A 143,219-nucleotide genomic window follows, 5' to 3' on the forward strand; every position below is an offset into this window, starting at 1 on the left:
CCAGTGCAAGCTAGGGGACTGAGTCCCTGGACACAACTTTGTTTGGGATTCTTTCTATCTATTCTTAGCTTAGCTAGCAGCTCTGTAAACCTCTCTCTATATTCTATTTAGTATAGTCATAATGTATTATATATATTATCTTAATAAATCAAGCCTTCTGATCAAGATACAAGATTCACCGTCTCTCTATCACCAGCTGCGACCCACACAGGTGCAGTAATATCTGGTGACCCCGAGTGTAAGAGCAAAAATTAATCTAATAAGACCAGAGGAGCAAAAATTGCTGCACTGGGTAAAAATCCTGTATGTGTAGCATTTGATGGTTGCTCTGAAGTGACCACAAAAGTGGATTCAAGCCAGGAGCTGAAGAACTGAAGATCCTGATATGGACAGAGTTCACAGCCAAGGCTGACCACAACAGAACCTTCTTCTGGAAAACCATCAGGAAAGATGATGGAAAAGAGCAGCAGACCTGTGGAGCTGGCCAGAGAAAGCTGGACTCTTTCAAAAGGTACTGTTCACTTTTCTATCCCTGATGAACCAGCCCTTCGTAGCTTGTGGCTGTTCGTATGGCAGACCCATGCCTTGCCAGAAGAGATTCAATTCTCCCCTTCAGAGGAGAAAGTCATAGCCCTCTGGAAACATTGGTGCAGGGAAGACGGTTTCCTTTTGTCAGAAACAGATATCTATGAATTCTTTCGATGGGCAAAGCTTTTTGGGCTCTTTGCTGATGTCTTATATGCTTTAGATGTTTTTGTCTGGGAGTGCATGGACTCCATTATCCAGTGCGTCTACATTGAGGGACGTGTGTTGCCTTCTATCTACCCAGCATTTATAAAGCTTTTCCCAGTCCTGAAACGCAGAGCAGCTTGTTTTCAATGGATCTCTAACTGTTATGGCCAGGCTCCGTTTCCACTACCCTTGGCACAAGACCCCGTGGGTGATGACTTTGGGCTTTTTTCCCCCCCCTGCTTCGCGGCGGGGGGGGGGCTGAAACTTCACTGCACGAAGAAGTTTTTTTTACTCTTGCTCCGGAGCATGCTCAGATGGAGTATTCTCCTTCCCCCCTTCTCTCTCTCCGGGGGGATGGGAGTGGCCGCTCAAGCCAGCGCCGGCCTCTCAGACTCCGCCTTCAGACATGGGGGCGGCACCGGTCTCTGAGGCTTCCTCCACGCCCCTGCTAGAGCCGTCACTCCAGGAGGTCCCGTCTCCGCCTCTCCAGGAGGTCCTGCCCGCGGTTTCACCGGCCTCCCCGGCCCTGCCAGAGCCTGTGTCGGAGAAGGCAGAAGAGACAGCACTGTCGGCGATTGACCTGTTGCTAAGCAACAGCGACGCTTCGCCACTTCTCCCAGCTCCACTGCTGCCTTTTTGCGCTGCGACGGAGACTGCGACTGCGCCTCCGCAGCAGACCCCAGAGTCAGCAGCAGAAAACCGCGTTGAACCTGCGGGACACTCGGAGCAGCCCGCGGCGGATCCCACAATCAGCACGGTTCCCTCCCCAGTTCCGGCTCCCTCCCCGCTGCTTCCACCGGACGTCCCAGCAGTCGCCCCGGCGGGGGGGTCTCTCCTTCCGTGGAGTGGGGGCTGCCCGCCAGCTCACTGTTGTGGCAGTCCAGCTGCCTGTTTTTAAGATCAGCATTCTCGGCGGTTTGGGGGGTGGTTTTTCGGGGATTGTCCCATGGAGGCCGCCGCCTCTCTTGTGCCCTAGTGGCATGGGGGGGCAGGTGCATCAAGAGAGTTCTGCCTCTGGTCCCCAGCCCGGAGGGGATGGGGATGATGCTACGGGGCGGATGAGAGACAAACCCGATGCATTGCAGAGGGAGAGGGCACAGCTGGAGGAGACCATAGCTGGTTTGCTGTGGGAAACAAACATCTCCAGACCCCAGATGGGATTGCTGGGGAAGGCTTCTATTTCCCTGCTGCTGGCATGCCTCAGTGGTTTAGGGGAAAGGAAGCGTCTCACTACCCATGCTGCCATTCTGCTGGCAGCAGGGTTCAGGCCTGTGGATATGCAGAGCCTTCCTTATGAGTTTGGCCTGGGCCGTTTGGCTCAGGAGGTTCCTGGGTCAGGGCCATCACTTGGCCTCCTTATGTTTTTGGGGATTTTGGTTTGTCCTACCGGTCCGGGTCCCCCTTTGTGAGCCAGTTTTGGGGTTCCTGGTCCAGCATGGGCCAGGGCCCCCAGGGCCTTTCCTTCTCTGGCACTGCTCTGCTCGGCTGGCTGCTGCTCTTTTGCTTTTCGATCGAAAAAAAAAAAAATTAAAAATTAAATAAAAAAGATTGAAGACTCCCAAGTCAGAATTGACATCAAGACAAAGTTAAGACAACTCCCAGAGCAGGACAGGATCGGCCGTGACATGAATAAAGTTGGGACAATTCCAGACAGGGAGTCTAAAATAGTGCTCTTATCTATAAAATAACAAGGCTTACTTGGAACACAGTGCTTACTTACATAACACAGGACTTGGGGCACGTGCACAACCTGCCAGGTTATTCAGAGGACAGCGAGGAAGACTGCTGGCCTTCCTCCAAGAAGAGCACCAAAGAGCCAGAAGCCCCCTTAGCCACAGCGGGAGCATGCGCTGTGTGTGCTGTGGTGATGTAGATTTCAAGAATCGGAAATAGGAGGAGATTTACAGGAAAATATTGATGAATATGTATTATCACACAGTATATAAGTTGTGTTGGGATCCTTTTGCCTTTTGCACGTGAGGCAGGGTGGGAAGCCCTCCCCATACCCCGATTGATGGGTTTTGCTTATGCTACATCTGAACCACTGCCAAATTTCTTTTTGTAACTACTGGATGCTATTTGATCGTATTATTTTATCTCAATTAAAACTGCTGCTAAATTGTAAGTTTGTGGTTTATTAGACATATGGGACCACATATATAAGATCAGGAATATGACTTAATAGTTTACAAAACCAAAATTAATATTATTCAGCTAAATTAACAAGGAATAGAAAAGCATTCGAGACTTAATCACAAAGGATAAAGTAACAGAAATTATGATACTTGATTAAATGAATATGTTTTTACTTAATGAGTTAATAGCTCAGTCTCCTCTGGCTTTTGATCTCCTCCCCAGAAGGGGTGCAGTTCTTTGATCTCCTCTCCATGGGGGGCATAGTCCTTAGGGTTTGGTCTAGGCTTTGGCATGGGGTGTTGTGTTTTGGATGATGATGACTGCCAAAAACCCCCATAAAATCTCCCCCGGAACCCCCAAATTCACTCAAACCCCCTCAAACTTCCTCCCAACCACCTCAGGAAAAATTTTGGGTGGATTTTGGGGGGGGTTTGGGTACCTCATGCATGCTGAAGTGGGCGTAGGATTCAAACCCACTAAAAATTCCCCTCTAAAATTCCCCTAAAATCCCTCCAAATCTCCCCCAAACCCCCAGAGGATGGATTTGGGGGAAATTTTGGGTTAATTTTTGGTAATTTGGGGTCAATTCTGGGTGGATTTTGGGTGGTTTTGGTACCTCCCCGACACCAAATTTGGCGTAGGATTCAAATCCAGACAAAATCTCCCTCAAATCTCCTCAAAACCCTCCAAATTCTCCCCCAAAATGTGGGGGTTCCCAGGAGGGGGCACCGCTGATCCAGGGCATGGAGGCGCTGCCTGCAATCATCCATAACCGCCCCCAAGGAGCCTCCAAGGCTTTACCCTCCATGAGCTGCAGCAGACGTGTCAGGAAAGGTGACAAGAGCCTGTGAAATGGTCCTTGTTGCAGGCAGATTAGCCACTTGTAGCTCTTCAAAACTCCCTCCCATGAAAAACAAAAAATCTTAAACCGTTCCTAAATGTGAAAAACACGTTCACTCTCCTGTGAAAATGTAAAAAGTTTAATAAAGGACAATGAGAGACCAGGACCATGGAGCAAAGGTTATCACGGCCGGGTGCATCTTGGCACCGGGGATCCCCCGGAAATACCTTTCCCTTTACATCAGCCTGTTGCATATTCATAGACCCTCATGCACAGCAAACTTTACCCCCAAACTAGTTTACATGCTTCAAGAACGGTTTAGCATGGCTCTTCCTTGGATCTGCCTTTTTAGGGCATGCAGATTCCTTGGTTGTGGTTTTAGTCCATTCTTATCACCTCCAGTTTTTGGGCCTTGGTCCACTCTGCCTTCAGACGGGGAGTGCTGATAGTTGGCAGATCTGTACAGGTGTCCTCATCCTGTGTGCATTGGATGTTATCCCGTCCAAGCAGGCAGTTTAACACAAGCAGCTATTTCACTAAGATTAATTAATGACAGAAAACAAAACTATATCTTTACAACACAGTTACTTTAACATCACACATATAAAATCTATTTTAATATCTGTGAAAAGCCAATATTATAATACATATCCATAAAAATAAACCTCTCGCTGAATGATGGTAGATGTCGGTCCCATGGCCCAGTCCCAGTACTGGGAATTTTGCTTCCCTTACTGGAAGTTCCCCTCCTCATAAGCTTTCTACTCCCATGTTTTTAAGGTCACTATCGTTATACACATATATTATAATATTGGCTTTTCAAAGATATTAAAATGTATTTTATATCTGTGTGTTAAAGTAACTGTTATTGTCTTGGTTTGAAAAGACAGGTGTCAGCTAAGGAAGGCAGGTTCCTTCCCTGGAATGGAAAATGTAAACCCCCTCCCTCTGAATTGTTGTAATTTTGAAATTAAGGGGCTCTCAAGCAAAGATATGGGAATAGGAATAACAGGTTTTATAAGGAAAAATTAAAAATACAATTGCTGTAGTACAAACAAACAAAACCACTGACAGAGTCAGAACAGTACCTGACACCTTGTGGGTCAGGGTATTGGCAGCAGTCCCAGTCAATGGTGGCTGCAGCCCTCCTGCAGTGCCAGGTGTGGTTCTGTTGGAGCAGGGAGCCTGGAGAAGGGTGGAGTTTTCCTCTGAAGGTCCGGGCTGCTGCAGATGGGCTGGGGAATCTTCCGTCCTCTGGGAATCCAGTGGAGAAGACAGCTGCTCCTCTGGGAATGCAGTGGGAAAAGGCTGATCCTCTGAGAATGCAGTGGGAAAAGGCTGCTGTGGTGTTCCAAACCTCAGATTCTATCCAGGAATGCGTGGCTCCTCCTCCTGGGCGGAGCATCACCTAATGGCAGGATGTCATTTTATCAGCCATGCAGGGACACTCAATGGCCCATTAACAGCAGATAATTAATAATTAATGGCCAGTCCATTATCAGAAGATATCTCCTGGAGGGAGGATTGGTTGTGGAAGAGATAAACTGCCCAATGAACAGAAGATAACTGCCCCACCTCTGACAGATGGCAAACAGAACACACACTTATCTTGCAATCGAGGACCTGTCCTCACTGGCTGCCCCCATTCTCCAGAGTTCATGGTATCCAGGGAGGCTGCAGCTGCTGATGTCGGGAACAAACAAGTTGGGTTTTGGTTTGAGAAAGCTCCAGAATCCATTTCTGACCCCTGACAGACAGGGCAAAGGCAGAGCCATGGGGTTTTTATAGGGTATCCCAGGGCTGGAGTTGGGGTTTGGGTCAAGAGAGGAGTTCTTAGCAACACAAGTAGGGTGAAATCAAATTCCTGCCTCTTAGACACAGAGCCACTCCACACAGAATGTGTCCCCAAGTCCTAAATTCCCCCTCAAACTCCTGATTAATGGAGGGACTTTGGACATCTTTGATCAATTTCATTCATTTAACCCTGTTTGGCTGCTTTTAAGAGATGAAGATGAAGCAGAAGAAAATTCAGGCCAAACGTAAAGGAGAAGCAGCCAGGCGTGTTCCCAACATGGATCACAGGAATGTGAGTGACCAGGGCTGTGCCCAAAGTGCCTCCTCCAGTGGGGGATGGAGCTGGAGCAGCGCACGAAGCTCCTCCCGCACTCGGGGCACTCGCAGGGCTTCCCTTACCGGTAGCTCCGTTGGTGCTTGTTCAAGTGAGAGCGCTGTGAGAAGCTCTTCCCACACTCCTCACACTCGTAGGGCCTCTCCCCAGTGTGGATGCGCCGGTGGGTGATGAGGGTGCAGTTGTGCTTGAATCCCTTCCCGCAGTCGGGGCATTGGAAGGGCCTCTCCTCTCTGTGAATGTGATAGTGCCGGAGGAGATAGGAGCTGGTCTTAAACCTCTTCCTGCATTTATCACACTCGTAGGGCCTCTCCCCTGTGTGGATCTTTTGGTGGCGGATCAGGTAGGAATGCTGCCTGAAGCTCTTTCCACATTTCCCACACCTGTGCGACCGTTTTCCAGTGTGGATGTTCCGGTGCTGAATCAGGTTGGCGCTCTGTCTGAACCTCTTCCCACACTCCCCACACTCGTAGGGCCGTTCCCCAGTGTGGGTCCTCTGGTGCCTGATCAGGGTTGAGCTCCGACTGAAGCTCTTCCCACATTCCTCACACTCGTGGGGCCTCTCCCCAGTATGGATTTGTCGGTGCATGACAAGATGAGAATTGTGCCTGAAGCCCTGCCCACAGTCGGGGCAGCAGAAGGGCCTCTCCTCTGTGTGCGTGCGCTGGTGCTTGAGGAGATGGGAGCTGGACTTAAATCTCTTCCTGCACTGATCGCACTCGTAGTGCCGTTCCCCAGTGTGGGTCCTCTGGTGCCTGATCAGGGTGGAGCTCCAGCTGAAGCTCTTCCCACATTCCTCACACTCGTAGGGCCTCTCCCCAGTGTGGACCACCTGGTGCCTCATCAGCTGGGATCTCAAGCTGAAGCTCTTCCCACATTCCTCACACTCATAGGGCCTCTCCCCGGTGTGGATTACCTGGTGCTGGATCACGCTGGAGCTCCGGCTGAAGCTCTTCCCACATTCCTCACACTTATGGGGCCTCTCCCCAGTATGGATTTGTTGGTGCATGACAAGATGGGACTTGTGCCTGAATCCCTTCCCACAGTCGGGGCAGCGGAAGGGCATCTCCTCCATGTGCGTGCGCTGGTGCTGGAGGAGATGGGAGCTGGTCTTAAATCTTCTCCTGCATTCATCACAATCGTAGGGCCGTTCTCCAGTGTGGGTCCTCTGGTGCTTGATCAGGTTGGAGCTCCTCCGGAACCTCTTCCCACACTGCACACGTTTCTGGGGCTTCTCCCCATCATGGAGCTGCTCATGGAGCACCAGCTCCGAGCTCTGGCTCCATCTCTGGCCGCCTTCCTGGCCCAGGTTGGCTCTTTCCCCCTCAGATCCCCGCCAGCTGCGTTTGCAGCCCCTCCTCGTGCGGCATCTCCAGGGCTTTTCCTCCCCGTTGGATTCCTGCGCTGTGGAGCCGCTCAAAACGGCCTCTGCCACCAGGTTCTGCCGCGGGCATTTGTCCTCCCTGCTCTCCATGCTCAGCTCCTGCTCTGGGGGAGGACGGACAAGGACAGGATGGGATTTGCCTCCATACCACAGGCAAGGGCAAGGAGATCCCCCCAGGGCTGAGCTGCAGCCGGGGCCATGCTGGGCTGGGAGATGGAGCAGCACAGAGGGGAAAGGGGCACTGACTTCCTCCTCACCTGCATCAGTGTCCTGGGGCATCTTCCTCTTCCTCACAGCCTCCCAGGGGTTGGGAATGGGAAATCCTGGTTTGGGGAAAACAAGGGATGAGCACATTGAGTTTGAAGGTCCCTCTGCCCAAGTCCATCTCTAGGAGTCACTGGCAATCTGGGTGGCATAAAAACCTCCCAAACACCAAGATTCAGCCCTGGAAAAGCTTCCCAGGAGTTTCCTGTGCCTGGTCCCTCCTCTTTGGTGTTTGGGGGTTCCCCCTGTCCCAGCTGCTGGGGTCACGCTTGGATTCGGGGCCCCCATTCTCCTCGGTGCCTGCCCTGCTCAGGCTGCCGGCAGTCCCAGCAATGCCAAAAGCTCCTCCCTCTTCGCTCTCCCCATTTCGGGATGCCGGGGCTGTTTGGGCTCCCAGGCTCCCTTCTCCCCTCATTCTCTGCTCTGGGCTGCAGCAGCTCCAAGGAGTCCCCCCTGCCCCTCTCCAGGCTCTTGAGGCTCCTGCCAGTGGCGGCGCTCCCCCCTCTCTGGGCTCCCCACTTTGGGCTCCTGGGGGACACAGGGCTCTGCTCCTCCAGGCTGCCTCTGCCGGCAGCTGCCACCGCCACCCCCCGATGTCCCCTCAAGGGGCCTTTTCTGCTCAGCCTTGGACTGCTTCATTCTCCAAACATCCCCAAAAAACCCAACCCAGGGACCCCCCGGGATATCTGGGCTGAGCTCCCCCCCCCCCAATCGCCGCTCACCTGCGCTTTGTGGGGGGAGATGATCCCACGGGTGGGGACTGAGAATTCAAGGAAGGCACGACTGAGTGCTTCTTTCTCCTTTCCTTGATGCTCCTTTGTCCCTCCTCTTCCTCCCTCTCCTCTTCCATCCCTCCTCCCTCCTAACCTCGCCTCCTTCTCCCCCTCCATCCCTGCCCTTCCCTCCCTCCTCCTCCTCCCCCAGCAGCAGCCACACCCTCGGTGCCCCGTTCCCGCAGCCCTGGCAGCCCGCGGCAGGAGCGGGGACAGGTCGGGATGGGCAGCGCGGGGCTCTCGGCTGCTCCCAGCCGCTGCGGGCGGGGGGAACCCGGCCCGGGCCAAAGGAGAGGCAAACTGGGCAAACTGGGGGCTGCCCATCCCAACTGGGCCTTGCTGGGGACCCTGCCTGGCCACTGCCAGCCCTTGGGGCTCTTCTCGGCACATCCACCAGCGGGGAACACACACAGGGCTGGGAGATCCCAGCAGAGGCAGCACTGCCAGGGACTGGGCTGCACTGGGATCGTACTGGGAGTGACTGGGGCTGTACTGGGTTTGTACTGACATCATACTAGGATCGTACTGGGATTGTTCTGAGTTTGTGTTGATATTATACTGGGAACATACTGGGAGTGGCTGGGATTGTACTGTGTTTGTACTGACATCATACTTGGATCGTACTGCCATTGCAGGCCAGCGTGTGATCGCACTGATGGACACTGGGATCATACTGGGATCATACTGGGAGTGAGCAGGAGCCTGCGGGGAGCAATTGAGACCATGTTAGCGGCAAATGGGATACACTGGGAGTGACTGGGATTATACTGAGGACGACTGGGAGTAGCTGTGAGCAAGTGGGGACATGATAGGAGCAACTGGGAGGAAGTGGGAGTGACTGGGTGCATGCTGGGGGTGATTGGAAACTGCTGAACTTCAACTGGGATGATGCTGGAGGTGACTGGGATCATACTGGCAGTGAGTGCCACTACACTGAGGCTGACTGGGAGTGCTTGTAAACAAATGGGATCATACTGGAAAGAACTGGAAAGATGCTGGAGGGAACTGGGGTACACTGGGAGATACTGGGAGTGATGGGAAGGAAAGTGAGGGTGAAAGAGAGGAACTGGAACCATGTGGAGCACAACTGGTTCATAGTGGCAGGGACTGGGAGCACACTGGGATCATCTTTGCATCATACTGGGAGGGATTGGACTAATACTGGGAGTAACTGAAAGTGACTGGGAACACACCCTGCACATCATCCCCCATACTGGGCCTGACTGGGAGCACGCTGGCAGCAAATGGCATCATACTGGAACTGACTGGGTTGATCCAGGAAGCAACTGGAACCATGCTGGAGGCAGCTGGGACCTTACTGGGAGAGATTGGAAGCAACTGGGATTACACTGGGACCACACTGGGAGGGCTGGCATGTGACTGGGATCAAACTGGAGCTTACTGGGATCATGTTGTAGCTGAAAGGGAGCAACTGGGATCACACTTTGGGCTACTGGGAGCAACTGAGAGAAACTGGGACGATGCTGCAAGCAAACTGGAGGAACTGGGAAGGACTGGATGCATGCTGGAGGCAACTGGGATATACTGGGCATGACTGGGGGATCATATTGGGATAACTGACACCTTACTGGGGCCACTGGCAGTGCCTGAAAATGACTACAGACATGCTGGGGGCAACTGGGATATACTGGGAGTGTCTGTCACCATACTGGGGGGACTGGAACCACACTGCGAACAACTGGGACCATGCTGGGGGCAACTGGGAGTGAGTGGGACCATACTGGGAGGGACTGGGACCATATGGGGAGTAACTGGGACTAGAGCAGGGGCAACTGGGTCCAACTGGGACCATACTGGGAGTGTCTGTAACCACAGGGGAGTGATGGAAGCACACTGGGAACAGCTGCGTCCATGCTGGGAGCAACTGGGATCACTCTGGGGGCACTGGCATCAGACTGGGAGTGACTGGGAGCAACTGGGATTAGACTGCAAGTGATTTGGGTCATACTGGAATGGCTACACTCATACTGGGATTATACTGGGTGTGAATGGAACCTGACTGGGGGTTACTGGGAGCTACTGGGCCCGTGTTGGGAGGAAAATGTGACACACTGGGAGCAACTGGGATCGGCTGGAAGGTACTGGAACCATGCTGAGAGGACTGAGACTACAACTGGGATCATACTGGGAGCAACTGGGACCACCCTTTGAGCAACAGATGGAAACTGGGATTGTGCTAGAGGAAACTGGAAGTGACTGGGCAAGACTGGGATCATTGTGAGGTAACTAAAACAAACTGGGAGTGTCTCTAACCATACTGGGGGGACTGGAACCACACTGGGAACAGCTGGGATCACGCTGGGAGCAACTGGGACGATCTGGGGGAAACTGAATCTACCCTGGAGGCAACTGGGCACGACTGGGACCCTGCTGGGAGGGACTGGGAGTATTCTTGGAGCAACTGGGATCATCATGGGAGGAACTGGGCACATCTGGAATTATAGTGGGAGCAACTGGGATCACACTGGGATCACAGCGAGAGCAGCTGAGTCCATACTGGGTTACACTGGGATCTCGTTGAGAGCGACTGGAATCATACTGGGAGTGACTGGGAGTGGCTGGTTTTGTGGATTTTGGGGGGTTTGGATTTGGGGGGCTTTAATGGCATTTTGAGGGGGAGTTTTTCTGGGAGTGTTTGGGGGTTTATTGAAATTTTTGTGGCTGTTTTTGAATTTTGGAAGTTTTACTGGGATTTTGTTAGGATTTTTTGGGATTCTCAGAAATTCTGGAGGTTTTATTGGGATTTTCAGGAGACTCTGTGGGCATTTTATTGGCTTTGTGGGGGCATTCAGTGGGATTCACTGGGGATTTGGGGTTTTTTGTGATTTTTGGTGGGATTTTTTGGGTGTTGCCAGGATTTCTTTGGATCTTGGGGGGAGATTTTGTGGGACATTTTATGGTTTTGGGGACATTTTTGGCAGATTTGCAGAGTTTAATCAGGATTTTTGGGATGATTAGGATTTCAAGAGATTTTTGGACTTTTATTGGGATTCTAGGGTGTTTTAATGGAATTTTGAGAGATTTAATTGGGATTCAGTGGGTTTTATTGGGACTTTTGCGGCTTTTAAGGAGATTTTGGTGCCTCTGAGCCTGTCCCCACACCCAGGGAATGCCCCAAAGCCCCCCTAGAATTCCACTAAAACGCCACAAAATCCCCAATAAGAAAACCCTCAAAAACCCCAGAGAATCTCTAAAAATCCCAGTGGAACTCAACAAAATTAAAAAAAAAAATCCCAAAAATTTCAATAAATTCCCCCCCAAGAAAACCCCAAAACCCCAACAAAACCCCCCAAATCAACAAAACCCCCCCAAAATCACACAACCATCCCAAAACCCAATAATTCTCCTCCAAAAACCCCAATAATTCTCCCCAAACTCCCAACAAAATCCCCTAATGCCCAAAAAAGCCACTCTGAAATCCCCAAAATCCCTCTCAAAACCCCAAAAATCCCCACAAATGCCCCCAAACCCCCCCAGGCTCAGTGGGGCCGTCCTGGATCAGGGGGCACCGGCCGGTGGAACAGCAGACACTTCAGGGGGCCCTCGGAGCTCTTTGGGGAGGGGGCACCATGGGAGACCCCCAAAAACCGGGGATGGGGGGGAACCCCTGCTGCGCCCCCGCCCCCTGAAACCCCCAGACCCCGGTTCAGGGTGGGCCTGGGACCCGCCGGGACCCCCAAATCTCCCCCGGGACCCCTCCAGGATCCCCAAACCCCCCAGAGCTCCCCCAGAGTTGGCCCAGAACCACCCTGGACCCCAAAACCTCCCTCCCCAGGACTCTCAGACCCCCCCATTTCCCCCGAAAATTCATCCCAGACCCACCTGAGACCCCCCCCAAACCCATCAGACTGCCCCACATCCCCCTCAATCTCCCCCAAACCCTATGAAATCCCTTCAGACTCCCCCGCATTTCTCCAGAGCCACCTCAGAATCCCCAAGATCCCCTCACAACCCCACCGTTCCTCTCACAATCCCCCAAAATCCCCTCAGACCCTCCCAATTCCCCTCAGATCTCCCTAAACCCACCTGAGAAGCTTCCAGACCTTCTTAAGCTCCCCCACAGCTCCCTAAGCCCCCTCAGACCCACCAAAGTCCCCTCAGATGCCCTCATTCTCGCCAATCCCACCGCAAACCCTCGTGTCTCCCGTCGATGTCCCCAACAATCCCCAATTTCCCCTCAGACCCGCCCCAAACACCGCCCAGTTTCCCCCGGCTCACCTCCGCCGCGTGCGCGGGCTCCCCAAGCCAATAGCGGCGCGCCTCGCCGAACCAACCAATGACTGCGCTGCACTTCACAAACCAACAAATCACGGCGCGCCTCTCCATAACAACGCCCGCCTCCTCCGCGCTGCCTCAGCCAATCAGAGGCGAGCCGGTCCCGGCCCCCCGGTCTCGGGCGGGTGCCCTGGGGGGCGCTGGGAGCGGCGGGAGCGCTCCGGGAGCTGCTGAGGCGGCCGGGACGGGAGCGGGAGGGGCCTGAGAGGGGATCGGGGCAGGGTCTGGGGGGCTCTCAGGGGGTCCTGGGCCAACACTGGGGGAGCTCTTGGGGGTTTGGGGTTCCTGGAGGGGTCCCGGGGGAGATTTGGGAGTCCCGGGGGGTCCCAGGCCCACCCTGAGCCGGGCTCAGGGGGTTTCAGGGGGAGGGGGCACTGCAGAGCGCACCCCCTCCGGTTTTTGGGGGGTCTCCCATGGTGCCCCCTCCCCAAAGAGCTCCGAGGGCCCCCTGAAGTGTCTGCTGTTCCACCGGCCGGTGCTCCCTGATCCAGGACGGCCCCGCTGAGTCTGGGGGAGTTTAGAGGATTTTGGGAGGCTTTTTTTGGGATTTGGGGTTTTTGGTACATTGGGGGACTGTGAAAAATTCCAATCACTTGTTTTTAAAATTTTTATAAGTTTAATAGTAATAAAATGGTTCAAAAAAATAGTAACACAATTAGAGTAATAACAATTTGGACAAATTGAATTAAGACAATATGAGACAATAGAAACAAAGAGTTACGGACTTCCGGGTACCTTTTTCTGGGCATGAGGAACCCGAGAAAGGACCCCCGGTAACAAAGGATTAACCCTTAAGAACAATAGCCCGTTGAATATTCATACACTTCATACATGATGCATAAATTCCATTCAAATACAGGATTCTGTCTGATCAGTGTCAACTTCTTCCTTCTAATCCTAACAGCGCCTCCAAGGCGGGAAGAAGTTCATTTCTTCTGATAAGAAGGCAATAAATTCCCTTTCTCTGAAAGATTCAGGTGTCCTGTGACTGCTATCTCTCTGCAAGTCCTTTCTGTTAAACAAAGCATCTACATAGCATAGTTTCTATTTTAACAATTTTTGTAACCTAAAACTATATTTAACACAGTACTTAAGAGAATTCATACAACATTACTTTCTAACACAACACATAGAACATTCATTTTAATATTTGCGAAAAGCCAATCATAAAATACATGCATTTTTCACTCTTATTCTTTGTAAATAATTTGGCTTGAACAATATTTCTTATCTACTTGCATCTTCTGGACTATACTGGCAAAATAAAACAGGGGATTACACAAGGAAAAAACATAAAAACAGTTGTAACACAAAATGAAAAATCTTCATTTCTTGTAATACATTACCCCACCAGTTAGATTTAACATTGTTTTCTAATTTTTGGACTGGTACCTGGGTTACTGTATGCATATATATTTTTTCTTCTTTGATTTCTTTTGCTTTTGCTAGAATGACTTTTCTGTGGTCATCAATTTTCAACAATCTGATATATTGAACTTTCCACAAACACCCCCACCCCTTTCTTAGGCCAATTAATAGTCTAAAGCCAACTTATTCTGATATCGTACAGTTTTTGTTTGGCTTAGCTGACTTGATATTAACTCTAATGCTTGGGCAGCCTTATTTGCTACCATTTCTGTAACTGCTTGGAGTCTTGTTACATGATTCAACAGAAAATTTGGAGTCAATACAGAGTTAGATTGCTGTGCTGGTTTTACCTTTTCGTTTATTATTTCTTTTTTTACCAAATCTTGAACTGTGTCTTCAAGATTAAATTTAAAACAAATCCATCTCTCTCCTTTTGGACATTCAATTCCAAATCTATTACCACTTTTTCCTAAGTTTCTTGTAATCCAATAATTTACTCCGTTTTGCCTACAGGTTCTTAATTTGGATGGATTATAACAGTGGCTGTTGACATAGGTGTGTGTAATAAAGGAGGAACTTTGGTTTCTTTCTATGTGATGCTTTCTGTAGCATTTTTGACACAATCCTGCTGGTATCCCGAAAGGGAAAAGACAACAAATGAGTGCCAGAAACAGGAATAACAGAGGTCCAGTACGGCTTATACTCCCACCTCCCATGCCTGTGAGGTTGCAACCCACAGCAGGTTTATTTGATCTTCTTGGTGGTGAAATACAGAGGCCAATCTGGTCTCACCCTCTATTTCCTTTTCACTTTCTCTTAACTAATTGCTAGGCAAATTGTTTTCGACACTCTTTAACTGTGGTCTCCTACCTTTCCTCAGGTATCTCCCATTCAACAGGCACTAGAATTTCCCATCCAAAAAACAAAGTTATTACTTTAACACCTTTTTGCAAACAGAGCATAAATTTTGTGAATTACAATACTAATTACTCTGACAATTTAAGCATTTACTTACAACCCAGCTAGCATGTCCAGTATTGGAATGAATCAAATGAAGCTTACTAATGGAAATGGTAATTCCCCTTCTTCCCTGTACAATTCTCAGGCTAAGGTCAGAATACAAAAACAGTCTTGATCCTTCTATCTGAAGTTTTCCTCCCCCAAGGAGATGTTTTGTTCAGGCAGTGCTTGAAACTAGTGATATAAGTGTTGTCTTATTTCTTAATTCAGTGTTATTCTTTGTACATTTCTCGGATCATTTGGGTTTTTCTAAACTATTACCACTCAGTCCCCATTGGAAAGTCAGTTCAGTATCACACGGTTTAAATGTGATAGTCCATTCCTCAGGTTTCTTCACAAGTCCTTTGATTCTGCTGGCATGAATTCGCCTTCTTTCTGTGATTCTGATTGTTGCTTCAGTAGTACCTGGAAAGGACTTCTTAATAGCATAGTAATAAAAGAAAGATAATACTGTGTTAACTTTTACGATTCGTGGGGTTTTTTCCCAAACTTTCTGGGTTTAGCTAAAGGCTTTCTCCATAGCAGCCTCTTCTTCTATCCAACTGTGCTAATAGCTGCAGAGGGAAATTCTTCTTTCTGTGAGTTACAGTTAGTTAAATAAGAAAAGCTAGACCAATTTTAACATGAGATGTATTACATCTATTGCTTTTTACTTTTGGGGCCGCATTTAATTGTTTTAGCTTTACAAACCTATTCTTCAGGAAAAAAAACCAACTCTTTAACAGCAAGCAAAACACACAAAAGGAAAAAAAAAACCAAAAAACATCTTACTTAAGAAAAACAAACCACGTTGTGAGGTTTGGAGAGTCAGCAATCTCTGCTTTGATTCTATCTTTTAGTGCTAGTCCCCCTGCCCCTCTCTTCCCAGCCCTGCTGTCAGTGCTGTTCTTGGCCCTTCCCCCGGTGCTGCCCCTTGGCTGCAGGGCCGGAGCAGGGGAGAGCAGCCCCGGGCATGGGGACCCTGGGGGCTGCCCTGGGTCTCTTTCGCCCTCTCTCTCTCTGTCTCTCTCTCTTTCCTTCTCTCTCTCTCCTTTTCTCTTTCCTTCTCTCTCCCGGCCCACTTCCCGGGCCGACGCTGCCATCCTGGGCTCGGCACCCCGACAGTCTGGGAGCCCCCCGGCAGCTCTGCCCCGGAGCCCGCCCGCTCCTGGCCGGCAAACCTGTGTCCTCTGCTGCCAGCACCGCCCGGGGCACCTCCATGGATCGGTCCCTGCCGCAGCCCCCGAGACCCCGCCGCTCGTAGGCAGCGCTCAGACACCTCCCAGCCCTGACAACCCCAAACCTGGCGTCCCCAGGTGCTCCTGACATTCTTTTTCTTTCTCTAGGCAACTTATCCTCTTTTCCTTTCAAGCAGGGCCTGTTCTGCTAAGGCTTTTCCGGACCCCAGTGTGGCATTGAATAACCTCCCAACAATCATGTGTTAAGATAGTTCTCTGCCTTTCATGCAAGAACCTTCATTCACACTTCTACTCTCTTCTAGCACCAAGATGTCATCACTTCACATTCTAACATCTCAGAGTTTCTCAACTACCTCTCTACTTCAACTTCTCTCTTTCTTCTCTCTCAATTGTAACTCTTATGGGGTCGATATTTAATCTTCCCCTATTTCTTTCTTCTGCCTAAACTTCTTTGTTGATTTTTTTTTCCTTCATCCTCTTGGCCTAATTTCAAAACTCTACCTGTCATTTTCCTATTTTCTGATATAACTCTTATTCTTAATTGCACTTGTAAGACTCTTCCCAATAAATTGCTACCTGCCCCTGGGACCAATAACACATCTCCCATCTAAATTTTAGTTTCTTCCTTCAATTACCACATCTTTAATGACTAGAAATTTAAAACTTTCTCTTTTTGCCCCTGTTACTTTCACCATATGTTTGCTTACACTATAACCTTTTGGAACATTTAACAGGCAGGTTCTCTCTCTCCCTGTGTCTATTACAAATTCCAGTTCTCCCACTTTTAAAGTTATCACAGGCTCCAGATGGTATTTGTCTCAAAAAAAATTAGAACCTATTACTTTACTTTTTTTTTATGTGCCCATTTCTTTAAAGATTTTCAGATCTTCCGCTTACTTAGGACCATTCTCCTTTTTCTCTCAGGTTTGTTTATCTATTTAGTTGGAGTTTCTTCTTTCCCCTTTAAAAGCTGCCCTTCAAAAACATTTTGTTTTGGCATTTCGCCTTTGATATGCTGTCTCATTTATTCTCTTGGTTATGGAATTACAATAACAATTCATGTGTTTACTCCCCTCCTCATTATTTTAACCCCACTCAGGAGGTACAGTTGGCATTTTGTCTTCTCTGGGGGTCTCCGCAGATTATCTTTTTCTTAAGCTTTTATTTCAGTTGCTCTGATTGCTTTTCTTCCTGAGAAAAATATTATTTTCATTACCAACCGCATCTCTTCTCAAGTATAAATGTTTGGACCTAAAAGTTGGTCTAATTGTTCAGCTATGCCTATGGGATTCTCCAAATATCCCTTTTATTTATTTCTTAAAATTTCAGACCTCAGATGAAGTCAAAGGAGCATTTACAAACTCTGATCCGTCCCCTCCTATGAGAACCTCTCTTAATGGAAATAGACCAATTTTCTTTATCTCATTCTTTTTGGATTTTTATCTTCTATAGCCTTTCTCCCGTATTTTTAGGAAGAATCAGGAGAGGGCTTTCTTCTAACTGAACTTTTAGGGTTTTGATAAAGTGATTCTTTTATAAAGTTCCCCTGAGCAGCCAGAGCTGTGGTTATCAAGAGAACAGAGCTCAGGGCAGGATGGGGAGACTCGGCCCAGCTCAAGAGTCTCGGTGCTCCAAAGGCGGGGTCTGCAGCCAGGATGGCCCGAGGGGATCGGCACAGCTCAGGGTCTGGGGGCTCCAAAGGCGGGGTCTGCAGCCGCGATCGCCCACGGGGCTGTTCCAGTGTGTTGCCCGATTGATAAATGACACAAAACTCGGATAAGTTTTGTGGGTGCTTTATTAAGGGCCCGGGGAACTGGGGGACTCACGTCCCAAAGTCCGAGCCCCCAAATTCACGTATGGATGCTTCCCTCTTATACATGCGATTCACAACAAAGTCTCCAAGAAACAGTTTCCCCGTTCCCCTTGCCTGGTCACAGACCCCTTGTGATACATTCCTTGGTTCACAAACAAGATCATTAATCCTCTGCTTATCTTATTCTAAGAGCATTGTATGCTGCCTCTAGACAGGTTAGCATTCTTACTTTCTTGCACTAGTTTAATTATTATTAAATCTCTAAGACTACCTGCTAGGTAACACACAAAACCCAACACACACTTTCAACGGCTACAAAACTACTTTTTAAGAAACCAGTTCACACACAACTCACTATAATTAAATATTTTGCTAAATTTCATTTCTTTTCCAACACAGGGACCAGGTTGCACGTGGTGGATAATGCAGATAATGCAAAGAGATGGAACAACACGATGTGTACCTCAGGGAGATCTGATTGTGGGGTAAAAATGATATGGGGATAAGGGGTGGAAAGTCCTGGGGTGACATTATGATGCTTGTATCCCCATTCATCTGTTCTGTGCCTTTAAGACCGGCTCTGAAGAGTGGAAGTTTTGTTTGGGTTTCTCTTATCAGGGACACAGAGACTATCAGTACATAGGGCTGTTTTTTCACTTCTTGCTTCAGCTTGCTTCTTTGCTTGCTCCCTTTTCTCCTCTTGCTTCTGCTCTGCTTTGGCCTCTGCTTATTAGCTAGTTCTAGCTAAACAGTCCACATTCCTTCCTGGATTGTTTCTCCTCTCCTGTTTCTGTGACCATCTCGAACCTGCTCCGGACTGGGACCCGGGAACACCGTTTGGCTGCAGCAGCTGCCCCAGCGCCAGAGGGACTGAGAACAGAGCAACCACCCCCGAAAGAGACTTTCTGATTTTGTCATCTTTCTCAGAGCGGTGTCAGCTGGTATTGTTCATTTTCTGTGCTGGGGGGTGCTGTGCCTGAAATAAACAGGTTCTTTCCACTTCTCTCCAAGGAATTTTTTCCCAGACCAGTTGGGGGGAGGGGCCGTGTGGGTTTTGCTTTCTGGAGGGGCCCTCCTTTGCAGATTCTTTAACAAATTTGCCCTAAACCAGTACACCTAGTTATAACCAACATACATAAAACCTTTTCCCTGATACTTTTTAACATTTTTGACAAGCTCACGTCTTAGTCTTCTCCGACAAACTTTGAGCACAGTGGGCATCTCTTCAAGTTACCATCTTTGTTTGCTTCTGGTGGAACTCCCTCAGTTCTAGAGCAGGGCCTTCTCTCAGCTTCCTGCTGCCCCCGGGCTCTCCTCCCAGCCTGCTGGGCTTTGTCGGGTGGCACAGCCTGTGACGTTGCTCCCACATGTGAGAGCTGTGCTTAAGCGCACAGCTTAAGCAGAACTTACCCATCCTCTCTGCAAAAATATTTATCACTGAAAGACACCAGGTTTCTGAAATTATTTGGGGAAAGTCTTGGTCATGAAGCTTCTCCAACAAAGGTGGGCCTTTCCAGGTGATATCAGCACACCTTTCAGGGTGGGCAGGTGCCTTACTGTGCAGAGAACTGTCTCCCAAACCACTGGGCCTGAGAACTGTCTCCCAAACCACTGGGCCTGAGGGGCATTTACTCTACCACAATGCCAAGATTTCGGCTGCAGCAGGAGGAGGAGCTTTGCTGAGTGAGAAGCTGAATCAGAAGTTTCAGAGTGCTCAGAAAATCCTCACAAATAGGTCCCTGTCAGTGGGGATGTGGATCATTCCTCTTGGGTTCAGGTGCAAACAGGGCATTTTGAGTAACATTTGCAGCCTGTACTGGCTCCCTCAGGCCTTACACAGCCAAGGCAGCAAAGGAAACTTGGAAAAAAGCATTAATTCCTTAAAAGTGGTGTTGGGAAAGCAGGAGATAGCAAAGCACTGCTGAAAGCACGCAGTGTATATGATGTAAACTTATTGCTTATTGATATTCTGCAACATATTGTTCTAATGGTAGGAGGGAAAAGAAATAATGATCAGTTATCTCATTAATAATGTTCATTTTCTCTTCCAGTATTGCCAGCGGGTTGAGTTAATTATTAAGCATGACAGTTGGGCTTTAATATATCAGCTGTAGATTCCAGTCACAGCAGTCTAGTTTATTAATTGAGTTTCTTTCTCCCTCATTTTGATTACAGCATACTTATAGCAATTATTAAAATTCATCATAGCACAAAAATAAACCATTTGAAACCTCACCAAAAATGGCAGCACAACAGAGCTCTGCTTAGCATTTAGTGGAGAATTCAGAACAGTTTCTTGGAAAACAAGGAACAGCTTCTCTGATAATTCAACAGCCACAATGGGAACGTGGACACTCATTGAAAGCCAAGAGTGCTTCAGGTGAGCCAAGGCAGTGTTGAATAGACTGCTATCACTAAAAAAGCACATTCAAACTTCATGGGAAATTCCCTCTGAAAATGCAAATTCATATGTGGTTCTTTAGCTATAGGTAGTTCAGCCAAGCCATGGCAGTTTACCAGCACTGGCAGAAAGTTGTTTTAACACTGCATCATCAAACTGTTCTGGAGACTTCACAGTCTGCCTCGGAATGGCTGTAGGTGCCAAGTGGACACAGCTTCTGCTGTGAGGAACTTAAAATCCTCCTTACTGCTCTTCCAGACTCTTTAAAGACAAGGTTTAACCTCCAGCATGAGCACAGCTCTGCATAAGCTCATTGACCCCAAAACCTATAGGCATCAAGGCAGCCAGCAGAAATCCTGCACATTCCCACCATGCCAAAGAGAAATGGGGCTTATTCAAGGACTGACAAATAGGCAAGACTTTGAGGGGTGAGAGTGGAATGAAAATAGAAAACTTGAGAAAAGCCTGGTGTTTATAGTTTTGGGAGAAAGGGCAGAAGGACTGTAAGGTGCGTGCTCACCATCTCCTCCTCCAGGTGCACACAGGGACGGAGCAGCCCCAGTGAGTGGTTTCAGGCATTGAAAAAACTATAGACTTGGAATCAATTCACAAGTGAAAATAAAGACAGAATAATCACAGAATCCCAGACTGGTTTGGGCTGGAGGGGTCTCAAAGCCCACCCAGTGCCACCCCTGCCATGGCAGGGACACCTCCCACCGTCCCAGGCTGCTCCAAGCCCCAGTGTCCAGCCTGGCCTTGGGCACCGCCAGGGATCCAGGGGCAGCCACAGCTGCTCTGGGCACCCTGTGCCAGGGCCTGCCCACCCTCACAGGGAGGAATTTCTTCTCAACATCTCACCAAGTACCTGGTTACACAGACACCAGGAACTGTCTCACTCTGCAGCAGGCTGCAGTCAATGTCTGCTGAAATATGATGCACAGAATCCACCCCAGGTTCCGCCTGCACGCATTGCCTGCACTCCTCTCAGGACACAGCTCTCACAACCAGTCCCAGAGTGCTCCTGCTGCCCAGGAGGAGATGGGAAAGGGCTGTGCCCTGGCTACAGCCTTGGCAAGAGCTCAGCAAGAGCCATCGGTGTCACCGCAGCCCGAGAGACAGATCAGCGAGAGAATTTCTATTTGCCCTTTGAAGCTGAGAAGGGACCAGTTTGTGTCTGAACAGCATTCCTTCACGCCTCCCCATATTATCTAAAAGTAGGAGACTTAGCAATTAAGCAACCCTCAGATTAATAATTGAGGAAAACTAAAGACTGGAAAGATACCAAAGGCTTCCCTCACAGGATTGCAGAGTGATGCATTGCTTTGGAACTGCAGATAAACCAGGCCACAACCAACCTCATCCTCTGGCCACTATTTAAGAGCCAGGAGGAAAAGACTGGAAGCAAGAAAACACCAGCTTACTACAAGTTTTGCCCTGAAACTCCATTGGCACAGGAGCCCCAGGCTTTCCTGCATGATGCTTCGTGACCCCACGATGCTGTTACAGCCATGCTCAGCTGCTGCACAGCCCACACATCGTTCACTTGAGCAGCCTGAGACTGGGAACACCAGAGAGTATTATCAGAGCACAGGGAATGCTGCTCTAATTGTTGGTTTGCAATGTTATGTGGATAAATGATCATCCGGGGAAAGAAACATGGTGTATGTACAGCTAATCTACTTAGAATTTGTTGTAAATAAATCATATTGAATATTAAAACTATTCCCTTTTCTCACATTAAAATAACTCCTCAGTATTTTCATCTGATCTCACCAGAAATGATGAAGCTGGACTTTGCTGTCCACCTCTCCCATTATTACCCCTTGCACTGCCAGGAAAGTGCTAAATAGATGAATTGCCAGCTCCCTGCAGCAGAGAGCTGATCTTCTGGGCCCTGTGACACACAGACGAGGGAGTCAAACCACAGAGGTCTTTGGAAGCTAAAGTCCTGTGTCTCTGTGGTGCTCACAGCAGCTGGTCCCAGGCAAGAGGTGAGCAGCTGCACAGGTGACCCAAGGTCTGTGGGGAGTTTGAAATCCCACATATTTTGTTCATGTGTCAAATCTGGGCTGTTTCCTGTGCTCACCCCATAAACTCCATAGGTGAACTCACTAAAAATGGCATCACAGAGATCCCTGCAGATCAGCTAAGTGCAGATATCAGGTCAAAGACTGGACTCATTTACCTTGGAGATTCTTTCCAGCTTTTGTGATGCCTGACTATAAACTGAAGCTGGTGTTTTGCTCATTCTGCATTCTTGTCATGGCTTCTGAATCAAACCCTTCAGAACATCAGCTGAACAAGTATTGCTCTCCAAGCAGCTTCTCACACAGTAGAGGGATGGGTAATAGAAACCACACAATGTTTTTTTACAAAGGTGTATTTGTTCTTTTCTAGGACAATTTTGGAATCAAGTGCTGTAGTACAAACATGTTTTTTCAGGTTTACAACAGCCTCTCACCTTTACTGGTTCTGCAAAGCAAATTGGGTGCTGAATACCACTCACACATGAATTAGTGGCCAATTGGCCAAAACTTCTCTTTCTTGTCTCCAGCCCAGCTTTAGCCATGACTCTGCACCCTCAGAAATGACAGGGCAATGGAACATTTGTCCTCTTAACAGCAGTAATGCAAGATGACTGCAGATGAAATTTTACATTCTAATTAATACTTGGTCCCCAGTGATGCTCCTGAGTGTCCTGGCTGTTCAGAGGTGTCCCAGCTCCCTCAAACACAACTGCACCAGCCAGGACATCTCATTTCATGGCCCGTGGCAGCAGAAACGCACTGCTACAAGGCTCTGAGACCAGTGGGCCGCACTACAGAGCACATAATCTCCAGCAGGGGTTGGAGGAAGAGTTCTGCTTTGAGCTCACGTGAAGATGATCAATAGCTGCATCCACCAAATTTGTTTTGTTGTTGCCCATCAGAACTAAGGAGAAGAATTTCTCAGGAGCTCCTGCCAACCATTGCCGTGAGCTATTTGAACTCATGTCCTTGTCCCTTTCCCAGGTCTGCTGTGTGAGGAGCCACCTCCACAGTGCTGCCAGACACCCTGGGGCCACCAGCCCCTCACTGGAAGGGTTCCAGCCAGGTACTGCCAGCTCTGCATGTGCTGGGGACATCACCTCCTGCACACACACCTCGTAAATGCCCTATAAATCCCGGCACTGGAGTGGTGCGTGTGCATTACTATCAAGCTATGTCACTGCTTCCATAATAAAATTATTTCAGCAGGTTGTAAGTCAGCTATAAAACTCTCTTTGGGCTAAAACTTGGCATGTCCCCATATGCAAACACACTCACACAGCCTGATTTCTGGGAAGGGGAGAGATTGTGCATTACTCCTGAATTCTGCACAGGGGCAGAGGGTATTCTCACGGGGAGAAGCTGCAGAGCACCCACGAGGCCAGTGGGGGAAGGCAGAGACTGCTGGAAATGGGACGGCCACAAACCCACCCATCACTGCCATTGCAGCCTCCTTTCCATCGCCCAGCTCCGGGAAAGGGGGACGGCATCTTGTCTGCTCTTGGGGACGGGTAGCAGAGGGTTACATGTTTTCCCAGCTCTGTCTGAAACTCGGAGGGTACAGGGACACTTCAGAGTCCCCCTGCATAGGCTGCTTCAAAGGAGGAGTCCTTGGAAGCTCACCGGCACTAAAACCATTCTTTAAACAAGCTTTGCTTTGCAAGAGTTTGGATGCTCCTTGACTGTTACTGCAAACTGCAGAGGGAAAACATGTTTGCAGTGCCAGCACTGTCCTGGAATGTTGTGTTGTTTCTGTAGAAGTTGGACTTTTCTGTTCCCCCTATCATGTAATGGTTCTGCGCTGGTTATCTTCTCCTTCCCTTGCGCTGCCAGTTATCCCAACTCCTTCCCAGTTGCCTTGGACACTAATGTATCCTTTCTCAAATCCCTCCCGGTGCCCTGTCCGTCACTCGGCGCTCGCACCCTTCTCTCTAGAAACTTCCAGCCAGAGCGTTGAGTGATTGGTTCAGGGACCAGGGCCCCACCCTCAAGTTATCCCCATTGGGCTACTCCCTAAGTCAATCTTTTGTATCCCGCTCCCCTCTAAAACTCTATTCGCCAGAGGATCGACTCCTCCCCTGTCCCCTCCCTCCTTAGAAGCTGTTGCAAGCGTCTCCCCCCTTCCCTGTCCGGCTGTTGGTTCCCCTGGGACCCAGTGAACCTGGATTCCCCACAGCTGGAGAGCGCTCTCTTTTTTCTGCTGGCTGCAGCCATAAGCCGTGCCACGTCCCACCGCAAGGTGTGGCTGCTGTCACAGCACAGGGCGTTTGCCTCAGGCGCTGTCCCGAGCCTCGGAGACCGGGACAGTGCTGCCCTGTTGCGAGCGGTGCTGGATAGCTGGCCGGGCCGTCCGAGAGGGACAGTCCTTGCCCAGCTTGACCGCTTCACTGGGACATGGCTGCTGTTAAAGAGTGTAAATCGCACTGCTCACAGAGGTCCCTCCTGCAGGGCCCTGCGAGCTTGGCACTGTCACAGGAAGAAGAAATCTGCCGCTGGAAGCTGCATCCAGAAGTGCCTGCACAGTTAGTGGGAAGAGGGGAGGGAGTTTTAAGAAGCATAAAGAAAAGGGGAGCATAGAGGAAAAGGGAGCCTCCTGCTGTCTCTTGAAATCTCCCCCAGCCTGAACAAGCTCTCTTTGGGCTGGAGACTCCCAGAAGCAGAATGGGGCAGTGCCTGCTGTAAACACAGCATCCTTCTGAGGTCTGCAGCTGCAGGTGTTTGTACACTTGACCTTTTGGGATAAACAGTAAGGACATTTCCTTCATACTTTGCAAGTCTAGGAAACACACCAAACTCCAGGCAATCATTTGCTGTGATGTTTTATTCCCTGAATAACACAAAAGTCCACCTTTATGTCAGTGTTCCTCTGGTTTGGTGGGTGAAAATCCACATCTGGCCTGAGGGAGATGAGTCATTTGCCCGGGTGCTTCTACTCCTGCTGCAGCCCTGGGATGGTCCACATATAGAAAGAAGAAATATAGGGAAAGAACTATAACAACATATTATCATGTAATCAGGTGGTAAAAAAGGGGAGTGTAATTGAAAGTAATGGTATTCTTCTTTAATTTCATGCAACTATACTTAGTGATATTAGTGGTTTGAGCATTGCTGTACATCCTCCTGTTATGTTTGCCCAATTATCCCATCATTAAAAAAACCAAGCAATATTAAAGGTAGAAACAATTTTGATTGAATAATTAAAATGAAAAATATAAAATTGGATACAATATAATTCTATTAAAATAAGGGATAATTTGGTTCCAATAATAGCGCATAAGCAAGATATACCGCGGGGTACGGAGTGCAGGGTTCAATGACCCTTGCCACTTCACGTACAAGCTTGCCAAGTGAAAGTCACCCCTTATATGCCATGTGTCAATTCCATCTCCTCCCATTTTCGGTTCGTCACTTTTCTGTCTCCGCCTTCATTACCACCTTTACCACACAAGCCCCACCACTCGGTTTGGTGGTCACACAAGTCTTTGGGGGTTGTCACTGAAGAAGGCCCTGTAGTCTTCTTCGTTGTCCTTCAATTCACCTTTGGATTACACATGTGCACCAAGCCAGTACAATGTAAGCCAAGACTAACGTATCACTGCATCTACATATCAAGGCAATAAATCCCTTATAATTAGTGTTTTCTTGGACCCAACCAGGTTCTTGGTCATTTTTAGCAACTATATCTTCAGCTTCTTTCCTGTGGTCCTTGAGAACATCTGCTGGGAAGAGGGGGGGAGTGGGGGGGGTGGGGTGGAGCCCCTCCTTTCCCTCTCCTCTTTGGCATTACTATTTTTAACTTATTTTATTATTTTCCAGATATTAGTTACTGTATCAATATTGATTACTGTTTCAATTTTTATCAGCACGAATCGTACCTATTTATCACAAATTCCCCATTTCTCTTTTTGATCATTATGATTCGTGCTGTATTTAAAAAGCTGTGCCCTGATATCTTTTATATTTTTCAGAATTTTGGTTTTCTTGTTCTCTCTTTTCAGCTTCTAACTTTTCCAGCATTTCTATTACTGCTTCTAGTCTTTCACACTCTCTTTCAAGTTTAGTTAGCATTTCCTGGTGTATTTCAAGCTTTTTAAGTCCTTGTTCTTTAACAGGGGTCGATTTAGCTTTTAATACCATTAGAGATCTTGGTTTTCCTTTTTTTGCTGATTCTGAATCTAGAGACATTGTTGTGATCTGCATCCTCTGAATCACTGAGTGAATTAGCTTAATAAAACACAAAATTATACAAGGCAGAAACAGAAGTCGCAAAATTGAGCATAACAACATAAACTCTAACTGTTTCCTCCAAACACTTCCAAAGAGGTTATCCCACCAATTTGTTTTCAAAATTGAATTCCACCTTTGTACTGGTACATGAGCCACCCTTTTAATTTCCTCTGCAAGTTCTGTGATAGCTTCCCCATAATCATCAATTTCTACACATAGCTTCCCCATAATCTTCAATTTCTACAATTTCAGATTCATTAAATCTCTTACAAACTCCTCCTTCTTCTGCTAACAGATAGTCTAGGGCAATCTTGTTTTGGTACGCAAATGCCCACATTTGTATATATTGCCTGGCCAACATTTTTAAAGCATTGGAGGTGTGATTTGACACCACCTCCACTACTGCTTGGAGCCTTATTAATCGATTCAACAAAGAAAGTGGGGTCCTATATTTCCATGACCCATCCTGAGCCCATGTTGCTGGGTCATAATATGCTATAATTTGTTCTTCAGGCCATTCGTCCTCCTCCCATTTTTGATTCCCTCCTGCTGTTGGAAAATTTAAATTCAAATCTCCTTTATTCCACTGCAGGATTTCATACAGTGGAGTTCTTAGCATATTGCTCCTAGACCCCGGTAAAACAAAAAAGGAGGGCTGTATTATTCCTAAGGTACAGGTTCCTCCCCATTTTTGAGGAAACTCACTGTATGCTTGTTGCCCACAAATCCAATACATCCCATCTAGGGCTTTACATTTCTTATCAGTTTTCTTCGGTTGTTCCCAATAAGACCTCAGGCTGTCGATGGATTGGTAGGGGTTAGCTCCAGGACTTCTGTACCAGCATAAATTTATCTGTTCATCCCATTCACAATTTATTTCTTTTATTGGTCCCCAATATCCAACGGGATTTTCAGGTCACCAGATTTTTGAACGATTATCCATATTAACCACCAATGTGGATTTACAAGGAGTATACCCCGCTACTATTGGAAAAAAAAAGGCTCCCAATATTACCAGTTAGATTGTTCCTGGGCCAGTCTGACCCTCGCTGCTGGGCCAAAGGCAGCAACTGCGGTGTGTCACCCCAGAGATACCTTAGCTTGCTGGTGGTTGCAGCTGGGCGCTGAACAAGTCCAGGCTTGTAAGGGACCCCGTTACCTCAGGAGGATAGCTTCAGGCGATGGTGAAGAGAAAAAGGAGAGGATTCTGCTGGAGGGTTTAATGTCCAGAGGTTTATTCCATGGTTACAGAGGTCTGAACGTGAGGAGCTGCTCCAACAGAACCAAGACCGCATGGTCTGATGACCTTTTTAAGCTCAGGGACAGGGGGAGGGGAGGTACAGGTGAGCCACCAACCAGGTGAGAGGGGCAGGGTCTCAGGGGAAGATGACACCCAGACAGGCCAATGACCTCTGGGCATAGGGGCATCCTTTGAACTTGACCAACCACACTGATGCCTTGCTGGAACATTTAGCCTGATTGACAGGACTCACTCAGCATGGGGGCAAGGGGGAAGGGATAGACGTATAGGCACACCTGGGAAAGTGACCTGGAAGGCCAAAATGGGACATCACAGCACACCACAACATCTCCCCCTAGTTTTGTTTAAAAAGAAGAGGACTATGTTTGTGGTGCAGAATGATTGCTAAACCATGGTTGGTAAATCAGTTCTTCCTCTACAGGAGGGTCAGTGTTTTCTACTGAGGCTTCCAGGTCATCCATTGGAGCACTGAGGGCTTCCAAATGGTAGACTTCAGGAGGGGGAGATGAGCTTGAAATTAACTTGAGCACCATGCGTTTGATTAGTCCAAAAACAATGCTATAAACTACAATAACTATAACTAAAATAAACAGAACTAAAAACACAGTTTTCAGAATAGATCCCAACCAGCCCAAGAGTCCCCAGCCTTTGAACAGTCCATTCAGCCAGTTGTCAGTTTCTCTGTTGATGTCCGAGAGCCGTTATCAAGGTAGTCCATATGTGGTTTGGGCTGAGGAACTATGCAGGAGGTCACAGGTGGGATGATCACGAGTAGGACGAGAAGCAGGCTCGGTCTCGTGGCATCTCGAGGCTACACACGAACAGTGGGATCTAAACTGGTACAAAAACTTGAAACAAACATATATTATAAACTATTCCAGATAGGAGGCTTAAATGGAATTTCCTCCAGAGAACGCGTGCGGCGTTTTCTTCTCCAGGCAGCATGAGCAACCTGGGGTGCTTCTGTAGATTTCTCTGAGACCTTGGGAACATAGGGCTTTACCCATTTGGAAGGAACCCACCTTAAACCAGAGGGGGTGGACACACAGGCATATCCACGTCCCCAAGTAACCAATTTGTAGGGTCCCACCATTTTCCAAGTCTCAGGGTCCTTTACTAAAACTGGAGGTTTTTCTTTAATTAACCTATGATTGCTCCCCCCAAAGTGGCATAGGATGGGTGGGTTCAGGCTGTCAAAAGAACAATTCAGAAAATTGATTGTGAATAGCGCCCTGGATAACCGGATGTGGGGAGGTTCTACCTTCAGAACCTGTTGTTGCTGGTCCAGGACCCTTTTAATATCACGGTGAGTTCTTTCTACAATGGCTTGACCTGTAGGGGAGTAGGAGATGCCAGTTTTGTGCTCTACTCCCCATTGCTGCAGGAAGCTCCCGAATTCCTTGGATTTGTAAGCAGGACCACTATCAGTTTTCAGCTCCTTGGGGATGCCCATGAAAGAAAAAGCCTGCAAGAGGTGCTTAGTAGCATCAATAGATGATTCTCCTGTGTGGGCAGAAGCATAGACCGCTCCAGAAAAGTTATCTACACTAACATGAACATATTTCTGCCGTCCAAAAGACTGTATGTGTGTTACATCTGTTTGCCACAGTTCACAACTGTTCAGTCCCCTTGGGTTTGCTCCCGTACTCACTGTAGGGAGTGCATGTTGTTGGCAATTTGGGCATGTGGCCACAATCGCTTTGGCCTGTTCTCGAGTGATGTTAAACTGACGAACCAGGCCAGGTGAATTTTGGTGGAAAAGCTGGTGGCTGATTTTTGCCTGTTCAAAAACATTTGGGAGAGTGGCCATCACTGCAGGTGCAGCAAGAGCATCTGCCCTTCTGTTGCCTTCAGCGATAAACCCCGGCAAGTCAGTGTGTGATCTGACATGCATCACATAAAATGGTTGCTCTCGGTGAGTGACTAACTTTACCAGTTTTGAGAGAAATTCGAAAAGTGCGATGTTAGATACATCTTGCAGTATTGCTTGATCTGCCCTGGATACTACTCCTGCCACATATGCAGAGTCTGTAATCAGATTAAATGGTTCTGAGAACCTTTCAAAGGCCCTAACAACCGCAGCCAATTCAGCAACCTGAGGTGAACCTTCCACCTCAGCAATGTCTGTCTCCCACTGCTGGGTTTGAGGATCTTTCCAAGTCATAACGGACTTGTGGGACCTCCCGGATGCATCTGTGAAGACAGTTAGAGCCCTTTTTAAAGGTCTCCTACTTAGAGCACTTCTCAGTTTTAAGGTAAATTGAACATATTGTTCGAACAATTTGTGAGCGGGCTGCGCTACCGAAATTTGTCCTGAGTAGGAATCCAGAGCAAACTGCAACACTTCATTTTCTTGAAACAATTGTTCCAGTACTTTCATAGTATTTTGACCTGATTTTAACTCAACTGGAATGTGAATGCACTTAAAATCACATCCTGCTAACTCCCTGATCCGGGTCCTTGCTTTCCGGATCAGTTCTGCTACCAGCTCCTGAGGCTTTGTCAGTCTCTTGGACCTTTTGTGACTGAGGAAAACCCATTCTATGATCAAGAGAGGGTCCCTCTGGTCCCAGTCCTTTTTTGGTGTGTTCTTTGCCTTAGGTGTTTGTTTTTCCTCCCACTGGAAAATAATTCCATGGAGGTGTGGCAACTTACCTAGGATGATAAATTTGAATGGCAGGTCAGGCCGGCACCGGTTGGCCTGTCTTGTGGACATTGCAATCTGAACCTTTTCTAGAGCTTTCCGTGCCTCTGGGGTAACAGACCTAGGAGCACCTGGGTCCTCTTCCCCTTTCAATAAATTGAAAAGAGGGGCAAGGTCTTCATTAGTCAGACCGAGCCATGGTCTTACCCAATTCAAAGACCCACACAACCTGTGGACATCCGCAAGGGTCTTGATCTTTGGATTGATTTCTAATTTTTGAGGAACAATGGTCCTATTTCCAATTTCTAAGCCCAAATATTTCCAAGGTGGCATCTTTTGAATTTTCTTTTCCTGGAGCTCGAACCCTGCAACAACCAATGCATCGATCGTTAGGTCAAGCGCATGTGTGAGTAAATCATCATTGGGGGCACACACAAGGATATCATCCATATAATGATAGATGATGGCCTTCTCTGCGGCTGCACGTACTGGGGAAAGCAGGGAAGACACATACCACTGGCAGATAGCTGGAGAGACCTTTAATCCCTGAGGGAGAACGGTCCAATGGTACCTTTTCATAGGTGATTCTATATTAATAGAAGGGACTGAGAATGCAAAACGCGGTGCATCGTCAGGGTGCAAGGGGATGTGGAAAAAACAATCCTTAATATCAATAACAGCTAATTTCCAATCTTGGGGAAGCATTGTTGGGGATGGCATACCAGGTTGGGGAGAACCCATATCTTCAATTACATTATTAATTTGTCGGAGATCACAGAGGAGCCGCCATCTCTTTTTGTCAGCTTTTTGCATGACAAACACTGGAGAGTTCCATGGGGACATGGTCTCCACAATGTGGCCCTTTTTTAGTTGCTCTTCCACTAGTTCTTCAAGCACCTTTATTTTTTGTTTACTTAGCGGCCACTGTTTCACCTGAACTGGTTTGTCTGTTAGCCACTTCAGTTTTTGGGCGGGGCGCTGTTGTTCAGTGACTGCTGTACAAATATGCTGTGGAGAGTCTGGAATATCAATTGTGACACCCCACTGGGCCATTAAATCTCTCCCTAACAAAGGTTCTGAATAATCCAACACAAATGGACGGATATTTGCCAATTGTCCATTTGGTCCCTCAAATTGAATAATGTTTTTAGATTGTCTTGCCAATTGCAGACCTCCTACACCTTGAAGGTGACCGGCAACATTTTGCAAAGGCCAATGTGCTGGCCAGTCTTGTACTGGAATTACTGTGCAGTCTGCACCTGTGTCTACAAGCATTTCAATGCGTTTAGACTCCCCACCCCCACTGACATTACACCATAATTTGGGTTTGTCTTTTCCAATAACTTGGACCCGGGCGACTGTGGGCCCTTGTTTTTTGATATTTTCAGGTAAAGATGGCACAGGGATAGCTTGTGCAACAATTTGTCCCTTGGGAAGAAACAGGGGTGGGTGGAAACAATGCAGGCCGAGAACGAATTGCTCAGGATCTGATGTTGTCATTCCCGGAGCAATTTCGATCTCTTGTGGTGTGTGTTTGGTGTCCCCAATGATGATGTACTTACAACGAATCCGGTTCCAAGTACCTTTCTGTTCAGGATTTACAGACACAAAATGCCAATCAGTGTCCTCCAGATGGAGTGACTCAGTCAGCTGCAACCTGTAAGGCTCATTGATAGAAGACGTGGTTAACACAGGATCACCTAAATCATACACAGTCTTTGAAGCACCTGCTTCACTTACACAAACATTAATATTATTGCGCGCTTGATTTGTTGTGCTACCCTTATTCCCTTGGCCTGCTCTTTTTGTGTCTATGCGCCTGGCAGGCTGGCGCTGGCTCTTTAGTTTTTTTGTTGTTGTTGACCCCCAGGGAGGGCTTGTAGTTCTCCTCCCCTGCCATTTCTAAATTCATCAAATTCCCTTTTCAGGGGGCACTGGTTACTCCAGTGCCCTAGGTTGTTACAAAGCAGGCATGGTTTTGTGGGCTCAGCCAGTGCTGGTCTCCGCTGCTGCCCAGGGTACTGCTGTGATGAGGGGAAAGGCGCAGGGCTGGCAACGGCGACACGCTGAGGTGGTCTTGGCAGCAGCCTTGGTCTGGTGTCTTCAGCTACACTCATCAGAGGCACTTTCCTGTTACACACTAGAAGCATATCTTTTAACGTTGGAGAAGGTTGAAAAGGAAGGCTCAGGATTGCTGCTTGACACTGTTTATTTGCATTTGTAAATGCCATTTCTTCTAAAATTGCTTCCCTAGCATTCTCTTTTTTAACTTGTATTTCAATAGCTCTAGTTAACCTTTCTACAAATTTCAAAAAAGGCTCTGATGGTAGCTGTTTAATTTTACTATAGGGCTCAAAAGGCCCCTCAGGTTGTAGGGAAAAGAATGCTTTTTCAGCTGCTTCCTTTACTTTTTCGAGTGTTTCTGCAGGAATTGCAGTAGCTTGGATCGAGGGAGAAGACCATTGGCCCTCACCACAGAGGTGCTCAATGGTGATAGGGTTACCACTGTTCTCTTTGGCTGTGTTTGGATCAGCATGCAAGCCTGGGAGAGCATCTTTTAGCATTTGTTTCCATGCTATTTCCCATAATTTAAATTCCGTGGAGGTCATTAGACAGGAAAAAAGCTGTTTTAAATCATGTGGAATCACTACAGTCCTACTGTAGTGCTACTCAATTCAGAATTTAAAAGGCCACGGAAATATGGACTGTGTGGACCATATTCTTTTTGAGACTTACAGATCTCTTTAATCAATTGCCGTCCAAAAGAACTCCAATTAGCAGTTGGAGCTGCTCCCCCCTGAGCAGCAGGCTGAAAGGTAACAGGAGCCAGTGACAACATGGGACTATGCATTGGGTCTGCTGTTCCCTGCTCTGTATCCCTTGAAACAGAAGCATTGGGATCATAGCTACAGGTTTGGGGGACGGCAGTGGGTGTGTCCCCACCGTGGGAACCCGGGGAGGGGGCGGGGATGCAACGGGTACAGGGGGTGGGGACAGGGGGCCGGCAAGGGGCGGGAATACCGTGGGAACAGGGGGCGGGGACACCTGGTGACATCATGTCAGCAGACGCCCCCTGGGAGGAGTAGAGGGGCGGAGCTGAGGGTATTGCAGGAAAGGGAGGGGGAGGGGGGAAGGTATCACGAGGAACAGAAGGAGAGGGGGATGGGGCTGGAGTTTCGGGATGCTTAAGAGGATTTTGGGAAGAAGAAGACCAGGTTTGGGAAGATGCCACGTGGCATCCACCATCTTGTGGACCCCCTAGGGGCTGGGGGCCATTTTTGGTAACACTACTCTCTGCAAAGCTAACACATGCTGTGGGTTTCTGAGGATGGGACACAGGGGATTGGGAAAGGTTCCACGCAGCCTGGCCAGAGCCTTGTGGATACGGCAACTCAGGCATTTCAACAGACTTTGGGCGTCGACTTCCCAATGAGTTTGATCTGTTTAAAATACTAAGTTTTGGGGAAAGAGGTTTAGGGGTTTTAGAACTAGGAGAGGGAGAAACAGGGAGAGCAGAGGTACATCGCTTTACATTTGGCTTTTTCTCCATTTCCTTTTGTTTGAGCAATGCTGTTCGAATTTGTAAACTCCAAAACACAAATTTAGCTGAGGGTGCATTGCCAGATTGTCCTAAGGATATCAATTCATTTCCAACTTTATCCCAGAATTGAATATTGTGGATTTCTTCAGGGGAGATTTGTGGGAAGTGGAGGAAAAGCCATCTTACAAACTGTTTCAATTTTCCTTTAGAGAACTTAACATTACCACTGTCCAAAATGCTTACAGTATTATAAAACACTCCTTTTTGTACAATGCTGAGTTTCAAACCCATGTTAGATGTAAAAAGCAAAGTACTAAATCCCGCCTGACCAAAAACAAAGCCAAAATCAGCTACCGATTTCTAAAAAAACCACAGATGGAAAGGGATAACGAGCCGACAAAAGCTTCACAATGCAGCTGTATATACTGCTTTTAAAATTCCCGGGCAGCAGCAGCAGGGCATGCCCTGCCGAGCTGAGGCAGAAACAAAGCCTCCCCCGCCATGGAATGCAGCCCCCCCGCGGAGCAGAGAGAGCAACCACGCCACGTGGCAAGCCGAAACCGGGGCGCCCCCGCGCCGCGTGTGCAGAGAACCCCCCTTCCTCCACAGAGAGAGAGAAAGAGAGTCCCCTGCGGCAAGAGAGCCGAGAACCCCCCTCCCCCGCACACAGAGAGAGAGATAGATCTCCCGACCACGTGGAGAGAGCCGAGCACGCTGCGCTGCAGAGCCGGGGGGAAGGGCAGAGAGCACCCGCGCGAATTCCAAAAGACAGCAAAACACGCGGTAGAAAGCTAATAGCTAGAAATCAATGAATTCCCATCTGTGGGGCTGCGCAACCAAAAATGCAAATGCAAAAAGGAACAGATCTCACGGCAGAGTCTGTTTTTGAGCTCCTGCCCTACCGAGAGCAGAGATACTCACCCAAAATGGAAGCTGTAGCTGGCTGGGTACAGGCAGGTCTCTTCACCGGAACAGGACCTCTCTTGGGCGAGAGAGGCTACCCTGTCCTCCGTCTGGAAAATCTGCTCACCAGAAAGGAGCTGGGCTTTCCAGAGGCGCCGAACAGTCCACGAAACTTCTTCTGGGAATATTCCCAAAGTCTCTAGCCGAGGGCCTTGCAACCAAAGCCCCTTTCAGCTGGATGCACAGCTGCCAGAAGCTTCTCCAAGGTGCTGCGGGTCCGTCTTGGGCTGCAGAGTCGCTTTGCCCACCCAGGGACGCCAAATATTGGAAAAAAAAAGGCTCCCAATATTACCAGTTAGATTGTGCCTGGGCCAGTCTGACCCTCGCTGCTGGGCCAAAGGCAGCAACTGCGGTGTGTCACCCCAGAGATACCTTAGCTTGCTGGTGGTTGCAGCTGGGCGCTGAACAAGTCCAGGCTTGTAAGGGACCCCGTTACCTCAGGAGGATAGCTTCAGGCGATGGTGAAGAGAAAAAGGAGAGGATTCTGCTGGAGGGTTTAATGTCCAGAGGTTTATTCCATGGTTACAGAGGTCTGAACGTGAGGAGCTGCTCCAACAGAACCAAGACCGCATGGTCTGATGACCTTTTTAAGCTCAGGGACAGGGGGAGGGGAGGTACAGGTGAGCCACCAACCAGGTGAGAGGGGCAGGGTCTCAGGGGAAGATGACACCCAGACAGGCCAATGACCTCTGGGCATAGGGGCATCCTTTGAACTTGACCAACCACACTGACGCCTTGCTGGAACATTTAGCCTGATTGACAGGACTCACTCAGCATGGGGGCAAGGGGGAAGGGATAGACGTATAGGCACACCTGGGAAAGTGACCTGGAAGGCCAAAATGGGACATCACAGCACAGCACAACAACTACTTTATTAAATTTTTTTCCTTCTCAAGTTATACAAATGATTCCAGTTACTTGATGGCTTAAAATCCATCCTTCAGGTCTCTTCAATGTTCCAGAAATTTGGGTGTGGTTCCACTTTAAAAATTGCTCTGGAGCTAAGCTCTCACCTTTCCATGGCCATCTTTTAGCCATTTTTAGACCTCTACAAATCCCACATTTGAATAATTCCAATTCTGTAGCAATCCTTTGCATCAATCCCACAAACAGATTCTTATTCAAGGCTGGCAAATCCCAATCTTTGTAGTACCGTTTTAGCTGTTCATACAATTCAGCCAATTATGTTAACTCTTTTCTCCTGTTCTTTCCTCTATTTTCCTTCGTTTCTTTTTCTTCTTTTATTTTCTTTTTCCATTTTTCTCTTAGTGCCTGGTTTCCCATGCCTAGACTTGGATCTTTTCCATTATCATTTCTTTTGAAACAAACGAATGTTTCATATTGAGAGGGCAAATTTGATCACCATGGGGATGAGGATCTTGTCCATTATATCCTAAATTTTTCTCTACCCAATACATCTTTCCTTCCTTAATATAAACATCTATAACACTGCTGCAATTTTAGCAGGCAGAACTAACATACAGGTGTGTTACAAACACAGATTCTACCTTGTCCTTAATCCACACAGAGTGATTGCAATAATCACAAATGTTGAAATTGCTGGGACTTGGTTTTTGTCTTGTTTGCTTTTTCATTGCTGAAACTCTTTCCAGTGTGGCTCTCTGGCTTTGGCCAATCGTCCAGGGTACCATAATGATCACAGTGAAAATAATCGTCAGGAAATCTACCTTTCTACCTTTCTCAAGGCCCCTTGGGTTGCAACCAAGGGCCGAGGTGCCAGTCTTCTCGGTAGCAAAGGTAATATCCCGGGATCTAGTCATTGGTGCTTTTAGTTTCCTTGGTACTCATAGGCCCACAGAGTTTGCTTGTCTCCTTTTAAATGCCATTTCCCAGTTCTGGATGGTTAAGAAAAAATAATTAAAATTTAAAGAACAGGGAAAAAGATTAGACCAGAATACCATAAACCTGTATTTTCCAAAATTTCAGGAATGTGCCAACCACAATAAGATTTTTCTAATTATTTTCTGCTTCAAGGGAAGGGAGTTCATTTAGTCGCGGCCTCCCATAGGCAAACTCGCAGCACCAATATGCCACTGCAATGTGCCTATTATGTGGTATATAAACTTCTTCTCCACAACAACTATCAATTTTGAGACGCTGGTCTATAATGTTATGAGATGCTCCTTGTCTTATTTGTGCTATAGCCAATATAGCAAGAACCAATTGATCTAAGTTCTCTATTAATCTACCCTGCTGCTGGACAGGAAGGGTCCTGTCTCCCAGTCTCAAAGGTATAAAAAAAAAATCACTAGCAATGTGTTTTATAATTAGCTGGCTAAATACATAACCATAGCAAAGCAAGCAAATCAATTGTCTTTCTTTTTCTTCCCTCTTAGTTACTCTCCACCGTGAGTTAAAGAAAAGTGTGCAAACAATACATATCCATGGATGACACCCTAAACCATGTTTACCGCACTGCCAACATTTTACTTGTCTCTGAGCTCTTTTAACAACAGGTGTTATCAATATCAATTTCTGGAATTGCAGTTCTTTAATCAATTCTAATCATGTTGCTGGTGGGTGATCCTGGAGGAGATCTTCAATCCTTTTTAGGCTGTTCCCACCAATTCAGAAAGTCTTTTATTCTTTTTCCACCAGCGTTATTCTGCCTCCGAGCTCAAGGGAATTGCGGTCGGCAGCCACTTCAGGATGCCTAGTTCCTTCTTAATAAATCAGGGTTAATATAAATCAACTTAAATCCCACCACATTATCACATTCTTGGAATTACATGTTCCAACAGTATTTTCGCCACTGTTTGAGCTGTAGCCCGAGCTGCTGGAAATGTTTCAACTCACTGAGCTAATTGATCTATTATAACTAACAAATTGTCACAGACATTTCTTCACAGAAATCCTTTCTTTCAGATTTCTGTGTCTTCTGGAGGCCAGAGGCCTCGGAAGACAAGGTAAACAATTATTATCAGCTGCTGTGGAATGTAATGGGACTCGCCTTGATTGGCTCATTTTCTTTGTTTATAATTAAGGGCCAATCAGAAAGTGTAAGCCAGGGACTCAGTCCTCGGACACAACTTTGTTATAGATTCTTTTCTATCGATTCTTAGCCTAGCCTAGCTGCTCTGCAAACCTCTCTCTATATTCTATTTAGTATAGTCATAATGTATTATATATAATATCTTAATAAATCAGCGTTCTGATTCAAGAAACAAGATTCACCGTCTCTCTCTCACCAGTTGCGACCCACTCAGGTGCAGTAATAACAAATATTTTCACCAACCCACTTTAAACAAATCTACAAAATCACCTGGATCTTTTAAAAAAGCCTGTAGGCTGTTTTTGGTTGTTTTTTTGTACTCCAGAGGGAGGGCTCTTTAACACTTTTTTATTTACCTTTTGACAGGTAAGACACCCCTGGGTAATTTGTTTTCCAATTTTAAATATCCTTATACACCCATAAAATTTTAAAAAGTAATCACAAAAGGCTCTTGTTGCCCAATGTGTCCGTCTATACAAGTTATCTAAGATCTAATGTGCCACTGGTTTTGGCATCATAATCCTGCCATCAGGAAAAATTCACTTTCCCTCCTTAAATATTGCTCATAATTTCCTTATAGCTGCCAGTTCTGCTAGCAGAAGGGAAAGTGTCTCTTGCTGAATTTCTTTTTTTTTTTTTTTTTTTTTGTAAGGTTATGATTTCAGTATATTTTTTTAAGGTCGCTCTTTTTGTTTCTTTATCAGCCAAAATATTTCTCTGACTCTAATATCCCTCCCTCTCTGGTGTCCCTTGACATGAACTACTACTATTTTCTTTGAGCCTTTTAAACCTTCAAGTATCTGAATTATCAATCCCCCGTGTATTAACCCTTTCCCTTGAGTGTTTATAAGTCCCCTTTCTTTCCAAATTTTTCTAAAAGTATGTACTACACTAAAAGCATATTTGGAGTCTGTATAAATAGTCCCTTCTTGCCCTTTTAGTATTAATAATGCACAGAGTAATGCATAAAATTCACGGGCTTATGCTGACCAGGAGGGACTAAGGGGACCAGACTCCTTTACCCTCAACTTTTTCCCACTTCACCTGAATGCCAACCTGTGTCATTAATTTCTAGATTATCTTCTTCAGTTAAAGAATAAATTTTAAGTTTTCCTTCCCAGGGTTTTATCTGTAAATTTAAGGCTGTTATTAGATCTCTGCCTAACAAATTATTCTCGGCCTCTGGTATCAACAATAAATCATTTAGTCCAAATTTGTCATCTGTTTCAATTTGCACTCCTTTTATTACAGGAACAGGGAAAGCCTCTCCCGTAATTCTGATTACTGAAACTCGCTCACGACTTATCTCACATCCCTAGGGTAATTTTGTCACTGTCGACCGAGAAACTCCTGTATTGACTAAAAATATATTTTTTTTTGCTCTGAGGACCTACTTTTAGTAGTATTATCAAGGGCTCTTTTGTTTGGAATTCGGTCCTCTTCATTAAACAAAACTCCTGACCTCTCTGATCCTCCTGAGTAGTTTTCTCATCTTGCTGTTTCTTTCTGCAATTTTTGTGCAGGTGCCTCATTTTATGACAATAAAAACAGGTGTGTCCCGCACCCTTCAAAGTGGGGCAAGAATTTTTGAAGTGTCTTTTCTTGTGGTGGGAAAAATGCACAGGTCTTGTGTTCCTAAAAATAGATCCTGACATCCCCTGTTTGTTTTTCCCCACAGATTTTTCTGTATTCAAAGCTGCCTGCATTTCTTGAACTGCTGCAACCAAAATTCTGGCATCTACTTTCTGCTTTTTCTCATTTCTCTTTACAAACACCCTTTGTGCTTCTCTCAGTAACTCTTGAAGTGCCCTGTCCAGCCAGTCTTCGAATTTTTCCAGCTTTTTCCTGATGTCACTGCAAGATCTGGTCACAAACTAAATTTTTAACAGAACCTGCCCTACTGCAGTATCAGTATCTATACCTGAATATAATTGCAAGTCTCTTTTTAATCTTTTTAACTATTCTGCCGGCGACTCATATTTTTTCTGATGCTCACTCAAAACTTTCCCTATGATATGTCCTTAGGCACTGTCCTCTGAATATCTTGATTTTCTTCCCTTCGGGATTCCCATTCATCCTAAAACTGTATTATCATCCCCAGTGGTCTGTCCTGAGGAATGCTCCCCCCCTGAGAACCCCCCTCACGGTTCCCAGATACCTCAAACCACTGCGAATTTTTCACACAATTCACAGCCCCTGGGTCAAGGAACTTACTCTTTCCCTGAACCATTTCTGGCGGCAACAAACTAAAAAATCCCCGGTACCAGGAGAGTCTTAGTTTCCCACACTCACCTCGTGAACTTCCTCATTTACTACTCTGTCACACTGCTTTTTCAATCTACCTGTTCCACTCTGTAGAAGTCCATCCAAAAATCCTTCATTTTTTGCCTCACAATTGTCATGAGAAAAGACTACCGAAGAGTTAAAAGTGCTGAGCCGATTGGGAAAGAAAGTCTCCTGCTTATCTAGTGTGTTCACAAGTGATGCTTGCAGAACACGCCATGCTGTACTCGAAGGGGGCATGCTGTCCTTTTCTGGACAATTGAACTGGACTTTCTTCCAAACTCCTGAGCTAGCTGGACTGAGCTCTGGGGTGGTTCCCCCCCGCTCCATGAGGAGACCCCTCTTGCCTGTCTTCAACCACCGTGACGGACCAACAGAGATGCGAATCCCCTCATCAAGGATCCAAGAACCCCTCTGGCACCCTATTGACACCCCCATGGCAACCTCCATGGCACCCCCATGGCAACCTCCTTCCAGAGACTGGGACTGCACTCCCTCCCAACTCAGGGAGGGGGAAAACTTAACGTACATGTGAGCATTCGGCCATGAAAACAATGGACTTCTCCCCTCCATGGAAACCTAATTTCAGTTACCTTTCCCCAACCAAGAACGGTATATATATTGGGGTTCGGTCCGACTGTCCTTTGAGTACTCCCCAAGACGTGTACCAGCGAGTTTCGGTGGCGGGACCCCGAAGACATCACGTTTTGGTAGCTATACCCCATTCCCTGACCTTCTTTCCTCCCTTTCTTCCTTGTCTTACCCTTCTCTTCCCCGGATCCCTTAACCAAACGCATATTTAGCTGTGGCTACAATCAATAAATTGCACCTTGTTGATTTGTTACTGCAAAACCCCTGTGCCTTGTGTTGGTTATTTTTTGCACCCAAAAATCATTCGTCACCCATTCATTTTGGGCGGACCTTCACACACTCCTATCTCGCCCTCTGCAATCTACTTGTTCCACTCCTATCTCTCCCTTTCTCAATGTATTCGCCCTGTCCTCTCACCATCTAATCACATACTTAATTGCCTGCTACCAACCCCTCCAAGGAAATTGAACCTATTCATTTACTCTCTCAGTCTCCCTACTGAGTAAATTCCTCCTGTCCAAGGGCCTTCCCACAGGTGCCTGGAACAGGGATCCCCTCCCCTTGACCCCTGGGTCAAACCCTCCCGGGGTCCCCACTCATTTACTTTTCTTTTGCTTCCCTCCTTTTCCGGCTGGTCTCCTCGCGGAGAACGCGAAAACGCAGTACTGGGAGGTCCCACTTGCTTCGGGGGTCCGGGACTGCCCAGGCCCCGTCTCAGAGACTCCACACATGCTCACACATGCTTACAGCCGCCCCCCGACCCAAAACCCCGTGATACTCACAGCCTCCTTTTCTCACAAGGGTCTTTGTGCACAAAGCAGTTTTTCTATGGGTACTCTCCTATAAGCCCGCACTCTGATGGGAGCCTCTCTTGCATGCTCTTAATAACTAATTTGCTTATGCATTACTGTAATTAAGACTCTCTTTTCCCAAGGGAGAGTGGTCTAGCCTTGGGACCACTTAAAAGTCTGGTGGGGAGCTCCTTCCCAGAAACTATCCACCTCCCTAGAGTTGTGAGAGTCCTGGGTGTGGGCACCAAAATTGTTATGTTTGCCCAATTAGCCCATCACAAAAAAACCCAAACAATATTAAAAGCAGTAGCAATTTTAATTGAATAGTTAAAATAAAAAATATAAAATTGGATAAAGTATAATTTGATTAAAATAAGGGATAATTTGATTCCAATAACAGCGCATAAGCAAAAGATAACAGCGGGGGACGGAGAGCAGGGCTCTTGGACCCTTGCCACATCATGTACAACTTGCCAAGTGAAGATTCTTCCTTAGATGCCATGTGCAAATGCCATCTCCTCTCATTTTCGGTTCGTCATGTCTCTGCCTTCATCACCACCTTTACCACGCATGTGCCACCACTCATTTTGGTGGTCGCACAAGTCTTTGGGGGTCGTTTTGGATGAAGACCTCTTCTCTTCCTCTTTGTCCTTTAATTCACCTTTGGGTTACACATGTGCACCAAGTCAGTACAATGTAAGCCAAGACTAACGTATCACTGCATCTACATATCAAGGCAATAAATCCCTTATAATTAGCATTTTCTTGGACCCAACCAGGTTCTTGCTCATTTTTAGAAACTGTATCTTCAGCTTCTTTCCTGTGGTCCTTGAGAATATCTGCTGGGAAGGAGGGGGGGGTGGAGCCCCTCCTTTCCCTCTCTTCTTTGGCATTACAACTTTTAACTATTTTATTATTCTGAAATATTGATTACTGTATCAATATTGATTACTCTTTCAATTTTTATCAGCACAAATCATACCTACTTATCACAAAGGGATGGGATAATCAAGAAATTCTTTGCCCAGATATAACAGCAACAGGACACCTAAAGCCCCAAGAGAAGAATTCTTGCGTCCTTATTGGAAAAGACCAACTTTCTTCCACCTCCTTCCCGACTTTGAGGAGCCAACAGGATTAAGGGGGAGAACTTGACAATAACCAGAGAACAGCCTTTGTTTGAAAAGAATTTATGCATCACGTATGAGATATATGAATATGCAACAGGCTATTGCTTTTAAGGGCTAATCCTTTGCTAGCCTGTGTGCTTTCGGGGCATAATTGCCCAGGAGGCACCACGACTGTCCGTATGTCTTTGTTTTTATTGTCCTTTACTGTTCTAACTCTGATTGTCCAAATTCTTATTACTCTAACTTTTATTACTATCTTAACAACCATTTTATTGCAATTAAACTTTTAAAATTTTGGAACAAGGGATTGGTGTTTTTCACAGTGTGCTTCGAAAGTTGGGAAGACTCTTCATTCATCATCTCCAGAGCACACTGCCTTTGGCCAGCACACAGGCCCGTTTTGGTACATCTGTGACACTTCTAGTTGAGGCAGAAAGGGCAACAGCATTTGAAAGCAAAACCAAAGGAAGAATGAGGCAGCCCAAACATCTTGTGCAGATGCAGGCCTTTAGCTGTGACTGGAGAGCATTGGGGTTCCTGCCACTTGGATTTGTATCCCTAAATGCAATAATCTCTTCGACTGGAGGAGAGCCTTGCTCAAGTGAGAAAGCAGAAAGATCAGAGAGGGTGCTCGGGAAGGTCTCCTGTGGCGCAGAGCTGTCAGCACCTGTGAGGTGAGAGCGGGCCCGGCCTTGCCCAGGCTGGAGCCCCAGCAGAGCCCCGGCAGAGGCCGGAGCAGCCTGAGCCCCGGCAGAGGCAGGCTGGAAGGAGGCCCTTGGAGCTGCAAGAGGCAGCAGCCGGGCCCTGGGTGCCTCTTGCTGGGAGTGGGCGAATCCTCCACTCTCAGAGCCCAGGTGGCAGCTGGCTGCTGCCGAGGGGAAGCGCAGCCGTGCTGGGCACAGCCCGGCCTGGAGGCCATGGCCATCTGGAGTGTGCCCAGGAGCAGAGAAAGGCCAAGGGCAGCCGCGGGCCGCTGGGCTGGCTGAGGATTCCTCCTCTTCTGCCGGCTGCCCTGCAACTCCTGGCAAAGGCCAGCCGTGTGTGCAGCACTCTGGGCACCGGGGCAGGGAGCCGGGCTGCTCGGCAGGCTGGAGCACAGGGCAGCTCCTTCAGGCCCGGCACTTGTGCCAGGGGAAGCGAGGCCAGCGTGAGGCAGGGACAGCTTGGCAGGGCACATCTGCAGGAGCCAGCGCCTCACGCAGCTCTGGGAGGAAGCGCCTGCAATCCTGCAGTTCTGCACTGAGCCAGAGCAAAGGTGTGAGATGCAGAGTGTTTGGCAGAAATATTCAGGCCCACCAGGCCAGCCTGCTTTGTGCTCTCTAGTGCACAGCAAGCGCTGTGCAATGCAGCTCAGCTGCTGGGAGAGAGGCAGTTGGGGATGTGCCTGAGGTGAGTCAAGGGGTTAGCTGAAAATAGAATTAGAATAATTGAAAAGTGCAGATGAGTTGAGGGGGCAGCTGGGAATAGAATTGGGATAGTAGAAGATTGCATATTTTAGTTAAGATTTTCAAATGAGGTAAGAAGCTAAGTTAGTAAAACAGCTAGCAGAAATCACATACCTTAGTTAAAGAGTACCAAATATATTAGGAACATAAAGCTAGGAGTGACAGGGATAGAAGAAGCAATTGTGAAAAAGCAGAGACCACAGAAACACCTTGCCTTAAGAATAATTGAACAGTTAGGAGAGGCTTGGACCATGAGCAGCAGGTCAAAAGCTCTTGCCAAGTGGCCATGTGAGAAGAGTTCACCATGAGGAAGACAGCTTTCTTCCTCCCATACAACCACTCCCTCATTTCAAAATCCCACCAACCCAGTTAAGGGAGTACAATTGCGCAACTGTAATAGATATTCAGCTGATAAAAATGCAAAGCAGGCAGGAAATAATTATGTATTATGGGTCCTTAGAAACCTAATGTAAAACCTTTTCTGTAGAAATAGAGAGCAGGAGTCTGCAACTCCTTGCACGTGTCTTTGGAAACTAGTTCACATGTGTCCAGTGCTGCAATAAATACCCTTCTTTTCTACAGTAATTAGTTGAAGAGTCATCTGTCCATGCTTCAAGGGTTATGCTGGAGTAGTAAACTGATTTGGAAGGGAGCAGAAGAGTTTCAGCGGGCAATTTTTGGAAGAGATGGAAGCCTCTTGTGACTGAAGGGAAAGCCATTTGGAATGGAGTAATGATCCCAAAGTCCATACAATTGTATCTTTGTGTCTGAATTTAAATCAGAATGATTATAGATAGCTTCATGTAATTTTTCTAAGAATTTATCAAAGTCTTCATTCTTCTTTTGTGAATTTGTGTAGAAGACATGGGGTGTAACTTATCTGGAAGTGCAAGGACAGCATTATATGCTAGTTGTCGGCTCATCTATAAGACTTGATCAATGCTCCTAGCCTGGGCAGTGGCAGTAGCCCAGGGCCCTTTGCCAAGTAACTGTTGTGCTGTTAAACCATACAGAGGATCACCCTGCACTCTACGTCTTGCTGGTTCTTGAGCACACTTTTCCTCCCAGCTTTAATGAAACATCACCTGCTGATGGGGTGGCATTATAAGTCTTATTAGGGTATGCATATGTCCTGGTTTAGGGCAAATTTGTTAAAGAATCTGCAAAGGAGGGCCCCTCCAGAAAGTAAAACCCACACGGCCTCTCCCCCCAACCGGTTCGGGAAAAAATTCCTTGGAGAGAGGTGGAAAGAACCTGTTTATTTCAGGCACAGCACCCCCCAGCACAGAAAATGAACAATACCAGCTGACACCGCTCTGAGAAAGATGACAAAATCAGAAAGTCTCTTTTGGGGGTGGTTGCTCTGTTCTCAGTCCCTCCGGCGCTGGGGCAGCTGCTGCAGGCCAAAATGGTGCAAACTCTCGGTGTTCCCAGGTCTCAGTCCGGAGCAGGTTCAAGATGGTCACAGAAACAGGAGAGGAGAAACAGTCCGGGAAGGAATTTGGACCGTTTAGCTAAACTAGTTAATAAGCAGAAGCAAAAGCAAGAGCAGAAGCAAGAGCAGAGAAGAGAGCAAGCAAAGCAGCAAGCTGAAAGCAAGAAGCCAAAACAGCCCTATGTACTGATAGTCTCTGTGTCCCTGATAAGAGAAACCCAAACAAACTTCCACTCTTCAGAGCCGGTCTTAAAGGCACAGAACATATGAATGGGGATACAAGCATCATAATGTCACCCCATGACAGGATATCATTTGGAATTAATGTGTTAGATGTAAAAATATACTGCAGAAGTGACTGTGCACATTGGGATTTTCAACCAAATTGTGGAATTGCTGCTCTCAATTTTTCTAAAATCTTCCAATTGAAACGTTCTCAAACTCTACTTGCAACATTAGTTACTACAGGAAAAGCCTCTACGTCATTGGAGAGAAAAGTCCCTTCTACAATAGCTTCTGTAATAACTCCCTTCCACTTTTGTTTCTGAGCTGCATCAATTTCAAGGTCACATTCCAACTCCATTTCCACATTTTTTAGAGCATGACAAGGAGGATTTCATTTAACTGGCAAGAATGCTGGCCCAGAGACAAACTGAGAGGGTGGTAACCGCTTTCCTGGTTGTCTGTCTGAACCTACTATCATTGACAAATCCATTTTCTCAAAATAATAGTCTCTTTTGGAGACAACTGGATTATTTTGTTGAATTACCAGTTTTTGCAAATTGTCCACTAAAGATTTTAAATCCTCTTCAATAGAAGCACTATTCATAATAACATCTCCTTCCAGGAAGGGCCTGGGCACAGCAAGGGCTGCAAGTGCCCAAGGCCTGGGGCTTCTCCATGCAGCTTCCAGTGGGCTCAGCTGCTGAAGGGGCGCTGGGTGTGGCCCTTTGTGACACAGGGCCCTTGATGATGCAGGACATGGTGGTGCCCAGAGACCATTGTGACATCAGAGAGCCCCACCATGACTGAGGGTGTATAGAAGGGGCGCAGAGCCCTGGGGTGCCCAGTCCCGTGAGAGCTACTCTCGTAGAAGGAAGCAGCTCCCAGGATCTGTCTGTGCTACAGGAGCTCAGAGATGGAAGAGAGTAAGACAAAGCTCAACTCCTTCCAGTCACCCGGCCCCCTGCCCAGCTGGGGGCAAGACCAGGCCCTCAGCGGGCACTTGGTGGGGGCAGTGGGTGCCTCAGCCTGGCCACAGTCAGACACTGAGGAGGAGGAGGAGAGACCCTTTGTCATCATGGAAGAAGAGAAGAAACCTGACAGAGATGACAAGTGGGGAGATGCTGGGGCCCGAGAGCTTGGCCTGAGGGAAGAGGGGACAAGCTGTGAATTCTCCCAGTCAGTGCCAGCAATGGCAGCCAAGGAAGTGCCCCCACGTAGAGCAAGGAGTGCCCACGAGCTGCAGCAGTGGAAGGCGGCTGTGAGGGTGCTGTGGGGAGAGGGGGCACAGCAACAGCCCTGCCAGTGGCAACAAAGGGCAACAGTACAGGAGCTGCCCCCAATGGAAAAGGAGGTGACTGAGCCAAAGCTGAGCCAGCGAGGAGAAGGAAGTGTGAACAGCCGGGAAAAGCAAGCACATTCTCCTGCCCCCAGGGAGGAGGTGCCATCTGCTGCTGTATTCATATTGTTGTTATCTTATTTCTAGAGTCCCATACCTTCTGGGTGGTTTTCTCACAAGCAGCTCTTCACAGCAGTGTTGTTCCTGCTTCTTCATCAGAGCTCCTCCAAGGCCCTCCCTAACTGGCTAATCCATCCACTTTTATCCCAGTTATCTTCATTAGTCACAGCTGCCACCCAATTAAGGACATCACAGCTGCAGCCCATTTAGAACAACTAGGATTTGGGCAAGGCCACTTATACAATACATGTATTTTACTAGGACTCCTACTATAATCAGCAGGGACACATAGCCCAGTGCCTGCTTCAGACAGCCCCTGCTGCCCCCCCAGCCCCTCACCCAGCCCACTGGGAGCCCAAACCCCCAGGGAGCAGCTGGAAGAGGCAGAGCAGGGCTCAGTGCTGGCAGAGAAGGAGAGTGAAGAGGGCACCTCAGCTGGCAATGATGAAGACTGGGAATCCTACAGCCAGACTGAGCTTTGCCAAGAGTGCTAAGGTGAGGCAGAGCCAGAGCTGTCCCAAGGAGAGTTCAGCAGCTCCCAAGACCTCTCCAGCTGGGAAGACTGCAGTGAACCAGAGCTCAGAGAACTCCGAGAGGATTCCACGGAGGAAGACAGCAGCAGCACAGACCTGCCACAGGACTGCTGTAAAGGTAACAGCATCTTCAGCTTCGGGCCCACTCCCTTGCTGTGGGAGGAGGCAGACAGTGACTGGGATGAAGTCAGCATCCACGAGCTGTCCGAAGGAGAAGGCAGGGCCCAAAGGCTGGCAGATCTTGCGGCAGATGGGCTGCCACTGCCTGTCCCTCAGGATGTCTGGGTTGAGGGGCAGGCAGAGGAGTCCCTGTGTGCCTCACTTCCCTCCCTGTGCAGCGAAGGCTCCAGCAGGGGCCCGAGGCAGGGCCACAGAGCCCAGGGCCTGCCCCGCAGAGCCCTGGTGGCGCCTCAGCTGGCCAGCCGGGAGAGCAGACCTGCAGGCAGCAGCGGCTGCCCCGAGCAAATGGCCCGGCCGCCTCAGGCGGGCGCTGCGGGCACTGCGGGCGCTGCTCTGTGGGCACTGCGGGCGCTGCTCTGCTGGCCCTGCCTGGCGCGGCAGCTGCAGGAGCAGCGCCCATGGCCCTGCCCAGCCCGGGCCGGCTGATGGCGGCTGCTCCCTGCGCGGGGCCCCAGGGAGCCACACAGGGAGCCTCGGCCTGGACATGGCCCCGTAGCCTCAGCTGCCCTGGCCAGCCTGGAGCATCGCCCCAGCACCCACAGTCACTGCTGGGCCAGCCTCAAACAGCACGTGTGGGACATGATTGGAGCCAAAGCGCTCAGCAGGGAATCCCAGAGTCATCGAGGTGGGAAGAGACCCCGACGCTCACCCAGTGCCAACGGCACCCTGGCAGAACCACCATCACCGTAAAACCACGTCCCCAAGGGCCACCTGGAAACAAGGGACTGTTGGGACACTGTGGGGCCCCATGGAACCCAGGGAACATGGAACAGCTCTGGCTGGCTTGGCCTCCCAGGGACCACCTGACAGCTCTGGCTGATCTTGGGAAGTCAAGGGCTGCCTCTCATCAGCTCCTGGAGCACTGGGGCTCCGTGCTTTCTTTGCTATGGAAAAGAACTGTCTGACTTTTCAGATGCCCACTGCCAAAACTGGTTCTCTCCCTAAAAATTTCCTCTATGCAAGAGCATCTTGCAAAACAAAACCTGCCAGCTCTGGCTGGCCTTGGCCTCTGGTGGTCACCTCTCATCTGCCCCTGAAACAGAGGGCCTCCGTTCCTTCATTCCTATGGAAAAGAAACAGCCTTCTTATCCAGGGACCATAACTGTGGTGGTTTGACTAGGAAGAAGTGGGAATTCTGGGATGTTGTGGTCAAACCAATGGGTGCTTGGATTTTGATATTGGCACCTGGTGTAGCCAGTGGGATTTTGGACACACCTCCGAGAACACACAGGGGTTAAAAGCAGAGCTTCGGCCCTGGGAGGCTCTCTTGGGACTTTGAGGGATGGAGGTCAGATCTCTCTCCCCTGTCCAGCCGCTGCTGCTGGGCGGGGGAGGGGCAGCCATGCGGTAGGCCTGGGCCTGGACAGACATGGGGGTGAGGAGGCCTTGGAGGATGGAAGGGTGGAGGAGCCCCAAGAGACATCGTACAGCCATTCCCCCCCACCCCCCCCCCCCTTGGAGACAGACAGAGAGAGAGAGAGAGTGCAGCTTGTGTCGTTATCTTGAAACTCAGTAAATATGTGCTGGCAGCAGGCAGCCTGGCTGAGGAGATGGGGGGGTGTAGCCAGGAGTCCAGCCGCCTGGAGGAGTTTTTAACCCTTTTTTGGACAATGAAAACCTTACAGAACATTAACCCTTCCTAGACGAGTGATAAGAGTGGAGGAGGACAAAGGAAATGAACGAGTGATGGAGGTCTGGACCAGAGAGAGAGAGAGACTGAGAGATGTTGAAAGAATGGAGAAGATGGAGTGGCATTTTATGCTGGACTCTTTCGTGTAGCCATGGACAGAGCCATGTTTCCGTGTGATACAGAGACTGAGTCCAGGGGGAGAAATGTCCCAGTGCCAAAGAAGATTCAGTGTGGGGACCCCTCGGCCCCAGGGGGTATATAAAATATGGGGGGGAAGGTGAGATACTGTGCTTTTCTGGAACTGGACAAAGCATCCCTAAAAAGACAACCCTGGAAGCAGTCCTGATCCCTGTTCGGTGGTGAGAGCACCGGAACAAGGACGGAAAAGGCCACCACAACACATGGAAGGACTCCCTCTCCTCTTGAGAAACTGAAAGTTTGAGCATTCTAAAGGGTTGTGTTGGACCCAGAACTGGTGATTTTGGAGGATGTATTGTATTGGGAATTTAGGGGGGAGGAGGGGGAGAGTGTTTTTTGTGAGGTTTTCATTTTCCTCGTGTTTTCTTTTTTTTCTTTTGTGTGTAGTTTAGTAATTGTTTGTGTGTAGTTTAGTTAATAAACTTTTCTTTATGTTTAAGCTGGAGCCTGCTTTGCTTATTCCTGGTCACATCTCACAGCAGACACCAGGGAGAAGGTGTATTTTCATGGGGGCTCTGGCTTTGCCAGGCCAAAACCATAACAATAACCAAAATTAGAATTTGGCCTCCCAAATTCCATATATCTAAGGATTGCTCCCACACAAAAGTAACCAGGACAGTCAGGTCAGGCTGGCCCTGTCCTTTGGTGATTTTCTTAGACAATTAGCTGAATGTCTTCATTTGGAATCACCTTGGAGAGGGCCCAAAGTTGTCCCAAGGAGGGGTTTGGAGGCCTTGGGCACATGAGCACTGTGTAGGGAAAAAAGAGCTCTGTGCTCAGTGGGGTGGAGATTGAAGACAGTGGAGCAGAGCCATGAGAGTGTTTAAACAGCAACTTCAGGGATGGTGAATCATTTTGACATAGTGGAAAAAAGCCTGAAAAAGAAAGAACTAATGCCAAGGGCAGCTGGGGAGGCCCAGACTGGCACCAGGAGAAAGGAATTTCCCTGGCAGGGCAGGGCTGGGGTGCAGCATGTCCCCAGCAGGAGCCTGGAGCAACCCAAGGCTCTGTGTGGGCAGGCAGAGGCAGGCAGGAGGCAGAGCTGTCAGCAAAGGAAGGGCCCAGCCAGGTGGGGCAGCGGGGGATGCCGACAGCCTGCAGGGACAGGGGCGCAGTGCAGGGACGCTGTAGCACAGCCTGGGCTGCACAGGGCAAAGGGATGGGCAGCAGCTGCAAGACAGCCCTGCCAGAGCCACCTTGGGCAGCACTTTGGCCATGGCTGCTGGCCCTCGGCCCTCGGCCACAAGGAGACTAGTGACCCTTGCAGGCCTGGGGCCTCATTGCCTCCTTGTCCCTGCTCAGCAGCCTGGCAGGGGCCGCCCCATGCTCCTGCCCTTGCCATTGCACATCCCCACATGCCAGTGCCCATCCTGGGAAGAGCACTGAGCAAGGAGGGAGGGACAGGATCTGCCTGGTGAGGGGCTGGGGCTCAGGTCTGGGCCCTTTGCATTCCTGAAACACATCCCCATAATTTCCCTCATCCAGCCACTGGCACTCAGAGCAGCTGACGAATGGAGTCACATCCAGGGGCATCCCCAGGGCTCAGGATATGGGCCAGGTCAGTAAAATCTCTTTATTGCTCATCTGGATGAGGCCATCGAGGACACCCTCAGTCAGTTCCCAGGTGAGCCCAAGCTGGGTGGGAGTGTGGCTGTGCTGGAGGGCAGGAAGTTTTGCAGACGGATTGGGCCAGGCTGGAGCCGTGGGCCCAGGACAGCTGGATGAGGTTCACCAAGGCCAAGGGCCAGGTCCTGCCCTGGGCTCACAGCCATCCCAAATCCCTGGCTGTGCCCTGCCCCTGATCCCCACAGCCTGTCTTGTTTCCTTCATCCCTGCATTGCCAGGGACTTACTGGGACAAGGGAGCTCTGCTCTGGGCATGGAGGGAGGTGCAAGTGCCACCATTGGAGTGGGAACCAGAACTCATCAGGTTTGTGTCCTTTGGGGGTCAGGAACTGGTGGGACTCAGAGGCATAGAAAGTTTCTCTTCATGGCCAACAGACCACAGTTGAACAAGACACAATTTAATAAAAATCACGCTCTTCCCGGAGCTATGTGCAATGTCCCAGCAGTGTCTGATGAGTCCACCATCCATAGGTGATTTGCATACTAAAATTAATTTTAGACAAACATGGTTCTGTGATAGATATAAACACAATTAAAGTATTGCATCAAGATGCTCCTCCTGGAGTGGGGACAAAACAGCTCAAACAATTCCTGATTTGCAAAGCTGTCAGTGGTGGGTGGAGAAGGGAGGTCAGGCTACTCTTGGTGTTGAGGAAATGCTGAAGGCAGCCTGACTCATTTCATCTCCTCCTGTCCTGGCTGATCTCCCCTCTTTCCCCTTCCACTCATTGGCTTTTGTCTCCCACCAGCCACCTGTGAAGAGCCTGGCTCTGTGTTCTCCATCCCCTCCTCGCTGGCACTGCCAGGCTGGCATGAGGAGCCCCTCAGCCTTCCCTGCTCCGGGCTGGACAAGCCCAGCTCCCTCAGCCTCTGCTCACAGCCCAAGGGCTCCAGCCCCACCTTGGAGGCCCTTCCCAGACCCTGCTCCAGCTGCCAGACATCTTTCCTGCCTTGGGGAACCCAACCCAGGCCATGGGGAACCCAACCCAGGCAACAGTGACCTGGATAATCCATGTCCTTGCTGTCCTGGTCACACAGCCCAGCCCCCTGTCCCTGTGTCAGGTTTTGGGGTTGATCTTGTAGAACACCCTTGGGGGAGGCTGTGGCTCCAGGTGGACCAGGGGAATACCAGGGGATAGGGGACCCTGCTGGGCATGAACAGCATTGGACTTCTGGGGGGAAACTGTGAGGGGGGGCTGGGGCACAGTGACCAACCCAGTGACCTCCCACAGCCTTGCTGGGATGTCACAGTTTGCTCAGTAATGTCATAGCCTGCTCTGGGAGTCACAGCTGACGTCAGCCTGCTTTGTGATGCCACACAGCTGCACTGTGATGTCACATCCCACTCCCTGATGTCATGGCCCACTCTGTGATTTCACTCTGCCACCCTCTATGATGTCAGAATCTCCCCTGTGATGTCACATACTGCTCTGTAATGTCACAACTTATGCTGTAATGTCACAGCCCACCCTGTGATGTCACACAGCTGTTCTGTGATGTCAAAGTATGAGCTCTGATGTCACAGCTGGCTCTGTGATGTCACACAGTCCCATCTATTATTTCTTACCTGATCAATGACCCCAAAGAACCTACTCTGTAATGTCACTGCCCACTCCGTGACCTCACTTAACCCATTCTGCGATGTCACACAGCCCCTTGCTGGCATCACAGCTGCTCTGTGCCTCTCTCATCACAGCCACAGTGGTGCCTTGATCACACAGTACCTCTGTGACACCACAGCCGTTCCCTGAGGTCACTGTGCCCTCTCTGGGACATCCCCCGGTGTCACTTTGGGTCAGGGGGGACAGGTGGCCTCCAGGCACATTTGGGCCCCCATGCCTGCAGCCCCCAGGGCCGGAGGTGCCCAGCAGCTCCCACAGGCTGCAGAACATCCACACCACCCCCGACAGCCACAAGTGTCCATCCTGGTCCCAGTGGAGCTGGCACCGCTTGGAATCCCGGCTGGAGCGTGGCTGTGGAGTGGCCACCAGGCTCAGCGGGGCGGGGACCCCCGGGAGCCCCCAGACCCGCCTGCGCGCAGGTGCCCACGGCAGACCCAGGGCTGTGCCCGTGCCCGTGTCACTGTCCCCCGGGTGCCCACGGCAGACCCAGGGCTGTGCCTGTGGCTGTGTCACCGTCCCCCAGATGCCCGCGGCAGGCCCAGGGCTCTGCCCGTGCCTGTGTCACCGTCCCCCGGGTGCCGGGGCTGCACTTCCCTCTTGGGGACAGAGCCCTGCGCGGTCCTGGCCCCCCAAACCTTCGGGGGTGCTGTGGCAATCTCACCTGGATGCAGACGCTCAGCAGGATCCCCCTGTGCCCACCCCTGTGCCCACCCCTGTTCCCACTCCTGTGCCCATCCCTCACCACAGCGTCCCCAAGCCCTGCAGGTCCTGCGGTGCCCAGAGGGCGGGATGGGGACCCGCCCCTCCTGGGGGGATTCTGTCCCCTCCCTTCCCCTGTCACCTTCGGTCAGGGCTGCTCAGGGGGTCCCGGCTCTGGTTTGCCACGGCCCCAGGAGCCAGGCGGGGGCCACCTCCCTGCAGAAGGAGCGCTGAGCATCTGCCCTCAGCTGGGGGTGGCCATGGAGGAGAGCCACGGAGGAACGAGCCTCCCGCAGCCGGGGAACTCCCCCTCTTGCGCCAGGCCGGGGGGCAGCCCCACATTCCCCGGAGCCATGCTCAGGCCAGGCTGCTCTGGGCACTGCCCCATGGCCTCAGCCCCTGGCAAGGGCACAGCAGCAGCGGCAGCTCCCACAGGACTCAGCCCCACCATGGGGCCATTGTGGTACTCTGAGCAGTTCCACAAGTCTTGGAGCATTGGGGAGTAGGACGGTCAGGACAGCAGGACAGATGGAGATGAAAGATTTCTGAAGCCAGGTTGTGGAACTTGTAGTTTATTGCAGAGGGCCTGGGTGCTGGGGCCCTACTTGGAGCTGCCAGCCACAGCTCGGAGCAGGCCCGGGGGAAGAGAGGGGTAGAGAGAATGAGAGGGTAAGAGAGTAAAAGGGTAAGAGAATAAAAGGGTAAGAAAGCAAAAGCATAAGAGAGTGAGGTTTCCGTTACAATACAATAAATCTTCTTCTGTGTTGAATATTCTATTTCTCACTAACCAATCTAGTACAATATACAAATCCTATAGCACTTACATACAGCCTATAAGAATCATTACATTACCACACTGTGTTACATTTTAAACCCTAAGAACTCCTCTTTGGGCCCCTTCTGCCAAGTTGGCAGGGTCTGCTCTTACCCTTGACCTGTCTGCAAGCAGAGGGTATTGTTTCATCAAAAGGTGATTATCTTCAGGCCGGCCACACTATTGTTTCCAGTTTTTTAGTAACTAAGGTATCTCAAAGCCTGCTTTCATTTCGATCTCTCTTATAGTTTCTATATTCGCAAAGTCTTTTGCCAGACAATCATATTTATAAGCCATTCCTGTTTCATCTTCCCCAACACCATGGAACCAAGGAAACCATTTTGACACTGCAAGGCCTCATGGAAGCAAGGGGCCATTGTGCCAATGGGGACCCAGAGAGACCACTGCGATATCACTGGACTTGGAGAAGAAAAGATCTGTTGTGATACTATGGGGCCTCATGGAACCAAGGGGTAATTCTGATGCTGCAGGGCCTCAAGGATCCAAGAACATGGAAAAGTTCTGGTTGGCTTGGCCAAGCTGACCTTGGCATGTTGAGGGTTGCTTCTCATCTGCTTCTGAAACTCAGGAGTTCTGTGCTTTCCTTCCTGTGGGAAAGAACTCTCCTCTTCCTCCAGAGGTTCATGGGTGGAATTGGGATTCTACGTTCAAATTCAATTATATCAAAGGATGACTCCTGTATGAAACCTGCCAGAACAGACAGCTCTGGATGGCCTTGGCATCTTGGGGGCCACATCTTATCAGCCTTCGAAACACTGGGGCGGCAAGCTTTTCTTTCCATGGAAAAATCATTTTTCAAGTGCAGGTGTCGATAGCCAAAATTGGGAATCCGCCTCCAAAATTCTTTATATCCAAGGACAGCTCCCAGACAAAAGCTGCCAGGACTGTCTAGGTTCCCTTGGCTTCCTGAGGGCCAGCTCTCATCTGCCTGTGAAACACTGGGGCTCTGTACTTTCCTTCCTATGGAAAAGAACTGTCCTTCTTTTCCAGGTGCCCATGGAAAAAACTGAGATTTAGCCTCCCAAATTCCATTTAAAAAAGGATTGCTCCCAGACAAAAGCTGCCAAGACAAACAGGTCTGGCTGGCCTTGGCCTCCTTGGGGCTGCCTCTAATCAGCCTTTGAAACACTGGGGCTCTGCTATTTCCTTCCTGTGGAGAAGAACTGTCATTGTGGTGCAGGTACACATGGCTGAAATGGAATTCTACCTCCAAAACTCCCCAAATATCCAAGGGTTGCTTTCAGACAAAAGCTGCAAGGACAGACAGGTCTGGTTGGCCTTGGCCTCTGGTGAGTGCCTCTGATCTGCCTTCAAAACCCTGGGGCTCTGTGGTTTCCTTCCAGTAGAAAAGAACCGTCCTGCTTCTCCAGGCGCCCATGGCCTCAAACACATGAGCATTGTACAGAGACAGAGGAGCTCTGTGCTCAGTGGGGTGGAGACTGAGGACAGCAGAGGAGAGCCCTGGGAGGGATTGAAGGGTGGTTTCAGTGATAGTAGATCCTTTTGACATAAAAGAAAAAGGCAGAAAAAAAATTAATAAAAATGGCAGCTGGGGAGGTCCAGACTGGACAGCAGGAGAAAGAAATTTCCCTCCAGGGCAGGGCTCTGGTCCAGCACCAGAAGGAGTCTGAGTCAGCCCAAGGCTTTGTGTGGGCAGACAGAGGCAGGCAGGAGGCAGAGCTGTCAGCAAAGGAAGGGGCCAGCCAGGTGAGGCAGCCGGGGGATGAGTTTTACAACATGGCTTATGAGGTCCAAGACCTGTTCCACATTGCCAAAAGATGGCTGCAGCCTTGGGGATATTTAGTTGGCCAACACGCCTGTCAATCACTGTTACAAAAGGTGACCAGGAGAGATTTACGTCAGACTCTGTCAGTGGTTTGGTTCCACTGAAGGACAGAAGTTTATTCATTATTGTTTTCATTTTGAAAGAATGAGCAGTGATACTGGAGTCTTCTGTAGCAGGGGACATGGCATACCATATGGAACATATGGCAGGGACACTGTAGCACAGCCTGGGCAGCACTTTGGCCATGGCTGCTGGCCCTTGGCCTGAGGCAGGAGCAGGAGACAAATGACCCTTGCAGGCCTGGGGCCTCATTGCCTCCTTGTCCCTGCTCAGCAGCCTGGCAGGGGCCGCCCCATGCTCCTGCTCTTGCCATTGCACATCCCCACATGCCAGTGCGCATCCCGGGAAGAGCCCTGAGCAAGGAGGGAGGGACAGGATCTGCCTGGCCAGGGGCTGGGGCTCAGGCCTTGGCCCTTTGCATTCCTCAAACACATCCAGGTGTGCTCAGCACCAGAGACACCTTTGCCTTTTTTGTTCCCCAGCTGTCATCACTGCCTCCAGTGTTCTGCTCTAACTGGAACCTGGGGACACTTTCCCAGTCTTGTCCCTCAGTGAGACCCATTAAAACTTAAAGAAACTATGGAGTTTAAATTTAAGTTCTTCAGAAGTTTCTGAACACTCTCTCACTGACAGTCTGATGTAAACAACACCAAATCCCTGAGAGGCTCATTAAAGTCCTTGTGCTGTGTCTGTGCTGCTGAGCTTTAAAGGAACAGCTCTTCCCAGGACCAGCTCCTCTCCCAGCCCAGCAGGGCTGAGGGCTCTGCCTGCAGGCACTGAGGGGACAGGAGCCAGGCAGAGACAGGCTGAAGGCAATCAGGATTGGGAAGATATTGAGCTGAGACTTCACCTGGGAAAACATCTTCACAGCCCTGTGCATGGTGAGTGTGTGGGTGCAATGCAATGTCCCCTGTGCTCCTGGAGGGATCCCCTGAAGCCAGCACAACTCACAGCCTGGGGGATGTGTCAGGAGGACTCTCCCAGTTTCTCTGTGGCACGGGAGGAGGAGGAGGAGGAGGAGGAGGAGGAGGAGGAGGAGGAGGAGGAGGAGGAGGAGGAGGAGGATGTGCTGCAGAGCAGGGCTGCCCTGGGCACCGTCACAGGGACAGGGCAGGACGGCTCCTGCTGCCAGGGACAGCTGCTGGGGGTGAAAATGGGGCTGCAGCCAGGGCTGCTCAGAGCTCCAGCTCATGCCCAGCTCATTTCTGATGGGAATTTCCATGAACTCCTTCAAGGCTGGGGTTTCCTGCTTGGATCTCTGCTTTCCTGAATCTTTGCTCCCACTTTTCCCTGACTCAGCTTGGTGACAATGGAAACTCAGCTGTGCAGGGCACAGCAGGGGCTGAGGCTCTTAAACCATCACAGTGAGGATTCCTGGGAACCTCAGCAAGTGCCTGCACCTGCCCAGCCTCCAGATCCATGCAGCATCACCTTTCCATGGTGCCCAGGCTGGGGAAGCTGTTCATTAATCCTTTCAGGGCCGAGCAGCTGCAGGGCAGGGCTGGCCCAGGGGCTGTGCTGGGCTCTGGCAGCTCTGGCAGGGAAGGATCCCGGGGCCACAGGAGCAGCGGGGGCTGGGACAGCTCCAGTAGCAGAGCCGTGGGCAGGGAGGGAGGGAGGCAGTGCTGAGGGAAGCCCTGCTGCAGGGCAGATGTGGCACCTGCTGGGCCGGCCCTGCAGGGCAGACACTGCCCTGAGCAGCACAGCTCTTGTGTCCCCTCACAGCCAGCACAGCCGTCAGCCCGGGGGCTCGGGACCCTCAGTCCCTCCTGGGCCAGCAGAGCAGCCCCAGAGATGAAGGGCATCTCTGTGGCCATGTGCCCATTCCCTGCTGACCAGGGCCTGACGGCCACTGTCCTGTCCTGCTGCTGCCTGGCAGGAGCTGGGCAGGGCTGGGCAGGGAAAGGCTTTTCCTCAGGCCCAGCTCTCTCTCTCTCCTTGCATTGCCCAGGTGCTTCTGGCATTGCTGAGGGGATCGCTGCAATGGCAGTTCCAGCTGCAGGGCCAGGCCCAGCCCTTGGGCTCCTCCTGTGCAGGCTGAGCACAGCCATGGGGTGTCCCAGCTCCCTTTGCCCGGGCAGCTCTGGGCAGGGCAGCCTGGGAGGCTGGCAATGAGCCCACTCTCCTGACTCTGGGAAAGGCAGGAGCCACTTTGTGTGCCAGGGATCCCTCTGCTCTCAGCTGTGTCTCCTGGCAGTCCAGGGTAACATGGGAGTGGATCTCAGAGAGGTGCCAAGTGCAGGGCAGCTGGAACAGGGGAGAGGGACAGAGCAGCTCCCCTCAGTCGGCACTAAGCCTCAGAATATTCTTGTGCCTCTCTGGACTCTCTGTTCTCCCCAGGTACAGCAGAATCTCTTGTTTTGCCTCCTGTTATCCCCATCCCTTCACCCAGGCAGTTCTGCAGCCTTACAGGAAGGTTCTTTATCCAAGTCTGAACACCAGGACTGGTCCCTGCCTTCACTGTTCCCCTGCACTGACTGGGGGTCACGGCTGACTCCCAGGTGTCCTGCAGGCCAAGGTCCAGCTCCTGACACAGCATTGGCCAGCAGCAGTTGGTGCTCCAGCAACAAAGGTGAAGGACGATCTCCTAGACATAGACAGGGGGAGGTGTTTAGTGGCAGGAACGGGTCTATTAGAAGGAGCTTTGACTTTTCTGTGAGAAATTTCCCCCCAGTTGTCCCTGTCTTTCCTCCTTCTGTAGGTTGAAATGTGCAAACACAGGAAATGTCCAACAGCAGCTCCATCAGGCACTTCCTCCTGCTGGCATTGGCAGACACGCGGCAGCTGCAGCTGCTGCACTTCTGCCTCTTGCTGGGCATCTCCCTGGCTGCCCTCCTGGGCAACGGCCTCATCATCAGCACCGTAGCCTGCAGCCACCACCTGCACACGCCCATGTTCTTCTTCCTGCTCAACCTGGCCCTCAGCGACCTGGGCTGCATCTGCACCACTGTCCCCAAAGCCATGCACAATTCCCTCTGGGATGCCAGGAACATCTCCTATGCTGGATGTGCTGCTCAGGTTTTCTTCTTCCTTTTTTTTATGTCAGCAGAGTTTTCCCTCCTGACCATCATGTGCTATGACCGCTACGTGTCCATCTGCAAACCCCTGCACTACGGGACCCTCCTTGTGCCCACATGGCAGCAGCTGCCTGGGCCAGTGCCTTTCTCAATGCTCTGCTGCACACAGCCAATACATTTTCCCTGCCCCTGTGCCATGGCAATGCCCTGGGCCAGTTCTTCTGTGAGGTGCCCCAGATCCTCAACCTCTCCTACTCAGACTCCATCTTCAGAAAAATCTGGATTTCCTTGGTTTCTGTCTGTTTAGCTTCTGGCTGTTTTGTGTTCATTGTTTTCTCCTATGTGCAGATCTTCAGGGCTGTGCTGAGGATCCCCTCTGAGCAGGGACGGCACAAAGCCTTTTCCACCTGCCTCCCTCACCTGGCTGTGGTCTCCCTCTTTGTCACCACCGGCACATTTTCCTACCTGAAGCCCCCCTCCATCTCTTCCCCATCCCTGGATCTGGCCCTGTCAGTTCTGTACTCGGTGGTGCCTCTAGCCCTGAATCCCCTCATCTACAGCCTTAGGAACCAGGACTTCAGGGCTGCAGTGTGGACACTGCTTAGATGGTTCAAGAAACATTAAGCTGCTGGCCAGTTTCTGCAAATCACGTGTAATAAAATTCCTATTTGTTACTACTTGGGTTTGGTTGTTGATATGTTCTTGTCTTTCTTTTGTTTTAGTGTTGTTTTTTTTTTTACAACAAAGAAGGGTCAGTGTTTGTGCCATTTCTTATTAGGTTTCTCTCAAAATTCACGGTGGCCTCAGACTGTGTCAATGAGGAGTTGTGCTCTCAGCGGCTTTAGACAGAATAAAGGATCTCCCAGAAAACTTTTCACAAGAGATCCCCCTTTTGCTGCCTTCTCTGGAGCTACAGCAGCAATGTCTGTGTACAGAGCTGGGAAAGATCAGTGCTGGCCCAGCAGCTGTGCCCAGCAGCAGCAGCCCTTGGTGGTGCCAGTGCTGCTGCCGTGGCCCTGCCCCGCTGCCCTGGTGGCCCTGGTGTTGCTGCAGGGCCTGAGTGCTCTCAGGGCCGGGCACAGCCCTGGGGGTGGCAGTGCCGGGGCTGCAGCAGGGACAGGCCATGGGCACTGCTGGGGCAGCGCTGACGCCTCAGCCCAGGGCCTGGGGGCTCCAGACTCCTTGCCCGGGCTCTCTCAAGAACAAGGCCAGGCCAATGCTCAGCACAGAAAAGCCCGTGAGCAGCTCCAGGCTGGCCGTGGGCAGGCTGGGGGCAAACAGCATGGCTGGGGCTCTGCAAGGGCCCTGGGGCAGACAGGAAGGAGCAGCAGAGCAGGGACTGATCTATCCCCAGTGCACTGGACAGGCCAGGGCAGCGTCCCAGAGCATCCTCATGGAGCTGCCAACAATATCCCCCCTCTGCAGCCCTGGCCTCTCCTGCAGCTCACACAGATGGCCCAGCTTTGCAGGCACAGACACAGCAGCACTGGCTCAGCAGCCCCTGTTTTCATTGCACACAGCAGGGGGAGCACCCCCATGCTGTTGGTGTAGGGACATGAACCTGAGGGAGCACAAATGCCATCAGCCCCTGGGGCCAGCAAGGGCTGGAGGACACCAGGGAAACCACTCAGCAGTGTTGTGGCCTCTGCAGTCAGCCAGAAAGTTTGTTCCCATGAGCTGGGAGTTTCCTGTCCTCTTGCAGATGCTGTTGCCGCTGCTCCAAGGATGGTTCCAGAGAGTCACAGAATCAGCAACGGTGGAAAAGACTTGGAGATCATCAAGTCCAACCTGTTCCCTGACACCCCCTTGTCTCCCCTGAGCCTCCTCTTCTCCAGGACAAACAACCCCAGCTCCCTCAGCCCCTCCTCACAGGACTTGTGTTCCAGACCCCTGCCCAGCCTTGCTGCCCTTCTCTGGACATGCTCCAGCCCCTCCATGGCCTTCCTAAATTGGGGACCCAGAACTGGACACAACACTCGAGGTGTGGCCTCACCAGTGCCGAGTGCAGGGGAAGAATCCCTGCCCTGCTCCTGCTGGCTACACCATTCCTGATCCAGGCCAGGAGCCATTGGCCTTCTTGCCCAACTGGGCACACTGCTGGCTCATGTCCAGCCTGCTGTTCATCAGTCCCTGCAGGTCCCTTTCTGCCTGGCCGCTGTCCAGCCACTCTGCCCCCAGCCTGTAGCACTGCAGGGGTTGTTGTGGCCAAAGTGCAGGACCCGGCACTTGGTCATGTTCAGCCTCACCTTTTTGGATTTGAGCTCTGGATCCAGCCTGTCCAGGTCCCTCTGCAGAGCCCTCCTACCCTCCAGCAGATCCACACTCACACCCAGCTTGGTGTCATCTGCAGATTTGCTGATGCTGGACTCATTCCCCTCATGCAGATCATCAGTGCAGATATTGAAATCCATGCTGGCTGGCTCTGATCCCTTGGCCATCCTGTGGGTGCCCTGGGATGGCACTCAGGTGATCTGTTCCATAACTTGGCGGGCACCCAGGTCAGGCTGACAGGCCTGGAGTTCCCCAGCTCCTCCTTCCAGCCCTTCTTGGGGATGGGCTCACATTGGCACCTCCAGTCCTCTGGGCCCTCCCTGCTGAGCCAGCACTGATGGTAAATGATGGAGAGCAGCTTGGGGAGCTCATCCACCAGCTCCCTCATCCCCCTAGGATGGATCCCATCTGATCCCAACCACCTGTGAGCATCTGAGTGGCTCAGCAGGTCAGCAGCTTCTTCCTCCTGGATTGCAGGGGGTGTTCTGCTCCTTGTGCCCATCCACCAGCTCAGGAGAACACTTGTCCTGAGGACGACTTGACTTATTTTTGACAACTGAGGCAAAGAAGGGGTTAAGTACCTCAGCCATTCCCTCATCTTTGGTAACCGTATCTCCCCTAATAATGAATGGAGATTGTCCTCATACCTCCTTTTGCCATTAATGTATTTATATAAACATTTTTATTATCCTTCACAGAAGTGGCCTGGTTAAATCTTAAGCTTTCACCTCTCTAATTTTCTTTCTGCATGACCTAGCAACATCCTTAAACATTTCCTTAGTTACCTGCCTCTCTGTCCAAAGGTGATGCACCTTCTTTTTGGCCCCAAGTTCCTGCAAAAGGCCCATCACATACAGAATGTCCCCTGTTGGCTAAAGTACGCCTCAGAGGAGGAAAATACAGGAGTCCATAAATTAAGAGGGAAAGCAAGCTAGTAAAGTAAAAGAAGAAGAAGAGGCTGGGAAGGCTAACAAGATCGGGGACCCCCCTTGACCACTTACTTCCTCCTACCCTTGCAGTACCTCAAATCTTTCCTCCAATTCCTCTTTCTGTGGACCCAATTCCTCCTCCTCTCCCAGCTCTCATTCCTTTAAAACCTCCTAACCCAGTTATACCTCCACCACCTTCCCCTCAACCCTCTCCTTACTCTCTTTACCCTTCACTACTGTCCCCTTACCTCAACCATCTCATACACCCCTTATTCACCAGGAAGTTCCTGCTCTGCCTCCCCACCACAAATGAGAAGCCAAACAACATCTCAGAATCTCATGCCCAAGAGTGAAGTTACCCAGTCAGCCTCCACAGCTGATATTGTAACACCCGGACCAAAGTGGCTGAAGTGGAAAAATTGTTCCGCCTCAGAGAAGTTCTCATGGGTGGGGTGGCCAGTGAGATTGGATTTGTAAATGCTCCCTTGACTGCGTCCGAAGTTGGAAACTTTAAGAAAGAATTGTGAAATTTAGTGGAAGACTCAGTAGGAATAGCAAATGAAGTTGATCCATTTTTAGCCCTGATATTTATACATGGGGAGAACTGAAATCCATCTTTAACAACCTATTTTCCCTAGAAGAGACTCGATTAAAAAGAACTGCAGGAATGAAAATTTGGGAGTGAGAAAACCAGCCCGGGTCCCCAGGTGACCAAAAAATGCCTTCAGTGGAGCCTGACTGGGACCCTAATCAAGAAGAGAGGAGAAGGGATATGAGAGATCACAGGTCCCTGATGACCAGAGGGATAAAAAATGATACCAGGTTAGCGTTTGACGGCACGCAGGAAAAAGATGAGACCCCAGCCACATGGCTTAATAGGCTAAAGCAAAGCTTCCAGATTTACTCTAATGTTGACCCAGATAGCCCAGAAGGTCAAGTCCTTCTCAAGGTACAATTTATAACAAAATCCTGGCCAGATTTTAGATGAAAGTGAGAAAGAATAGAGGACTGGCAGGAAAAAAGTATAATGAACTGCTTGAGAGAAGCCATAAGAGTATATCTGAGAAGAAAAGAAAAAAAGGCAAAATCAAAAGCTAAAATTATGGTAGCCATAGCCAGAGAAAGTGTAGGAGCCAACAAGGAAGGGCCAGTAGAACCACTTCGAAGAGACAAAGGTTTTATTGGACCAAAAGGGGCTAGGGCTCTACCCAGTGACAAATATTGTTATTACTGTGGAGAGAAAGGACACCTAAAGAGAAATTGTAAAAAACTCCAATTAGATGAAGCCATAGCCTGGGAGCAAGAAACTCTAGAGAACATCTTAAGAAGAGATGAGAAGCATGCGGAATAGGGGTGTCAAGGGTTCTATGCTCTAGGGAATTTAATGAATCATCTAGAAGAGCCCTTAGTAGATTTAGAGATTGATCCCCAGAATGATGAATTTGAATTTTTATTTGATACCGGAGCAGACAAGTCATATGTGACTAAAATACCAACAGGAATCACAGTTGGTAAAAAGGTCTGCAAAGTACGAGAGGCCAAAGGAGAACCATTTAAAGCCCAGATTATAGAAGATGTAGAAATTAGAGGAAATTCAAGAGAGTGTCAAGCTAAGTTCATTTACATCCCCAAGTAAGGTTGTAATTTATTAGGACATGATTTACAAATAAAATTGGGAATTGGAGTAATGCTAAAAAAAGGAAAAATGGTAGTACAAATAATGGTCTTAACTAAGGGAGACATAGATGAAATCAACCCAAACATGTGGGTGAGGGAGGGAAAAATTGGTTTTTAGAATATTCCACCAATAGAAGCAGAGATGCAGAAAGACATCTCCCCCATTCAGCTAAGGCAGTATCCAATTTCCCCAGAGGGAAAGGACTAGCCCCAGTAATTGACCAGCTATTAAAGGAAGGATTTTAGAACCATGCATGTCTCCACATAATACTCCCATACTAGCTGAGAGAAAAGCTGATGGAAGGTATTGATTAGTACAAGATTCAAGAGAAGTTAATAAAAGAATGGTTACGAGGCACCCGGTAGTACAAAACCTGTACACCCTTTTAAGCCAAGTACCTAAGGAGCATGCATGGTTCTCTGTCATGGATTTAAATGATGCCTTCTGGGTGTGTCCCCTGGCTGAAGAGTGCCAGAACTGGTTTGCCTTTGAATGGGAGGACATTGAAAAGAAAAGAAAACAGCAACTAAGGTGGACACGTCTTCCCCAGGGGTTTAGAGAATCCCCAGTCTCTTCAGCAAGCTTTAGAAGAACTCCTAGAACAGTTTAAACCTGAGAATGGGGTACATATTTTACAATATATTGATGATTTACTTGTATCAGGGGGAGAACAAGACAACATTAGATGTTCAAGCACACTAGCATCTAAATTACTTAGGGGAAAAAGGCCTAAAAGTATCACAAAAGAAACTGCAATTTTTGGAACAAGAAGTAACATATCTAGGACATATAATCACCCAAGGGTATAAAAGGTGAAGCTCCAAGAGAATTTTGGGAATTCTGTCCATCCCTGCCCCAAAGACCAAAGGAGATATTAGAAAATTACTAAGTTTGTTTGGATATTGAAGATTATGGCTTGATCAGTATACTAAAAGTGTTAAATTTTCATATGACAAATTGATAGACTCAGAGCCTGTAACCTGGACCTGAAATGATGAGGAACAACTTCGGAATCTGAAAACTAAATTGTCTTCTGCCCCTGTACCAAGTCTACCAGATCTTAGAAATAAATTTGACCTATTTGTAAACGTGGAAGAGGGGATAGCTTGCGCAATCCTGACACGGGATTGGGGAGGATGCAGGAAGCCGGTTGCATCTCTCACCAAGTTACCAGATCCAGTAGCCAGAGGGTGGCCAGCTTGTGAGCAAGTGATAGCAGCAACAGCCACCCCAATAGAAGACACACAGAAACTAACCTGAAAGGGGAAGATCCGGGTTCATACCCCACACAATGTGAAAGATGCTTTAAGTCACAAGGCCCCTCAGTGGCTAACCGACGCCCAAATACAAAAGTATCATGTAATCCTAATAAATACCAAGGGTCTCAAATTAGTCACTTCAAAATGTTTAAATCCAACCCAGTTCCTCACAGGAGAGCTGTTAACAGACCCGGAGCATGATTGTTTAGAAATTATCGAAATGCAGACCAAAGTGAGAGAAGACTTAGAAGATGAACCTCTCCCATATGGGAGAATTTTTTTTACAGATGGATCATCATGAATGGTAGCCAGTAAAGAGGTGTCAGGGTATGCAACCATAGATGGGCAGAACGTGCAAGTTGAGGAAAAAGGAAAGCTACCCTCAAATTTGTGTGCCCAGTGGTGTGAAATCTATGCCCTGAAAAGAGGGCTAGATTTACTAGCAAAACAGTAAAGAATTACCTATACCGACTCCCGGTACACATTTGGGATTACCCATACGTTTAGAAAAACATGGGAAGAACAGGGGTACCTAAATTCTAAAGGCAAAAATTTAATACATGAAGAGCTTAGAAAATTAGTACTAGAGTCCCTAAGGAAACCAATTGAGATAGCCAAAGTTCACATAAAAGGACATCAAAAAGGAGACACCCTCAAAATAAAAGGAAATTGATTAGCTGATCAAGTAGCAAAAGAAGTAGCCTTGGAACAAGGTAGTCCAATTCAAATTCTTAAGATAGAAGGAACACCTAGTAGGGAAAGAAAAGAGGAAAGACCCATCTTTGATGAGAAAGAATTAAGAGAGTTAGAAAAGATGAGAGGACAGCAAAAAGAAAATGGAGAATGACAGACTCCTGAAGGACGGCAAATTTTAAATAAAGCTCCAGCCTGAAAGGTGATGACAGAGTTATATGAGTTGACCCATTGGGGAATACAAGGATTACGTGACCACTTTCCAAGGGATCAAACGTGCATGGGAGTATGTACCATAGCAAACACAGGTACCAAGGGATGTTTAACTTGCCAACAAATTAATCAGAAAATAATGAGTAGAGTAGTATCTGATCTGGGGTAAGAGAGTTGGCCTTACAGCCATTCCAAAGTGTGCAGGTAGACTTCACAGAAATGCCCCCTGTCCAGGGACACAGACATTTATTAGTGACCGTGGATCACCTCATCCATTGGGTAGAGGCGTTCCCGACCAAAACAGGGACAGCCCAAGCAGCCACAAAACCAATCCTAGAAAACATCATTCCCCGATATGGGTTGATAAATAATATCGATTCTGACCAAGTCCACATTTTACAGCCCAAGTCTTACAAAAAGTTATTGAAGCCCTGGGAATGAAATGGAGGTTGCACAGCTCATTGGCATCCCCAGAGCACCAGAAGAGTAGAAAGGATGAATAAAACCATCAAAAACGCGTTAACTAAATTAGTTACAGAAACCCAGATGAATTGGCTTAAATGTCTACCCTTAGCACTGTTACAAATTGGAACAAGGCCTCAATCAGGTATAAGAGTCTCACCTTATAAAATGATGTTTGGACTCCCCTTCTTGATAACCTTAAATAGCATTGGAATTTATCCAGAAGGAGAGACAGCCACCCAAAAATATCTAAAGGCTATAGGAATTATGTTAGAAGATCTTAGGAAAAAGATGAAACCTCAAACCTTAGACACTAAGGGACACAACATCAATCCAGGGGACTGGGTGTTAGTTAAATCATGGAACACTGAACCTTTAACCTCTAAGTTTGAAGGCCCTTTTCAGGTCCTACTCACCACCAATACAGCCATACAGACCCAAGAGAAGGGGTGGACACATACAACCCAGATTAAAGGACCTGTACCACCTCCCACTAAAGAGTCAAACCCAACCACATCCCCTACTAAGTCTTCTAATGAATTTATACATTAAATTGGATTCTAAGATTACAAGCAGTAATTGAAATGGTATCAAACTGAACCTCTCTAACTTTAGACCACATAAATGACCAACTATCCCAGACTAGAACTGTAGTGTATCAAATCAGACTAGCAGTAGATTATTTATTAGCTGATGATGGAAGCATATGTGGAAAATTTAACTCCTCGAGTGCTGCTTAGAAATGGACGACCGCAGCGAAGTAATTAGAAATATCTCAAAGGAAATCTGGAAGTTATTTTTATGTTGGAACACAAGAATGGACCCCTACATTCGATACCAGCTGGGGGGACAATTTCTGGTCATTAAAAGGAAACTGGTGGAAAAAACCAGCCTTTTTCACCTTATGTGAAATTGCTGGTTTAATCCTCCTACCTTGCATGCTCCCCGGTATAATCCGAGTTGTAACATCTCCTGTACAAGCAAGTGTAATGATACCAAAAGAGCTTAATAAGAAAGAAGTAAAAGTAATCATGATAATGAATGATCAAGAACATCAAGATGCCAAGCAAATTTACAACCAATATTAAAAATTGTACTTTCAAGAAAAAGTAATTGCTAATTGATGCAGGCTTGAGCCCAATTGAACAATTAGAGGGGGAAATTGTAGAGAATTGATTGTTAAAGGAGTTGATATAAAGTTCATTGTTAAAGGAGTTAATATAAAGTTCCAATGTTAGTTATAGATTGTTGAATGTTTAATAGTTATGTCAAGTTCCAGTGCTAGTTAAAGGATTTATAATTACGTAAGTCCCCTCACTGTCAGGTGTTACCCCCACTGCTCCTATTAGTGTTCAGAAGCACATAATCACGAGAATGATTCTATGCAGGTGCTGGTTTTGAAGAGTTCTGGGTGGCAGGGGTACAAACCCAAATCTGTCTCCGACATAGGTTCGGGATGAACATGTTTTTATATTCTATCGTTATATAACTTTCATGTTAATTATTAAATTTATATTGTCCTATTGTATACAAAGATTTCATCCAAGAATGGACTCCTCATGGCTCCCCCCTCAAACTTCTAACATAGTTTTTTATGATTCTTCTTATGATTATTCAATAATTATATTTAATTACTAAACAATCATCACATTGAACAATTATATAATTTATCATATACTGCTTAAGTAAATGCAATTTCACATGATCTGGCAAACACAAAGCCTAAGATTTTCAGAGTCTATTTTTAACATTTTTCCAGAGCTCCACTAAGTCTAGCTTCTTTCTAATTCCCCAAATTTTATGGTTTTAAAACCTTTTACTATCACTCCCACTCTCATCTAAGATGGCGAACTCCCCCATACCATAAAGAAGAGGATTATGTCACCCAATAACCAAATATGAAAATCCCATAAGACCTAACAGAAAAGAATGACCTAACAAAACCCCCTAGAACAACAAGCCACCGTGCAAATGAAGAATTAAAATAACACCTCTAACCAGAGAAAACATAAGATAACATCAGGACCATGGTCAGAGCTTTTTGCCTTTGTCACCCTAACCAGAGCCGGCCAAGAGCAGCACAGGGACCATGGACCTGAAACCAACAGTGCCTACCTAGAGACTCTTGAAAGGAGAGAAAACCCAGCCAAGCCAGGCCTTGCTCAGCATTGCAGTTCCCTGCTCAGAGCCTTGGGCTCCCCGCAATCTTGGCCTCAAGGATCTGCTCTCACCGGGCCCTGGGCAGCCTTTGGCACTCCCTGCCCTCACTGGGGCCCAGCCATGCTCCAAGGCACTTGGAGTTTTGCTGCTGCCTCCTTGAGCAGCTTCTCCATCCTTCTCCGCGTGCCTGAGGCTCCTGGACCCAGCCACAAATCCAGCGTGGGGCTGATTAAAATACAGAAAGGCCTCAGGAGTTGTCTCCCTTCCATTGTCTTTGATTCTCCAGGGTTTGTGCAGTGATTGGAGTCAGTTTGGAGTTGTCTTCAGGAGGGAGATTCCAAAGTGCACATCATGATTTTTGGTCTTAGTCAAGGGAATATTTTTATACTTTTCATTTCAGAGAAGAGGGGATGGAAGCATTTCCCAGGTGATCTTGATGCTGAATGTCTCCTCAGGAGGTCAGGGCACAGAGAAGAATGAGCCCCTTGCAGGCTGACCCTGTTTGGAGAACCTGCTCCTCATCTCCAGCCTCACCATGTCTGACATTGCCCATCTGGGACTGACATCCCAAAATATTAAAAAAATTATGCATTTTACTTGAAAATTAGAATGTAATAATTACTAAAGTTATAGTAATATTTTTCTTATTTATAATATTATTATTCAATATTTTTATTACCCAATTTATAAATTGATATGAAAAATCAATGCATTTTTAGCAACCAAAAAATTATTCCACGTCCTTTCTAAGTAACATAATTCCCTTCATGAATTAATTGGCAACTATTGGCTATTGATCTCTTCTTCTTTATGCTAATAATTTAGCACTTTTGTCATCTTTTTTACTATTTTCTAACATAGGGTCAAGGGGGGCATTTTGCAGTCCCTGGAGACATTTCTGGGGCACATTTGGGGCAGTTTTGGCTCTGGGGAGGGAATTCAGAGAGAACTTGAGGGTCTGGAGGACACTTGGGGGAGCCGGGTGGGCACTTGGAGGGGCACTCAGGGATTCTGAGGGACAGTTCGGGGTCCGGGGTAGCACTTGGGGGTCCAGGGGGGCCCTTGGAGCTCAGGGAGGGGAATTTGGGGCCCTTTGGGGTCCAGGTGGGCCATTGTGGGGCTCGAACGGGGCTCTCTGGGGCGCGGGAGGTGACGGGAGTTGTAGGCGCAGGTATCATACAGTTTAAGGGGCCGCGGAGCATCATGGGAGTTTGAGGCGCAGCTGCAATGGCTCTCAGTGGGGCCTGACTCCTTTGTCAGGACTTACTTTGCCTGCAGGGCTTGAGCTTACCTGAATCCTTCTCGGGACTTACAAATCCTACCCGAATCCTTCTCGGGACTTACAGATCTTACCCGAATCCTTCTCGGGACTTACAATCTCCTTGACTTCCCTCTGTCAGGACTTACTTTGGGTGCGTGCCACTCATACAACTATTCCCTCCACATGCCTGAAGGGGGGGCACCTTTTTTTCCCCCTTAGGAGATGACTCACTCACACTAATTCCACTCACTTCCCACTGTTCCCGGCCGGCTTTCTCACAAAAGACCGAAAACGCAGTACTGAAGGGGCTGCTCTCACTTTGAAGGTCCGGCTTCTGGCCCTCGTCTCACTCACACACACATGCATTCGTCTCCTACTCCTGCCACCGGATTTCTCACCAGTCTGGTGCTCCGGTGCTCCTCTGCATCGCTTGCTCCTGAGCCGATCCCTCTGGTCCTGGTAGCCAGCTGTCCTGGAGGTCCAAGATGGCCAGTCCTGGTGTCCTCTTTTGGCGTGGCTATTCTGGACGAGCGCCCCAGCTGAAATAAACAGGGCAAGGAGACTTCTTCTCCTTTTTAATGCCTTTATTATATGTGATCAGCTCAAGATTGGTCATCTCGGCAGGGCTGCAGCTTCCCGTCGTCTCTCCTAGGGCGACTCAGAGGAGGAGAATATGCGCAGCTTTGTCCACTAGGGGCAGAGCTGGGGGTCTGGTCCTCGTGGGAGCCTTTTGGGTGTTGAGACCCTCCATTGTTACTTTTCCCCGCTCCTTCCCGTCTGCTCCCGGCGTCAGGACGACTCCCATGGTCAAGGCGAGAGGGACTCCAAAGGTGTTCCGCATCTCTGCAGGCTCAGCACTCCGCTCCTCACATCCAGACATCACTCCAATCTCTCAACTCTTAGGTGGCTCGTTATTTTTGGAGTTTTCTCAGTGCGTTTGGAGCAGGGGTCCCACAGCATGCTGGTCCTTAGAGTTATTTTGCATATCCCTCCCCTCCAAAGTCCCTTCTCCTCACTGTTCGGGAGGTACCCCACCCTTCACTGTCTCAGAGAAGGGCCATTAACTCACCCCAGCCAGGGCTTTTACTGATACATAAACAACTATTAACAACAACGACCCGTAATTACCATAACACAAGCAGCAGCCCAGCAGCAACAGTGGTAACCTTTTTCTCACACAAAAATTGGCAGAATTTTTGTTCATAACACGTGTCAGCCAAACCCAGCAGTGGGGTCAGTGCAGTGCCCATTGCCACAGCCCCTTGCAGTGGCCCAGTGCAGCTTGGGCTGATGATCCACCCTCACAGCTGGCCCAGGGCAGCTCTGCAGTGCCTTTGGTGGCACCTGGGGCTGGCACACACCTGAGCAGTGTTTCTGTTTGCAGCGGGGAAACTCAGGAGTTACAGATTGCTTCAAAAAATACAAAAAGGGAAAACCCCTGTAAAGCTGAGTGCAGCCAGCTCTCCAAGCACAGCAGGGCCCAGGGGAGTGAGGACAGACAGGATGGGGCTGGGCAATGTGGAGCAAGGTTGTCCACACTAGGTCAGAGCTCAAGGCACAGCTTCTGTGAGCAGGCCAGAGCTGCTGAGGAGAGACCCTGGGTCAATATCAATCACAGACTGCTGCAATCACCTCTGCTCTAAAGAGAAATAAAATAAAACACTTCATTTCAAATAGGAATGTGTATTTCTTACAAGTTCTTTGAAATCTTTCTCCACAACTGGACTAGGAAAATTTATTGATTCTCACAGGGTTTTGGTGATGTTAACATCAGACTCAGTCCCTGAGACAGTCTTCATAAAACTTCTCAACAACTGAAAGTTAAATTGAAAATATGAACTTTCTTGAAGTTTTAATGGGTCCCACTGAGGGACATGACTGGGAAAGTGTCCCCAGGTTCCAGTTAGAGCAGAGCACCGGAGGACAGCTAAGGACAAACAAGGCAAAGGTGTCTCTGTTGCTGAACAAAGCCGGATGTGTTTCAGGAATTCAAAGGGCCAAGGCCTGTGCCCCAGCCCGTGGCCAGGCAGATCCTGTCCCTCCCTCCTTGCTCAGGGCTCTTGCCGGGATGGGCACTGGCGTGTGGGGATGTGCAATGGCAAGGGCAGGAGCATGGGGCGTCCCCTGTCAGGCTGCTGAGCAGAGACAAGGAGGCAATGAGGCCCCAGGCCTGCAAGGGTCACTAGTCTCCTTGTGGCCTCAGGCCCAGGCCCAGCAGCCATGGCCAAAGTGCTGCCCAAGGTGGCTCTGGCAGGGCTGTCTTGCAGCTGCTGCCCATCCCTTTGCCCTGTGCAGCCCAGGCTGTGCTACGGCGTCCCTGCACTGCGCCCCTGTCCCTGCAGGCTGTCGGCATCCCCCGGCTGCCCCACCTGGCTGGGCCCTTCCTTTGCTGACAGCTCTGCCTCCTGCTTGCCTCTGCATGCCCACACAAAGCCTGGGGCTGATACCAAAAGGATTCATTCCATTTGTACCCTGCCTGTGAACTTCCAGCACAGGAACAAGGCATTCAGGGGCTGCTTTCCCAGCAAGGATGGTTGGAAGAGGAAAAGAAGACATCTGGCTCACGGGTGCAGGGATAGAGAAAACAAGGAGTGAATCTGGGAACTTGGGGTGGGTTTTATGGAAGTGGGTAAATTGTAATTCACATTTAGGGACTGTATATAAGTAACACACTGGTAGAATTCCATGTCCACAAAGGGTTAGGAGTTATGCCATGTTGGGCCTCAGGCCTGAATAAATGATCCCCTCTGAAATAGCAAATGAGTGTTGAGGAGCCTTATTCTGATATTTCAGAGATTTGGTGACAGCGGGGTCTCACAGAACCAAGGAGGCAGCTTTGACACTGTGCAAACTCATGGAACAAAGGGTCCATGGTGACCCAGCAGAACCCCATGGAACCAAAATCCATTTTGGCACATAGGGGCCACATTGAACCAATGGTCCATTGTGATACTGCGGATCCAAGAAGATCATTGTGACCCTGAGAAACCTCTTTGAACCATGAGCCATTGTGGCACAGCGTGGCCACATGGAGCCAAGGGGCCAATGTGACCCTGTGGATCCAAGGAAACCATTGTGACTGAGGAACCTCATGAAACCAAGAGTCCATTGTTCCACTGTGGGGCCCTGTGGAACCAGGAGGAGCACAGTGACATTGTGGGGCCTCATGGAACAAAGGAGACTGTTCTGACCCTTTGGGACCCACTGGAACCAAGGGGCCATTAGAGCATGGCAGGACCTGGTGGAATCAAGGGGACTGCAGTGAACACTGTGGGTGTCCATGGGATGAAGGGTCCATTCTGACACCGTGGAACCAAGGATACCATTGTGACACTCTGGGGCATCATGGAACCAAAGGCCCATTGTGACACAGCAGGGCCTCATGGAACCATGGAGGCCATTTTTACACTTGGAGGCCTTGTGGAACCAAAGGGCCATTGTGGCAATTCAGGGCCTTGTGGAGCCAAGGGGACCATGGTGACACTGTGGAGCTTCATGAAACCAATAGTCTGTTGTGACACTGCAAGGCCTTATGGGATCATGGAGACCATTGTGACACTACAGGTCTCACTGAACCAAAGCGCCATTCTGACAATCCAAGGCCTCATGGAAGCAAAGAACCATTGTGACATTGTGTGGGCTTGGCAAGTCAAGGGGCAGTTGTCACACTGTGTGGCACCATGGAACCAAGGAGGCCATGGGACACTGCAGGGCCCCATGGAACTAAGGATCCATGGAACAGTGCAGGACCCCATGGAACCAAAGGTCCATTGTGACATTGCAGGGCCTCATGGAATCCTGGGGGCCATGATGACATTTGGAGGCCTCGTGGAATCAAGGTGCTCTGCAGGGCCTCATGGAACCAAGGAGACCCTTCTGACATTGTGAGTCTCCATGGAACCAAGGGTCCAGTGTGACACTGTGGCACCAAGGAGACCCCTGTGACACTGCCAGGCCTCATGGAAGCAAGGGACCATTGTGACACTCTGGAGTCCCATGGAAACAAGAGGCCAGTGTGACACATCTGGGCCTGATGGAACCAAGGATCCAATATGACACCATCACTGTGACCCTGAAGGGCCCCATGGAAACAAGGGAACAGGGAACAGGTCTGGTGTGCTTGGCCTGACTGGTCCAACTGCCCTTGGCATGTCGAGGGTCTCTTCTCATGTACCCCTGAAACCCTGGGGCTCTGGGCTTTCCTTCAAATGGAAAAGAACTGCTCTTCTCATTCAAGCATCAATGGCCAAAATGGGATTCCCTCTCCAAAATTCCCAATATCCAGGGATTGCTGCCAGACAAAAGCTGCCATTACAGACAGGTCTGGCTGGCCTTGCCTTCCTGAGAGCTGGATCTCACCTGCCTTCAAACACAGGGGCTCAGTGCTTTCCTTCCTATGGAAAAGAACCGTCTCTCCTGCCCAGCTGGCCATATCTGAATTTGGTATTTTTCCTCCAAAATTCCTATGTTCAAGGGGTTTTCCTCCCAGACAACAGCTCCCAGGACAGACAGCTCCGGCTGAACTTGGACTCTGGTGGTTGCCTCTATTCTGCCCTGAAACCCTGGGGCTGCACCCCTTCCTTCTTATAGAATGTAACCATCTTTCTTCTCCAGGTGCTCATGGCTGAAATTGGGACTCCACCTCCAAAATTCCTATATCCAAAGATTTCTCCTGCAGAAAAGCTGCCATTACAGACAGGTCTGGCTGGCCTTGGCCTCCTGAGGGCCAGCTCTCACCTGCCTTCCAAACACTGGGGCTCAGTGCTTTCCTTTCTGTGGAGAAGAATTAGCCTTCCTCCAGGCCGAAATTGACTGAAAATGAGATTCAACATTTAAAATTTCCAATATCCAAGAGTTGCTCCCAGACAAACCTGCCAATACAGAGAGACAAGCCTGGCCTTGGCCTCTGGTGACTGCAGGTCATCAGTCCCTGAAGCACTGGGGCTCCGTGCTTTCCTTCCTGTGGGGATCATTGTGACCCTGTGGGGCCTTCTGAAATGAAGAGATCCTTGTGACACTGGGAGGATGCCATGGCACCAAGGCCATCACTGTGGCTCTGTTGGGCCGCATGGTCCCAAGGGCCCAGTGTGAAGCAGCAGGGCTTTGTGGAACCAAGAGGCCATTGCTGCATTTCAGGGCCCCGTAGAGCCTAAGGGCCACTGTGATCCTGCAGGGCACCGTGGATCCATGGAGAGCATTGTGGAATTGCAAGGCCCTATGGAATCATGGAGACCCTCGTGACACTGTGGGGCCCCATGGAACCAAAGGGCAACTGTGACCCTGCAGGGCCTCATGGAAGCACAGGGACATTGTGACACTGCAGAAGCAAAGAGAACATTGTGACTGCAGGGCCTCATGGAACCAAGGGAACATGGAACAGGTCTGGCTGGTTTGGCCTCTCAGGGGCCACTTGACAGGTCCAGCTGATCTTGGAATACTGAGGGCTGCCTCTCATCAGCCCCTGGAGAACTGGGGCCCTGTGCTTTCCTTCCTATGGAAAAGAACCATCCGTATTTCCAGGTGACCACAGCCAAAACTGATACTCCCCCTGAAAAATTCCCTATCTGCAAGGGTTCTCCCAGGCAAAAGCTGCCAGGACAGAGAGCTCTGGCTGGCCTTGGCCTCTGGTGGTCACCTCTCATCTCAAGGAAGCCCTGAAGAAAGTATTTGAACAGGTTTGACTGCTGAGACATCAATGAATCTCTCCTCCTCTGAAAAACTCAGATGCTCTTCTAACAATATAAGCTTTTTTTTTCTCATTGTGTATTATGCATGACTGTTGTCTTCACAAGGCATGCTGACCTGGTTCTCAGTCCGGCATGGTGGCCCAAAGCCCAGGGTCACTCGGTCCATATGCTCCTGACACCAATGTGGTGGACACCAAATGGCGTTTATTGAGGGGTCACAGGGGTTTTTATACCTTGGGCAGTCAGTGTCATTTCCTTCTTATCACGTCCGACTGGGTGCGGCCAGGTACGGCGCAAAGGTCTGACTGCAGGGGGGGGGATGTCCTGACTGACCGTACAGCCCCATTCCTGCTGCACACACAGCCCTGACTGACCGTACAGCCCCATTCCTGCTGCACACACACAGCCCTGACTGACCGTACAGCCCCATTCCTGCCGCACACACAACCCTGACTGACCATACAGCCCCATTCCTGCCGCACACACAGATCCCTGACTGACCGTACAGCCCCATTCCTGCTGCACACACACACAACCCTGACTGACCGTACAGCCCCATTCATGCTGCACACAAACAGATCCCTGACTGACCGTACAGCCCCATTCCTGCTGCACGCACAGATCCCTGACTGACCGTATAGCCCCATTCCTGCTGCACGCACACACAACCCTGACTGACCGTACAGCCCCATTCCTGCTGCACGCACAGATCCCTGACTGACCGTATAGCCCCATTCCTGCCGCACACACACAGATCCCTGACTGACCGTACAGCCCCATTCCTGCACACACAGAGATCCCTGACTGACCGTACAGCCCCATTGCTGCCGCACACACACAGATCCCTGACTGACCGTACAGCCCCATTCCTGCCACACACACAGATCCCTGACTGACCGTACAGCCCCATTCCTGCCGCACACACAGATCCCTGACTGACCGTACAGCCCCATTCCTGCCGCACACACAGCCCTGACTGACCGTACAGCCCCATTCCTGCCGCACACACACAGATCCCTGACTGACCATACAGCCCCATTCCTGCTGCATGCACAACCCTGACTGACCGTACAGCCCCATTCCTGCCACACACACAACCCTGACTGACCGTACAGCCCCATTCCTGCTGCACACACAGATCCCTGACTGACCGTACAGCCCCATTCCTGCTGCACACACACACAACCCTGACTGACCGTACAGCCCCATTCCTGCCGCACACACACAGATCCCTGACTGACCGTACAGCCCCATTCCTGCTGCACGCACAACCCTGACTGACCGTACAGCCCCATTCCTGCCGCACACACAGATCCCTGACTGAATGTACAGCCCCATTCCTGCAGCACACACACAGATCCCTGACTGAATGTACAGCCCCATTCCTGCTGCACGCACAACCCTGACTGACCGTACAGCCCCATTCCTGCCGCACACACAGATCCCTGACTGACCGTACAGCCCCATTCCTGCCGCACACACAGATCCCTGACTGAATGTACAGCCCCATTCCTGCAGCACACACACAGATCCCTGACTGAATGTACAGCCCCATTCCTGCAGCACACACACAGATCCCTGACTGACTGTACAGCCCCATTCCTGCAGCACACACAGCCCTGACTGACTGTACAGCCCCATTCATGCTGCACACAAACAGATCCCTGACTGACCGTACAGCCCCATTCCTGCTGCACACACAGCCCTGACTGACCGTACAGCCCCATTCCTGCTGCACACACAGATCCCTGACTGACCGTACAGCCCCATTCCTGCTGCACACACAGATCCCTGACTGACCGTACAGCCCCATTCCTGCTGCACACACAACCCTGACTGACCATACAGTCCCATTCCTGCTGCACCCACAGATCCCTGACTGACCGTACAGCCCCATTCCTGCTGCACACACAGCCCTGACTCTCCACCGAGTTTTTCAGGATTTTGAGGTTTGAAACGGGAATTTTGGGGAATGTTGGAAGGAATTGGGGAATTTTTGGAAGAAATTTTGGGGGGATTTTGGCGGCATTTGGGGCATTCTGGGAAAATTGGGTGAATTTTTAGGACATTTGGGGGCTCCAGGCGGCGCTGGGCGGCACCGGGGGATAGCTCTAGGAAATTGGGGAAACTTGGGGAACTTTGGGGAAAATTTGGGGAATTTCTGGGATTTTGGGGGATTTTTGGGAATTTTGATTGAGATTTTGGACAGTTTTGGGGGACTTTCGGGGTTTGGGTGATTTTTAGGGGGAGTTTTGGGGTTTGAAATGGGATTTTTGGGGGAAATTTTGGGGAGATTTTGAAAATTTTGTGGCTTGTAATGGGATATTTGGGGGGAAAATTTGAGATGTTTTGTTTTTTTTTTTTAATTTTGGAAGACATTTTTTAGGGATTTCGGGATTTTCTGGGAATGTTGGGTGGGATTTGAGGGAATTTTGAGGAATTTTGAGGAGATTTGGGGGCTCCAGGTGGTGCTGAGCAGCTCCAGGGCACAGCTCTAGGAAATTCAATTTTTTTTTAGGAAATTTGGGGAAATTTGGGGATTTTTTGGGATTTGGGGAAGTTTTAGGGGAGGTTTTGGGATTTTAAGGGGGTTTTATGGTGTTGAAATGGGAACTTTGGGGGTTTAAATTGCAATTCTTAATGGACTTTGGGGAAAATTTGTGGGGCTTTTTGGACATTTTGGAAGGAATTTTGGGACAGTTTTGGGGGATTCTGGGGCCTCCAAGCGGCCCCAGCTCAGTGAACAAGGGGATTTTTGAGGAAATTTTGGGATTTCTTGGGGAATTTTGGGGATATTTTTAAATATTGGAAGGCATTTCAGGGAGATTTGTGGGAAGTTTGAAGAGTTTTGGGGAAATTCTGGGAAATTTTAGGAACTTTTGGGGCATTTTTGGGGTTGCAATGGGAATTTTTGGGAACTTTGTGGGACTTGGAGGGGATTTAGGGAAATGCTGAGGGGGTTTGGGGATTCTGAGGGGAAATTTTGGGAATTTTGGGGGAATGGGGGTGTTGGGAGTTGAAATGGGAATTTTTGGGGGTTGAAATGGAAATTTTGGGGGGAATTTGGGGGATTTTTTGGGTACATTGGGGGAATTTGGGGAGATTTGAAAAATTTTGGGGGAATTTGGGAGGATTCTGGGAATTTTTAGGGGGATTTTGGGATTGAAATGGGAATTTTGGGGATGTTTTGGGAATGTTGGAAGGGATTTAGGGGATTTTTAGAAGAAATTTTGGGGGAATTCGGGTGATTTTTGGGAATTTTGCAGCATTTTTGGGAATGAGGAAAAGAATTTGGGGGAGTTTTGGGGGAATTTTTGGGAATTTGGGCTCTAGCACCAGGAATTTTGGGGATTTATGGGGGTTGAAATGGGAATTTGGGGGAATTTTTGGGACTTTTTGGGGTGTCTGGGAGATTTTCGGGGGTTGAAATGGGAAAATTTTGGGGATTTTGTTTGATGTTTTGGGAATGGTGGAAGAGATTTTGGGGAATTTGAGGGGATATTTGGGGGTCCTGGAGGGGATTTGGGGGAATTTTGGGGTTAAAGTGGGAATTTTGAGGGACTGAAATGGAATATTGGGCATTTTTTGGGGAATATTGGGGAAATTGGTGGAAATTTGGGATTTTTTGGGGAATTTTTAGGAATATTGGAAGGCGTTTGGGGGGAGTTTTGGGGGATTTTGTGGAGTCTTGGGGCTTTGGGGTGTCCAGCTCTGGGAATATTGGAGACTTCTGGAATTTTGGGGGAATTTTTGGCAATTTGGGGGTCCTGGAATGGATTTGGGGCAGTTTTGGGGAAATCTGGGGAATAACTGGGAATTTTGGGGAGAATTTTTGGGAATTTGGGAATAATTTGGGGGGTCTGGTTCTGGGAAATTCAGAAATTTTGAGGATTTTAGAGAATTATTTTTAAACTTGGGGGATTCTGGAGGGCATTTGGGCAAGTTTTAGAGAATTTTTGGGAGAATTTTGGGGTTTTTTTGGAATTTGAGGGGAATTTGGGGGACAAGTTCCGGGAAATTTGGGATTTTTGAGGGATTCTTTTAAATTTGGGGGATCCTGGAGGGGATTTGGGGGCTTAAAGAAGAAATTTTAGGGTTTAAAATGAATGTTGAGGGATTGAGATGGGAATTTTGAGGGGATATGGGGAATTTTTGGGGAAATATTGGGGTCTTAAAAGGATTTTTGGGGTTTAAATGGAATTTTTGGGTTTTCGTTGGGATTTTGGGGGATTCAAATGAGAATTTTGAGGGTATTTTGGGTTTTAATTGGGATGTGGGGGGAATTTTAAGGAATTTTGGTGTTCAGCACTGGAAAAAATTCGGAATTCTGGGGAATTTTTGGGTCCAGCTCTGGGAGTTTGGTGAATTTTCAGGGTCCTGTGAGGAGTTTTTAAGAAATTGGGCAGAAAATCTTGAGAATTGTGGGGAATTTGGGGGTTCTGGAGGAATCTGGGAGGAATTTGGGGAATTCTGGGTGGAATTTTGAGAATATTTTGGGAATTTTGGGGAGGATTTGTGTTGTCTTAGGATATATTCGGGAAATCCTTTGGGATTTCGGCGGTTTCTGAGGGGATTTGAGGAGTTTTGGAGGGTCCCGAGTAGGATTTTTGTGGAAATTTGGGGTTTTTTGGGCGATTTTGGGGTTTTTCGGGCTCCCGGCCGAGTTCACCTGGTTTCTCCACCTTCGCCTTGACGGCCATCACAGCTCCGGACGCGTCCCTGCGGCTTGGCAGGGGTGAGAGGCTCGTGAAGGATCCCAAAAATCCCCCAAAATTCCCCAAAATCGCCTCAAATCCCCCCAAAATCCGTGGCCCCCCCTCACCGCCGCCCTCAGGAGCTGCCGCTTCCCGCCTTCCGCCGGCGCCACCTCCCACTGGTCGACCTGCTTGTCAATCACAGCTTGCAACCAATCAGCGACCTTGAAGGCGGCACCTAAAGGCCGCGCCATTTTTTTTGACTACAACTCCCGTCATGCCCTGCGGCGGCATAGAGAGCTATTAAAGGCTGAACTACAGCTCCCAGCATGCCTCGTGGCCTCTTAGAGCGCCATTGAAGCGGGGCCTACAACTCCCGTCGTGCCCTGCGGCACGACACGTAAGTATTTATGGCTGGCCTACAATTCCCTTCATGCTCCGCGGCCCCATAGAGTCTAATGGAAGCCGGGCCTACACCTCCCGTCATGCCACGCAGCCACACAGAGTGCCCGGTACACGCCCCCAAATGTCCCCCCAAACCCAAAGTTGCTCCTCAGTTGCCCCCCCGGACCCCCAAGTGCCTCCCAGGATTCCTAAGTGATCTCTCAGCCCCCACTCAGGACCTCCGACTGCCCTCACGGACTCCCAGGTGCCCCCCTAAACCTCCCCCTGCCCCAAAGACCCTCAGTCTGCGCCTACAATTCCCATGCTGCCTAGAGCCTACAACTCCCATCATCCCCCGCGCCCCACAGAGGCCAGGTAAAGCCAGGATCCAGCTCACCAAGTGACCCTGAGTGCCCTCAGACCCAAAGTTCCCCTCAGGTGCCTTTTGAGTGTCCCTTAAATGGCTCTTCTGACCCATAAGTGGCCCTTAGGACCCCAAAGTGCCCCCAGACCCCCAAGTTTCCCCGTCGAGTAACTTGCTGACCTACAGCTCCCATCATGCCCCGCGACGCCCGTTGAGTTCCATTACAAACACGCATACAACTCCCATCAGGCCCTGCGCCCCATAGAGAATCATTATAACGCATAGAGTCCCATAGAGAATCATTATAACCCATAGAGCCCCATTACAGGCGTGCATACAACTCCCATCATTCCCCGCGCTCCATAAAGAATCGTTATAACCCATAGAGTCCCAAAGAGAATCATTATCACCCATAGAGCTCCATTACAAACGCGCATACAACTCCCACCACCCCTCGCGCCCCATAGAGAATTATTATAACCCATAGAACCCCATTACAAACATCGCATACAACTCCCATCAGCCCCCGAGCCCCATAGAGAATCATTACAGCCACGCCTACAACTCCCATCATCTCTCGCGCTCCCGTAAAGCCCCGCGCCTCCCATTGCCCATCATTACATGCCCCGCCCCTCCCGCACTACAACTCCCGTGCTGCCCCGCGGCGCTTTTCCCGTGGTTTTTCGGTCCCCTCAGCGCCCCCCGGCCATGATGGCGCAGGCGCTGGAGCGCTGGCTCCGAGAGGAGATGGAGCTGCCGCCCTCCGCCATCCCCTCCCCGGCCGCGCTCCGCAGGTCGGGACCAGCCGGGGACCCCCATGGGGACCCCCCTGAGGCGGGGAGGGGCCGTGGGGTTTCGGGGGGCCGGGCGTGGAAACTCCCCGAGGGTTCCGTGAGGGGAGAGCGGGAATGTGGTGGGAGCTGTGGAGGTTTGGGGTCCCCTTGGAGGGTCCTGAGAGGTTTTGGGGGGTCCTGGGGGAATTTTGGGGGTCCTGAAGGGATTTTGGGGTCCCTTTGAAACATCCTGGGGCGTTTTGGGGTCCCCTTGGAGGGTACTGGCTGGGTTTGGGGGGTCCTGAGGTGGTTTGGGGTCTCTTTGGAGCGTCCTGAGAAGTTTTGGGGGTCCAGGGGATGCTTTTGGGATCCCCCTGGAGGGTAATGGGGATGTTTGGGGAGGTCCTGAGGAGATTTTGGGATCTTTTGGAGAGTTCTGGGGGGTTTTGGGGTCCCTTTGGAGGGTCCTGGGGATGCTTTTGGGGTCCTTTAGGAGGTCCTGGAGAATTTGGGGTCCCTTGAAGGGTCCTTGGGAGGTTTTGGGGGGTCCTGTGGGGATTTTGGGGTCCCTTTGGAGGGTGGTTTTGGGGGTCCGGAGGAGTCCTTTTGGAGTCCCTTTTAGAGCATCCTGAGTGGATTTGGGGGTTCCTGGGGATGATTTTCGGGTTCCTGGGTGAATTTTGGGCTCCTGGGTGAATTTTATGGTCACCCCCAAATGTTGGGGTGCCCCAATTCCCTCCCCTGCAGGCTCTGCTCCGGCCCCGCAGCCCCCATTTGGGATTACGTCATCCGCCACGTCCGGAACCAGCGGTGAGGGGGGACCCCAACATTGGGGAGGGTGAAAAACCCCAAAAGTTAAGGGGAAGGAGGGGGAGATGCTTTCCGGGCCTACAGCTCCCATCATCCCCCGCGCCCCACTGAGTTCCATTATAGCCAAGCCTACAGCTCCCATTATCCCCCGCGCCCCACTGAGTTCCATTATAGCCGAGCATACAGCTCCCATCATCCCCCGCGCCCCACTGAGTTCCATTATAGCCAAGCTTACAGCTCCCATCATGCCCCACGCCCCATTAAGTTTCATTATAGCCGGCCTACAGCTCCCATCACGCCCCGCGCCGCCCATAGAGGATCGTTGCAGGGCCCACCCCCCCTGACCTACAGCTCCCATCATGCCCCGCGCCGCTTTTCCCGCTCCTTTTCCCGGTTCTCCCCTCACAGAATTTTTGGGGGGTCCCCACAGGAACGTGAAGAAGATCCGAGGAAATCTGCGCTGGTATCCGAAATTTTGGGGGATCCTCAAAAATTTAGGAGTTCCTGGGATAGAAAATTCTGGAAACCACAAAATTTGGGGTGGGGGTGCCCAAGTTTGGGGGTTGAACCTTAAATTGAAGAGGAGATTTTTGGGGGATCCCCAAATTGTTCCTTAACTCGGGGTTCAGGTACGGGCACCTGCAGGAGCTGGAGGTGAGCGGGACCCCAAAACCTGAGGGGGAATTGGGGTCAGGTTTGGGGTGGGAAACTCAAAATTTGGGGGTGTTCCCTCAGATTTGGGGACATTTTAGGGAAATTTGGGGATTTTGGGGGAATTTTCACGAATTTTAAGGGGTTTTTTTGGATTTTGGGGGATTTTTTGGAATTTTTGGAGGGGATTTGAGGGAATTTTGGGGGGTCCAGGGGAGTTTTGCAGCTTGAAATGGGATTTTTTTTGTGGGTGAAGTGCAAAATTTTTGGAGAATTTTTTTTGGTTTTGTGGGAATTTTGGGAGGGATTTGGGGGGTTTGGGGCATTTAAAAGTGATTTTTCGGGGGATTTTTTGGGGAATTTGGAGGATTTTTTGCGTGATTTTTGGGGTTTTTCAGGGTTTTTGGGGAATTTTGGAAAAGACTTTGGGGAGTTGTTGCGATTTTTTGACAATCTCAGAGATATCTGGGCGAATTTGGGGGGAATTCAGGCAGATTTGGGGTCCATTTTGAGCCTCATTTTTGTGGCATTTTGGGGGGTATTGGGAATTTTTGGGGAGAATTTTGGGTGATTTTGGGGGGTTTTTTTGGGATTTTTTGGGGAATTTTGTGGATTTTTTTAATTTTTGGGGGAAATTTTGGGGATTTTTGGATATTTGGGAATTTTCAGGGTTTTTGGGAATTTTGAAAAAGATTTTGGGATTTTTTGACAATCTCAGAGCTACTTGAGGGAATTTTGGGGTGAATTTGGGAGGATTTAGGGTCAATTTTGAGCCTCATTTTTGGGGGTTTTGGGAGTTTTTGGGGAATTTGGTGGATTTTTGGGGGGGAATTTTGGTGGAATTTTTGGGGGGAATTTTAAGGATTTTTGGGGGGGGCAATTTTGGGGATTTTTTGGAGGATTTGGGGCCATGTTAACCCTCATTCTTGTGGAATTTTGGGGTTCTTTTGTGGAGTTTTCCCGTTTGTTTGGGAGTTTTGGGTATCACGAGGACGCTGGGCACAATCTCAGGGATTTTGGGGTGAATTGGGGTGGATTTGGGTCCATTTTGAGCCTCATTTTTATAAAATCTTGGGATTTTTGGGGGGATTTTTTTGGGGGGCAATTTTTGGGAGATTTTTTCAGGGAGTTTATGGGGGGGGATTTTGGGGGGAATTTTGGGGATTATTTTGGGGGGCAATTTTGGGTGAATTTGGGCGGATTTGGGGGTCAATTTTGAGCCTCATTTTGGGTTTTTTTGTGGGATTTCCCCAAACTTTGGGAGTTTGGGGTATGAGAACCGTGGGCCCAATCTCAGGGATATTGGGGTGAATTTTGTGTGCATTTTGGGCTGAATTCGGGTGGATTTGGGTCCATTTTGAGCCTCATTTTTATAAAATCTTGGGATTTCTGGGGGAATTTTGGAAATTTTTTTGAGCCTTGTTTTTATAAAACTTGTGGGGATTTTTGGGGGGAGTTTTGGGGGGAATTTTGGAGAGTTTTCGGGGATTTTTTTCAGTGAATTTTGAGGTCAATTTTGAGACTCATTTTTGTGGGATTTTGGGGTATTTTTTGCGGGATTTTTCTCATTTTTTTGTGAGTTTTGAGTGTTGTGAGAACCCTGGGCACAATCTCAGGGATATTGGGGTGACTTTTGAGGTGAATTTGGGCGGAGTTGGGTCAATTTTGAGCCTCATTTTGGGGGATTTTCTCATTTTTTTGGGAGTTTTGGGTATCGTGAGGACGCTGGGCACAATCTCAGGGATATTGTGGTGAGTTTTGAGGTGAATTCGGGCATATATGGGCCAATTTTAACCCTCTTTTTTGTGGAATTTTGGGGTTTTTTTGTGGGATTTTCTCAATATTTTGAGAGTTTTGGGTATCATGAGAACCCTGGGCACACTCTCAGGTACATTTGGGTGAATTTTGGCTGAATTCTGACTCTTTTGGGCCCGTTTTGGCGCAGGCTGCTCCAGCTCCGCCGGGCCAGCAGGGGGCGCTGTGCGCGGCCGTGGAGCGGCTCCGGAACGAGGTGCGGGACCTGGGGGACGCCATTGCGGACGCACAGGAAACGGCGCAGCGCCTTGGTGAGTCCGGCCGGAAACGCGGGCGCTGCACAAATGTTCCTAACCTCAAAACCTCCATTTCGGGGGCTCCCCACCCCCAAATTTTGGGGTCCGCCCCATTTTTGGGGTCTCATGATGCCCCTAAGTCCCAATTTTGGGGTCCTCACCACAAATTTGGAATTTCTTGCCCACTCAAAACCCCAATTTTGTGGTCCCTGACCTGCCCCTAACCCCAAATTTGGGGTCCCTGATGCTCCCAAACCCCAATTTTGGGGTCCCTGAACACCCCAGACACCAAATTTGGGGTCCCCACCCCTAAATTTTGGGATTCCCCTGATTTTTATTGTCCCAGAACCTCTGAACCCCAAATTTGGGGTCCCTGAACACCCCAGCCCTAAATTTGGGGTCCCTCTCCCCAATTTTAGGGTCCCAGCACCCCCAAAACCCCAACTTTGTGGTCCCATGTCCTCCTGGACCCCAATTTCGGGGTCCCTGAGCCACTAAAGCCCCAGTTTGGTGTCTTCACCCCAAATTTTGGGGTCCCCTTTCCCAATTTTGGAGTCCCTGGACCCCCCCAGCCCCAATTTTTGGCTCCTTACTGTATTCTGAGGTCTCTATCCCCAAATTTTGGGGTCTCCCTGATTTCTAGTGTCCCATAATCCTGATTTTGGGGTTCCTGACCCCCCCAAACCCCAATTTTCAAGTCCCCATCCCCAATTTTGGAGTCCCAGAAACCCCCAAACCCCAATTTTTCTCCAAGCCCGAAATTTGAGGTCCCCTTCCCCCTTTTTGAGGTCCCACGACCACCAAAACCCTAAATTTAGGGTCCCTGAACCCCCAAAACCTAAATTTTGGGGTCCCTTCCCCATTTTTAGGGTCTCTGATCGAGGCCAAACCCCAATTTTGGGGTTCCATGTCCTCCTAGACCCCAATTCTGGGGTCCCCTTCCTCAATTTTGGGGTCCCTGATCCCCCTAAATCCCAATTTCGGGGTCCCCTCCCTCAATTTAGGGCTCCCAGACCCCCCAAACCCCAAATTTGGGGGTTCTCACCCCAAACCTTTGGGGTCCCCCTTTCCCCCCAGACGCCTCGCTGGAGGAGGCGCAGAGCCGGCGGTGGGCGGAGCTTGAGCGAGGGGCGGAGCTTCGGCTGCTGGGGGCGGAGCCGGGCCCGGCTGGGCTGCGGGACGGCCACGAGGGGGCGCTGCGGGCAATCCGTAAAAGGTAAAAGGGGCGGGGCCTGAAGGGGCAGGGTGGAAGGGGCGGGGCCTTGCAGTGTTTCCTTATATGGGCATTGGGGGAATTTAGGTGATTTTTAGATTTTTTGGTCCCTGACTGAATTTTTGGGCCCTTCAGGGGATTTGGGGTGATTTTTGCGGGGATTTTGGAGGATTCTTTGGGACTAGGGAGGATTTTGAAGGGTTTTCAAGAGATTTTTTGTGTCTCTTGGGAATTGTGAGAAGATTTTGGGACATTTTGAGGAGAATTTGGGGTCCCTGAAGCGTTTTTGGAGGATTTTGGGTTCCTGGAGGAATTTTGAGACAATTTGAAGGATTTTGAGGGGATTTAGTGTTCCTAATGGGATTTTGGGAAATTTTGAAGGGTTTTGAGGAGGTTTTGGGGTCCATGAGAGGATTTTTGAAGAATTTTGTGGTTCCTGGGGATTTTGTGGTCCCTGGTGGGAATTTTCAGATTTTGGAGGATTATGAAGAAATTTTGATGAGATTTTTGGGTCTCTGAGGTGATTTCGGGGAATTATGAGGCAATTTTTGTTTTCTGGGGGGATTCTTGGGGTTCCTGAGTGGATTTTGGGGTCCCTGAGGGATTTGGGGGGGACTTGAGGGATTTTGGGGGGGATTTTGGGTTCCTAAGGAGATCTGGGGGGATTTTGAAGAAATTTTGAGGGGTTTTTGTTGATTTTGAGGAGACTTTGGGGTTCTTGATGGGATTTTTGGAGTTCCTGAGTGGATTATGGGTAAATTTGGGGGATTTTGGGGATTTTGAGGAGATTTTGGGTATTTTAAAAGACTTTTGGGTCCCCTCAGGCCGGGCCAATCCCGGGAGGAGCTGTCGGCCATCTTGGCCGCAGGGGCGGAGCCAGAAGTGCTGGTGAGTGGGCGAGGCCTGGAGACCATTCAGGGACCCCAAAATCATCCCAGGACCCCCCAAAAATCCCCAAATTCCCCCAACCCCTCCCCCTCCGCAGGTGTCAATCAAGGCCCTGTGCAAGGCCAGGGAGGCGGAGCTCCAGAGGCCACGCCCACACAGGTGAGCCACACCCCTTCCTCCCTAACCCCTAATTAACCTGTCAATTAATCAATTAATTAATGAACCCCAGAGCTGCCAATCACCCCGGGAAGGCTCAGAAGGCTCCAGATTGGTCGGAACAGGCTGAGGTGGGCGTGGCTGGCTGGGGAAGGGGGCGTGGCTCTGCTCAGGCCACGCCCTCTGCTCTGACACATGGCGCCCCCTACAGGCTGTACTGATTGGCCACAGCCCAGAGGCGGTGCTTTGGGCGCTGGAGGTCCTGGACAATCAGAGCACAAGGTGGGTGGGGCCTGAAGGAGTGGGTGTGGCCTAAGAGGGTGAGGGGGGGCTGAAAAGGTGGGTGGGGCTTAAAAGGGTGGGTGGGGCTCAAAGAAATTAGTTGGTTTTAATGGTGGGTGGGGCTTCAATGAGTGAGTGGGACTTAAATTGTGAGTGGAGCTTAAATGGATGGAGTGGGCTTTAAAGGGGTGGGTGTGGCATAAGTGGGTGGAGCTTAAAGGGTGGGTGGGGAATAAAGGGACTGGTGGGTGGGGCCAAAAGCATGGGTGGGGCTTAAATAGGTAGGTGTGGCTTAAAGGGAATAGGTGCGGCTTTAAGGAGTTGGTGAGGCTTAAAAGAATAGGTGGAGCTTAGGGTGGTGGGTGGGGCTTAAAGGAATGGGTGGGTCCTAAAGAGGTGGGTGGGGGCTTTAAAAGGTGGGTGGGGGTTGCAGGGATGGGTGTGGCTTAATGAGAATAGTTGGGGCTTAAAGGGGTGGGTGGGGCCTAAATGGTGGGTGGAGCTTAAATGATGCGTAGGGCTTAAAGGAATAGTCAGGGCTTAAAGGGGTGGGTGGGGCCAAAATGAGTGGGTGTGGCTTAAAGATTTGGGTGGGGCTTAAAGAGTCGGGTGGGGCTTAAAGGGATTAGGTGCATTAAATGTTGGGTGGTGCTTACACAGAGGGGTGTGGCTTAAATGGGTAGGTGTGGCTTAAAGGGATGGGTGGGGCATAAACATGGGTGGGTGGGGCTTAAGAGGTGGGTGGGGCTTACAGACATGGGTGGAGCTTAAAGGAGTGGGCAGGGCTTAAATGAGTGGTTGGGCTTAAAGGAATAGGCTGGGCTTAAATGGGGTGTGTGGGGCTGAAGAGGTGGGTGTGGCCAAAATGGGTGGGGCTTAGAGGGGTGGGATGGGCTTAAAGGGGTGGGTGGGGCTTAATGCAGTGGGTGGATTTTAAAGAGGTGGGTGGAGCTTTAAAAGGTAGGTTGGGCCTAATTGCATGGGTGTTGCCTAAAGATGTGGGCGGGGTTTTGAGATGTGGGTTTGGGCTTGAAGGGATTGGGTGGGTTAAATGTTGGGTGGGGCCTAAACAGAGGGGTGTGGCCTGAATGAGTGGGTGTGGCCTAAAGGGGTGGGTGTGGCCTAAACTGGTGGGTTGGCCTTAAAGGGATGGGGGGGAGCTTAAAAGGGTGGATGGGGCCTAAGTGGGTGAGTGGAGCTTAAAGAAGTGGGTGGGACTTAAAGGGAGGGATGGGGGTTAAAGGGGCGGGCAGGCCCTAAACAGGGGGTGGGTGGGGCTTAAACAGTGGGTGGGGCCTAAAGGGATGGGCAAGGCTTAAGGGGGTGGGTGTGGCCTAAAGGGAGGTGTTGGGCTGAAAGGGATTGGGCAGGCCTAAAATGGGTGGGGCTTAAAGGGGTAGGTGGGGATTAGTGGGGTGGGTGTGGCCAAACGAATGGGTGGGGCCTAAAGGAGTGGGTGCAGCCAAAAGGAATGGGTGTGGCCTAAGTGGGTGGGTAGGGCTTAATGGGGTGGGAGGGAATTTTGGGGGTTTTTAGAACATTTTGGGGTCCCTGAGGGGATTTCTGGTGCCTTGGGGGCGTGGCCTCACACCTGTCAATCACAGAGATCTCCTGGCTGGCCCTGCCCCCTCAGCCGAGGCCCCGCCCACCCTGAAGAGCCTCCTGCAGGTGAGGGGGGAGGGGAACGCGGTTGGGGTCAAAATTGAGGATTTTGGGGCTTCTTGGGGTCAAAATTGAGGATTTTGGGCTTCTTTGGGGGTCATAATTTCAGATGGGGGATTTGGGGCTTTTTGGGGCCAAGATTTTGAATTTGGGGGATTTTGGGGGGGATTTGGGGATTTCTTGGGTCAGAAATTTGCATTTTGGGGAATTTATTGGGGACTTGAGGGATTTTGGTAATTTCTAGGGATGGGATTTGGGATTTTTGGGGGGATTTTGGCAATTTTGGGGTCAAGATTTGGGGGTTTTGGGGTCCCTGAATCTGTATTTTGTGTCCCTGAGGTGTTTTTGGGGTGGATTTGGGATTTTTGGGGTGAATTTTGAGGTATTGGGGGGTTTTGGGGCAGATTTTGGGATTTTTGGGCTCCCCGAGTCCATTTTTGGGGTTCCTTAGCTGGTTTTGGGGTAGTTTGGGGTTTTTGGGGTGGTTTTGGGGTTTCTGAGTCCATTTTCAGGATCCCAGGGTCGTTTTTGGGGTGGACTTGGGGCTTTTGGGGGTTTCTGAGCTCATTTTGGGGTAGGTTTTTGGGATTTTGGGATCCCCAGGCCATTTTGGGGTCCCTGATGTGCTTTTGGGGTCCCCAGGAGCGCTGGGGGGCCGTGGGGGAGGTGTGGGGGGCACTGCCCCCCCTCCTGTCCCACCTGTCCCACCTGAGGGGGCAGCTGGGGACGCACCTGGAGCAGGGGACAGGCAACAATGAAGTCATCAGGTAACACCAAAATGTCCTGAATTATCCCTAAAATATCCTCAATTATCCTAAAATATTCTAAATTACCCTTAAATATCCCAAAATCCCTGAAATCTGTTCCAAAATACCCCAAAAATCCCAAATGGTCCCAAAAATCCCCTGGGACACACCTGGAGCGGGGGGTGGGCAACAATGGAGTCACCAGGTGAGACCAAACTCCCCTGAAATATCCTAAAATATCCCAAATCCATCCTAAAATACTTCCAATTATCCCCAAATGTCTGAAATCCAGCCCAAAATGTACTAAAAAAATTCCCAAATCCACCCCCAACTCCCTAAAATTTGTCCTAAAGTACCCAAAATTATCCCAAATTTGTCCTAATGTACCCAGAATTCCCAAATTTTATTGCCTTTTCCCCAAAATCCCCATTTTTCACCTCAAAATCTCCATTTTTCATCTCCTGTTTCCTGAATTTTATCCCCTCAAATCCCCATTTCTATTCCCATTTTTCCCTCCAAATCCCCATTTTTATTCCCATTTTTTTCCTATTTTCCTCCCAAAATCCCCCTTCCCCCCCCCCTGCCATTTTGCCCCATTTTTTCCCCATTTTCTCAGTTTCCCCATTTCTCACCCCAGATTTCCCTGCACTCCCCCCACAAGGCTGTCCCTGCTCTGGGTGGGACTCTCGGCCTTCTGGGGCTCCCTGGGCCCCAAAATCCCCCAAAATTCGGCCCCAAAATCCCCAACATTTTGCCCCAAAATCAGTCCCAAAATCGGCTCTAAAGTCCCTGAATTCAGCCCCAAAACCCCCAAGTTTGGCCCCAAATTTGACCCCAAAATTGGCTCTCAAATCCCCAAATTTGGCCCCAAACTCCGGTCCAAAATCGCCAAAATTTGGCCACAAATCCTCTGGGTTTAGCCCTAAAATCAGCCCCAAAATTTGGGTCTAAAATCCCAAAATTCAGCCCTAAAACACCCAAATTCGACCCCAAAATCCCTACAATCCAGCCCTAAGATCAGCCCCAATATTCCTAGATTTGGCCTCAAGTTTGGCCCCAAAATTTGGCCCCAAATCCTCCAGATTTGCCCTAAAATCAGCCCCAGAATCCATACGAAACTCCCAATATTCCACCCCAAAATCCCAGAATCCAGCCCCAAAACCAGCCCCAGAATTGGCTCCAAAATCCCCACAACCGGCCCCAAAATCTGGCTCCAAATTTAGCCCCCAAATCCCCAAGTTTGGCTCCAAACCCCCAGAAAAAACCCCCAAATTTTGTCTGAAACCACAAAAATTCCGCTCCAAATTCTCCCCAAAGTTCCCAAATTTGGCCCCATAATTGTCCATAAGATCCCAAAAATTTGATCTAAAATGCCCAAACTGAGCCCCAGAAATCCTCAAATTCAGCCCAAAAATCCCCCAAATTGGCCCCAAAATCCCCAAATTTGGCCTCAAAACTCAAAAACCCCCATTTGGCCCCAAACTCAGCTCTAAAATCCCAAAATTCAGCCCCAAAATTTCCAAAATCGGCCTCAAATTGGGTCCCAAAATCACAAAGTTCAGCCCCAAAACTCCAAATTTGGCTCTAAATCTCCAAATTCTGCCCCAAAATTCCCAAATTCAGCCCCAAAACCTGTTCTGAAATCCCCAAAATGGGATCCAAAATTGGCTCTAACATCACCAAATTTGACCCCAAAATCCCAATTTTTATTCCCATTTTTCCCCCCCATTTCTCCCCCTATTTCCTCCCCCCCCTATTTTTCCCCATTTTCCCAATTTCCCCATTTCTCACCCCAATTTCCTTCCCAGGCAGTTCCTGCTCCGGGAGGGGCTCTTGGCCTACCGGGCCTCCCTGGGCCGGGCGCTGACCCAGCTGCAGCAGGAGCTCCAAAATCCCCCAAATCCACCCCAGGAACCCCCAAAACCCCAAAATTTGGCCTCAAAACCTCAAAATCCACAAAATTCAGCCCCAAAATCCCAAAATTTGGACCCCAAATCCTCACATTTGGCCTCAAAATCAGCTCCAAAATCTGCTCTAAAACCCCAAAATTTGGATCTTAAATCCCCAAATTTGGACCCAAAATCCCAAAATTTGGATCCTAAATGCCCAAATTTGGACCCAAAATCCCAAAATTTGGATCTTAAATCCCCAAATTTGGACCCAAAATCCCAAATTTTGGATCCTAAATGCCCAAATCTGGTCCCAAATTCCACGGATTTGACCCCAAACTCGGCCCTGGAGCAGCTCCGGCAGCAGCTGTGGAGGGGGAGGGGCCGAGTGGTGAGTGCGGGGAATTTTGGGGTTTTATGGGGGTTTTTGGGGTTTTTATGGGGTTTTGGGGGGTAAAATTGGGAAATTTAGGGGGTTTGGGATTTGAGAATTTTGGGGGTTTTGGGGTTTTTTGGAGTTTCGGATTTGGGTTTTGGGGATTTGGAGGTTTTGGGGTTTGTGGAGTTTTTGGGGTTTATTGGATTTTTGCGGGTAAAATGGGGAATTTTGGAGTTTGGGATTTGAGATTTTTGGGGTGTTTTGGGGGTTTTTTGGGTTTTTGGGGGATAAAATGGGAAATTTTGGGGGATTTGGGGCAATTTGGGGTGTTTGAGATTTTGGGGGTTGGACATTTGGAGTGGGGGGATTGGGGGGATTTGGGGTTTGGGAATTTGGGGGATTTGGGGTTTGCGGTTTTGGGCCTTTGAGTTTTTTGGGGAGTTTTGGGGGATTTTTGGGATTTGGGATTTTGAGGATTTGAGATTTTGGACATTTTGGATTCGGTATTTTGGGTTTTTTGGGGGGGGGTTGGGGATTTGGGGGCATTTTGGGGGATTTTGGGGTTTGGGTTTTTTGGGGTTTTGGATTTGGGGAGTTTGGGGGTTTAGAGTTTGGGGGATTTGGGGAAGTTTGAGGTTTTGGGGATTTAGGATTTGGGGTTTGGGGATTTTGGGGTTTGGGATTTTGGGGGGTTTGTTGGGGATTTTGGGATTTGAGATTTTGGGATGTTTGGGATTTGGGGTTTTGGGGGCATAAAATGGGGAATTTGGAAGTTTTGGGGAAGTATTTGAGGGGATTTTGGGATTTGGGAGGTTGGGGGATTTGGGACGTTTTGGGGTTTTGGGGGTTTTTGGGGAGTTTTGGCGCTTTTGGGGATTTATTGGCATTTTTTAGGTATTTAAGATTTGGGGGTTTTGGAGATTTTGGGGTTTGTGATTTTGGGAGATATCTGGGGGAATTTTGGGGGATTTGAGGTTTTGGGGGTTTGGGTTTTTGGGGTATTTGGGATTTGGGGTTTTGGGAGATTTGGGGGGAGAATTTTGGGGGATTTGGAGGTTTTTGGGGGGATTTGTGGTTTGGGGATTTCAGGGGACTTGGAGGATTTGGGGGTTTGGGGGGATTCGGGGACATTTTGGAGTTTTGGGGACTTTGGGATTTTTGGGGGGTAAAATGGGGAATTTTGGGCTGAAATTGGGGAGTTTGGGATTTGGGGTTTTTTTTGGGATTGGGGGATTTGGGAGTTGGGGCACTTTGGGGGATTAGGGGAATTTTGAGGTTTTTGAAGTTTTTTGGGGTTTTGGGATTTGGGGTTTTTGAGGGGGTAAAATGGGAAATTTTGGAGATTTTGGGGGGTTTTGAGGGACTTTGAGGTTTTGGGGTTTTTGGAATGTTTAGGGCTTGGGGGGAGTTTGGGGGTTTTTGGGAGTTTTGGGGTTTGGGCATTTTGGGGGATTTGGTGGATTTAGGGGTTTTTGGGGTTTGGGGGAAAGGGGAATTTTGGGGGAAATGGAGGATTTTGGGTAATTTTGGTGATTTTGGGATATTTTGGGTGATTTGGGAGAGATTTTTGGGGTATTTTGGTTGACTGGTTTTTTGGGTTAATTTTGGTGATTTGGGGGGATTTTGGGTTAATTTTGTTGATTTTGGGTTAACTTTGGTGGATTCTTGGGTTAATTTTAGGTTCATTTTGGGGATTTTTAGGTAAATTTTGGTGATTTGAGGTTAATTTCCTTGATTGTGGGGGGATTTTGGGGTGAACTTTGATGTATATGGGGTTAATTTGGGTGATTTTTGGTTAATTTTGGTGCTTTTTGGTTTAATTTTGGGTTAATTGGGTGGGATTTCAGGGTTAATTTTGGCTGATTTGGGGTCAATTTGGGTGATTTCAGGGAGATTTTTGGGTTCATTTTTGTGACTTGGGGTAAATTGTGAGCTACTTGTGCGTTAATTTGGGGTATTTTTAGGCAAATTTTGGTAATTTGGGGTTAATTTGGGTGATTGTGGGGTGATTTGTGGGATTTTGGGGTTAATTTTAGTGCATTTTGGGTTAATTTGGGGTTAATTTGGGTGATCTCAGGTGGTTTTTTGAGTTAATTTTGGTTATTCTGGGGTTAATTTGGGTGGTTTGAGGGGGATTTTTGGATGAATTTTGGTGATTTTGGGGTAAATTTAGGTGATTTCAGGGGGATATTTGGGTGATTCTGGGTTAATTTTGGGGATTTTTGGGGATTTCTGGGTTAATCTTGGTGATTTTTGGGTTAATTTCAGTAATTTTGGGTGTATTTTAGGGTTAATTTGGCTGATTTTGGGGTGATGTTTGGTGATTTTTTGTGTTAATCTGGATAATTTCAGGGGTATTTTTCGGTAAATTTTGGTGATTTTTTGCTTAATTTGGGGGGATTTCGGAGTTAATTTTGGTGATTTTTGTGTTAATTTGGGTGATTTCAGGGAGATTTTTTTTTGTTAATTTGGGTGACCTTGGGGGGATTTTGGGGTGAATTTTTGTGCATGTTCTGTTAATTTTGGGTGAATTTTGTTGATTTTTGTGTTAATTTGGATGGTTTCGGGGTATTTTGGATGAATTTTGGGTGATTTCTGATGATTTTTGGGTAATTTAGGTGATTTTGGATTAATTTTGGGTTAATTTTGGGTTAATTTTGGTTTCATTTTGATGTATTTTAGGTTCATTTTGGGTGAATTTCGGGTTTATTTTTGGGTGAATTCTGTTGATTTTTTGGTACATTTGGATGGTTTTGGGGGAATTTTGGGTTCATTTTGTTGATTTTTGGGTTATTTGGGGTGAATTCTGTTGATTTTTGCCATTTCCCTCCCCAGCTCCATTTGCAGCAGCGCCTGCGGTTCCTGAGCACCGCCACCAGGGGGCGCCGAGCGGCGCTGAAACCGTTGCAGGAGCAGGTGGGGAGCGCCCCAGTATGGACCAGTATGGACCAGTATAGACCACTAAGCCCCCCAGTTCCCTCCCAGTATATCCCAGTATCCTCCTGTCCATCCCAGTATCCCCCAGTTCCTCCCCAGTACATCCCAGTTCCATCCCAGTCCCTCCCAGTAAAATCCAGCGTCCCTCAGTGCCATCCCAGTTCATCCCAGTGCTCCCAGTTTGAGTCCAGCTCTGATCCCAGTGCTTCCAGTAACTCCCAGTACGATCCCAGTTCCCTCCCAGTATATCCCAGTATCCCTCATTTCCCTCCCGGTCCCTCCCAGTGCTCCCAGTAACTCCCAGTTCCCTCCCAGTCCATCCCAGTTCAATCCCAGTTCATCCCAATGCCCCCAGTTTGAATCCAGTTGAGATCCCAGTATATCCCAGTTCCCTCCCAGTCTGTCCCAGTATCCCCCAGTCCCTCCCAGTGCTCCCAGTTTGACTCCAACTGTGTTCCCAGTAACTCCCAGTTTGATCCCAGTCCCTCCCAGTATAACCCAGTCCCTCCCAGCACCCTCCCAGTTCCACCCCAGTATATCCTAGTATAACCCAGTCCATCCCAGTATCCTGCACTTCCCTCCCAGTTCCCTCCCAGTCCTTCCCAATTCCCCCCAGTTCCATCCCAGTCCCCTCCCAGTATAACCCAGTATCCCCCAGTCCCTCCCAGGACAACCCAGTTCCCTCCCAGTCACTCCCAGTTCATCCCAGTTTGACTCCAGCTCTGATCCCAGTGCTCCCAGTAACTCCCGCTTCCTCCCAGTGCTCCCAGTTTGACTCCAGCTGAGATCCCAGTAACTCCCAGTTTGATCCCAGTGCCCTCCCAGTATAACCCAGTTCTCTCCCAATCCCTCCCAGTATAAACCAGTATCTCCCAATTCCCTACCAGTCCCTCCCAGTTTGATCCCAGTTCCCGACGTCTCTGGCCGCAGGTTGTGGGCGTGGCACGGGCGGGGCCGGGCTCGGCCCTTCCCCCTCTGGATGGGGAGAGGCTGCGGCGCCGGCAGCTGGCACTGGGAGCACTGGGAGCACTGGGAACGGAGCCCCGCCCCCTGGCACAGACCACGCCCCCTCTGCAGGGGCTGGCGCAGGAGATGGGCGTGGCACAGGTGGGGGAGGGGCTAAGGGGGTGGGGCAGGGCTTAAAGAGGGATGGGAGGGGCTTAAATGTGGGAGTGGCCTATACCAGGAGGAGGGGCCTATACCAGGAAGAGGGGCCTAACCCAGAGGGCTTAAATGGGGGAGGGGCTTAAACCAGGGGATTGGGTAAAGTGGGGGAGAGTCTTAAAGTGGGAGGGGCCTAAAGGGTAGGGCAAAGGCTTGAGGGGTGGGACTTAATGAGGGGGAGTGGCTTGAGGGGGAGGAAGGAGATTTAAGAGTGGGGAGGGGCTCAAAGGGGGAGGGTCTAAAACAGATGGCATCTAAAGAGAGGGAGGGGCTTAAAGATGGGGAGGGGCTGAAAGGGTGGGGGAGGGTCTTGAGGGGGGGAGGGGCCTCGAGGAGGGAGGGGTTTAGAGAGCCAAGGGATGGGGGAGGAGCCAAAAGATGGATGAGGGACTTAAATTTAGGAGGAGGGGCTTGGGAGCAGGATTGGGGGAGGAGCTTGAAATGTGGGGTGGGTCTGGAGGGAAAGGGGAGGAGCTTAAAGAGTGGAGGAGGAGCTTGGAGAGAGTGGGAGGGATTTGGGGTGGGGCTTAAATGGGGCTGAAACGGTGGGGGAGGGTGCCGCCAATTGTGGGCGTGTCCTGCGGGGTTTGGGGGGCGTGGCTAAGCCCGCCCCCGCCCCCTTGTGTCCGTCAGGGCTCGCTGCTGTCCCAGGCGGCCATCTTGCGTCAGCAGCTCCGCCAGGGGGCGCTGCGCCTGCGCCGGGGGGCGGGGCCTGCCCTGGAGGCGGAGCCAGAGCAGCTGGCCCCGCCCCCGCTCACCGTGGAGGAGGCCGAGCTGCTGGCCCGGCTGCGATTGGTCAGAGAAGGCTGCGAGCAGCGAATCAGGGTCTGGCCCCGCCTCCAGGAGCTCGTCAGCCAATGGTGATGGAGGGGGCGGGGCCTGGAGGGAGGGGGAGAGGCCTGGAATGGGGGCGTGGCTCCTCCCACCCAGAGCCCCACCCCTTTTTCCTAACCCCGCCCCTCTCCCCAGGTGGGTCCAGCCGGCTCAGTGGGTCCTGGCCACGCCCCCTGGCTGCGCCCCCTTCTCCCATTGGCTGCAGCGCTGGAGAGCTGCCACCCACGCCCTGCAGGCCACGCCCACCCCCGAGGAGGCCCCACCCACCCCCGAGGAGGCCCTGCCCACTGTTGGGAAGGGGGAGGAGTGAGCAGAGGAGGCTCCGCCCATTTGAAGCACTCTGGAGGTTCTGATTGATTGGGAATAAAATGGTGTGGGGAAAGGGGCGTGGCCTGAGTCTGTGCTCATTGGAGGGACCCAAAATGTCCCCAAATGTTCCCAAATCGCCCCAGAATGTCCCAAATGGCCCAAAAGTTGTCCCAAAATGGCCGCAAATGGCCCCAAAATGTCCCTAAATGGCCACAAAGGGTCCCCAGCGGGGTCCTGAGGTATCCCCAAGGTGTCTCCATGATGCTCCATTGAGGTCCCCAAAATGTCCCCAAGATGTCCCCAGAATGCTCTCAGGGTATCCCCACAGTGTCCTTCAGCTGTCCCCAAGGTGTCCCTGGGATGGCCACTGAGATGTCCCCAAAGTGTCCCCAAGAGTTCTTCAGGTGTCCTCAAAGTGTCCCTGAAGTGACCCTGAGATGTCCCCAAGGTGTCCATGGGGTGGCTTTGAGATGTCCCCCCAGAGTGTCCTCAAGGTGTCCCCAAGGTGTCCCTCAGGTGTCCCAAAGTGTTCCCAAAGTGTCCCCAAGGTGTCCCCTGGGAGTCCTAAAGTGCCCCTGCGATGGCCCCTGAGATGTCCCCAAAGTGTCCCCAGCGTCCCTCCCATATCTCCCTCAAATGTCCCCAAAGTGTCCCCAGGGTGTCCCCATGATGGTGACCCTGAAGTGTCCCCAAGGTGTCCCCCAGAGGTCCCCACAGGGCATCCTGAGGTGTCCACCAAGTGTCCCCAGGGGCGTTCTGACAGTGTCCCCCTGGGGTTCTCAGAATGTCCCCAAGGTCTCCTCAAGGTGTCCCCAAAGTGTCCCCAGAGTGGTGGCTCTGAAGTGTCCCCAAAAGTGTCCCCAAGGTGGCCTTAAGGTGTCCCCAAAGTGTCCCCAGGGGCCTCCTGAAGTGTCCCCTTGGTGTCCCCACGACAGCTCCCAAAGTGACCCCAGGGTCTGGGTTTCCCAGAATGTCCCCACAATGTCTCCAAAGTGTCCCTGAAATGACCCCAGGGAGTTCCTGAGGTGTCCCCAAGGTGTCTCAGGGATGTCCCCCGGGTCACCCAAAAGTGTCCCTGAAGTGGCTCCAAAGTGTCCCCAAAGTGCTCTCTGGGTGTCCCCAGGATGTCCCTAAAGTGTCCCTGAAATGACCCCAGAGTGTCCCCAAAGTGTCCCCAAGGTGTTCCTGAACTGGGGGTTCCTAAAATGTCCCCAAAGTGCTCTCAGGGTGTCCTCAAAATGTCCCCAAGGTGTCTCTCAAGTCTCCCCAAAGTGACCCCACAATGTCCCCAAAGGGTCCCCAGGATGTCCCCAAAATGTCCCCAAGGTGTCTCAGGGATGTCCCCAGGGTCACCCCAAGATGTCTCCAAGGTGTCCCCAGGATGTCCCCAAGGTGTCCCCTGGGTCACTCCCCGATGTCCCCAGGGTGCTCTCAGGGTGTCCCCGAGGTGTCCCTGAAATGACCCCAGGAGTTCCTGAGGTGTCCCCAAGGTGGCCCCAGGGTCACCCCAAAGTGTCCCCAAAGTGTCCCTGAGGTGTCCCCACAGTGGCCCCGCCTCATCCACGTCAGGGGACACCAGCAGGGCGTGCCCCGGTGCTCCCAGTGCATCCTAGTTCAAACCAGTGCATCCCAGTGCTCCCAGTTCAATCCCTGTCCATCCCAGTGCTCCCAGTTCAATCCCTGTCCATCCCAGTGCATCCCAGTTCAATCCCAGTGCATCCCAGTTCAATCCCTGTCCATCCCAGTGCATCCCAGTTCAAACCCTGTCCATCCCAGTGCTCCCAGTTCAATCCCAGTTCCATTGCAGTCCATCCCACTGCATCCCAGTTCATGCCAGTGCTCCCAGTACATCCCAGTCGGTCCCAGTTAATCCCAGTCCATCCCAGTGACTCCCCCCAGTCCCTCCCAGTATATCCCAGTACAAAGCCGCTCAGTCCCAGTCCCTCCCAGTACAGAGCTGAGGAAAGTGAAGGGAGACGAGCACACATCCTGATTGGTGAGCATCGATCTCCGATTTATTGATCCAGCTTACACACTTTTATAGTAGTGGTAAGTAAGCTCATACATATTGCAAAACCTGAGCTCATCATTGGTTACAGATTACACACCAACACCTCCTTTGTTGTCAATACCTGTGGTTTGTTATTTGAAATAAACAGGGCCAGGAGACTTCTTCTCCTTTTTAATGCCTTTATTAAAAGTGATCATCTCAGGATTGAGCGGCTCGACGGGTCTGCAGTCTCCCATCGTCTCCCAGGGCGACCCAGAGGAGGAGGATATGCACAGCTCTGTCCACAAGGGGCAGGGCTGGGGGAATCCGGTCTTCGTGGGAGCCTTTAGGGCGTGGTGTCCCCGTCAGATGTTAATTCGGTCCGAGTCTCGCTCCCTCCCAGACCTGGCCCGGGGGATCTCCAAGACAGGGTGAGGAACGATGAAGGTTTCCAGCATCTCTTGCAGGCCCAGCACTCCGCTCCTCACATCCAGACATCACTCCAGTCTCTCAACTCTTATTTGGCTCGTTGTTTTTGGGGTTTCTCCGTGGGTTTGGAATCGGGGGGGTCCCACAAAGCATTCTGGTCTTGAGAGTCACTTTGCATAACGCCTCCCCTCCAGGTCTCTTCTCCTCACTGTTCGGGGAGGTCCCCACCCGTTACTGTCTCAGGAGAAGGGCCATTAACTTGCCCCAGCCAGGGCTTTTACTAATACAAAAACAACCATTAACGACAACGACCCGTAATTACCATAACACAGGCAGCAGCCCAGCAGTAGTGGTAACTTTTTCTCACAAAAAAAATATTAACCGAATTTTTGTTCATAACATTATTGAGACCAAGACTTGTTTTTCTCATCCTGTTGTTGACTTGTTTATCATTCTCAAGGCCTCCATGTTTGTCACCATGCTTTCTCATCACTACTCAAGGACAAGGTGTTTACTGTTGTTAAGGAACAAGTCTGAGAACTTGCTGCTTACAGCTGCCTTTTACTTTTCAACCAGCTGTATGTGCTCATGGCCTTTTTTCCTTCAAGCCATGTCTGAACAAAATCCTCCAACAAATTCCCCGTTTTCTTTTTTGCACAAGGAGGTTAGTCTGCCAGTTTTTTTCTATCATTCTACTAACCATATCTTGAATACAATTAAAAATACAAGGTAAAATAAGCAAAAGCATTTAAAAGCACACTTAGTATCTCTATAAGGTTCCCCAGCCACGGTCCAAGCAATGGCTTTCACCCCAAAGGGTTAAAACCACCCCCAACTGAGCCATAATGTCCTGCCTTATCAGGCATTGCACGGTAGGTGGTAATTGGACTACTGAAGAAGAAAGCTGTTAGCTGTTTTGCATTCATGAGAACCCGGAGAGGAGGTGAACGGCTAGGGCTAATAATGCTGGAATCTGCTCTAGTATCCAGCAAGCCTGAAAATGATCCTTTCTGTCCTTGAAATTCCACTTCCACCCCTTCTTGGGTCTCTCAGAAAGGTTCAAAGTCAGTAAGGTAAGTCCTCCGGTGGATTCAAAACCATCTTCCCCCCTCTCTTGTCCTTTCATAGTCTGTAATCCCTTAGTCATTTGGCTCAAGTGGCACCAACTAAGCAATTCTCAGTCCTTTGTTAATTTGGAGTGGTGGGAAAGGGGTATGCACTACAACCATATAGTCCACACCAATGACACCAAGCAAAACAAATAATCCCAACGCAGATGATCTTCCAAACAGCAAAGCACCCAGCTTGACCCTGCATAACATAGGTCCGTGAATCCCTGTCAGGATTTTCCGTGGGTGCGGGGTCATCAGCGTAACTCCTACGGTGGCTGCCAGTTCCAAGGCGAGGCTTCCTGTGGTGGCGGGTTGGAGACAGGAGAGGGTGCTGATGCTGCAGCGACAACTTGAGCCGGTGCATGGCCACTGCAGTTCGTGCTTCCTGGTCTCTTCTTGCAGGCACTCATATTGTGGGTGTGGGAATGGCATTTTTGGCCCCAATTAGCCGTCAGAGGAAGTGCTGCTGATATTTGAAGTGGTGCAAGAGCAGCTAACACCTGATTTTGAGAGGTCTTTGCCTGTTCTTGTAAGCTTAGCCCTAATTGTTTGATTGCATCTACTACAAAGGCTTCTGCTCCTGTTGGCACCAAAGCCATTGTCTCTAATGCCTCCTCTATAGTCCAATTGGCACCCAGAGTATTAAGCACTCTCTTAGTAGCAGAATTACAATTTTGGAGAGCACACTCCTTGAGTAATGCCTCCCTAAGATATTCTGGCACCCCAGCCCTTTCAATTGCAGCAGCAGCCTTATCAATAAATGACCCAAATGACTCTTCTGCCCCTTGCTTAATTCCCATATACATGGGTATCCCTCCTGGCTCTTTTACCCTCTCTATAGTAAGCCTGACCAATCTCACAGCCTCCCGGCATTTCTCTTGCCCCAATAAAGCTTGTGCCTCAGTACGAGGAAAAGGTCCCAGGCCCATAAGCTCATTAACAGTTATGCCATGGAAAGGGTCCCCCGGCTGCCTCTGGACCGCCACACACTCGTTCACAAGCCCTTGCCAATGAGCATTGAATAACAACTGCTGATGTTGAGTAAAAATCAATTTAGCTATCCCACGACAATCATTCACCAGAAGGAGGCTAGTATCAAAAATATAATCTAATATCTGTTTGGCTGGCTCACTTTTCACTCCAAACTGACTAACAGTAGACCTCAGTTGAGACAGCAATTTCCCATCAAGGGCTGTTATAGTAGCCTTCATGCCGCCTCCCTCCTACGGATGGAATACAACAGGACAAGCCAGCTCAGTAGCAGCCCTGATAACTTCCTTATCCCCCTTTTTCATAGCGTCTCTGGAGAGGTTAGCCCAAGCCAACCTCCGCTCCCTTGCAATAGCCCCCGCTAGGTTGTTTTCCGCCCCAGGGATCGGCTCATTGATTTTTGGGAGATTATTGGGATTAACTTGGCCATAGTTCGTGTTGTTCAGGGGGTGTGGAAGCCTCACAAGCGCTCTGTGTAGCCTGCCTTGAAGCAGAAGAGGGCGGCGAAGCAGGTAGTAAGACCATCCTCATTGCAGGGGCTAATGGTAATCCCCTGTCCTGATCATATCTCCTGTCCTGATCGTAATCTTTATTACGCCCATGAGCGGCGTTAGCCTGCTGGGCGGCCTTTTTCTCAGCCTGAAACTTTAACATCTCATTGTGAACCACCCTCCATAATTTACCTAACTTCTTGGCAGTTTTATCACCCTCTAAAGTAGCCTCCCACAATAAATCACCAAATTTATGCCAGTCCATTAACTCGTGAACCGTATGGGGGTTAATAAAAACTCCCCTATCGTAGCTGTAAGTCAAAAGCCCTGGTAAATCCTTTTGCAAATCTATCTCCTTAACCTGCCTTTTTTGTAAAAAAAAATAAATCATATGCTGCTTGCCTTTCCATACCAAAATCGTCAGTGCTGATTGCAGCTCTTCAAGGTCCATGCAGCACGTATCAGCCAGGCTCGTCTATACAACACCCAGAGCATGGCGCATCTCAGCCTCTTTTTTATCTGCTTTTTTCTCTCTCTGCACTTATCTGCCGTCCCGGCTGCTTCGGAACCTGAGCCGTGTCTTCACCCCTCCGTGGTGCGTCGTAAAATCATGATCGGGTGTCACCATTTGAGGAAGCGAAGGGAGTCGACCTCATCCTTATTGATCAGCATCGAACTCCGATTTATTGATCCAGCTTACACACTTTTATAGTAGTGTTAATTAAGTTCATACATATTGCAATACCCGAGCTCATTATTGGCTACAGATTACACACCAACCCCTCCTTTTGTTGTCAATACCTGTGGTTTCTTGTTGAGACTAACATTTGTTTTTCTCATCCTGTTTTTGACTTATTTATCATTCTCAAGGCCTCCATGTTTGTCACCATGCTTCCTCATCACTACTCAAGGACAAGGTGTTTACTGTTGTTAAGGAACAAGCCTGAGAACTTGCTGCTTACAGGAACAAGCCTGAGAACTTGCTGCTTACAGCTGCCTTTTGCCTTTCAACCAGCTGTATATGTTCATAGCCTTTTTTCCTTCAAGCCATGTCTGAACAAAATCCTCCAACATGTACATTTCCATCCACCTTCCCACAGGGTGTATTCTGCAGGTGACAGCAACATGGTCATAATACATTTTAAATCTTAGGATTTAAAGATCTTAAGACGTGCCGTAAACATGGCCCTCATTAGGCCATTAAAAAAAGGTAAGTCCTTCCTATGGTCTTTAGCTGCCCTACACATATCCTTGATTTTCTTGTAAACTGATGGCTGATAGCTGGGATTCTGCCCCCTTCTTTCATATGGGCGCAACGAGGAGTTTCGAGACTATTTGCCAGTCTTCTTCCTTAACTGGAGGCATGGCCTGGAGTGGAGAGGATGATTGACAGTGGGGGCATGACCCGCCATTATGGGGTTGGAGTCTGGAGGTTTGTTCAGAGCGGAAGAGAAGGTTGTGGTAGCAAGAAGTGGGGGAGCCAAGATGGAGGGAGGATTGTCTAGCTCCCAAGCCACATTAGGGCTCCTTCCATCCTGAGTCTCCAGGGCATGTTGCTCCAAGACCGCATGACTATTGCCATCTTGTACCATTGTGGAAGATCTGAGAAAGGCAGGTTTGAGGGCAGGTCCCAAGTTAGGAGTGACCAACAGATTGAGTTTTCAACACACTTCTTGCTGGTGAAGGGTCTCAAGGATGGTGCGGAAGATGGGGAGCATGCAGGGTGCAACGGGGTCCCTTTCGATCGAAAGGTTGTACAATGTTAATCCCACTGAGTCCCAAAATTCGGTGGTATTGATTTTGTCAGCTGAGGAATCTGGAAAATTTTTAATGATCCACCTCATGATTGATTTTAATTCATTCTTTGAAAATATTATGCAATGATGAGTGAGAATTAAAGCATCCATATATGCTCCTTTCTACTTTGGACATCTGGCTGCCCATTTTTCTCTTTCTCTGCCTTATGGGGAAGAGCCACCAGAACACCCCAAATCAATTCTGGGACATGGGTGCATATTGTAAATACACAGTGGCAAAATGGGCATTAAATGTCTTGCATTTCCCCAAACCCACCTGTAATCCTATGCAGGTGAAACCATTGTTGTCCCTGCAGATCCTGGGCAAGGTCCCTCGAAGCAACAATGAATCCGCTGGGCCTGGCACAATCCAAAATCCTGGGAGCACTGGCCTATCCATCAGCTAACCCCAGCTGACACAGGGAGCCCTAGGTGTCATGGTCCCTGTTTGGGCACCAAAAGTCACAGTGATGGTGGCTGTGACAAACTTCTCTGGTTCTCCTGACTTCAGGGTGAGGGTGGCAAAAATGAAAAGGAGCAGGATCAATGGTGTTGTTTAAAGGGAACTTTAATAACAGAGTGAAAAACAATAAGCATGGAGAAGTCCATCACAGTATGAGGGGCAGGATCCTAAAACCTGAGACAAAGGGGAAGCAACAACATAGACACTTGGGGCTAGAAAACTAGAACAATAAGAAACAAGTAACCAATAAACCAAAAGGGGAGAAGAACTTGGACAACTTAGCATAACAACACGAAAGGCTTATGGGGGAACTCTCAAGCTCACCCTAAGTTAAATGAATGATTCCTATGACTTAAAACTCACACCCAGTTCTTCTGGGGTAAAATCTGGCTGACTCTGAGTTACAGCTGGGCTAACTCTCACATTGCTGATTTGCACTGGGCCCCTGGGACCATGTGGTGCAACAGAGCCACAATGATATCCTTGCTTCCATGAGGCCCCACAGTGTCACACTGGTCCCTTGGATCCATGGTGCTCCGCACTGTCACAATGGCCCCTTCATTTCACAAGGCTCCCAATGTCACATTGGTCTCCATAGGAAGGAAACTATGGAGGCCCCATGTTTCAGGAGCTGATGAACAGCAACCACCAGAGGCCAAGGCAAGCCTGACCTGTCTGTCCTGGCAGGTTTGCTTGGAGCAACCCTTGGATATTTGAAATTATGAAAGTGGAGTCTTAATTTCAGACATTTGTGCCTGGAGAAGAGGGTTATTTTTCTTCCATAAAAATAAAAGCAGAGAGCCCTTTCCAGTGTTTGGAAAACAGGTGAGTGCTGCCCCTCAGGAGTCAAAGACCAGCCAGACTTGTCTGTCCTGGCAGCTTTTTTCTGGCAGTGATCCTTCGATACACAGAAATTTGGAGGTGGAATGGTAATTTTGGCCAAGGATACCTGGAAAAGATGGACAGTTCTTTTCCATACAAAGGAAAGCCCAGAGCCCTGGTGTTTCAGGGGCAGATGGGAGTGGCCTTCTACATTCCAAGGTCAACCAGACTTGCCAGATGACCCCCAGAAGGCCAAGGCAGCCACACCTATTTCATGTTCCCTTCCTTCCACAGGGCCCTGCAGTGCCACAATGGTTCTCTTGCTTCCATGATGTCCTCAGGTGTCATAATGGCCCCTTGTTTAGACAAGTCCTTAAGGATCTTAGTGGTCTCCATGGTTCCACAAGGCTTCAAAGCGTCATAATGGTCTATTGGTTCCATCAACCCTCTCTGTGTCATCATGGCCCCTTGGTTCCATTGGGGCCCAGTAATGTAACAATGATCCCCTTGTTTCTGCAACTTTCCAGAGTGTCACAATGGCCCCTTCCTTCCATGAGACCCTGCAGGGTCACAGTGGCTCCTTGTTTCTGTGGGGCGCCACAGTGTCACAATACTCTCTGTGATTCCATGGGGCCTTGCAATGTCACAGTGCTCTCCACGGTTCCACGGTGCACTGCAGGATCACAATGGCCCTTTTGGCTCTACAAGGCCCTGAAATGCAGCAACGGCCTCTTGGTTCAACAAAGCCCTGCTGCTTCACACTGGCCCCTTGGGACCGTGTGGTCCAACAGAGCCACAAAGATGTCCTTGGGTCTATGAGGCCCCACAGTGCCACAGTGGCCCTATGGATCCTTGGTACCCACAATGTCACAATGACCCCCTTGGTTCCACAAGTTCCTACAGTGTAATAGGTTCCACAAGGGCCTGCAGTGTCACCATGGCCCATTGGTTCCACAATGCTCTGCGGTTTCACAAGGGCCTCCATAGGAAGGAAACAAGCGAGCCCCAGTGGTGCAGGGGCAGATGGGAGGCAGTCTCCAGAGGCCATGTCTAGCTAGGTTTGACTGTAATCGCAGATTTTATGTGGGAGTAACCCTTGGATAGAGGCACATTTAGAGGTAGAATCCTCATTTCAGCCATGTGAGCCTAGACAAGAAAGATAGTTCTTTCCCACAGGAAGAAAAGCACAGAGTTCCAGTCCTTCATGGTCAGATGGGAAGTGGCTGTTGACATACCAAATTCAGTGGGACCTGTCCGACAGCCCCCAGCAGGCAAACCAGGCAGACCTGTTCCATGTTCCCCTGATTTCATGGAGTCCCATACTGTCACAATGATCTCCTTGATTCCATGGGGTCTTGCAACGTCATAATGGCTTCTTGGTTTCATGAGGCCCAACAAAATCACAGTGGTCCCTTGGCTCCATGTGGCCCTGCTGTGCCACAATGGCTCCTTGTTTCTATGGGCCCCACTTTTGATCATTGACCCTTGCTTCTATAGGGCCCATGATTTGCACAATGGTCTCCTTGATTCCATGATTCCTGGATTCCACAGTCTCACCATTGTTTACTTGGATCTCCATTGTCAGAAATGACCCATGGTTCCATGATGTTCCACAGTGTCACTGCGGTCGCTGTCAGAGGCTGGATGATATCGTTGTCCCGAGACACCTTGGGATGCTTGGAATGCCTGTGTGGGGCCAGGGCGGGTCAGACCTTGGTTTGTGGTGGGACAGAGTCCTGCCCCCAGACCTGGTCTTGGAGAGTTATCAATCACAGAGCAGGGGTGGTGCTAACATAGCTCTGATTGCCCAGCTGTCAAGAAATCACAACCCAGGCAGTACTATCCCAGCTCTGATGGGCCCAGCTGTCGACAGAGTAGCAGCTGGTGCTACCCTGGGTCTGATTGGACAAGCAACAGGCAGTCCCACACCAGGGGCAGCCCATGAAGGCCCAGGTGGTTAAAAGTCAGAGCATGAGGCCAGCCCATGGTCTGCATCCTGCCATCTTCTGGAGTTCCTCTGTTAGCGATGCTGGAACCCGAGCAGTTGGTACCCCTGAGTGTATCTTTCTATGGATCATCTGTCTTTCTGTTGTTCTCTATTTCTTCTCTTTCTAATCCTATTTACCTGGAACATTTCTGGGTAACTTTAAAGATTTTAAGTTAAAGGATTTTAGGTTAAATGTGTGGGAATCCAGGGTACAGGGTATATTTCTCTGTCTGCTCTGAAGGATCCTGGCCCCCAAAGAAACACTGCCTTTCACCTTCACCCATGGAGAGGACTCTCAAGACTTTGAGAGAGATTAGAATTTAACAAAGTGTGAAATAGATTAGAGGTTAGTATAGTGTGTCTCTTGGGTGAGAAATTTAGGTTTTGGGATTTTTAGTATGTTGTAGATAGGAAGCAAGAGGGAGGAATTGGGGTGTAGTCCCTGTCTTCTTCATCTACTCCATTTTCTACACTGTTGGTAGCAGAGGGTGATTGGTCAAGGAAAGCACAGTGCAGATGTTATGTGGACAGTCAAGGGATGAATTATTGGTCGATAAGTAGAAATAACGTAGGTTTTAAGAGTTAATTGGATGAGAAAATGTTAAAAGAGCTTGAAACTGTACATTTTGGGGCCATTTTGAGGTGTCTGTCCAGCGTGCTAAGCCTGGTATGCACACTATCCAAACTTTAGATAAGATAACAATAAACAAGAATCTGAAGAACAAAAAAGTCCTGTGCTTCTCCTTTTACCTGGCACGGAACTGCTAGTGGAGGATTTCCCCCATCCAGGGAGCCCCCAGAAGGGCGCAACATATACCAAACATCAATAACTGAAGTTATCGGAGTGGATTTTTGAGGAAACACTTGGCTGACTATGTTTGTTATAAGTTAGCTTTTTTCCATAAAATTGTTTACTGAAGGGTGTTGTCTTAATTGCCAATCATGTGAAATGTGTTGACTAAATGAAAAATGAGGTCCACCCACAGAAAAGCAAGGTATAACAATAGGATTAAAAAAATGGGTGGCTTTCAGACCTTAGCCTTCTGATCTGAGTCTGTGTCATCTCTTATTCAACAATGATGTTTGGGCATCTGTGGGGGCTATTGGGGATCCTTTCTGCACCTCGAGACCCAACAGGACCTTCTTTAATAAATTTTGCCTGAAGCTCCCACTGTGTCCATGACAGGAAGCCCTGTGAGTGTCTGGGACATCCCAGCTCTTTGGCAGCCTGGGGACTCCTGGGATGTGGAGCCTCCGTGAGTGCCTGTGACAGATCAGTGCCTTTGCAGCCTAAGGTCCCCTGGGATGACACCATAGCTGTGACTGCTTCTGACCACAGGGCTCTTTACCATCCCCAGAAAGCCCTGGGAGGTGTCCATGGAGCCCCTGTCTGTGCCTGTGAAATTCCAGCTCTGGAACAGCCTGAAGAATCTTGGAAAGTCCCCATGGAACCCCTCTGAGGGCCTGTGAAAAATCTGATCCTTAGCAGGCAACCATCACCAGCCCCCTGTTACTATGGTCCATTTCCATGGCAACCATCACCAGCTCCTGCTCAGTCCCTGTGCAGCTCAATGGATACCCCATGTCAGGGGTGGTTGCCATGGCAACCATTGGCAGACCCATCCCCAGGCTCATGGGATCCCAGAACCACAGAATTGGCTGTGCTGCGAGCAACTCATAAGGATCCTCCAGTCCAACTGCTGGCCCTGCACAGGACACCCCAACAATGCCAGCCTGGGCCTGGCAGCACTGTCCAAACACTGCTGGAACTCAGAGAGCCCTGGAGCTGGGACCCTTCCCTGGGGAGCCTGGGCAGGGCCCCAGCAGCCTCTGGGCAAAATCCTTTTCCTGACATCCAACCTGAGCCTGCCCCGACTCAGCTGCAGCCATTCCCTCCACTCCTGTCCCTGGGCACCAGATGGAAGAGGTTCCCACAGCCCCAGCCAGGAACCCGCTCCCAAGGCTGTTGCCATGGCCACCAGGGCTGGGACCAGCTGGGATGCTCGGTTTCCATGGGCCAGGGTTCAGGAATGGGATTCCCCAATTTCCTCCTCCCGCTTAAACTGCGCTGCCCTCACTGCCCTCCCACCTCCCATGGAAAGCACAAAAGGCAAAGATCCCAGGCTGGGATAAGAACAATTTATTGGGAACAGCAATGAGATCAGGAACAAACAAGAACAGAAACAATATTGATAATAGAAGGGATAAATAAAACTGTTTACAGGAAAAACTAAAACACAACTCACTGGGTCTGGCCACAATTTCCACTTCCTGGAAAGGACAACCTTCTCCTCAGGGAGACAGAGAGAGAGAGAGAGAGTCCCTTTCCTGCCCCTGGCAGTGACCTGAGGTGGGAATGAATGTAATCACACGTCCATGGCCAGACCCTCATGTTTTTCAATGCCACATGTCATTGGGAGGGGCAGGAAAAGGGACAGCTATCTTCCCAGCATGGATCACAGGGAAAATGGATCCCCAGGGCTCTTCCTGACGTGGGACCTCCAATGGCGAAAGAAGCTGGGGCTGGGCATGAAGCTCTTCCTGCAGTTGGGGCACTCGCAGAACTTCCCTTACTGCTGACTCCACTGGTGTCTGGTCAAGTCCAAGCTCATGGAGAAGCTCTTCCCATGATGTGGAGAACTCGTAGGGCCTCTCCCTAGTGTGGATATGCCAGTGGGTGATGACGGTGGCTTTTTTCTTGAAGCCCTTCCAGCAATCAGGGCAGCAGAAGGGCCTCTCCTGGGTGTGACTCTGCTCATGCAGGCGGAGATTTGTGCTGGTCTGGAACCTCTTCCCACGGGTGGGGCACTCACAGGGCTTTTCCCCGGTGTGGATGCATTGGTGGATGATGAGGTGGGAGTTGCACTCAAAGCCCTTCCCATACTCAGGGCAGCAGAAGGGCCTCTCCTCGGTGTGAATCTGCTGGTGGCAGGGGTAATTTGAGCTGGTCTGAAACCTCTTCTGACACTTGGGACACTCGTAGGGCCTCTCCCCAATGTCGATGTGTTGGTGGGTGATGAGCTGGGAGCTAAAGCTGAAGCCCTTCCCACACTCCCCACACTTGTAGCACCATTCCCCATTGTGTATCATCTGGTGGCTGATCAGGGTGGTGCTCCGTCTTAGCTCTTCCCACACTCCAAGCACTTGTAGGGCTTCAACTCATCATGAAGCTGCTCATGCACCACCTGTTCCGTACTCTGGCTGAAGCTCTGTCAACTTTCCTGGCTCAGAGTGGGTCTTTCTTCCTCAGAGCAATCTGGGCTGGGTTTAGAGCCAGCCCTCCTCCTGTGGGATCTCTGGGACCTTTCCTCCCCATTGGATTCCTGTGCACTAGGGTTGCTCAAAACGGCCTCTTCCACGGCATTCTGCCATGGAGATTTTTCCTCCCTTGTCTCCATCGTTAGCTTCTTTTCTGGGGAAGGAAGGACAAGGACATGATGGGATTTGCCTCCATGCCAGAGGGAAGAGGAAGGAGATCCCCCCAGTGCATCTCCGGCAGGACAACGTTGCCAGCAGGGCTGTCCTGCAGCCAAAGGCCATGCTGGGCTAGGAGGTGGAGCAGGAGAGAAAGGAAAAGGGGCATTGACTTCCTCCTCACCTGCTCGGGTATCCCAGGGCTCCTTTCTCTGCGTCATAGCCTCCTCCTCCATCCAATCAAGATTTGGGAATGGGAAATACTGGTTTGGGAAGCAGACAAGTGGTGAGTACATTGTCTTTTGTACTGGTTTGAAGGCAAACCTGGGGGAGAGTCTAAACCAGAATTACAATTTAAAAAGAAAATGAAGATCAAGGCAATGATACAGAAACGCTGCCTTAAACGGCAGAGTCAGGATATAACCTGACACCCTGCTGGTCAGGGTGCTGGCAGCAGTCACATTAAATGGTGGCTGCAGTCATTTTGGAGTGATGAACATGATTCTGTCAGAGCAGTGATCCTGTAGAAGGGTCTGGTCTTCCTCTGGAGGTCCAGTGGTGGTTCTGGAGCTCTTGTCCTCTGGGAATCCAGTAGGCAAGGTGCTCCTGGTGTTGAAAGCCTCAGCTTATATCCAGGCAGGAATGCTTGGTTCCTCCCCTTGGGCGGGACATCCCACAATGGGATGATGGAATTTTATCAGTCCTGCAGTGACACTCAATGGCCCATTCACAGAAGATATCTCCCCTGGAGGGCGTTATTGTTGGAAAAGAAATGAAATTTAGCAAAATATTTAATTATAGTGAGTTGTGTGTGAACTGGTTTCTTAAAAAGTAGTTTTGTAGCCGTTGAAAGTGTGTGTTGGGTTTTGTGTGTTACCTAGCAGGTAGTCTTAGGGATTTAATAAATAATTAAACTAGTGCAGGAAAGTAAGAATGCTAACCTGTCTGGAGGCAGCATACAATGCTCTTAGAATAAGATAAGCAGAGGATTAATGATCTTGTTTGTGAACCAAGGAGTGTATCACAAGGGGTCTGTGACCAGGCAAGGGGAATGGAGGACTGTTTCTTGGAGGCTAGGCAAGGGGAACGGGAAACTGTTTATTGGAGACTTTGTTGTGAATCTCATGTATAAGAGGGAAGCACCCATACGTGAATTTGGGGGCTCGGACTTTGGGACGTGAGTCCCCCAGTTCCCCTGGCCCTTAATAAAGCACCCACAAAACTTATCCAAGTTTTGTGTCATTTATCAATCAGGCAACAGTTTTCTGGCGACCGCGGCAGGACTCCGAGGGCTGCTGGGGCGGTTCGCGTCCCAATCCACTCCAAGCCGGCACCGAGCACTTCTCGGGGAGTCATCGGTCGTGCCCGACCCCCCGCGCCAGTCGGACAAACTGCATTAAGGTAAGCCCGAAGGTGCTTTATATTGGAAAAAAAGGTGATAATTGGATTTGGATTTAGTGGTTGGTAAAAAAAACCTAGGCTCCGGCCATAAGACGTCTAAGGACGCAGGACCAGAACTCGCCTCCTGTTTTAGGGAAGGACGGCGAGAAGGTATATTGGTTTAAGGTATATTGGTTTATTGGGATTAATAGTGGAATTAAAGGTTGTAATATGATGTCTTTTAAAACTTTTAAAACCTTAGTGCAAGCCAATGGTAAAATACCTGGAAATACACCATTAGGTTGTATATTGAAACGGTGGAAAAGTGAGGGGTATTATCAAGAATTGGATAAAAGCAAAATGATAGATTATTGTAATCATTGGTGGCCTGAATATGAGACTGGGGAAGCGAGATGGCCGGTGAATGGTACACTGGAATTGGAGATAATAGAATCTTTGATGCAATTTTTAAGAAAGAATGAGAAATGGGATGAAATACCATATTTGGATTTGTTTTTCGTTTTATATCGGAAAGAGGAATGGCAAAAGGAATGCGGTATTTTTGTTTTAGAAGTGAATGATGAAAGGGAGTGTGTGGGATGTAAAGAAAGAAAGGAGCGTAATTTGTATCCTTCAATCGAGGAAGATTTGTCTTATTGTATAGCACCTCCAAGGGTTCCAGTTGCTCCTAATGTGCCCCCTGCTCCCCCTGCAGATATAGCTATAAAAACGGGATCTAGTGAGAGTGATAGTGATGATGGTGATGGTGAAAAGAATGAGAGTGTTAAAAGAACTCCGTTAGCAGGGTGGACTCGCAAGGGAAGGAAGAGGCAGAAGGGGCCACAGTTAATTGCGCCGTTGAGGGAAGCTGTGGGACCACAGGGAGAAAGGATACTTATAAAGGTGCCTTTCTCCCCCGGAGATTTGGTAATATGGAAGCAATCAGCGGGGAGTTATCGGGAGGATCCTGAAAGGGTGGCAAGGGTGGTTAAAATGGTAATAAAGACTCAGAATCCGAACTAGAATGATTTACAGGTATTATTAGATACTATAATAGATTCCACGGAAAAGGAAATGGTTATTAGCGCCACTAGAGAAAAGGCTCGTGAGGAAATTCGGTTGAGACAACTAAATGAGACAGTTGATGAATTGGTACCAAGTGAGGAACCTAAGTGAGACCCAAACTCTATGGGAGGAATAAGGGCTGTAAAACGATATCAGGAATTGTTGGTGGAAGGAATTAAGATAGGAATACCTAAGACTATGAACTGGTCTAAGTTGTATTCGGTCAAGCAGGACAAGAATGAGTCTCTGTCTGCCTTTTTAGAACGATTAAAAGACATGGCTCGGAAGTTTACTAATTTAGATGTAGAGGATCAATCAAGAAAACTTCAATTGGCATTGTTGTTTATGGGGCAATCACAAGAAGATATTAAGAAAAAGTTACAAAAGCTGGAAGGAGAAGATACTAGAAGTTTAGATAAAATGCTAGAGGTAGCGTAGAAGGTATACAACAACAGAGAAAAAGAAACTGCAAAAAGACAACAAGCTAGTATTCTGGCTGTAATGCAACAGACAGGGGCAGGAGGAAGACCCATTAGGGGTCGAGGTCGGGGAGGAACTAATCGCGGACAGAGGGGGTTGCCAAGAGGTCGGGGAGGATTTGGGTTTGCACCTAACATGGGGAGGTTGGATCCAAACCAGTGTGCCTTTTGCCGACAATTGGGACACTGGAAAAATGAATGCCCGGTTAGAGGAGGTATGGGCATGGGAAACATGGGATTAAGGATAGCCCCAATGGGAAATGCCCCTGTGAGAAGATTCACGAGAAGACCAGCAGAAGTCGCTCAAGCACTAGTTTTGGGAAACTATCAGAATCAAAGCTGACTAGAAAAGGATTTAAGGGTAGTTTTAGAAATAGATGGAAAAGATCAAGAATTTATGGTAGACACTGGAGCTACGTATTCTGTACTCAATAGACGATTGGGACCTTTGTGTGACACAACGGTACAGGTGGTGGGGGCAACAGAGAAGCTAGAAGAACAACCATTTTTACAACCTTTAAATCTTAGGTTTGGGGGGAAGGAATTAGATCACCAATTTTTGTATATGCCAAACTGCCCCACACCCCTTCTTGGCAGAGACCTGTTGTCCCAACTTAATGTGAAAATAATATTTGAAGGGAGAAGGGTGAAATTGGAAATACCTGAAGAACAAATAGCAGGCATTTTTGTGATCAAAGAAGTGGATGCCTCTCCTATTCCAGAAGAAATTGAGCAGGCTGTAGTACCCTGGGTATGGGAGTCAGGGGTCCCCGGAAAATCTAAAGCTGCGCAGGCAGTAAAGGTGGAACTAAAGGAAGGGGCCCGACCAGTGAGGATAAAGCAATACCCCTTGAAGCTTGAGGCAAGGAGGGGAGTAGCCCCGTTAATTAAACAATTTTTGGTGCAAGGAATGTTACAGGAATGTGAATTGGAGTATAATACTCCAATTTTTCCAGTAAAGAAACCTAATGGTAAGTACCGTTTGGTACAGAACTTAAGGGCTATTAATGAAATAGTGAAAGACATACATCCAGTTGTTGCTAATCCTTACACCTTGTTAACATCTGTATCAGAGGAGTTTAAATGGTTCTCAGTGATTGACCTTAAAGATGCCTTCTTCTGCATCCCACTGGCAGTAGAGAGTAGGAAATATTTTGCCTTCGAATGGGAGAGTCCTGATTTTGGGAGAAAGAAGCAGCTTATGTAGACGAGACTCCCACAGAGATTTAAATGCTCCCCTACTATTTTTAGAAACCAACTGGCCAAGGAGCTGGAGGAATGGAAGATAACCCAGGTAACAATATCCCCATCCTTGTATGTAGTCCTGCAGTATGTAGACGACATTTTCTGGCTACTAAGGAAAGAGAAATGTGCGTGGAATTAACAATTAAATTACTCAACATGCTTGGCCAAGCAGGGTATCGGGTTTCTAAGGAAAAAGCTCAATTGGTCAAAAACAGCGTTATTTACCTCGGTTGTGAGATCACACAAGGGCAGAGACATTTGGGAGTAAACCGAATAGAAGCAATATGTGCTATTCCTTTGCCTCGTAACCATCAGGAATTGAGATCTTTTCTAAGAATAGTGGGATGGTGTCGACTGTAGATCATGAATTTCGGTCTCCTAGCCAAATAACTATATGAGGCCTTGAAGCAGCATCGGTTGGAGTGGACGACACAGCAAAAGAAAGCCTTCCAGGAACTGAAGCAGGCACTAAAGGAGGCCCCAGCCCTAGGACTCCCTGACGTGACCAAAGAATTCCAGTTGTACGTGAATGAGAGGCAAAAACTGGCATTAGGGCTCCTCACCCAGAAGGTGAAATCCTGGAAGAGGCCAGTGGGATACTTCTCTAAACAACTGGATTCGGTAAGTTCCGGGTGGCCCTCGTGTTTACGAGCCGTGGCGGCAACAATAATTCTTATTCAAGAGGCCCGGAAATTGACTTTGGGGGCAAAAATGAAAGTGTTTGTTCCCCATATGGTCATGGCCGTTTTAGAGCAAAAGGGGGGTCACTGGCTATCATCCAGTCGAATGTTGCAATACCAAGCCATCCTGAGAGAACAGGATGATATTGAAATAAGGACTACTAATCACGTTAATCCAGCAGAGTTTTTACGCAGTGACCAGGAAGCTGGAGGACTGGTGCACGATTGCGTAGAAGTAATTGAACAAGTATATGCCAGCAGACCTGACCTAAAGGATGAACCATTAGAAGAACCTGAATGAGAACTATACACTGATGGATCCAGTTTTGTCAAGAATGGGACTCGCTATGCTAGGTATGCAGTAGTAACATTAGATCAAGTAATAGAGGCAAAGGCTTTGTTACCTGGAACTTCAGCCCGGAAGGCAGAGGTGATTGGACTCACCAGAGCCCTGTATTTGAGCAAGGACAAAAGGGTTAATATCTGGACAGATTCTAAATATGCCTTTGGTGTGGTTCATGTACATGGAGCATTATAGAAGGAAAGGGAGCTTTTGAATTCACAGAGAACCAACATCAAGCACCGGGAAGAAGTGCTACAGCTACTGGATGCGGTACACAGTCCCAAAGCAGTTGCAGTAATGCATGTTAGAGGACATCAGACTGCAGAAGGAGACGTTTACAGAAGAAATCGATTTGCTGATGTTACAGCACGGCAAGTGGCACGAGAAGTATGGACTCAACTGGCATTGGTACCGGTAAGAACAAATCCGGCTACCCCATACCTGAATCAGGAGCCCAAATATTCAATAGAAGATGGAAAACTAATAAACTTGCTAGGGGCACAGAAAAATCAACTTGGGTGGTACGTTACACCAATGGGACAAATAGTGGTACCTACCCGCATAATGAAATTTATTTTGGAATCAGAACATAATAAATGTCATTGGGGGGCAGAAGTATTGGTAAAATTTTTGAAGAATGAGATAATCTCTAATCAGATGTTAACAATGGCAAAAAGACTTAATGCAATGTGCCCAGTATGTTTGAAAAATAATCGAGTAGTTAAGAGACAAATACAAATGAGAAAGTTGCAAGTTGGGCCACAACCAGGAGATTACTGACAAGTTAATTTTTCTGAATTGCCTAGGGCACAGGGATACAGATACTTGTTAGTGTACGTATGTACATTCTCAGGGTGGCCGGAAGCTTTTCCATGTAAAACTAATCAGGCTAAGGAGGTGGTAAAAACCTTGTTAAAAGAAGTAATACCAAGATTTAAAGTACCTTTAGGACTGTCATCAGATAGAAGTCCGCATTTTATAGCCGGGGTAGTGCAAGAATTAGCACGAATGTTAGATATAACCTGGAATTTGCATACCCCCTGGAGACCTCAGTCTAGTGGGCAAGTGGAAAGGGTGAATCAAACCCTGAAAAGACAAATCAAAAAGATTTGCCAGGAAGCTAAACTGCACTGGCCTCAAGCTTTGCCTTTGGCCCTACTCAGGATTCGAATTAAACCAAGAGAAAAGGTAGGCGTAAGTCCATATGAGATATTATATGGCAAACCATATCATGCAACTGTATTAAAAGGGGAGGTACCTGTGAGTGGAGACCAGGCGATTGCAGAGTATGTTATGTCACTTAATAAGATCTTGAATTCTTTAAGAAATACGTTACAGTAAAATAGACTGCTCACGCTGGAGAATTCTGTCCATGACATCCAGCCTGGGGACCAGGTGTACGTCAAGAAGTAGATCACGGATCCGCTACGAGAATCATAGAGCGGACCCCACCAGGTGATGATGACGACCTACACGGCGGTGAAGGTCCAGGGGATGGATGCTTGGATCCATTACACCAGGGTAAAGAAGGCACCGTTCCAGTGAGAAACCCAGATAGTGTTTCCAACCTGGATGATCTTCCGCACAAAGCCGCCTTCTTAATTATATTACTTCTAGTGATCATGAGACTATTACCCGTTCAAAGGTCTACTCTAGTAGAGGTTGAAGAAACAAAAGTTACAGTCATGGAAGAGATAGATGTTCAATTAACTTGTGTTATCTTTGACAGCCAGAAAGTTGAGGCCGGTGAAGTTATTGCAATATAGCAACGGGGAGCTGAAAGAAGCCGAGGCAAGATAAGAGTCGGTTAAGATCAGGATAAACAACAAAGAAACACGGTACTGAATCTTACCAAGGTAACCACAAACGATACAGGAGAATATACATGTTTAGTCAAAATACGAGATAGTTTTGATTACAAAAGAGTGAGTATGAAGGTTTTGCCATGGACAGGAGATCATGCTAAAAACATAAAGGTTAATCCAGTATCAATGGCAGTGGACATGTGGGATGGGCCACCTCTCAGAATAAATTGTTCCTTCCTAGTAAGATCAAGATATCAAAGGAACCTTTGGGTCAAATGGTAGAAGCAAAATAGAGAACTGACCTGAGACAGAATAGAGGACGGGATCAATTAGTGGGAGAAGGAAGGCAAAGGTTGTGAGTGGTCGAGTGTCACTAATCCTAGAATAAGAAATGCATGGTAGAGGCATGACAGAATGATGTTATCCTTACAGAGACACGGTAAGAGTAGATGGGAAGTTAATGATACAATAGAACGAAATACTGAGCAAGAAAATTTAGTGGTAAGATTAATCAGAGATTTTGAGATCATGCAGAATGTGACTAAAATAACAGCTTGCCTGCCGTTACCACAGGCTGCAAGTGAACCAATTCCCTGGAGAATAATACCAGTAACCAAAATGCCTGAAACATTCAAGAATGTTTCATGGTCCTGCCAGTCAGTTCCCAAACCAGTAGATGTATGGAAGGATTTGTGTATGACCACTCAGGCTATGACTAGAGAGGAATGTGAAAAGAAATCCAATCATTATGGTTAGATTCAAAATACCAGGAAGTGTTTAATTGCAACCCCAATAGATGAGCCATGCAATACAGTACGAATAAGAACGAAATCCCAACAAAATGAGATGAGTTGTCAGAATGTCACACAGAATTTTGACATCTAGAATAGTTAGAAGACATTATGGAGACCTAGTGTTTTGGAACACTATAATTACCTTAGAGAAGTACAATAGTGCATCCAATAGTCAAGAGTAAAGAATCAGTCACATTATAGGGCCCTTATCACGTCTACGTCTTCCCGAGAGTTCAGACCACAGAAAGAAGATTAGAATTGTACTGAAGTTTTTTTACATGTGATACACCAGAAGACCGAATTAGATTGGTACCGGTGAAAATGGCATTAAAGTAGGGATGCGAGTGTAGGAGGGTATGATCACACAGTTAGCAGAGAGTCCATAGATGGACCTATAGATTGCAGATATACTACTGTGCATAGCCCTGGAAATCTAGTCTGAGTGTTGGGACACAGACAGTAGACCACACATTTACCTCTAGATGGATCAGTAACACAAATCACCCAAAGGGTTCCCACATTGTGTCCATACTGGAAACAGAATAGATTGATCCAAAGGAAAGGACTCAGAAAGAGAGAAGAATCCCTAGAGGAGCAGTGGCATGAACCTGGCTCAGGAGTGCAATTTAGATAGATATTATAGTCATTATTCCCTCCGGTAGCGACATATCGAAACAGAGAAACGCTCAACAATTTGTTAAGACAGACAGAAAGGTTGGCAGCAGCTACTAAGAAAAGATTTAAAGATCTAAATTTGCAATTGCAAGCTACATCGAGAATGACCCTACAAAACAGAATGGCATTGAATTTGCTACTGTTAAAGGAACATGGAGTTTGTGGTTACCTGAGTAAGAGAATAGATCATTGCTGTGTACACATTCCAAATGTTACACTTGAAGTTGAGAAAGATATTTCTCAACTGGCAGAAGTAGAAACAAAAACCAAGGAAATTGAAAGAGAAGCACAGCATAATTAGATAAGAGCAGTATTTGATTCTTTGGGGCTTCACCTGTCTGGCTGAATTACGTCTGCTATACAGTATGTACTAATGTTTTTAGTATTTTTAGTGACTATATAGATTGTATATAGATGCCTCTTAAGTGTGATCGAAAAGGAAAAGAGGCGATCTCTCCGGTTGCTGAAGGCGATGACCCATGGGCAGCAGAATGAAGAACACTCCCCACCTCGTTATGAAGATGTTACTGTCAATACTGTTGATTGAGCATCCTTGCAGCAGGACTGAAAGATGCTCAAAAGGGAGGAAATGTTGGAAAAGAAATGAAATTTAGCAAAATATTTAATTATAGTGAGTTGTGTGTGAACTGGTTTCTTAAAAAGTAGTTTTGTAGCCGTTGAAAGTGTGTGTTGGGTTTTGTGTGTTACCTAGCAGGTAGTCTTAGGGATTTAATAAATAATTAAACTAGTGCAGGAAAGTAAGAATGCTAACCTGTCTGGAGGCAGCATACAATGCTCTTAGAATAAGATAAGCAGAGGATTAATGATCTTGTTTGTGAACCAAGGAGTGTATCACAAGGGGTCTGTGACCAGGCAAAGGGAACGGACGACTGTTTCTTGGAGGCTAGGCAAGGGGAACGGGAAACTGTTTATTGGAGACTTTGTTGTGAATCTCATGTATAAGAGGGAAGCACCCATACGTGAATTTGGGGGCTTGGACTTTGGGACGTGAGTCCCCCAGTTCCCCTGGCCCTTAATAAAGCACCCACAAAACTTATCCGAGTTTTGTGTCATTTATCAATCGGGCAACATTATCAGGGGTGAATCATGGAAGCAATAAAGAACACTGCCTTGCCTGTTCATAGCAGTTGATGAAGATGGGGATTGAAAACATGCATCTTACATTGCAACCCGAAACAGTGTGGTAATCCCTGCTCAGGGGGTGAATACCACCCCCCTTACCCAAACTGGCTCAGGTGTAAAACCCCCACCCTGGGAAGGCCACACACACAGGGGACAATGTCACACTTGCCCTGCTCCAGGGGACATCTCTGTCCCTGTCACTCCCTTGCTATCCCCCCTTTTCTCTTTCTTTCCATCTTTCTCTCTACCTCACATTTATTGTTCAATAAAATCCACTTTGGATTTGGTCTCGTTTGCACCTTAATTGGGGCAGAGGCATCTCTCCAACAATTTTCTTAACCATATTGCAACATTATTTTGGCACAGTGAGTTCAGGGCACTGTTCTCCAACTCCAAGTGCCTTTGATTGCTTCATGGTTCCCTCCACTGAGAAGTTTGTGTTTCTTTCTGGAAGAATTCTCGGAAACTTTGATACAGTCTCTCCTTCCTCCTGAGGAACTCATGGGAGAACTGATGAGGAAAATGGCTGTTGTGGGTCCAGAGTATAGAGAAAATATTTTGTTTTCCTTCCTTGAAAAGTTTGTTAAAATCACTGGAGGAAAGGGAGCAAATGTTACCAGCGAGACTGACAAGGTTCATTCACCCCATGGTGAGGAACACAAGGCTCCTGTACGTCCTGCAAGAAGCTCAGCTCAAGTAGCTACATTCCCAAATAACTCCAGTCAGGGGTCTCTGGGAGGATTTTTTGGAGTGTTCAGAGCTGGCAGATCCTGGACTCGAGCCCCAGATATCTCCAGGCTCCCTAAGAGGAGCTATTTTGGGGGGAGAGGAGCCGCAATCACCCCTCAGAGGGTCCACGGGAGTCCACGTGGGGATGGCCCGGTACCGACGGGGCGGGACATTGGTTTTGGGGATCCCCGTGAGAGCCGGGGCTGTGGAACAGGGGACCCCTGGGGTGGGGAGAGGGGAAGGGGCGATACCGGAGCTGGGGGACCCCCGGCAGCCTGGAGATGAGGCGGGGACGGGACCCCCTGACCCTGGCAGGGGCATGTCCTGGGGTGACTTAATGATGGTCATACCTCCATCGGCCTGTTTAGCCCAGCAATGAGTTCTGCACCTTTAAGGCTGGTTCTGAAAGCAAAGGGGAGGAGGAAGAATCTGCAGTTTGTTTTCATACACTGCACTCACTCCTCCACATTTCGGCTCCTGGACGGACAGGATGGACAGACAGACAGCGGGATGGAGGTCTCCTTTGCTTTTAGTTAGTTTTTAGCTTGCTGAGGCAGAGAAGTTCCCTGGACTGTGATTTTTCTTTTTCTTTGGAGCTGTTTAAATCTGCTCTGGACTGAACACCCAGAACACCACCGGCACCTCGCACCTGTGGCCCACATGGCCAAGCCTGGGCCACGGCATTTCCAGCACTGGAGGGACTGATAAGAGACTGATAAGAGACTGAGTGAGCTGAGCTACCACCCACAGAAGGACTTTCTGAATTTTTCATCTCTTTTGGCGTGGCACGAGGTCTAATTGCTTAATACTGTTCATTTGCTTTGCTGGTGAATGTTTTGCCTGTAAAATAAACAGGGTTTTTGAACTTTTCCCCAAGGAAATATTTTCCCAAACTGGCTGGGGGTTGGGCTACTGGAATCTGCTTTCTAGAGGTAACTCCTTGTGGAGGTTTTCAACCAAATTTGCCCTAAACCAGTACAGAGTAGTGGAAAGAAGGGGGAACTCCAACTGGCTGGATTGAGGGGAGGCTGGAGAGGGGAACCCTGGGACACCAAAACCTCCCAGAATCCATAAGCAGTACCCTGGAAAGGGGGGATCCCCAGTGTAGTGAAGCCTACAAGTTTAGCCAGGGCCCCGTGGAGAATCTGAATAATAGAAATGCTGATACAGCAGTACAGAAGCTTCCTGACTCCAGGGACATCTGCCCTATAACCTATCCCTATAACCATGTAAGGCAATATCTTATTAACCCTACTATTGGTCACTTATGGTCCCTCTAACCTTTTGCCTTTGGTCAAGATTGGAACCAGGCCAAGGGTATAAAAGTAGCATACTGTACCCCTACTAACTCGGAAGAAGAAGAGCTGAGACCCTTCACGAACCCCTCCAATAAAGCCATACTCATGGAACATCCGGCGTCTTCTCCTTCTCCTCTCTCTGCCATCTGCTGGAGCCTCAAGCCAAGTGCAAGCTAACTAGCAAGCAAAGCTGAAGTCAGAAGAGCTGGCTAATCACTATAAGAGCTGAATATCCCCCTGCTTGCTAAGGGCTGACCCGTGGCCTTGGTCTGAGTGAGCTGGCCTCTGGCACTCGGTCCCCTTGGAGCTGAGCTCTGGAGCTGTAATAGCTTGCCTAGGATAAAACCAATTAAGGCTCATTACCCAGGACCCATGGGATCCCCACCAGCCCTGAGATGGGGGACCACCAGAACCTGAGAGGGATGAGACTGGAAGTGGGAAACTCCTGGTGTCTTTTTTTTATTCATTCTTGATTTTTGGACATCAGGTAGCTTTTAGAAATGGATTTGGGCAAGAGGAATCCCCAACACAAGGCATTCCCACCGTTTTTTCCCCCAAACCAGAATTTTTCCCAAACCATTCCACCGTGACATCCCCCCTGTCCCGCTGTGGGTAAGCTCAGTCCCAAACCTGACCCTGATCCTGGTCTCAATCTCACTCCATGTTTAGACACACTCACAGTTCTGTATTTATTCTCAGCCCTGTCCCAGACTCGTCTAGCCCCAGACACAATCCCAATCTGAGCCCTAAAGCCAATCCCATGTCTAGCCTTAACCCCAATCCCAGCTCTAATCCAAATCTCAGCCCCAACTCCAACACAGCCTCAGTTCAAGCCCCTTCCTAAATCCTCAGCCCCAAACCCAATCCCAGGTTCAGCCCCTCTGGGGGTTTGGGGGTGTCTCTTTCCCTCTGACCCGAAGATGTTTGGGTGGGGTCACACCAGGGCTGATGTGGGATCTCAGCACCTCAGGACAGAGGTGCAGAGTGGCCGAGAACACCCTTGGGGGGCTTGGGAGTCCTGGAATGTTGCCAGAAGTGTCTGGTGGCTGGACTTTGATCCCACACAGGAGACCACATCTGTATGAGGATGGGGGCATTTCACTGGGGTGAATGGTGAAGGGATAAGTTAATTAGAGTGTAAAACACAGGGTTTAGGATTTCTGTACAGGGGGGTCTAAAGAAGTAAGATGGAGGAATTGGGGCGTGTCCTGTCCTTCTTCTTCTTCTTGGCCTCCATCTTCTGTGGTGATGTTGGCACTTTGGGATTGGTCATTACTAGAAGAGCACCGGTTAATAAGGGTAGAAGGTATTGGGGAAAAATTATAAATATTGTATACGTAACTTCGGGTATAAAGATAAGTGACCGCCCTGGGGGCTCTCAGTGTGCTCATGGCTGGCTTGCTGTGCAGACCTCTGTTGGGCTGAAAGAAAATCTTTTAGATAAACAATTAATAAACACCTAGACCGAGAAAAGATCAGAAGTCTCTCCTCATCCTTTGAAGCGCCGGGCTGTCCAAGGCCACTCTGGGCCTTTCCAGGCCACCTAAACAGTCGAGAAACCGACAAGTGGCGTTCGCTGCATGGGCTACTCCCCACCAACCCTTTCGGGGGGGGATCAGCCCTGAAGAGCTGAAGCTCAAGAGCTGAAAAGCCAAGAGGGCAGCCTCAATCAAGGACGAGTTCCCAGGAGAACACTGATAGCTCCTGAGGAGAGAAGCCTGAGGAAAAAAGAAGAGAAAAAAAAAACGGCCAGAAGAGTCTGCAAAAAAACAGCAGTCACTGAGAATTACATCTCTCAGCTTCTACCGAAGACAGTTCGTAGCAGAGCAGCCCGGATCGGAACCGGAAGGCGCCTCTGGATCCTTCTCCTGTGACCTGCTGGACAGAGACCGGGAGCCTTTGGACCGCTCTGATGACAGATTCGGTGAGAAGGTCAAAAAATACGAACATGGGGGCTACACTCTCCCAAGAGCAAAGGGAAATTTTGTCCGCCTTACAAGGCGTGGCTCAAGCACACACAGAAGGGATCCCAAAGAAAGAATTAAAACAGCTATTGTTGTGGGCAAGGCTTAATTACCCACTTGCCGAAACATGCCTGCTATTCAAGTGGGGTTTTGGCAGGAAATCAATAGGCACTTATATTTCTTAGCGACAAAAAAAGACGAGACAGCGTTAAAGCTGCTCTCGCCGGCAAGAGTAATGCTGGAAGGCATATCGGTACAGTCTAAAAGACTGGAAGAGCAACGAAAAGTTGCGGCACCCTCAGAAGGAGGGGGGGAGCAAAGCTCCAGGAAAAAATTAGCTCTGGCCTCAAGAAGCCGGGGGAAAGGGCTCTCGAGAAAAGAGAGCAGGAAATAATATTAAAACCCCCGGTCCCAAAACCCAGAAACCCCAGAAAGCTCCTAAAGCGTCCTGAAACTCTGGAGAGTACAGGGGAGTCAGGATCGGAAGGGGGGGTGCAGGGGGCAGAGAAGGGATTGGGGGGGGCGCTTACTCGCGGGGGGCACGGCGCGGCAGTGGCGGAGCAGGCGGGGAGCGCGGGTGAAGAGATACAGGGAGACACGTGTTCCGGTGCGGCTTTTGTCAGCGCAGCACCGGGGGTGGCGGCCGCCCCGGCCGGTTAGAATAGCGGAGACGCACGCGGCGGGCAAAACTTGCAAGAACCGGGGGGGGTGTCACATACCAGCGCGGGGGCGGTAAATACGGGTGGCGAAAAGGGGGAAATTGCGCAGCCCCAAAGGGCCACCGTAGTGAGACGCGGGAGGCGCGCGGTTGTGACGTCAGACACGGTGCGGAGGTCAGCTCATATCGCGGAACACGCTTGGGGGCCGGCGAGGGGCAGGCTGCACACACCGGCGGGAGGAGTGGACACAGCGTCAGAGGGGGAGGAGACAGAATCAGGGACAGACCAAGGGGAGGAAACCTCGGAGGTGGAACAAGGAGGGGAGAGTGACGTCAGCTCGGGAGAGACAGGGAGCGGCTCGGAGAGCACGCATGCGCAGAGAGTAGAGCGCGGGCGGGGGCGGGCCCGATCCCCTGTGACGTCTCGGGCGAGGAGGGGCCGTGTTTGGGACTCTACGTCCCCCGGCACCACACCCTCTCCAGACTTGGTACCTTCGGATGAAACCCTCGGAGTTCCAGTCCCTTCCCTTCAAGGGAGACGTTCTGGTGTTCAAGCCCCATCTTCGGCTGAATTAAAAGCCAAGCAAACACGGTCTCAAATGAGATCGCCGACACGGCAGCCGACCGGAAAAGGAAGAGCAGTCGAGCTCATTCCGTCATCTGAGCTGGGGAGGCCGGTGACAGCGCCACCTAGTGGCAGGAGGACAGAAATGCACGACATGCTCGACCGGTTCGGCGGAGCCACAGCGCCATCTCGTGGCGAGACTGCAACAATGCAGCAATATTTTCCAACATTATATAAAAAGAAAAGCACTTTAAAGAAAACAATATTAACACAACAAAGGGACTATCCATTGACTTTGGGATTTCATGAAGATGATGAAAGCTCAGATGAAGAACAACTACAAGGAGAGGATGTCATACGGATCACAGCATCAGAAGGTGTTCCGACATGGATGCTGTCAGCAGCAGAAGCAGCAAAAAGCTTCTTGCATTCAGTTGATGCAGCGAAAAAGAAATCCTCGAAATAGGATCCTTGAGTTTCCTTCTCGGATTTAGGAGCGAGGCCAAAAACCTCAAGGCGAGAAATGAGGCACGATGAATCACCAATGACATCCACGACACCATTATTCAGGCAAATCCCAGTAGAACCTCAAGAAGAGGAATTTCAAGAGCCAGTGAAGACGATGGATTGGAAGCAAATTAGAAAAGCATTAGCAAAGGAAAAACATTTATTTCCAGGATCAGGAGATTTGACAATGCCAGTGACATATGATGCCCAGGGGCAGAACCCAAGGTGGGAAAGGATGGGTCACGAGATACTCAAAGACTTGGGGAAGGCGGCTCAAACTTTTGGGCTGAATTCACAATACTTCAAACAACTGTTAAGAGGGACTTTCACTACATACGACCTCACACCATATGACATTCGAAGTATTGTGGCAATGATTCTTACTGACACGCAAAGTCTTGTCTGGGAGAAAAGGTGGAGAAAATATCTTGCTGAATTGCGGAACAGATATCAAGGTGGGCCAAATGCGAACCTCACAGAAGGGCAGTTAGCAGGAGATCCTCCGGATGATAACCCAGGGGAACAAGCAGTGCGGCTTCCATGAAGAGGGCTAAGTGACATCAAGGAAGCAGCGCGAAGGGCAATCTTGCAGATCACACCAACAGGAGCTCCAGAAGTCCCGTTCTCTTGCATCAGGCAAGGTCCCACAGAGCCATTCATGTCGTTCATCGATCGACTCACGCAAGCCGTGGATCGACAGCTGGCGATGGAAGAAGCAAAGGGGCCTCTCTTGGAGAGCTTAGCTTTCGGCAATGCCAACCCGGATTGTCAACGGGTGATTAGCACCATGCCAGGACAGCCATCCTTGGCAGAGATGGTGGAGGCATGCAGCAAGGTGGGGACACCTCAGCATGTCGCATCAATCGTGAAGAGTGAATTAAGAGAGGAATGGGAAGAACAGTTAAAGGGACATTCAGAAAGGCAAACAGAGAACAAGACACTGGAAAAGATGCTCGAAAAAATACTGCAACAGCAGGACGAGAACATCAACAAAGTTCTTGCGACGATGCAGAAAAGGAACAACCCCCCAAGAGGACAGTGCTACAAATGTGGGGAGTTTGGCCACATGAAAAGAAATTGTCCACAGGCACATATGCCAGCGCCAGCACAGAAGGCGGAAAGGCCAGCCTGTGCGCTGTGCGGAAGAGGGAGACATTCAGCGAAAGAATGTTATTCCCGGACAGACGTGGACGGAAACCCGCTACCGCATCCGGGAAACAGGAAGTGGAGCGCGCCCGTAAGCCAGCGCGCTCAGACACAAGTACTGGCGGTGTCACAAGAGCAGACAGGGCAATCGTCAGCGAGCGACAAGCAGATGCCCTCAGCAAAACCCTTAGTCGGTTCCACAGTGACCCAGACCTCCTCCCACCAGGGGCACAGTGTGCACTGGCAGCTTCAAGACTAGTATGCTTCCTAGATGATAGTCATGCAGAGATACCAACGGGTATCCGCGGGGACTCCTATAAGAAGCAAGATTTCCTGATAATCGGACAAGATAAGTGCAGTATTCTTGGACTCATTGTATATCCAACAGTCGTCTCAGCGGACAAAAATACAGAATTAACAGTCTTGGCAAGAGCGCTTCGTCCACCATTGACTGTACCAGAAAATACTGTGGTTGCGAGAGCTTTCGCGTTACCGCCACACGCAGTTGGAGAGGTCATGTCAATCTTCGACGAAGAAGGTTTCCCTATGAAAAAACATGTTGAAGTACATACAACATGGGTGAAACACATAGGTCGAGACTGACCCACGCTCACGTGCCAATTGACATGTGGGGACAGGACAATAGCGATCAGAGGTATGCTCGACACAGGGGCGGATGTAACGGTAATATCGTACATCTTTTGGCCACGCAGTTGGAGCTTGGTCGCACGAATGGGTTCTCTCTCAGGCATAGGGGGAGCATCTCTGTGTCTGCAAAGTGAGAATTCTGTCGTTGTCACGGGACCAGGAGACAAGACGGCGATCATTCGTCCTTTTGTCATCCAAAAGCTGATACAGTCTGGGGTCGGGACCTTTTGGCACAATGGGGTGCGAAGATCGAAGTGGATTTTTAATAGGGGTCACTGCAGCACTTGCCACACTGAAGCTGACATGGAAAACAGATGATCCAGTTTGGGTGGATCAGTGGCCCCTTGAGCGGAGAAAATTGAATGCTTTGAAAGACCTGGTCCAAGAACAATTGCAAAAGGGACACATCAGGCCAACAGACAGCCCTTGGAATTCTCCGGTGTTTGTCATCAAGAAAAAACTGTCGGGCAAATGGAGATTGTTACACGATCTCAGGAAGATCAACGAAGTCATAGAAGACATGGGACTGCTTCAGTTGGGACTTCCATCTGTCTCAATGATTCCCAGAGATTGGCAGCTTGTGGTCATTGACCTCAAGGATTGTTTTTTCAGTATTCCACTCCATCCAGATGATGCTCCGAGATTTGCCTTTTCAGTTCCGAGTATCAACAGGGAAACACCTCTGCAGCGGTACCATTGGGTCGTTCTTCCACAAGGACTGAAAAATTCTCCGACGATCTGTCAATGGTACGTGGCACGAGCTTTGGCACCAGCGCGGAAGAAATTTCTGAAAGTGAAGATCATTCATTACATGGATGATTTGCTCATTGCAGCATCAACACGACAGGAGCTGCAAGAAGCTCGTGACTGTGTGATTGCAGAGGTGCAAAAGGCAGGTCTGGAAATCAGCATCTCGAAGATTCAAGAGGTTGCACCTTGGAAATATCTAGGGTGGAAAATTTCAGAAAGAACAATAAAACCTCAAAAAATGGAGATCAGCACCAAGGTCAGCAATTTACATGATCTGCAACAGCTTTTAGGAGAAATCAACTGGATGAGGCCAGTTTTGGGAATCACGAACAGCGACATCCCAGCATTGCTCGATCTTTTGAGAGGAGACACAGACATTCGGCTTCCCAGGACGCTCACGCCTGAAGCAAAAAAGGAGTTGGAGAAAGTCGCAGACGCGATACAGAAAAGGCAGGCACATCGATTTGTTCCAACGTTGCCTTTTCAGTTGGCAGTGCTGGGGAAGAAAACACAGTTCCATGGTCTGATCTTCCAATGGGACGAATCGCAGAAGGACTCTTTGATAATCATAGAGTGGATTTTCCTACCACACAGGCCCGCAAAAACAATTCTTACAGATTTAGAGATGGCAGCACAAATCATCATAAAGGCGAGAACAAGGTTGCTGACAATGGCAGGAAGAGAATTCTCAGTCATCAGATTACCTTTGAAGTGAGACTATTTCGATTGGGCAATGCAACAATCGAAAGACCTGCTAATCGCGTTGTTGGCGTTCCCAGGAACTTGCACAGTCCACTTTCCGAGACATAGAATACTGCAATCGCAAATATGCTATAGAGCGAAACCAAGAATAAGCGAAGAACCTTTGGACGGGATCACAGTGTTCACGGATGGCTCAGGGAAGACACACAAGTCAGTGATCACGTGGAGAGACTCAACGACAGGGGATTGGGAATCTGACGTGAGGATGGTTCAGGGCTCTCCACAAATTGTGGAGTTGGCAGCCGTTGTCCGAGCATTTCAGTTGTTCGAACAACCTCTCAATCTGGTGACAGACTCCGCATATGTTGCGGGTGTGGTCAAGAGATTGGAAGGTTCGCTCTTGAAAGAAGTCAGTAATGAGGTTTTATACTCATATCTGACAAGCTTGAAAATACTGCTAGAGAGCAGGGAGAGAAAGTATTTTATCACACACATTAGAGCGCACACAACACTTCCGGGATTTTTAGCGGAAGGGAATGCTCGGGCGGACAGGTTGACGATGCCCATTTCGCAAACACTGCCGGACATTTTTGATCAGGCAAGATTAAGTCATGCGTTCTTCCATCAGAATGCACAAGGGCTAATGAAGTCCTTTCGTCTCACAAAGAGTCAGGCGAGGGAAATCATTAGTGCTTGTCCAGACTGTCAGCTTGTGCAGCCACCTTCTTCTACCGGAGCCATCAATCCGCGGGGGCTGCAAAGTCTTCAGTTGTGGCAAGCTGATGTCACGAAATATCCATCTTTTGGGAGGCTCAAAAATGTTCATGTTTCTGTAGATACATTCTCAGGGGCAGTCTTTGCTTCAGCACATGCAGGGGAAACAGCAGACCATGCTTGCCGACATTTTCTGCAAGCATTTGCAGCATTAGGTGTGCTTCAAGAGATAAAAACAGATCATGGGCCAACGTATACAGGCAGGGTGCTTGACAAATTCTTGAAAAAGTGGGGTGTCAGACATACGTTTGGTATTCCACATTCGCCCACAGGTCAGGCGATCATTGAAAGAACACATCACACCCTGAAATCCCTTCTGGACAGGCAAAGAAGGGGTGAGCCAGAGGCAACACCTAACATGAAATTAAATAAGGCACTGTATGTGTTGAATTTCCTAAATAGCTCATCCTCAGAACCTAATCCACCGATTGTGAGACATTTCTTAAACAGCACACAGGCAAAGCTAAGGGAAAATCCTTTAGTTTTGATCAGAAACCCAGAGACAGGACAAATAGAAGGTCCTTTCAAGCTAATCACTTGGGGCAGGGGTTTCGCTTGTATCTCCACAGATCGAGGTCTGAAGTGGGTGTCGGCGCGGCACGTGAAGCCATTCCGAACGCGAGAACACGAAAACGTTGATCCAAGAAACAAAGAGACGAGTACTCAGACAGAAGTCTAGACTCAGACTGCACAGAACGATTCAGAAGAAAAATAAAAAAGGCTAAAGACTTTGGGGGAATTTTCTCTAGGGTCTTGAATGAAAAACAGAATAATGATTTCACGCAGAAGCGGAATTGTGGGTTTCATGATGCTTATGTGTATCATTCTTTCATTCATTGCAGTAAGCAATGGGGGTAATTTACCTATTAGTCAGCCAAGGCAAAATGTATGGGAGACTTTAGCTCAGGCAGCAAATTTAGATAGTATTTGCCTGACACATTCGAGGCCAGGAAAACCATTTTCAGCATGCATGGTTGGATTGCCGGTGAACGAATGGCCAGTTCCAGGGCACTCCGCAGCTAACATTTCGCAGGTCATTAAAGATCCTGTGAAAGAGTGGTGTGCTTGGACACATTTACTTCCTGTGGCTTCTACAGAACCTCAGGAATTGGAGATTTTTGGGTCCATGACAATGGAACTCTGCATGCAGTTTGAGGCTCCGAATGTCACAAAGGCGAAAACTGTCGATTTGACTCCCATTCATGAATTTTATAAGAATGCGTCTGCATGGTGTAAATATACAGAGAAAACTACCAAAGGATTGGTCCAAGTCCCAGTGCAATTGCCACGGGGTTTGTTTTTAATTTGCGGGGACAGAATTTGGCACGGCATTCTTGCTAATGCCACGGGAGGTCCATGCAGCATTGGGGAAATTTCAATGCTATCGCCTGATTTGAACATGTTAAGGGTGAGAAAACGCAGAGAAAAAAGATCAATAGAACAATATGCGGCAGATTGCAATGATAAAATATTTTCTTGGGACAAGAAAGCGAGTATTGCTACAGCAATCTTCTCACCTCAAGCAGCATCAGGGGTAGCCTTGACTCAAGTCGACCGCATGGGTTGTTGGTTGAGCAAACATGCACGGTCTGTGTCTGTCGCATTGGATGACATGTTAAAAGACATCAGTGGTGTAAGGCAGGCAACTCTTCAAAACAGAGCGGCAATCGATTATCTATTGCTCGCTCATGGACATGGGTGTGAAGAGTTTGAAGGGATGTGCTGCATGAATTTCTCAGATCATTCAAGGTCAATTCATGAAAGTATCAAAAATATAAAGGACAGCATAAATAAGCTTGGCGAGATCACAGGATCATGGATCGATCAGCTGGTAGACTTCTTTGACATCTCTCCCATTTGGAGAGGAATTTTAAGGGTAGGATTCTATGTTTTAATAGTTCTCCTAGTCCTCATACTTGTCGTCCCATGCATGTTTAAAACACGCTATGAATCGGAGAGCAAAAGAGGTCTTCCTGGTGCAAACAGAAGGGGGAGATGTGGGATCTCAGCACCTCAGGACAGAGGTGCAGAGTGGCCGAGAACACCCTTGGGGGGTTCGGGAGTCCTGGAATGTTGCCAGAAGTGTCTGGTGGCTGGACTTTGATCCCACACAGGAGACAACATCTGTATGAGGATGGGGGCATTTCACTGGGGTGAATGGTGAAGGGATAAGTTAATTAGAGTGTAAAACACAGGGTTTAGGATTTCTGTACAGGGGGGTCTAAGGAAGTAAGATGGAGGAATTGGGGCGTGTCCTGTCCTTCTTCTTCTTCTTCTTGGCCTCCATCTTCTGTGGTGATGGTGGCACTTTGGGATTGGTCATTACTAGAAGAGCACCGGTTAATAAGGGTAGAAGGTATTGGGGAAAAATTATAAATATTGTATACGTAACTTCGGGTATAAAGATAAGTGACCGCCCTGGGCGCTCTCAGTGTGCTCATGGCTGGCTTGCTGTGCAGACCTCTGTTGGGCTGAAAGAAAATCTTTTAGATAAACAATTAATAAACACCTAGACCGAGAAAAGATCAGAAGTCTCTCCTCGTCCTTTGAAGCGCCGGGCTGTCCAAGGCCACCCTGGGCCTTTCCAGGCCACCTAAACAGCCGAGAAACCCACAGGCTGAGAGGGACAGAGACCCCCCTGGCCTCCCCAGGTGTGAGAAGGTCGGAGAGCCCCCCCAGCCCTTAGCACCCACAGCAGTGAGAGGTACACAGAGCCCTTGGTCCCCAGCCCTGCACAGGCATTGCCTGAGGCCAGAGGGATGGAGATCCCCGAGCATCCCCCAGGGTGAGGGGACAGGGACCCCTGAGCATCCCCTGGGCTGAGAGGGACAGAGACTGCCCTGAGCACCCCCTGGCACAGGGGTGAGAGGGAGGGAGACCCCCTAGGCATTCCCTGGGGTAAGAATGACAGAGATCCCCTGGGGAATTGCCTGGGGTGGCAGGGACAGGGAAAAATGCCTGGAAAATGGCCTGGGGTAGCAGGGACAGGGACAAATGCCTGGGGAATGGCCTGGGGTGACAGGGACAGGGAAAACTCCCTCCCACCCCTCCCAAGCATCTCCCTGTGTGAGAGGCTCAGAGACCCCTTGAGCATCCTCTGGGCACTGGACAATTTAAAGTTGTTTCTGGTCAGAAATCAAAATTTAACCCTAAAAAAATGCCTTGAATTTGCTCTTACCACAGGACACTTTTTCTGGAAATGCAAAAAACCCCCAAACTTTAATAAACTCACAAAGGAAGCAAATATGTGGCAATTCCAAGTTCCATTAGTCCTGCACAGCTCCAGCTCAGCTGCTGGCACATTCTGATGAAAGAAATGTGGAAATTTGGCCGAATTCAGATAACAAAAAGGAAGGTAAAGCTCTGTGTAGGTGTTCACAAAGGTGACAGGGACAAAGAGACAAATTATTCTGACATTTGGCAAAGCCCCCCAGTCTGTGAAAGAGAAAAGAGGGGTGGGCAAGGGAGTGACAGGGACAGAGATGTCCCCTGGAGCAGGGCAAGTGTGATATTGTCCTCTGTGTGTGTGGCCTTCCCAGGGTGGGGGTTTTACACCTGAGCCAGTTTGGGTAAGGGGGGTGGTGTTCACCCCCTGAGCAGGGATTACCCCACTGTTTCAGGTTGCAATGTAAGATGTAACCAAATGCATCTTTTCAATCACCATTTCATTAACTACTACAAACAGGTGGGGCAGTGTTCTTTATCTCTTCCATGACTCAGCCCTCCAGGGGAGATATCTTCTGTGAATGGGCCATTGAGTGTCACTGCAGGACTGATAAAATTCCATCATCCCATTGTGGGATGTCCCGCCCAGGGGGAGGATCCAAGCATTCCTACCTGGATATAAGCTGAGGCTTTCAACACCAGGAGCACCTTGCCTACTGGATTCCCAGAGGACAAGAGCTCCAGAACCATCACTGGACCTCCAGAGGAAGACCAGACCCTTCTACAGGATCACTGCTTCGATAGAATCACGTTCATCACTCCAAAAGGACTGCAGCCACCATTTAATGTGACTGCTGCCACCACCCTGACCAGCAGGCTGTCAGGTTATATCCTGACTCTGTCAGTTTAAGGGAGCGTTTCTGTATCATTGCCTTGATCTTCATTTTCTTTTTAAATTATAATTCTGGTTTAGACTCTCCCCCAGGTTTGCCTTCAAACCAGTATAAAAATCAATGTTCTCATCCCTTGTTTTTCTCCCAAAACAGGATTTTCCATTCCCAAATCTTGATCAGATGGAAGAGGCTGCAAGGAAAAGGAAGATGCCTCAGGACACCCAGGAAGGTGAGGAGGAATTCAGTGCCCCTTTCCCCCTCTCTCCTGCTCCATCGCCCAGTGCAGCCCCTGGCTGCAGGACAGCCCTGCTGCCAACCCCATCCTTCCAGGGATGCACTGGGGGAATCTTCTTCCCCTTCCCTCTGGCACGGAGGCAAATCCCATCCTCTCCTTGTCCTTCCTCCCCCAGACAAGGAGCTGAGGATGGAGACCAGGGAGGAAAAATCTCCATGGAAAAACCTTGTGGAAGAGGCCATTTTGAGTGACTCCACAGTGCAGAATTCCACTGGGGAGGAAAATCCCCAGAGATCCTGCAGGAGGAGGGGCTGAAAACCCAGCCCAGGTTGCTCTGAGGAGGAAAGACCCACCCTGTGCCAGGAAGGTGGACAGAGCTTCAGCCAGAGCTCAGAGCTGGTGCTCCATGAGCAGCTTCATCATGGGGAGAAGCCCTACAAGTGCTTGGAGTGTGGGAAGAGCTTCAGGCAGAGCAGCACCCTGATCAGCCACTAGATGATCCACACTGGGGAATGGCCCTACGAGTGTGGGGAATGTGGGAAGGGCTTCAGCTGCAGCTCCCACCTCCTCACCCACCAACGTATACACACTGGGGAGAAGCCTTATGAGTGTCTTGAGTGTCAGAAGAGGTTTCGGATCAGCTCTCATCTCTGCCCCCAGCAGATTCACACTAGGGAGAGGCCCTTCCACTGCCCTGAATGCGGGAAGGGCTTCAAGCACAACACCAACCTCATCACCCACGGGCACATCCACACTGGGGAGAGGCCTTGTGAGTGTCCCCAGTGTGTGAAGAACTTCACCCAGAGCTCTGCCTTGACCAGTCACCAATGGAGGCACTGGTAAGGGAAGGCCTGCTGGTGCACCAAGTGCAGGAGGATTTTTGTGCACTGCCCCAACTTCATCCGTCATTAGAGGATCCATGTTGTGAAGACCCCTGGTGATCCATTTTCCCTGTGATCTATGTGGGGAAGACACCTGTCCCTTGTCCTGCCCCTCCCAGTGACATGATGTGGCATTGAAAAACATGAGGGTCTGGCCATGGACGTGTCATTACATTCACTCCCACCTCAGATCATTGCCAGGGGCAGGAAAAGGGACTCTTTCTCTCCCTGAGAAGAAGGGTGTCCTTTCCAGGAAGGGGAAATTGTGGCCAGGAAGACCCAGTGAGTTCTGTTTTAGTTTTTCCTGTAAACAGTTTTATTTATCCCTTCTGTTGTCAATATTGTTTCTGTTCCATTTGTTCCTTATCTTACTGCTGTTCCCAATAAATTGTTCTTATCCCAACCTGGGATCTTTGCCTTTTGTGCTTTCCATGGGAGGCAGGAGGGCAGCGAGTGGCAGCGTGGTTTTAGCGGGAGCAGGAAATTGGGGAATCCCATTCCTGAATCCCGGCCCGTGGAAACCGAGCATCCCAGCTGGTCCCAGCCCTGGTGGCCATGGCAACAGCCTTGGGAGCGGGTCCCTGGCTGGGGCTGTGGGAACCTCTTCCATCTGGTGCCCAGGGACAGGAGTGGAGGGAAGGAACGGCTGCAGCTGAGTCGGGGCAGGCTCAGGTTGGATGTCAGGAAAAGGTTTTTGCCCAGAGGCTGCTGGGGCATTGCCCAGGCTCCTCAGGGAAGGGTCCCAGCTCCAGGGCTCTCTGAGCTGCAGCAGCGTTTGGACAGCACTGCCAGGCCCAGGCTGGCATTGTTGGGGTGTCCTGTGCAGGGCCAGCAGTTGGACTGGAGGATCCTTAGGGGTTGCTCCCAGCTCAGCCAATTCTGTGGTTCTGGGATCCCATGAGCCTGGGGATGGGGCTGCCAATGGTTGCCATGGCAACGGTCTCTGGCTGCAGGCCTGAGCTGGTGTCCATGGCAACCACCCCTGGCATGGGGTCTCCATGGAGCTGCCAAGGGACTAAGCATAGCAACAGGGGGCTGGTGATGGTTGCCATGGAAACTGACCATAGCAACAGGGGCCTGGTGATGGTTGGCTGCTAAGGATCAGATTTTTCACAGGCCCTCAGAGGGGTTCCATGGGGACTTTCCAAGAGTCTCCAGGCTGTTCCAGAGCTGGAATTTCACAGGAACAGACAGGGGCTCCATGGACACCTCCGAGGGCTTTCTGGGGATGGTAAAGAGCCCTGTGGTCAGAGGCAGTCACAGCCATTCCATGGTGACATCCCAGGGGACCTTGGGCTGCAAAGGCACCAATCTGTCACAGGCACTCACGGAGGCTCCACAGTGACATCCCAGGAGTCCCCAGGCTGCCAAAGAGCCAGGATGTCCCAGACACTCACAGGGGTTCCTGTCATGGGCACTATGGGAGTTTCAGGCAAAGTTTATTAGATAAGCTCCTGATGGGTCTCGAGCTTCAGAAGGGAGCCCCAATAGACCCCACAGATCCCAAAATATCACCATTCAATCAAGATGACACTGACTCAGATCACAAGTCTAAGGTCTAAAAGCCACCCTTTTTCCAATCCTCTTCTTTTATACCTTAGTTTGCTAGAGGTGGACCTCATTTTTCATTTAATCAACACATTTCACATGATTGGCTATTAATAAGACAACACTCTTCATTAAACAACTTTATGGAAAAAAAATCCTATTATAAATATTGTCAAGGTGCCATTTATTGATGTTTGTTTTATCCTGGGCCTTTCTGGGGGCTCTCTGGATGTGGGAAACCCTCCTGTAGCAGTTCTGTGCCAGGTAAAAGGAGATGCAACAGACTTTTTTGGTCTTTGGCTTCTTGTTTAATGTTAACTTCTCTAAAGTTTTGCATGCTGTGCACACCAGGCTCAGCACACAGGACAAATACCTCAAAATGGCTCAAAAATGTATGGTTTCAAGGTCTTTTAAAGTTTTCTCAACCAATTAACTCTTAAAACATACATTATTTCTACTTATCTACACATAATTAATCCCTTGACTGTCCACATAACCTCTACACTGTGCTTTCCTTGATCAATCACCCTGTGCCACAACACTGAAGAAAATGGAATAGATGATGAAGAAGAAAGCAGGGACTACATCCAAATTCCTCCATCTTGCTTCCTATCTACATCATATTAAAAATCCCAAAACCTAAATTTCTCACCCAAGTGACATACTATACTACCCTCTAATCTATTTCAGACTTCGGTAAATTCTAATCTGTCTCAAAGTCCTGGAAGTGCTCTCCATGGGGGAAGGTTAAAGGCAGTGTTTCTCTGGGTGTCAGGATGCCTCAGAGCAGACAGAGAAATATTCCCTGTGCCCTGGATTCCCACACATTTACCCTAAAAACCTTTAACCCTTAACATGTGAAGTTACCAAAAATGTTCCAGGTAAGTAGGATTAGAAGGAGAAAAAATAGAGAACAACAGAAAGACAGAAGTCTATAGACCAACACGCACATACGTACCAGCTACTTGGGTTCCAGCATCACGAACACAGAAACCCCAAGAGAAGACAGGATCCAGGCCATGGGCTGGCCTCATGCTCTGGCTTTTAACTCCCTGGGCCTTCATGGGCCTCCCTAGGGTGGGACTGCCAGTTGCTTGTCCAGTCAGACCCAGGGTAGCACCAACTGCTAGTGTGTGATTGATTGACAGCTCAGCCAATCAGAGCAGGGTTAGCATAGCTTTTGCTATGTGATTGACAGCTCTGCCAGGCCCCTGCTGGGGGCGGGGCTCTGATCCACCACAAACCAAGGCCTGACCCAGCCCTGGCTCCACACAGGCATTCCGAGCATCCCAAGGTGTCTTGGGACATTGATCTCATCCAGCCTCTGACAGCGACCATGGTGATGCTATGGAACCTCATGGAACCATGGGTCAGTTGTGACCATGGAGATCCAAGGAAACTATGGTGAGACTACGGAACCTCCTGGAATCAAGGAGACCATTCTGGAACTCAGGGGCCTCTATAGAAGAAAGGGTCAATGATCAAACGGTGGGGCCCATAGAAACAAGGAGCCATTGTGACACAGCAGGGCCACTTGGAGCCCAGGGACCCCTGTGACTCTGTTGGGTCTCATGAAACCAAGAAGCCATTGTGACATTGCAAGACCTCATGGAATCAAGGATTACACTGTGACAGTGTGGGCATCAATGAAGTCAATGGAACATGGAGCAAGTCTGCCTGGTTTGGACTCCTGGGGTCTGTCTGACAGGTCCCACTGAATTTGACATGTCAAGGGTTACTTCCCATCTGACTGTGAAGCACTGGGGATCTGTGCTTTTATTCCTATGGAAAAGAACTGTCTTTCTTGTCTAGATGCCCATGGCCAAAATTGGGATTCTGTGTCTAAAATTCTCTATATCCAAGGGTTACTCCAAGACAAAATCTGCCCATACAGTCAAGTCTGGCTAGACTTGGCCTCTGGTGACTGCCTCTCATCTGATCCTGCACCACTGGAGCTCACTTGTTTCCTTCCTATGGAGACCATTGTGAAAACGCAGAGCATTGTGGAACCAATAGGCCATGGTGACACTGCAGGCTCTTGTGGAACCTGTTCCACTGTAGGAACTTGTGGAACCAAGGGGAACAGTGAGAGCCTGCAGGATACCATGGATCCAAGGGGCCACTGTGACACTGTGGGGCCTGGTGGAACCAAGAACATCTTTCTGTTCTCTTAGAACCAAGAATGTGTGGCCCAGTTGGGCGGCACGGTCCCAAGGGGCCAGTGTGAAGCAGCGGGGCTTTGTGGAACCAAGAGGCCATTGCTGCATTTCAGGGCCTCGTGGAGCCAAAGGGCCATTGTGATCCTGCAGGGCACCGTGGATCCATGGAGAGCACTGTGACATTGCAAGGCCCCATAGAATCACAGAGACCATTGTGACACTGTGGGGCCCCATGGAACCAAAGGAACATTGTGACCCTGCAGGGCCTCATGGAAGGAAGGGGCCATTGTAACACTATGGAAACTTGTGGAACCAAGGGAATTGTTGCACTACTGGCCCCAGTGGAACCAAGGGACCATGATGACACAGCGGGACTTCATGGAACTCAAAGCCCATTATGGAACTGTGGGGCCTTGTGGAAACCTGGAGACCACTAAGATGCTTAAGGACTTTTGTACTCAAGGGGCCATTATGACACCTGAGGGCATCATGGAAGCAGAGAACCATTGTGGAACTGCAAGGCCTCATGGAAGCAAAGAGCCATTGTTACACTGCAGGGCCCTGCGGAAGCAAGGGAACATGAAACAGGTGAGGCTGCCTTGGTCTCCCTGGGGTCACCGGAACGGTCTGGCTGACCTTGGAATGTGGATGGCCACTCCCATCTGCCCCTGAAACACTGACGCTCTAGGCCTTCCTTTGTATGGAAAAGAACTGTCTATTTTTTCCAGGTATCCATGGCCAAAATTTGGATTCCACTTCCAAATTTCTGTGTATCCAAGGATTGCTGCCAGACAAAAGCTGCCAGGACAGACAGGTGTGGCTGGTCTTTAACTCCTGAGTGCCAGAACTCACCTATGTACCAAGTCCTGTGTTAGCGTTCAAAAACAGATAATCACGTAGGGATTATATGTACTGCTTTTTATTTAAGAGCTCTGGGAATCGGGATATTACCCAAATCTGATTCCGACCATACATCCAAAATGATCATGTTTTATACTCTATTGTTATATAGCTTTCATGTTAATTATTAAACTTATATTGTTCTATTGTATACATAGATTTCAGCTAAGCTCAGCCCCCTTCTGAATTTCCAACATAGTTTCTCATTATTCTTCTTCTGTTTATATAATATTTATATTTAATTACAAAACAATCATCCCATCTAACAATTATGTAATTTATCATACTGCTTATGCAGGTGCAGTTGATCTGGGAAAACACAAAGCTTAACATTTTAGATTCTATCTTTAACTTTTTCCAGGGCTCCACTATCAACTGGAAAAGACTCTGTGCTTTGCTTTATATAGAAAAAATCATCCTTCTCCTGCCACAAATGTCTGAAATTAGGACTCCACTTTCATAATTCCAAATATCCAAGGGTTGCTCCAAGTAAACCTGCCAGGACAGACAGATCAGGCTTGCCTTGACCTCTGGTGGTTGCTGTTCATCAGCTCCTGAAACATGGAGGCTCCATGCTATCCTTCCTATGGAGACCAACGTGACATTTGGGAGCCTTGTGAAATGAAGGGGCCATTGTGACACTGCAGAGCACCATGGATCCAAGGGACCATTGTGCCACTGTGGGGCCTCGTGGAACCAAGGACATCACTGTGGCTCTGTTGGGCCACATGGTGCCAAGGGGCCAGAGCAAAGCAGCGGTGTGGGAGTTAGCCCAGCTGTAGCTCAGAGTCAGACAGATTACACCCCGGAAGACCTGGGCACAAGTTTCAAGCCCTGGGAATCATTCGTTTAACTTAGGGTGAGTTTGAGTGTTCCCTCATATGCCTTTAGTGTTGTCATGCTAAGTTGTCCAAGTTCTCCTCCCCTACTGGTTACTTGTTTCCCCTCTATGATTTTTTTTCTAGAGTGTTCTACCCCCAAGTGTATATATTGTTGCTTCGCCTTTATCTCAGATCTTTGGATCCCACCCCTTGTACTGTGCTTGACTTCTCCATGTTTATTGTTTTTCACCCTGTTATTAAAGGGTTTTTTTGGCAACTCCATTGATCCTGCTTGTAGAAACATCAGGGGGTAGGACAGTTGGGACGGACAGAGGCGAGAGATCTCTGAAGTCAGGTCTTGGAACCTGTGGTTTATTGCAATGGGTGTGAGTGCAGGGGCCTTGTTTGGAGCTGCCAGCCACAGCTCGGAGCAGGCCCATAAGAGGGGCTCGAAAGAGGTGCCCAAAATGGATACCCAATAGAGGAGGGGAGTTCCCATTACAATACAATAAATCTTCTTTTGTGCTGCATATTCTAATTTTCACTAACCAATCTAGTACAATATACAAATCTTTAAGCATTTACATACAGCCTATAAGAATCATTACATTACCATACTGTGTTACATTTTAAATCCTAAAAACTACTCTTTGGACCCCTTCTGCCAAGCTAGTAGGGTCTGCTCTGACCCTCGGACCTGTCTGCAAGCAGAGGGTATTGTTTCATCAAAAGAAGATTACTTTCAGCCAGCCATACCATTGTTTTCCATTTGTTCAGTAACTAAGGCTTGGTGTCTCAAAGCTTGCTTTCATTTCAATCTCACTTATAGTTTCCATATTCTCAAAATCTTTTGCCAGGCAATCATATTTATCAGGCTTTCCTGTTTCATCTTCCCCAGCATCTGGTCCTTTTCATTTTCACCACCATTGCCCTGAAGTTGGGGAACCAGAAAGGTTTGTCACAGTCACCCTCATTGTGACTTTTGGCGCCCAGACAGGGACCCTGACATTGAATCATGTCAGCTGGGGTTAACTGGTGGATAGGCCAGTGTCCCCTGTGATTTTGGATTGTGCCAGCCTGGCAGATTCATCATTGCTTCGAGGGACCTTGGCCAGGATCTGCAGGGACCATGATGGTTTCACCGGCAAGGATTGCAGGTGGGTTTGGGAAAATGCAAGACATTTATTGCCCATTTTGCCGCTGTGTTTTTATAGTATGAGCCCACCTCCCATTATTAAATTGGAGTGTTCAGTGGCTGTTCCCCCTAAGGCGGATAAAAAGAAAAATGGGCAGCCAGATGTCCAAAGTAGAAAGGAGCATATATGGATGCCTTTTTAATTCTCACTGATCATGCCAAAATATTTACAAAGAGCAAATTAAAATCAATTGTGAGGTGGACCATTAAAATTTTTCCAGATGCCCG

General features: G+C 49.1%; 2 protein-coding genes across 2 annotated transcripts; one reads left to right on the top strand and one right to left on the bottom strand.

Moving 5' to 3' along the window:
- Nucleotides 1-4,703: 4,703 nt before the first annotated feature.
- On the bottom strand, nt 4,704-8,299 carry LOC131090607 (zinc finger protein 883-like). The gene is made up of 3 exons (XM_058036083.1): nt 8,208-8,299; nt 7,479-7,544; nt 4,704-7,325 (listed from the first exon to the last, which is right to left on the bottom strand). Exons 2-3 carry the CDS (start codon nt 7,498-7,500, stop codon nt 5,899-5,901), a joined length of 1,449 nt encoding a protein of 482 aa, XP_057892066.1. The 5' UTR covers nt 7,501-7,544; nt 8,208-8,299; the 3' UTR covers nt 4,704-5,898.
- Nucleotides 8,300-46,823: 38,524 nt separating this feature from the next.
- Nucleotides 46,824-98,351, top strand: LOC131090577 (uncharacterized). The gene is made up of 20 exons (XM_058036027.1): nt 46,824-47,168; nt 81,207-81,258; nt 81,539-81,617; nt 82,200-82,400; nt 83,127-83,189; nt 83,620-83,652; nt 83,819-83,843; nt 85,786-85,906; nt 86,969-87,107; nt 87,929-87,992; nt 88,090-88,151; nt 88,222-88,279; nt 88,360-88,430; nt 90,035-90,098; nt 90,735-90,859; nt 92,647-93,118; nt 95,942-96,022; nt 96,974-97,150; nt 97,841-98,067; nt 98,177-98,351. Exons 1-20 carry the CDS (start codon nt 46,824-46,826, stop codon nt 98,349-98,351), a joined length of 2,634 nt encoding a protein of 877 aa, XP_057892010.1.
- Nucleotides 98,352-143,219: the final 44,868 nt, after the last annotated feature.

This window comes from Melospiza georgiana, chromosome 17 (genome assembly GCF_028018845.1).
Source record: "Melospiza georgiana isolate bMelGeo1 chromosome 17, bMelGeo1.pri, whole genome shotgun sequence".
Taxonomy (NCBI): Eukaryota; Metazoa; Chordata; class Aves; order Passeriformes; family Passerellidae; genus Melospiza; species Melospiza georgiana.

Coding starts and splice junctions, on each gene's coding strand:
- LOC131090607 (XM_058036083.1), bottom strand. CDS start 7,500: ATGCCCCAGGACACTGATGCAG. Junction 7,326..7,478: donor GCCCCAGGACACTGATGCAG/GTGAGGAGGAAG, acceptor GTCCTCCCCCAG/AGCAGGAGCTGAGCATGGAG.
- LOC131090577 (XM_058036027.1), top strand. CDS start 46,824: ATGGAAGAGAGTAAGACAAAGCTCAACTCCTTCCAGTCACCCGGCCCC. Junction 87,108..87,928: donor CTGCGGGCAATCCGTAAAAG/GTAAAAGGGGCG, acceptor GGGTCCCCTCAG/GCCGGGCCAATCCCGGGAGG. Junction 88,431..90,034: donor CTGGACAATCAGAGCACAAG/GTGGGTGGGGCC, acceptor TGTCAATCACAG/AGATCTCCTGGCTGGCCCTG.